At 36.4% G+C, this 135,806-nt stretch overlaps 24 protein-coding genes and 5 non-coding genes across 38 annotated transcripts; 10 read left to right on the forward strand and 19 right to left on the reverse strand.

The window, feature by feature from the left end:
- Positions 1–3,285: 3,285 nt before the first annotated feature.
- TRNAV-AAC (transfer RNA valine (anticodon AAC)) lies at positions 3,286–3,359 on the reverse strand. Its single transcript has one exon. It is a non-coding gene; the product is annotated as a tRNA-Val (tRNA).
- Positions 3,360–3,443: 84 nt separating this feature from the next.
- LOC147295031 (RNA-binding (RRM/RBD/RNP motifs) family protein) lies at positions 3,444–5,597 on the forward strand. The gene is made up of 4 exons (XM_086232775.1): positions 3,444–4,069; positions 4,150–4,366; positions 4,743–5,306; positions 5,389–5,597. The coding sequence occupies exons 1-4, from the start codon at positions 3,496–3,498 to the stop codon at positions 5,474–5,476; spliced, it is 1,443 nt and encodes a 480-aa protein (XP_086088901.1). The 5' UTR covers positions 3,444–3,495; the 3' UTR covers positions 5,477–5,597.
- Positions 5,598–5,953: 356 nt separating this feature from the next.
- LOC147295032 (uncharacterized) lies at positions 5,954–9,710 on the forward strand. Of its 2 annotated transcripts, XM_086232996.1 has the most exons (10): positions 5,955–6,368; positions 6,471–6,629; positions 6,940–7,023; positions 7,404–7,478; positions 7,886–7,978; positions 8,056–8,199; positions 8,625–8,732; positions 8,922–8,973; positions 9,075–9,140; positions 9,217–9,710. In XM_086232996.1, exons 1-9 carry the CDS (start codon positions 6,009–6,011, stop codon positions 9,104–9,106), a joined length of 1,107 nt encoding a protein of 368 aa, XP_086089122.1. In that variant the 5' UTR covers positions 5,955–6,008; the 3' UTR covers positions 9,107–9,140; positions 9,217–9,710. The 2 variants fall into 2 exon arrangements, with proteins under 2 accessions (XP_086089123.1, XP_086089122.1); XM_086232997.1 differs by lacking the exon at positions 8,056–8,199 and having other exon boundaries at positions 5,954–6,368.
- Positions 9,711–11,542: 1,832 nt separating this feature from the next.
- On the forward strand, positions 11,543–13,885 carry LOC147295033 (Putative thiol-disulfide oxidoreductase DCC). Its single transcript, XM_086232998.1, has 3 exons — positions 11,543–11,943; positions 12,067–12,234; positions 13,534–13,885. The coding sequence occupies exons 1-3, from the start codon at positions 11,649–11,651 to the stop codon at positions 13,743–13,745; spliced, it is 675 nt and encodes a 224-aa protein (XP_086089124.1). The 5' UTR covers positions 11,543–11,648; the 3' UTR covers positions 13,746–13,885.
- A 316-nt stretch (positions 13,886–14,201) lies between these two features.
- Positions 14,202–14,321, reverse strand: LOC147295034 (U5 spliceosomal RNA). The gene has a single exon (XR_015120978.1). It is a non-coding gene; the product is annotated as a U5 spliceosomal RNA (small nuclear RNA).
- Positions 14,322–15,618: 1,297 nt separating this feature from the next.
- Positions 15,619–15,735, reverse strand: LOC147295035 (U5 spliceosomal RNA). The gene has a single exon (XR_015120981.1). It is a non-coding gene; the product is annotated as a U5 spliceosomal RNA (small nuclear RNA).
- A 468-nt stretch (positions 15,736–16,203) lies between these two features.
- LOC147295036 (protein PLASTID REDOX INSENSITIVE 2, chloroplastic-like) lies at positions 16,204–20,051 on the reverse strand. Its single transcript, XM_086233430.1, has 3 exons — positions 19,630–20,051; positions 19,447–19,542; positions 16,204–16,619 (listed from the first exon to the last, which is right to left on the reverse strand). Exons 1-3 carry the CDS (start codon positions 19,891–19,893, stop codon positions 16,425–16,427), a joined length of 555 nt encoding a protein of 184 aa, XP_086089556.1. The 5' UTR covers positions 19,894–20,051; the 3' UTR covers positions 16,204–16,424.
- On the forward strand, positions 18,691–18,772 carry TRNAS-GCU (transfer RNA serine (anticodon GCU)). Its single transcript has one exon. It is a non-coding gene; the product is annotated as a tRNA-Ser (tRNA).
- TRNAS-ACU (transfer RNA serine (anticodon ACU)) lies at positions 18,872–18,953 on the forward strand. Its single transcript has one exon. It is a non-coding gene; the product is annotated as a tRNA-Ser (tRNA).
- A 326-nt stretch (positions 20,052–20,377) lies between the features above and the next one.
- POL{LAMBDA} (DNA polymerase lambda (POLL)) lies at positions 20,378–24,420 on the reverse strand. Its single transcript, XM_086233403.1, has 13 exons — positions 24,292–24,420; positions 24,070–24,207; positions 23,647–23,956; positions 23,409–23,539; positions 23,138–23,200; positions 22,698–22,877; positions 22,553–22,606; positions 22,136–22,224; positions 21,715–21,805; positions 21,282–21,362; positions 20,924–20,991; positions 20,756–20,840; positions 20,378–20,662 (listed from the first exon to the last, which is right to left on the reverse strand). The coding sequence occupies exons 1-13, from the start codon at positions 24,400–24,402 to the stop codon at positions 20,564–20,566; spliced, it is 1,500 nt and encodes a 499-aa protein (XP_086089529.1). The 5' UTR covers positions 24,403–24,420; the 3' UTR covers positions 20,378–20,563.
- A 1,200-nt stretch (positions 24,421–25,620) lies between these two features.
- EMB3108 (DEA(D/H)-box RNA helicase family protein) lies at positions 25,621–29,398 on the forward strand. Of its 4 annotated transcripts, none has more exons than XM_086232991.1 (9): positions 25,621–26,030; positions 26,160–26,450; positions 26,576–26,689; positions 26,793–27,259; positions 27,436–27,763; positions 27,948–28,100; positions 28,775–28,826; positions 29,045–29,106; positions 29,207–29,398. In XM_086232991.1, the coding sequence occupies exons 1-8, from the start codon at positions 25,722–25,724 to the stop codon at positions 29,095–29,097; spliced, it is 1,767 nt and encodes a 588-aa protein (XP_086089117.1). In that variant the 5' UTR covers positions 25,621–25,721; the 3' UTR covers positions 29,098–29,106; positions 29,207–29,398. The 4 variants fall into 4 exon arrangements, with proteins under 4 accessions (XP_086089117.1, XP_086089119.1, XP_086089115.1 ...); XM_086232993.1 differs by having other exon boundaries at positions 29,210–29,398; XM_086232989.1 differs by having other exon boundaries at positions 25,622–26,030; positions 29,042–29,106.
- A 9-nt stretch (positions 29,399–29,407) lies between these two features.
- UGT74B1 (UDP-glucosyl transferase 74B1) lies at positions 29,408–31,242 on the reverse strand. The gene is made up of 2 exons (XM_086232994.1): positions 30,584–31,242; positions 29,408–30,380 (listed from the first exon to the last, which is right to left on the reverse strand). The coding sequence occupies exons 1-2, from the start codon at positions 31,232–31,234 to the stop codon at positions 29,622–29,624; spliced, it is 1,410 nt and encodes a 469-aa protein (XP_086089120.1). The 5' UTR covers positions 31,235–31,242; the 3' UTR covers positions 29,408–29,621.
- A 3,782-nt stretch (positions 31,243–35,024) lies between these two features.
- On the reverse strand, positions 35,025–36,052 carry LOC147295042 (gibberellin-regulated protein 11-like). Its single transcript, XM_086233581.1, has 4 exons — positions 35,916–36,052; positions 35,733–35,771; positions 35,560–35,602; positions 35,025–35,344 (listed from the first exon to the last, which is right to left on the reverse strand). The coding sequence occupies exons 1-4, from the start codon at positions 35,970–35,972 to the stop codon at positions 35,160–35,162; spliced, it is 324 nt and encodes a 107-aa protein (XP_086089707.1). The 5' UTR covers positions 35,973–36,052; the 3' UTR covers positions 35,025–35,159.
- A 1,927-nt stretch (positions 36,053–37,979) lies between these two features.
- Positions 37,980–43,183, reverse strand: EMB2004 (RNI-like superfamily protein). 3 transcript variants are annotated; one of them, XM_086232381.1, is made up of 18 exons: positions 42,993–43,183; positions 42,635–42,914; positions 42,230–42,442; positions 41,823–41,881; positions 41,487–41,624; positions 41,314–41,388; positions 41,104–41,187; positions 40,941–41,002; positions 40,678–40,747; positions 40,207–40,282; positions 39,997–40,127; positions 39,553–39,612; positions 39,354–39,428; positions 39,153–39,257; positions 38,955–39,050; positions 38,772–38,852; positions 38,587–38,688; positions 37,980–38,460 (listed from the first exon to the last, which is right to left on the reverse strand). In XM_086232381.1, the coding sequence occupies exons 1-18, from the start codon at positions 43,032–43,034 to the stop codon at positions 38,392–38,394; spliced, it is 1,818 nt and encodes a 605-aa protein (XP_086088507.1). In that variant the 5' UTR covers positions 43,035–43,183; the 3' UTR covers positions 37,980–38,391. The 3 variants fall into 3 exon arrangements, 2 of the variants coding, with proteins under 2 accessions (XP_086088507.1, XP_086088508.1); XM_086232382.1 differs by having other exon boundaries at positions 42,230–42,449; positions 42,993–43,180; XR_015120390.1 differs by lacking the exon at positions 37,980–38,460 and having other exon boundaries at positions 39,010–39,050.
- Positions 43,184–44,718: 1,535 nt separating this feature from the next.
- LOC147295044 (IAA-amino acid hydrolase ILR1-like 4) lies at positions 44,719–47,548 on the reverse strand. The gene is made up of 5 exons (XM_086232239.1): positions 47,002–47,548; positions 46,406–46,531; positions 45,985–46,299; positions 45,764–45,892; positions 44,719–45,614 (listed from the first exon to the last, which is right to left on the reverse strand). Exons 1-5 carry the CDS (start codon positions 47,374–47,376, stop codon positions 45,228–45,230), a joined length of 1,332 nt encoding a protein of 443 aa, XP_086088365.1. The 5' UTR covers positions 47,377–47,548; the 3' UTR covers positions 44,719–45,227.
- Positions 47,549–51,060: 3,512 nt separating this feature from the next.
- LOC147295045 (Peroxidase superfamily protein) lies at positions 51,061–52,198 on the forward strand. Its single transcript, XM_086231233.1, has one exon. The coding sequence runs from the start codon at positions 51,206–51,208 to the stop codon at positions 52,196–52,198; it is 993 nt and encodes a 330-aa protein (XP_086087359.1). The 5' UTR covers positions 51,061–51,205.
- Positions 52,199–52,639: 441 nt separating this feature from the next.
- ARL1 (ARG1-like 1) lies at positions 52,640–57,965 on the reverse strand. Of its 2 annotated transcripts, none has more exons than XM_086231940.1 (12): positions 57,594–57,965; positions 56,089–56,212; positions 55,806–55,888; positions 55,584–55,695; positions 55,396–55,500; positions 54,719–54,769; positions 54,018–54,107; positions 53,780–53,888; positions 53,516–53,664; positions 53,380–53,433; positions 53,031–53,254; positions 52,640–52,934 (listed from the first exon to the last, which is right to left on the reverse strand). In XM_086231940.1, the coding sequence occupies exons 1-11, from the start codon at positions 57,728–57,730 to the stop codon at positions 53,036–53,038; spliced, it is 1,233 nt and encodes a 410-aa protein (XP_086088066.1). In that variant the 5' UTR covers positions 57,731–57,965; the 3' UTR covers positions 52,640–52,934; positions 53,031–53,035. The 2 variants fall into 2 exon arrangements, with proteins under 2 accessions (XP_086088066.1, XP_086088065.1); XM_086231939.1 differs by having other exon boundaries at positions 52,640–52,947.
- Positions 57,966–62,210: 4,245 nt separating this feature from the next.
- ZFP5 (zinc finger protein 5) lies at positions 62,211–63,059 on the reverse strand. Its single transcript, XM_086231234.1, has one exon. It carries the CDS (start codon positions 63,057–63,059, stop codon positions 62,211–62,213), a length of 849 nt encoding a protein of 282 aa, XP_086087360.1.
- Positions 63,060–66,888: 3,829 nt separating this feature from the next.
- LOC147295048 (Sterile alpha motif (SAM) domain-containing protein) lies at positions 66,889–71,082 on the reverse strand. 2 transcript variants are annotated; one of them, XM_086232425.1, is made up of 8 exons: positions 70,930–71,082; positions 70,602–70,802; positions 70,122–70,252; positions 69,822–69,871; positions 69,020–69,723; positions 68,289–68,369; positions 67,660–67,722; positions 66,889–67,315 (listed from the first exon to the last, which is right to left on the reverse strand). In XM_086232425.1, exons 2-8 carry the CDS (start codon positions 70,653–70,655, stop codon positions 67,244–67,246), a joined length of 1,155 nt encoding a protein of 384 aa, XP_086088551.1. In that variant the 5' UTR covers positions 70,656–70,802; positions 70,930–71,082; the 3' UTR covers positions 66,889–67,243. The 2 variants fall into 2 exon arrangements, with proteins under 2 accessions (XP_086088551.1, XP_086088550.1); XM_086232424.1 differs by lacking the exon at positions 70,930–71,082 and having other exon boundaries at positions 70,602–70,906.
- A 6,960-nt stretch (positions 71,083–78,042) lies between these two features.
- LOC147295049 (Transducin/WD40 repeat-like superfamily protein) lies at positions 78,043–79,887 on the reverse strand. Its single transcript, XM_086232821.1, has one exon. It carries the CDS (start codon positions 79,481–79,483, stop codon positions 78,221–78,223), a length of 1,263 nt encoding a protein of 420 aa, XP_086088947.1. The 5' UTR covers positions 79,484–79,887; the 3' UTR covers positions 78,043–78,220.
- Positions 79,888–81,701: 1,814 nt separating this feature from the next.
- On the reverse strand, positions 81,702–83,216 carry MMP (matrix metalloproteinase). The gene has a single exon (XM_086232822.1). The coding sequence runs from the start codon at positions 82,995–82,997 to the stop codon at positions 81,873–81,875; it is 1,125 nt and encodes a 374-aa protein (XP_086088948.1). The 5' UTR covers positions 82,998–83,216; the 3' UTR covers positions 81,702–81,872.
- A 2,840-nt stretch (positions 83,217–86,056) lies between these two features.
- LOC147295051 (zinc finger MYND domain protein) lies at positions 86,057–89,235 on the reverse strand. The gene is made up of 7 exons (XM_086233967.1): positions 88,717–89,235; positions 88,252–88,392; positions 87,810–88,175; positions 87,458–87,700; positions 87,177–87,269; positions 86,758–86,958; positions 86,057–86,658 (listed from the first exon to the last, which is right to left on the reverse strand). The coding sequence occupies exons 1-7, from the start codon at positions 89,032–89,034 to the stop codon at positions 86,446–86,448; spliced, it is 1,575 nt and encodes a 524-aa protein (XP_086090093.1). The 5' UTR covers positions 89,035–89,235; the 3' UTR covers positions 86,057–86,445.
- A 513-nt stretch (positions 89,236–89,748) lies between these two features.
- On the reverse strand, positions 89,749–93,195 carry LOC147295052 (zinc ion binding protein). The gene is made up of 11 exons (XM_086233432.1): positions 93,076–93,195; positions 92,413–92,526; positions 92,181–92,299; positions 92,003–92,049; positions 91,809–91,909; positions 91,462–91,549; positions 91,239–91,347; positions 90,904–91,075; positions 90,672–90,743; positions 90,330–90,443; positions 89,749–90,234 (listed from the first exon to the last, which is right to left on the reverse strand). The coding sequence occupies exons 1-11, from the start codon at positions 93,175–93,177 to the stop codon at positions 90,127–90,129; spliced, it is 1,146 nt and encodes a 381-aa protein (XP_086089558.1). The 5' UTR covers positions 93,178–93,195; the 3' UTR covers positions 89,749–90,126.
- An 8,281-nt stretch (positions 93,196–101,476) lies between these two features.
- ARR3 (response regulator 3) lies at positions 101,477–102,641 on the forward strand. Its single transcript, XM_086230358.1, has 4 exons — positions 101,477–101,728; positions 101,821–101,900; positions 101,995–102,143; positions 102,217–102,641. Exons 1-4 carry the CDS (start codon positions 101,563–101,565, stop codon positions 102,533–102,535), a joined length of 714 nt encoding a protein of 237 aa, XP_086086484.1. The 5' UTR covers positions 101,477–101,562; the 3' UTR covers positions 102,536–102,641.
- A 5,689-nt stretch (positions 102,642–108,330) lies between these two features.
- On the forward strand, positions 108,331–110,895 carry FH8 (formin 8). The gene is made up of 2 exons (XM_086231235.1): positions 108,331–109,424; positions 109,520–110,895. The coding sequence occupies exons 1-2, from the start codon at positions 108,331–108,333 to the stop codon at positions 110,826–110,828; spliced, it is 2,403 nt and encodes an 800-aa protein (XP_086087361.1). The 3' UTR covers positions 110,829–110,895.
- A 254-nt stretch (positions 110,896–111,149) lies between these two features.
- LOC147295055 (neurofilament heavy protein) lies at positions 111,150–115,233 on the reverse strand. 2 transcript variants are annotated; one of them, XM_086232006.1, is made up of 10 exons: positions 115,057–115,233; positions 114,878–114,962; positions 114,644–114,793; positions 113,625–114,425; positions 113,086–113,490; positions 112,907–112,971; positions 112,575–112,671; positions 112,357–112,425; positions 112,059–112,169; positions 111,150–111,580 (listed from the first exon to the last, which is right to left on the reverse strand). In XM_086232006.1, the coding sequence occupies exons 3-10, from the start codon at positions 114,683–114,685 to the stop codon at positions 111,551–111,553; spliced, it is 1,620 nt and encodes a 539-aa protein (XP_086088132.1). In that variant the 5' UTR covers positions 114,686–114,793; positions 114,878–114,962; positions 115,057–115,233; the 3' UTR covers positions 111,150–111,550. The 2 variants fall into 2 exon arrangements, with proteins under 2 accessions (XP_086088132.1, XP_086088133.1); XM_086232007.1 differs by having other exon boundaries at positions 115,129–115,162.
- Positions 115,234–115,896: 663 nt separating this feature from the next.
- Positions 115,897–116,712, forward strand: GLP7 (germin-like protein 7). The gene has a single exon (XM_086234025.1). It carries the CDS (start codon positions 115,923–115,925, stop codon positions 116,586–116,588), a length of 666 nt encoding a protein of 221 aa, XP_086090151.1. The 5' UTR covers positions 115,897–115,922; the 3' UTR covers positions 116,589–116,712.
- Positions 116,713–118,021: 1,309 nt separating this feature from the next.
- LGT8 (glucosyl transferase family 8) lies at positions 118,022–119,694 on the reverse strand. The gene has a single exon (XM_086232606.1). The coding sequence runs from the start codon at positions 119,511–119,513 to the stop codon at positions 118,326–118,328; it is 1,188 nt and encodes a 395-aa protein (XP_086088732.1). The 5' UTR covers positions 119,514–119,694; the 3' UTR covers positions 118,022–118,325.
- An 8,218-nt stretch (positions 119,695–127,912) lies between these two features.
- Positions 127,913–132,344, reverse strand: LOC147295058 (pyruvate dehydrogenase complex E1 alpha subunit). The gene is made up of 8 exons (XM_086233602.1): positions 131,461–132,344; positions 131,304–131,383; positions 130,936–131,013; positions 129,902–129,997; positions 129,735–129,806; positions 129,417–129,470; positions 129,168–129,233; positions 127,913–128,302 (listed from the first exon to the last, which is right to left on the reverse strand). Exons 1-8 carry the CDS (start codon positions 132,176–132,178, stop codon positions 128,258–128,260), a joined length of 1,209 nt encoding a protein of 402 aa, XP_086089728.1. The 5' UTR covers positions 132,179–132,344; the 3' UTR covers positions 127,913–128,257.
- Positions 132,345–135,806: the final 3,462 nt, after the last annotated feature.

The raw sequence follows: 135,806 nt of genomic DNA on the forward strand, positions 1-135,806 counted from the left end.
TTCAAATTTATAGGTGCTTTTAAATATTTATACTATATAAATGCATGGTAAATTTTTTTATATTTTTATAAGAGAGATGAAATTAAGTAGATATTTTTTTTTTTTTTTATTATTGGAAAATGATAATCGTTTGAGGACTGTTAGGTGGTGAATTTGAAGAGTCTTCGACATTGGGAGGAAGTCTAGTGATGGGCACAGCATGGTTCCATATGCAGGTAGATATGAATTTAGTTCACGATCCTATTTGCCATGGGCCAACAGCACTGACGAGCCAGCTCCTAAAATTCAACAACTCAGTTCTGTAGAGTAGCCTCCTAGCCTATCCAAAATAATACAAGCCTGGACTTATTCATTTTACTATGTTTTATCATTATTATATGCTTTCTCATGATTAAAGTTTGTCGGTTTAGCATTACTCAATTAATTTAGTCCACTAAGAATTTGTGTTCGATGATGATCAGACGTGTTTGCATGTTATATAAATGTTAGATGAATGCTTGAGTCCTCATATTTGAGGATTCATTTTGTCTTCATAGTCAATCAAATGAGCTTTATTATAAGAGAAAAAAAAGAATTGAAATAGTAAATTCTATCATAAATTCATTTGATTAGCTATGAGGACAAATTTAATCCTCAAAGGAGGATCCAAACATTACTCTACATATTATATTACACACAAACTTCTTATAAAATTACTTGTTGAGAAATTTTATGGTAAAACCACTGCATTTAATTAACATAGTCATATTTAATAGTAGAAAACTATAATCAATAATTAAATTAATGTGATGTCTGTATGATATCGATCGGAGATTTGTTTACACATCGTCTTTCCTCTTTGCCCTTGGTGAAGTTCACAGCCTCACAGCCTCAGAGGTGCCACTGCTAGCTGTCTGTCCGACTGTGCCCCATGACATGATCATTAATTGTTTGTTTAAAATACAAAGTGGGAACATCATTTTCAGCTCTGTTTGTTTGTTTTGATATTTTTCCTTTTTATCTATTTCACCCTTGTATCATCTGCCACTCTCAGACAAGATTATTGGAGATGGCCTTATTTTTCTCCCTCTTATTTTCTTTTAGACCCTTTTGTTAGATTTAGTGACGGAGAGTTTTGAATGGACTCCCTTGGATCTTGATGGTGAAACTAATAAGATCAAAATGAATCTTGTTTGAATTCTGGTATCAGTTACAATCCAAGCTTTTAGAGTCTGAAATTAAGCCCCATAGGACCCATAACCCCCTTTTAATTGAACTTTAGTCAATGGGGCAAGATTGAGACAAATTAATCTGAGGACATCTTAATTAAGTCCAATGCCATTGAACCGTGGTTATGAATATTAGGTCGTGGGGGATTTTAGTCCATTGTTTATAAACTCAAGTGCAAGTTATCATGATTTTAAGGGACTGTATCAATCAGTAAATCATTCTATAATGACTCTCAACATTAACAACAGTTATTTGCTTGTTTCTATCCTATAAAGTTGAGAGCCCTAACGTTTGATTGGTTTTGATATTATGATTGCCCTACTGCGTAAACCATAGTCTATCTTCCTAGCTAGCTTGCCAAGTGGCTAGAAGACTCGAACTATGTAGATTTTTTAGTTAATTTTCTATCATGCACGACATGTTCCATGACCATGGGAATTTTGTTTATTTTTTATTTTTACAAAACCGGCTTACAAAGAAAGAGCTCATACTCTGACCTAATAGGTTCTATTTTTCTATCATGGGGTTTGGAGATTGTATACTAATTTTCTATTTCTGAATTTAAGAGGGACACATGACAAAATAATGGATTCAAAATTGGCATTTTGTCATGAAACTGCAAACCGGCTTGTTCCCAGTTAGAGCTCTTCTCATGTTTGATGGTACACAATTAAGTAATTATTATTATTATTAGTTGCTAACTTGCTTGGTGGATATTGGATAAGAGGAAGATCAATAGGAGACCCATACAAATTAAAAAAATTAAACAAATACATGAAAGAGAAACAGGAAAACATGAAGTCTTGGACTGAAGCCAAGCATGTGTGGCATAATTAATTAAGTACCAAAACCAGAAAACAAGAAGCCTACCTCCCATTTTGAGTATTTACTATTTAGTATTTGGAGTGTCAATCATATAACATTTTCATGTACATTTAGTTTTCAAATGTTAAACTCGAATGTCAATCAACTAATAAATATATTTTATAGACTGATGGATAGCTCTCACTTACCTAATCACTAATACCAACATGTTTAGAATTGGAACCATGCCCAGCCCAAAATTAAAGAAATGAAGTCTCTGTTTTTCATACAAGTCTTTTTAATAGACATTTAATCCTAGTGGTATGTTGTAAATATAAGAGTTATCTTTTATGATTTAGGGATTAATAATAAAAATAAAAGATAAAATAACAACTTATACATAATTAAGATTAAAAGTTAAGAAAAAAACAAAGAGAGAATTCTGATGCAAGTTGTACCAAGCGTGCTTGCTCTGAGCCTCTGATTGTTTATAAATCTATTCCCAAGTGACCAAGTCCATGCTGATGCTGGAGTCGGTGTTGTACAAAATAAATGCATTTGCGATGAGCCATTCATGTTTGATATCAATTCAATAGGAGAAGAAAACAAGATATGCACCTGCCATAAAATTGTACCTGTCAAACAGGAAAGAGACTGGGCCTCACGGGCTGGACTTGGATTGACAGGTGCTAATGTGCTATGCTAACATCTATAAAAAATATTATTGGTTCAAGTCACTTCGTATTTGCTACACTGATCATATGACATGCAGTAATATTTAATTATGATAAATTTATACACTAATTATGAATAAGTGAACTCATCAACGTACATTTAAACATTAAAAAATGGTTGTCTACTTGTATAACATAAATTTCTTAGTTTTACATTACATCTTTAGAAAAAGACAAGCAAGAAAATGGCTCCTGGTAGTTGACTCATAAACAGTAGGCCACTACATTGTCATCATTCATCAATGGCGAGTACAGGGACTGGGCCTTCCCTGACTGATTGTGGAAAATTTGTCCAAAATGACAAGTAGGTGGATCGTTTTGATATTTTTTTTTTTCCCAACGGAATTGATCTATAAAAATTTATATCTTATTTATCTCCAAATAAGGGTAAAAAATGTCTGTAAACAACAACATTCGAAAGAACCAAGCCCATTATAGAAATATCGGCCTGCGTGGTTCCTTAGCGCAGCCCAACTGAAGAGAAAAAATGCGGGCCTAAAGCCGGCCCAACAAAGAAAACGAAAAGTAAAGCGAAAAATGGCGTCGCCCGGACTCGAACCGGAGACCTTCAGTGTGTTAGACTGACGTGATAACCAACTACACCACGACACCTTGATGCCATCGCATCCTCAAATATTAAATTTTAATAAGTTAATTACTCTGAATTCTGAGTAGTATCGAAGCAGTAAAGTGACCCATTTGCTCAGTAGAGCACATAGACGCAGCAGGAAGAGGCTGAGCGACGAAGATGATAAGCACCGGCAGGTTTCAACCTTCCTGCAATTCCAAATCTCTTTTCACCACCACCTCTATCTCATTCTCGTGCAAAACCCACTTGGGCTTGGCTTTCTTTCCGAACCCATCTTCAACTTGTTCGCTCCCCACTACTATTTTCAGAAACAGCTCCACCCTCTCTCCCATTCAACAATCCCAGCACACCCATCTCTGTTTTCGCGGCGTCTATGGCCAGACAAGTAGAGAGTCAAGAGTATCTTCCCTGAAAAAGCAAAGAAAAGGCGGTGCTGAACTCTTGGAAATGGACGACTCTGATGATGAGTTGGAAGGTGATGATGATTTGGATGGTGGTGATGATGAGGCGGACGACGACGACATGTTGGTGCCGTTTGGACAGATGAAGAAGTGGCTGGAGAAGAAGCCGCGTGGGTTTGGCGAAGGCAAAGTGTACGACACTCCAATTGAAGATAAGCTGCTCGACGAAATGGAGAAGAGTAGACAAACCCAGACTGAGAATCTCAATCAGCTCCAAAACGACCCTGAAAAGCCTACTCCCAAGCAAGACCAACTGAACAACAACAACAAAGGTCTGTGTCTCACTCACTCCTCTCTAATATATCATATACAATGCTTTGCTTTGCTTTACTTCAATTTACTGCATTTGCAGGCTTTGCAGCCCATGAAGTGGGTCCAGGTGGCGTTCGAGTGCGTGTGCTCAACCTTCCGAAGAAGAAGAACATTCATAGAGATTTAAGCTCAGCTTTCAAACTAGTCCCTGGTATGATTAGTATAAACCCGGTGGTTTCTGGAAACAAGAAAACCAAGGACCCCATCTGCAAGGGTTTTGCTTTTGTTCATTTCAAGTCTGAGGAGGATGCAAATAGGTATGCTTGTGTTTAATTTATGAAATGGGATTCAAATTTAAGCTTGTTGTGCTTGCCTTCTTCACTTGTATCCTGACAAGAATTGAGGGACACCCACCTACTCATTCAGTGTGTTCATACTTAAAACTCTTGCTGGTAACAATGAAAAAAATATGATCAAAGGTAGGGACTAGTGACTGAAAATAATACTGCAAAACTTTTTGGGCTGTGAATGTGGATAGGTCTGGTATAGTATGCATGTTGTGAGTTTAGACCACCATCAGTATGCAAATTAAGATTTATTTTTTTATCTTATCTAATGCATAGTGATCTAAATTTTCTTACTTTGCAGCTGGTATTCTATTATATGAAATGATTGGTATTGCTGTCATGGCAGGTTTGTAGAAATGTTTTCTTCGCAGAGTGTTACATTTGGTAAAATGCAGAAGCAGATAAAATGCGAGATAGTAAATCCGCAACCACCCAATTCTGCTGAGGAACAATCGACAGATAACTATACTGCTCCGCAACTAACCGTTTCTGGACTGAAACCTCTCGAAACTAGAACTATTTCTGGACTGGGAGGAGATCAGAATGTAGATTCTGACTTGGATGATTCTTCCCTGGACACATGGGAGGAGACCGTCTCTGATGAATACGATGACCCTGATGATGAGCTCATTGAACCAGAACTTGAAGATTTCATGGAGAATCGGGAATCTATCAGTGTGTCAAGCCTAAATGTTGGAGATAGAGATATAATGGAGTTAAGGACAGAATCCAAGTCTTTGCAAGATTCATCTCCCTCAAAGCAGCTACCTGCTAAGAGTAAAGAAGAGATGGTTCCTCACCAGAAGTTAGTTGTGAAAGGCAAGGTAAAAAAGTCTCCTAAGAAGAAGCTAATTGTGAAAGAAAAAGGAGTAAAGGCTCCAAAATCAATCATTGGAGGATCTTCCAAGAGGTAATCAGCTGCATTTTGCTGAATTTCATTTGTTTTTTCTTTCAATGACATAATTACATTAAGTTTGTTGGTCATGTTGTAGGTTAAAGGTGAAGGAGAAAGCTGTGCTTAATGATGTGTTCTCAAAATATGGGATAAAACCTGCTTTGGTTGCAAAGGAAGAGATTTAACCAGGCCATTGTAAATCTTTTTGATTGTGAGAAAAAACCATTAACATGGATGTGGAGTGGAACTGTGTAATGCAAAGTGCAAATGCATAAATGAGAAATGCTCTTCTTCTACTCTTTTCCATCCATATTATAGTTGATTATCTTCTCTAGCAACCTTAATGGATATACATTGTGGTCCTGATTTTACACCTTGATAATATAACATGTCAAATTTCCACGTTAAATGTATCAATTTGTAATGGTTCTGCCTTATTTCCCTCATTTTTTTCTAGGCTGAGGCAAAATCTATACGCGACATGTCGTTCTTTTAAACTTTGAGAAAATAAATGATGTCGCATTGTCGTGTGGCGTTTACTACTATAGAGCACTGGGCCCTGGTCCAATTATTTGTGACTTGTGTCCATAGTGGGCGGGCCCAAATTCTCTTGAAGCGGTTTAACCCGCTCACGACCCCCCCACAAACCCAAATCCTTTTCTTTCTCTCTGCCTCTGTTTCAGAGAAGTGGACAAAGCCATCCTCTGGCGCTGTGTGATGAACTGCTTGTCACACGTTTCGTCATACACAGCAGCAGCCATTTTCAAACCGACGGGTCGTTTCGTCGCGACGAGTTCTCTGTACGGACCCTCTTCGTGGAAAACAAAATTGAACCATTATGTTGGGATTAATTCAATCAACTTAGAATCAAAGCTTACCAGGTTCCGTGTTCAGCTCTACTCGTCTCGAAGTAAAGGCAGCAGCAGCAGCAAGACGACGTCGTCTCGTTCGCGGAGGAAGTCAGACCCTGAACCGGTTATGGAAGTGGAAAAAGACGCCTTCTATGTAGTGCGCAAGGGGGATATTGTTGGTGTTTACAAGAGTTTCAGTGATTGTCAAGCTCAGCTTAGTCCTTCGGTAATTTTACATCTTTTTTTTCTGGGTTGCTAAATGTGGTAGAACCGTAGAACGTAATTTTACTTTGTTATTGTTTTTGTTTGTTTGGTTGAATTATGATAGATATGCGATCCTCCGGTTAGTGTGTACAAAGGGTACTCTTTGCCTGAGGACACTGAAGAATATCTTGTTTCATGTGGACTTAAGAATGCCGTTTACACTATCAGAGCTGAAGATTTGAAAGATGATCTTTTTGGCAAGCTTGTGCATTGCCCTTTTCGAGTAAGACTTTACTTGTTACCTTTTGCAATTTGTTTTTTGTTATTTCAATTTCAGAAGAGACGTTTATGTGTGCCCATTTGGAAATGAATTTATAGCTTGTATTTGTAGCTTATTCTTGTCAGTTGCTTTTCATATGCTGGAGTAAGATAACATTATAATGAGGGCAAGAGGGACTTTAATTATCAAGAACTATCAAGTAGTTTTGGATGTTTAATTAACCAGAGTTGCTTCTCCATGGATCTCATACTATTTATATAAGATTGGGTCTGTAGTGGTTTGAGAATATGATTTATTTTTCTTCTCATTTTAGGATCCTACATCTACAACAGGTGAAACATCTGGAAAGGATACATCCAAAAAGAGATCCCATGAAGTGCCTGGATTAGAAGATGTGGTAAGTTCAGAATCATAACAATCTCTGTTGAAGAAAATGAAGAACAATGGGAATGTTTGAAATGTTACTATGACCTTATTTCCAACATCTACCAGAAAATTTTGTTGTATTCTTTATCATTTTTATTTCGTTATACAATAAAGATACAATTTCCATTTTCTACTGTACATTTGTCTTGCATGCATTTGGATATTTTGTATTTTCTGTTTATCCCTTTTCAAATGTTAAGCTTATTGTCTATCATTAATTGTGTTCGGGGTGTGCATATGACTACAACTTAGTACTGTTGTAGGTTGATTATATTCTGTGCCTTGGAGGATATTTGTCAGATGGATTTTGATTTGGCTGCTTTAGTTTCTACATGTTTCAATGCTTTGCAGGAAGTAATTGGTTCAACTTCCACATCAGATGATCCATTGAGAAAGCATGTCAAGAAAGATCACCCCACTGACTGTGTAAGTTTGAAGTTGTGGTGATGTCAGTGATGTCTAATGGTCGGGAAAACAAGTTTGTTCATATAGACCTGTATGCCCATTATTTTGCATCTATCCTGCCCCTTTGTACTTTTGTAGGTCCATTGTATCACATAATGAAGTAGAGGCAGCAAAAGATGGCAGAAAATGAGGGCTACGTTCTTCTTAATTAATAAAACATTATATAGGCCCCCTTGACTGTAGGACTTCTGCCACAGTATTTGTCCCAGATTTTGTTTTATATTCAAGGATAGGGGATTTTTTAATCACTTCTCTGTGATCTGGAATTCTATACGTTATTATTGTAATGCTTTGGAGATGTGCTGTTATAACAAACAAAAAAGAAGGAAAAAGAAAAAATCATTTCTTTGGTCATGTTATATTTGTAGGGCTTCTGTATTCTCAAGTTTGATGGTGCATCAAAAGGAAATCCTGGACTAGCTGGTGCTGGAGCTGTGCTGCGAGCAGAAGATGGAAGTTTGGTATGCATTTTACCTTTGGAGTTTGTGTATCTTTAAAAAAACAAAAAATCATTTGTCTCTCTAACCATCATTTATAGATCTGTAAAGTTCATGAAGGTCTGGGTGTCAGAACCAATAATGTTGCCGAGTACCGAGCTCTGATTTTAGGGTTAAAATATGCTCTTAAGAAAGGTTTTACTAGGATTCGTGTCGAAGGTGACTCTAAACTCGTCTGTATGCAGGTTTGTCAATATTCTGGTTATCTTTTGATAATAAAGTGGTTTGTGTTATCTCTGGTTCTGTCTTGAATTATTATCTTTTTGTAGTAACTTTTTTGGTTTAAAATGGTTTTCGTCAAACCCCAGGACTTCTACTGCACTTTCAGTCTTTAGTTTGCGTATACTGGTTGATGTTCTGAGATGCCATCTTTAAGTTTTCCTTGATTGAAATGCAAAAGGAAAATTTTATCTGATATTATCCTGTTTGAGTCTTTTAGCTTAAAACAAATCTGTGTTCAGTTTTGTAATTCCTTGATTTCAAATCTCAAATAGCCTTTCCATACAACTGGTGTTTATGTTGTTTAATGCTTCAGCAGTTTTGTATCTGCCATTTCCTTGTGTTTTTTCTTTGTTTTGTAATTGTGTAACTGTGGACGTTACTGGTGCAGGTTCAGGGTTTATGGAAAGTCAAAAACCAGAACATGTCTGATTTGTGTGAAGAGGTGAAGAAACTGAAGGATAAATTTCTCTCCTTTGAGATCAGTCATGTCCTGAGGGTGGGTAAAGTTGATTCCATTTATCTTTTCTGCTCTATTATACTATTTGTGGGTTTGTACAACAATTCTTGTTAAATGGATGTCTTCTATTGTCTGTCTACATATCTTAGAATTTAGGACCTTCTCTAAGCTTACCACCTCGCTGGGGCCGACTATAACATTTTGACTTTTTCTTGTACACCTTAAAAGGAACTAAATTCTGAGGCAGATGCTGAAGCAAACTTGGCAATCCATCTTGCGGGTGAGGCTTTCAAATCTGAGTTTGCATTTATGCAGTTACTGGATTTTGTATATGCTCAATTAAGCAAATTAATTAGTCTTTGGAACCTGTTGCCTATGCAGATGGTCAAGTCCAGGAGGAGTCTGGGAAGTAGTTTAAACTGTATTATGCCACTGGTTATGTTTCGGGTACGTACCAGACAGAATTAATACGATAATCACAAATTTTTGTTGCTCTTTGGCCTAAAGTTGAATGCTGATGCAGGTGACCTGATTTTTTGTGGTTTTGACCCTGATGAGTACCGGATCTTTGGGCTTCCAGCTGAGTGTTATGACTTACGAATGGCAGTGTGGTTTGGTGGGTTGCTATTTCAGCTGCAAAGTAGCCATGAATCAGCTGCGAAACTGACAGCAGTACAGCACGTATCTGTTTAAAGTGGTGAAGCGGCACTCGGGTTCAACAACTCGTGATACAATGGAGATTCAATTTGACAAACTCTCATTCTGCACGCATGGGATTTGCAAGCCTTCGCCTACAGAAAAAGGAAACACATAGGATTTGCTTAGTGCTAACAAAGCAAAAGATGTGAGCAGAAAATGAAAATTTGTTACTACCATTTATAAATAATTCTTTCACTTTGCCATTAGATTTTTTTGGCAATCGTGTGACCCTCTGTAGCATAGATTTGTGAATCAAGTTTTAGTAATAAAAAATAAAAAAGGTGAGGCTCACCGTTGAGTGGTGGGTTGTGAGTTTTATTAGGACTTTGTCCGGTGTATGGAAAAATTGCTCCTTCAAATGAATATTTTATGTAGCAATTATTAGAAATAAGTTGAAAAAAATAATAATCAAATTAAAATGAAAAATAATAAATGCACTCTAAAATTAACCTCTCACACTCATTTGAGAAATTATTCTTTGTAACCGATACATTGTTTAGTGGTGTAATTAATCAAACGATTAAAATATGGGTTAAATGTGTCATAATATGGGTGAATGTCTAATAATATTTTGGCTTATTTGCACATTTACCCCTTGACTTATAGGTTTTTTTTCACTTTGCTCCCTCACATTTATTTGTCTCATATAACGTCCTGAATTTTTATGCCGTTTTCCATATTGCCTGATTCCGTAAACTTCGTCAACACCACCATTAGAAATACTGACGTGGAAGAGTAATTTGGTCATTTCAGCCGTAAAATATATTTAAATTAATAAAATAATAAAACTTTAAATTAAAATAATATTTTAAAAATAAAATATTTACAATTCAATTAAATTAACAAAAAAAAAAAAAAAAAAACCAAACCCCACCCTCCCCACCCACTGCGCAGGCCGGCCACCCTTCCCTCTCCACCCACTGCATATTCCGGCCACCCCTCCCTCTCCACCCACTGCACATGCCCTCATCCCCTCTTTTTCCCTCTCTCATTCTCATTCTCATTCCCCCTCTCTCTCTATCTCTCCCCCTGCACATGCCAGCCACACCCACCCAGCCCCAACTCCACGCAGCCAAGCCCCAGCCCCGCCCCACCCAACCTAGCTCCACCCAGCCTCACCCTCCCATTCCCCCAATCTGCCCCGCCCTCGATCTCTCTCTCCCCGACACATGTCAGCCGCACCCACCCAGCCCCAACTCCATGCAGCCAAGCCTGAGCCCCGCCCCACCCAGCCTAGCTCCGCCCAGCCTCACCCTCCCTCAATCTGCCTCGCCCTCGATCTCTCTCTCCCCAGCATATGCCAACCACACCCACCCAGACCCAACTCCACGCAGCCAAGCCCCAACCCCGCCCCACGCAGCCTCACCCTCCCCCAATCTGCCCCGCCCTCGATCTGCCCCACACAACCTAGCCCCGCCCTCACTCTGCCCCGATCCGCCCCACGCAGCCCAGCCCCTCCCCGCTCAGCCCCAGCTCGACCCAGCCCCTCCCACACCCCCTCCTCCACCTCCCCCCCCCCCCCCAGCCCCAACTCAAACCCACAATCCAGAGACATTTTTATTTTTTAATTAAAAGTTTTTATTTAATTAAAATTTCAGGTTTATATTTTTAAATAAAAAAAGTGAGAGGGTTGCCAACATGGCATATTGGGTCCCACAAATTACCACATGGCACACACATGGCAAAGATTGGTCCTCTGTGGCTGAAAAGACGAAATTACCCCGCCACATAGATGCCACGTCAGCATTTTTAATGGTGGTGTTGACGGAGTTGACGGAATCGGGTAATATGGGAAACGGCATAAAAGTTCAGGGGGTTATATGAGACAAATAAATGTGAGGGGGCAAAGTGAGAAAAAACCTATAAGTCAGGGGGTAAATGTGCAAATAAGCCTAATATTTTTATACATTAGATTAGTTACACTATATAACAGTATATCAATTACACTACATGACGATGGATCGGTTATATCATATTGCGGTGCATCAGTTACACCGAGGAAGAATTTTGATGCACTCATAACAGATAACAGTTCCCGATTAAAATATGAGTAAAGACTTGGACACCAAGGAAGGCATGGTTAAAGAAAGATCCCATTTTCTTTCCTTCTTCGTTTGAATATAAACCTTGAAATAGAACGGTCTGTAGTCGACGCTAAAAGCCTAAAACCCTCAAAAACCAGCCAAAGGTTCTCTGGTCTCTCTCTGTCTTACAAAATGACCTGAACAAAAAACTGTAGCAACAAACAAGCCAAAGATGACGGTGACAAGATTAATGAAATTGCTACCAAAACTAACCACCACAAGAGCTTCACTTTCTTCTTCAACTCCTTCTTCATTCAAATGTTTATTTTCTTCAAAATCATCATCACCGTCTTCGTCCAAAGTCGTTTCAAGCCCTGCTGCTGACGTTGCCGATGTTGGCGAAGAAGAAGATGATGAGCCCGTCTACTCTAACCCTACTGCTCCTTCGGTGTTAAAGTCCGCGATACCCACTCTCCTTCAGCCACGTGTCGTAATCTACGATGGGGTCTGCCATCTCTGCCATGGAGGTTTTAGAAATCCCATTTTCCCTTCTCTATTTTTTTTGTGTGTGTTAAGCTATGAATGTCTAGGTTTTCATTTTGATCCAATTGCCCATTTGGGTTTTGTCCTAAAATGGTTTTCTTAAACAGGGGTGAAGTGGGTGATTAAAGCTGACAAGTACAAGAAGATCAAATTCTGTTGCCTTCAGTCTGAGACTGCTGAGCCTTATTTGAGATTGTGTGGTCTTGATCGAGAAGATGTTCTTCGTCGCTTTTTGTTTGTCGAAGGACCGGGGCTATACCACCAAGGCTCCACTGGTTAGAACCTCTCAGCATTCTTCAACTATGAACTTATTATGCTTTAGATATTTACTGGTACTTTGCATTGATGTTGATTCTGGGTTTCTATGTGTTCTCTTTTTGGTAAAATAAGTGATAAAACTCAAAATGGTTAGTAAATAAGGATGCCGGTCTTGGTAAGCAACGTTGCTTTGAGCCTTTAACTCTGCATTTGTTCATTGGGAATTGAAAATATTTTTGTTGGTCATGGAGGGATACTCTGAAACTCTTCTCTTTTAGATTTAAGATGGTATCTTCTAGATGGAGGCAAAGAAGGCTTGATTTTCTTAGTTTGGGTGGTAAGGAATAATACCAAGTGATTATGAAGAAGCATCGTAAAGACCACCACTTGACATTCCACATTTCTGTGAGTGTTGTTTCTGGATTCTCCATGTCTAGTGAATGTCAAAGCAATACGAATTTGTTGATAATTGGCTAAATGTAAAATCTGTATACCCTTATGGCAATTACATGGGCTGATTAAGTGCCAATTTATAAATTTTGAATTTAGATTGATTTGAATTGACTGCTGTATTAATCTGGCTCTTTGCTAGGCTATTACTGCATAGGCTTTAGATGTAGTGGACTTTTGTTGTACAGCTCTTAAAAGGTCTCATTTGAAAAACTAATTGTTAATTCAAATAGAGAATGTCTGTTCCCAGATATTAGGGCTCAGGTAGACATCCTTCTTTGCTATTCTGTTTTAAACGCAAACCTTATGTTAAAACAGACTGTCTTGTATCTTTCTATACTTTTTTTTTTGTATGGCTAAATTGCAGCCTTACCTTAGCCATTTGAAATCTAAAGAACTTTATTTAAGTTTCTCTTGTCGGTATAGACTTTGGCCATAATAATTGAGAATACAAAGGAATATTTTGAAACCCACATCAATACCATTTCTGAAGGTTAATAGCATGATGTTTCCCCAGTATGTATGTCTTTAAGATTCTAGGAGTTATTCTTGTTTTTTATTCTGATAGAAAAGTAAGCGAGGAACTTAGCTTGAAATTTTTAAACTTGATTCTTTGTGCAGAACTCTAGTTTTGAACTTTGTTGATTGAGAAGAATTTTCTGCTGTCAGCTTTCAATTGACCAAGCTTTAACCATCTTTTTGTATGGCAAACCAATGGAAAGTTGTGCAGACTTTTATGTATATGAATGCATGAATTTGAAATTTGTGTCAATTGTCAGTGCTTTTCCTTTTAGCCTTCGTCTTATATTTTGCTCTTTTAAGCATTTGAAAATGCAGTCTAATTTTGAGCTTATATGATTCTGCAGCTGCATTGAAAGTACTGTCATACTTGCCTCTCCCTTACTCTGCTTTAAGCACGCTCATGGTAATCCCAACTCCACTGAGAGAGATTGTCTATGATTATGTTGCCAAGCGGCGCTATGACTACTTTGGCAAGGCTGAAGATTGCTTAGTTTTGCAAGAGAAAGAGTTGCTCGAGCGTTTCATTGACAGGGAAGAACTGGTGGATCGAAGTTGATCAGATTTGTAATTAGCTCCCCTAAGCTACACATTACCCACTTTTTATTTGAAAGTTGATGTAAAGAATTGTGTTTCTATCTTCCACATCGATCATTTTGCTTATCACACCCTTATCTATAAACTTGTGAAAAAAAGTGTCCGATTGTGGCCATCAAGCAAATTTGGTGACCTTAGCATTACTTATATGAATATAGTACTATAATAAGAAGTATGCGTTCATATGAGTGTAAATTAAACTACTATTCTGTCACTTAGTACGAAAAGGCAAAACAGCCAAAGTTTCATGCCAGCGAATCAAACTACTTTTTCTGTGAATATATATTATATATACATATAGAATCTCCTCTTTAAATTGAAGACTGTCCATAGACAAACATTCCTCCAGGTGAAGCAATGCTTTAAAAAGAAATAACTGTAATGTAAAATAAAATAAAACCTTTTCACTGATATTGTAGGGCTCAACAAAGGATGGAGAGCCCTTCAAAAATAGGCGTATGCCGCAATATGCGGCGAGCACACGGTATTCTTTAGTAAAAGGCGAAAGAATAGTTCGCTCTGCGCTCACCGCACGGCTCCGTCGTTTGCAAGTGAAGCTCAGTGTGCCTTATATAGTAGCTCTTCGATGCTTGGCTTGTCTTTCTCAGACGATGTGGGACCTTGTCAGAATCATTCTTATCTATGTTCTCATGGCCTGGATACAAGCAGTAGGTCCTGATCAACAAACGCATCACTTGCTGCAGTGATAATCATGGCGGCCATAGAAATTAACATCGAAAGGCTGTGTCAGTCAACCTCAACCACAGCTTTTAATTCGTATCTTCAATTTCCCATGCTTAATCTGACTTCAGAAAACACACATTTTCTTAAGCAGTGGGAAACTGGGAACCACTTTCTGCATAGATAATCAAAGAGACTCTATGAATGATAATAAAAAATTGGGTAATTCAGATTGTGCTGAAACTTACTGGATGTCCGTACATATCTGATGATAGTTGTGATAAGAATAGCAACTAATTAAGTTAGTCTGGTCAATGTTGTTGACTGGTGACTCAGCAGCTGTGCTAGCTGTGTGGCTGTTATGATGCTGTTATGATGTTGTTAGAGATGATGGTTAGTTGTATTAGTTAGAACAGCTAAGCTTAGCTTTATATAAGCTTAATGTACAGCAGATTGCTGATTCATTCGATTAATCATTACAAGTACACATTTTACTTTTCTCTCTCTTTTCTCTCTTCTCTTTCCTTCTTTTTTTCTCTGTAACCAAATACTATGCTTAACCATGGAAGATTATCATGGTATCAGAGCTTGGTTATCCGCGTGTAAGGCCCAACGGCCACACGTGCTCCCACGTCACCCAATACAATTTGTTCACGTGTAAGGCTCAAAATATCGCCACACGTGCGGGGGCGTGTTGAGAGTAATGTGGAGCAATGTCCCACATCGAAAAACTAAGGCTTAGCATATGTGCTTATAAGTCTTGGACCTCTCCACCCATTGCCAATTGGTTTTGGATTGGATGCTCTAATTCTATCAAGTTGGTCACTACTCATAAATCCATCTATAAGATGTGCTATTTAGTACCATAATGCTAGCGTTTAATTGCTCTTGTACATATTGATTAATTATTTTTCAGTACTATGAAATCTTGAACAATTTCAAGAGGCGTATAACGGACTGCAACGGTCTGAAATACTACACAGAACAGCCAATGGCTCCAATCCAACTTCAGAGAAGTAATTCACTTCAAAGGCAAGTTGAAATTGGTAAACAACAGTGGTGCAAAGCACCCAATGACAAAGCCCAAATTGCTTGGCAACTTAAACCACAAACGGTCACACTTGACAAACAACGGTTTATATTGTTATTATAGGGCACATCAACAATGGAGTGTCCTTCAAAAATAGGCGCATGCCAATATGAGCGGCGCGCACACAGTATTCTTTGGTAAAAGGCGAAAGAATATTTTGCTTTGTGCTCACCGCAAGGCTGCGTGCTTTCTTCAGGGATCTTAATGTAGTAGCTCTTGGGCGGTTGGCGTGTCTCTCCTAGTCGATGTGGGACTGCGTTGCAGTTATTCTTAAACCATTAGTATTTCTCGTGTTCTATCATCTGTGGGCATGAATCATCAAATAATAAAGGCAGACAAAACAATTAGCGGAGGGGGAGGGAATTCATGTCTTAAGGTTAAAGCATGTTGTATTCTTTGAGGAGTTTCCATTAGTGCTATTTAGGTGCCAGACAGAAAAATTAGTGGAGAAAGATGATTGGATCATAAAGACAAGCAGAAGATGATGTTGCAACACTGATTATTGTGACTAGTGGACAAAGATAGACCTCAAAGACAAGAAGCAGAAGATGATGGGATCATAAACACCAGTAGAAGATGATGTTGCAACACTGATTATTGTGACTAGTGGACAAAGATAGACCTCAAAAACAAGAAGCAGAAGATGATGGGATCATAAAGACCAGCAGAAGCCTCACAATAGATATTCTCATAGTGATCTCAGAAATACAATTTCCCAACATAACATTGCAACAAAACTGATATCTGTTTCCCTAGTCATCAGTTTTACAAGCTTAACAGATATCAAAACTGCTTGATCAACTCTATAACCTATGCTGAATCTAGCAAACTAAAAACAAACAGTATTGCATATAACATGGGGGTGTTCTATTAATCTTCATCACCACCAGTCCATTCATTCCAGTCCTTGTCAACATGGTTTTGTGCCCACTTGATTGCAGAACGCGCAGCTTGCGAACCTCCAGGCAATCCCTGCTCGTTTATAGTATCAGCCATATCAATGAAAGGAACTACCAAGAGTGTCCCAGGACCACCATACTCTGTGTGCAAGAAAGTACTAAATATCTGTTGAAAGAATCATCATAAGGAAAAACAGTTTAGTGGATAGATACTTGTATACAAATCAACAAACTATCTAAATCCATACACGAAAGAACTGGATTCAAAAGTAGAAGCTCATTAATTAGAAAATCTCAGTACAAAAACATTTCTATGAGCAATTTCAAAAACGGAAAATCGGGAATCATTGATGAAATATTAAGATCAATTTGTACCTGCAAAATTGTGCTTGATATAACACATTTTGATCATTAATATATCAGGCAACTATGGGGTGCTCCTATGACAACTTGTCATGATAAAAGAAATCAGGCCAACTAGTACTTGTATGGGCATTGAGCACCAAGCACCATGAAAGTTCAAAACAAGCATATCACAGGTTCAGTATCAAAGTACGTGATTTCCCTATCCACTTGTCACCATAAGGAAGAATCAAGAACCCCTCAGAAACCCAATCGATAATATAATGCCAAAGTTATTTCAAGCAAGGGTTTTTGTTCTCCAAGCCACTTTGCCGCTTGCCCAAAGTACATAGTTTTTTTTTTTGAGGAGTTAGAGCTGCCCTTCTGAAAAACTTTGGTAAACCGACCAATTACCGAAAATTATTACTGAATCAGTTATTACCGAAATATACACCCGAAAAAATTACCAAATTTAGTTATATGTATGCTTATATAATACTATTATGTTAATAGTACCATAAATACTAAAGTAACTAAACTACTAATATTATAAATAACTATAACAAAAAATATAAATGTATAATGTTCTCATATTAATATTAGGCTAAATTACAATTTAATATCTCAAGTTCAAAAAGTTGCAATTTCATGCCTCAACTTTCATTTTGTTTCAAGTTAATACCTCCGTTAGTCTTGCCGTAAAAAAGCCGTTATCCGATGACGTGACACACTACTAAAAGGCTTTATTTCAATTTAATACCTCAACTTTATCATATTTTTCAAGTTCATACCCCAAGTTCAAAAACTTGCAAATAAATAAATGTTTTCCAGTTTTTATCTCAACTTCAGCCCAGTTTTTTATCCATCAAATCTCTACCAAAATTATCAATATTATACTCATTTTGAAGCTATGAATCTCCTCTTTAAAACCATATAAAAATCATGCAAAAAAAAGTTATGAAACCCAAGATAATTGGTCACAAAGTAGGCTACCCGAAAGTGCCAAAATTTTCAAACAAATTGACAATTTCGGGTAGCCTAATTTGTGACTACTTCTTTCGCGTTTCATAGCTTCTTTTTGAATTATTTCTATATGGTTATAAAGAGGAGATTCATAGCTTCAAAATAAGTATAATATTGTTGATTTTGGTGAAGATTTGATGGGTCAAAAGTTGGGGTAAAGTTTAGATAAAAACGGGAAAATATTTATTTATTTGCAAGTTTTTTAACTTGAGGTCTGAACTTAAAAAACATGGTAAAATTGAGGTACTAAATTGAAATGAAGCCTTTAGTGGTGTGCCACCTCATCAGATAACGACCTTTTTGACAACAAGACTAACAAAGATATTAACTTGAAACAAAATGAAAGTTGAGGCATGAAATTGCAACTTTTTGAACTTGAGGTACTAACTTGAAATCCAAAATAAAGTTGAAGTATTAAATTGTAATTTACCCTTAATATTATTAGACAGATTAGATGGAAATTGGATTGGGTACTTATTAGACACAAAATAAAAATTTAGGTATTCAATTGGATCAAAATAAAAGTTAAGGTATCAAGTTAGGACATGAGTTAAAGTTTAGGTACCAAATTTTAAAAAAACCCTACTAAAAATGACCAAACCAAAAAACACCGAAACCAAAAGATACCGAAATCAAAAAGTACCAAAAAATTTTGTTTTAATTTTGGTAAGCCCCAATACTGATCCGAAGGGCAGCCCTAACCAGAGTACATAGTTTAAGTGGCAATAACATAAACAGTCTAAACAAAAAAGGGATGTAAGTTTAAATAGAAAAGTAGTGTTTAGCCAAGTCTATTACAGACTTTACAGTTGAAAAGATTGAACTGACATCATGACTTATATGACAAACTGAAGCACCCAATGACATCAAACGTTACTTTGGCCGAGTGGTTTAAGGCGTGCGCCCGCTAAGTGCATGGGATTTCCTGCGGGAGTTCGAATCTCCCAAGCAACATTTTTTTTTCTTTTTTTTTAACCAAAAATAAAATGCCTGGCCATTTACCGTATACCTTATAACTATAAACCCTAATTGGCGCACCCAATGACATCAAACGTTACTTTGGCCGAGTGGTTTAAGGCGTGCGCCCACTAAGTGCATGGGATTTCCCGCGGGAGTTCGAATCTCCCAGGCAACGTTTTCTTTTTCTTTTTCTTTTTCTTTTTTAACCAAAAATAAAATGCCTAGCCATATACCATATACCTTATAACTATAATAGTTTTAGTATATATATACCCTAATTGGCTAAAACCCTCTAGTAGTATAGTTTATATTTTATAGTATATACAAACTATGAATTATAGACTAAACCTAAATAAAAATAAAAATATAAACTATATATAGTTAATAAAGTTATAAATCATATAAACTATATACTATATAAACTATAAATTATAAACTATAACAAACATATACTATATAAAAAATAAAAATAAAAATAAAAACTATATAAAGTTATAAACTATATAGTATTAGCCAAGTCTAATAGTTTATAAGGGAATCATAGGGGAAGTACAGTTATCATAAGGGAATCATATAGTTTATTCTATATAGTACTAGCCAAAAAAAATACCAAAAAAAAAAAAAATGAAGCATTCCATAGAATCATAAGGGAAGTACAGTTACAGTACCTCAGTGCAGATCCCTACGACCTCTTCAACAGAGTCTTCATACATATCTTTCTTGGACAGCTTCTTCAGGAGATGGCTCCTAAATTTTTCTGTCACCTGAACCCAAAAACCAGTAATCGAATAAAAATTAATTCTTTTTGGGTAAAAAAAAAAAAAAAAACGGGTGAGTTATAAGAGACTTGCGGCATCAGCAAATTCAGGAATTGGGTCGGGAAATTTGTACTCAGCTGCTGCTCTGCATATCTGGGTTTTTAAGGACAAATATGGCGAAGGTGAAGAAAGGTATCTAATACTAGTTGGAGAACTACTTCTATATCTCCATGACAAGCTTAGTGAAACCCTAACACTTGAAAATGAAGAAGAAGAAGAAGCAGAGAAATGAGAGGATGGGTGAAATTTTGAAGGAGTTGCTGATGAAAGCAGAGTTGCAGTACTCCAGCTGCTCATCTCTTTGCTTTTCTTATCTAAAACCTCCTCCGTCCCCTAAATCCTAATGTTAATTTATATTCTGGATCTGGAATTATGACATTTGACATGGCTGATAGCCTGACTGTTTTAAAATTACAATTTCACCCCTGCCCCAGGGGAAGTGGAAGGCAGAGAGTTACCATTTTGAGTCTTTGACATTTTCATAGTTAAGCTGTACAGTCATGTCACTATGGACTTCCATTTAGTTTTTTTCTCGGCTTTTATTGAAATTTTTATTCTGACCAAAGAAAAGAAATTGAATTTTTTTTATAAATTAACAATAATTTTCATTTTTACGCCCCCTTTGAATTTTGTAATCAGTGGTATCCCTATCCCCTTGAATTTTTAGACTATATTCAATGGTTGATTCTTTAAACAAAGAAAAATCAAATGAAACCCAATTATGTATAATCTAAAAAAAGCAGAGTCGCTACTTCTGAAACTTTTTTCTATTTTACTTCCCAAAAAAAAAATTAGAGAAAATAAAAGAGCTACATGATTTACAAGGGTTCGTATGTGAACAGGACTGCCTCTCTCTCTCTCTCTCTCTCTCTCCCCCTCTCAAAGGTAAATAGCATTTCACATACGAGAAGGAGTTTGTTAGCTCATATGTACACTTGCTCATACAAACAAAAACCATTTACACATCTCACAGATTTCTCTCATGTGGTTCAAGCCAAGGAAATCCGAGGAAATCAAACACCTCCTTTTCGGAGTCGAATTTTAAGCTCGCGCTAGCTCTCACCCCCTGCAACAGAATGATACAAAGTTAACATTAAGTGAACCACAAAACAGCTCAGACAAGTGTAGGGAAAAGGTCCTGAAACCAACAAGCCATTACCCGTTTACCGCCAGACCCCTGAGTAGCTGGAAACAGCCCAGTATCATCAAGCCGGAATCCTTTAGGTTCAGCTAGTAATCTCAACCTACATTTATTTGGATTGTGAGAAACTTGAAAGGGCGTTAGATAGATTTTCCCACCAACATAAGCCAATAAAAGCAAACGAACCTCCTATTCACTACATCATTCCCCGTCCAATGTATCAGTCCAAAAGCATAAATTTCCCGTGGGTAGACCTATAAGAACAAAACATAGACATTAAAGTATATTAGGAGATCAAACACATACATGTATGTGATTCTCCATAACACAATCACATAAAACAGGCCATCAAGTCCACTCGAAAGATAATGCATGGTCACCCCCAGGAGAAGGGATACACTACACTAGTACAATTGTATAAAGATGTGAATGCCTATAACTATTTACTGTTATGAAATGAGGTTGTAAAAAATAAAGAAAATGATGTTCCTTTTGTCAACTTCTTCTGATATTTAAAACAAATGATAGCGATATCACGAAAAACCTTAAGATCTATGCGGTGCCGCAGCTCTCGTCCAGGATATGTGCAAAGCCCGAAATATGTGTCAACACCAAAATCAGTACCCTGTCCACATTATTGTATAAAGAAGTTAATGCAAGAAAATGTATATCATGGCAAGTGCATAATACAATAGCATAAATAAAAAAAAATAAAAAATAAAAACATAATAAGAGAATATTAAAAGACTTCATTAGCTATACTTTCAGGGGTCAGATTATTCTGATGGTAAAACAACTAAGTATCAGTAAATACTTTTTGCAGCAATTTGACTCGACACAAACCAAATGCTTCTTAAATTTATGACCACTCAACCAATAGGTGCAAACCTGAATTTTACACCAGATATACAACCCTGACACATGTACATAGCAACATCATGAAAATAAATTGTTAAACCAGACAAAAAGCATGTTACCTCCTCACTGTGTGTACTGAAAACCAAATCCTCCCTTAGAAACTTCATATCCTTTAAATGCTTTACATATTTTGGTAAAAAGCCTTTATGGCTGCAGCGCAGACCAAAGTAAGTCAGCATTTCAAGACTAAAACCAGGAACTTGACTGGCCAATAACAAGAAGACAACAGTAGTAGTACCAATCATTGAGATCTGATACAATGATGAGAAAACACATGAAAACCAAGAAAGGGCAAGCTATCAACAGAAAGTTGCAGTCAAATTAAGTAGCATCTTACTAAATTGAGCGCCAAAATATCATAAGAGCTCCATTTATTTGGTATACACCAATATGTTTTCATCATTATTCCAATACATGCCTATAATCTGTAATTCTTAGTGCAATGAAAAGAAAAAGGATGAGGAACAATGACTTTTATACCTCATTCCATCAGGATGTGTAATTACAATGTCCAGATCCCCACAAGAAGCTTTCCCACGTCTATATGACCCTCCACATACAATAACCACCTGAAGGAGGTAATGGCCCACATAAGAATAGCAAGCCACATATGGGAATGGAAAGTAATGCTGTAATTGTGTGCAATACTAATACCCGAGGAACGGGTCAATGAATGTTATATTGACCCACATTCTTTCCTGTAACAATCATACCTGAGTACGGACTAAATAAGGAACTATAAAAGCATATATTCATATTGGCTCAATTAAATCCAGTATAGAGCAGCTGTGTCATGCCAGTGTGAGCAAGCAAAACCCAAGTTAAGTAGATTCCCCCTAATACACCAGTTCCTTTTTTGCCTGATGCATCAGTTAATTCAAACGTTATTGTGCTCACCCCAGGCAAAACATCCTCTCCAACTTTCCGTAGAAGACGTTCCATCTCTTCAGCCTAAGAAAAAAAACACCAATTTATTGTGGGAAAAGTAGATCCAAAGAATTCACATTAGCATAGAAATTCAGGAAAAGCATTATAACTAGACCTCATGCCGTGGGATCCTCTGTTTGATATCATCAAAATATCTTAACCCCAACTTCTGTGAATTTGTTAATGAATCTTCATTCTTTAAATCATCTAATGTGCGGTGTCCTTTCTCATATAATTTCAGTGCAGTAGCTGGACCAATGCCCCATACTTCCCCAAATAAGGAGATTGTTCGCGCCTGCATTTAATTAAAATAAAGTACGAAGCACAACCGTCAAATAGTGCATTCCCCATTCAACCTAACTTGATATAAATAAAATATAAAATCTTTTTATCAAATGTATATTTGTATAAACACAGACATAGTCATACATATATAGTATTTTCACACTATAAAACATCTACCAAAGAATGGATATAACAAAAAGAATAAATCAAATTTCAAATTAGCACAAGAATATTGAAGCTATAGAAATCTTCTGAGAACCTTGCCAACACCTTTTCATCTGTTTCAAAGTGCTCCAACTTGGATAACTTTCCAGTAGTCACTATCTCCTGAATCTGCAATCACGGATCAATAGCTTCAATACTATCACAAGACTCATGACTTTACAAAGTGCACTTAGTAACATGTACATATACTTCACACAAAAATATTCAAATATTGAAATTAAGCTAATATATCCTCTGAAGACAAACCCATATCAGAAATTCAGAACAGAAGCCACCAAAGACAAAAATTTAAACTGAGGTATGCACGTTCACTCACATGATCTAGAATTGACTTTCCAATGTTGGGTAGGTCTTTAACTTGCTCCGCACTTTGAATCTTGAAAGGCAATTTCTCTATAACTGCTATAGCCTTGTAATAGCTAAAAGATCTTCTGTCATCACCCAATGCTTCAATTTAAACACACGAAATAACCGTCAAGCATCAGAATTCAGAAAACCAACAATGCAAAGTAAACAACCAGAGGAAATGATTAAATTAAGTCTCACACTCTCACCTCTATATATATTGATAAGTTTCCCAAATATCTGGGTTATGTTGCTGTTTAAATCAGGTGGGTTGTAGGGAATGGATGACTGCAATGCTGTGACCTGATCCTTATTTGGAGCTTCTGGGGTTTTGGGGATTGAAGTGTGAGCCAAGTCATCAGGAGAGGATCTTGTCTTTTTGGCATTTGGTGGTTCATCATCGCTGGAATTGTAATCATTGGAAGGCTTGTCTGCTTCCAATTTTAGATGGTACATATCCTCAGGTACCTTTTCTCCAGAGCTCAAGCTGTCCTGTAGCCACTGATAAACTACAACACTCTGCAAAGTGCAAACCACCATAAAATTGGAGCTTGGAACCATATTTATACTTGAAATTTAATCAAATATATTTAGTTAAAGGTTTAAATCTTGAATGGTGAGTGGTGACTCACTCCTTTAAAGCGACCCAATTGCTCACTGCCCACTTGTTGTAAGAGGGCTTCTGGGTTCATAGCAAATATGTGAGTGACCCTTTTGGTTAAACGCTCTTCTATAGCAGCCCCCATTTGGACCAATTTTTGCTTCCAAATCTGAAATCATATGCACCAATGCTCAAAATATGAATTTATAAGCTAATGATACACATTCCAGCGACGAAGCTATGAGTGTCAAACCTGTAAACGACGGCTCTGAACTCCGTTTTCAACTAGGAAGACGACCATTCCGGCGAACATTCCCTGAGGATCGGACGGTAGACTTTGATTTCTGGTTGCCTTTGGCGCCATTAGTTATTTCGTTTCGTGTTTCTTCTGGGTGTTGAGTTTGGGTGCTTCTACAACAAGCCCAGGGCTTTTACGGTTTTACATAATCAGATGCGCTCGTTATCTAGGAGCTTTGCGTGCAACCGCTATCAACAGTATCAATCCGACAATCCTGATGTTGGAGGACACGTGTTTCAGGGTGATGATATCTCTATGCTGTCGCATCAGCCTTGCCTTGTATTTTGGTATAGAGTCCTTGTGTTTAGTGGGTTCTATATACATCTCATTAAATATTGTTTCCCTTTATATTTCATTTTTGTCCTCAGTTTACCTGTACTGCTATACATTACAGCCTATACATTATCATTCGATTCATTCCTACTACCCCAACCATTATATTTTTTAAACTAAAATATAGTTTGACATAAAAGTTAAACTGTAGTGATGTGTAAAAGTTTAATGGTTAATTGAATTGATTAAAACATCAAAACCCTTTTGTGTATCATGTTCGTACCATAATGTATTACTATTCGTACATTAATACATTATAATTCATACATTGATGCACTACCATTTATCTTGTTATACCATTACCAACAAATATCATTCAAAGTAATTGTAATACTGTGTAAAAATTTTATATTTAAAGAAGTTAAAACACAAGTACCTTTCTTGTATATAATTAAAAGATAAATAATATTATCATTCGTACATTGATCAATTATTTATCATACTTTATTTACACAAATAATTATGCCCTTCAAAATAAAATATTAGTAATACATAAACATTTTATAGTTAATTAAAGAAGTTAAAACACCAAAAATATTAATTTTTTTTATCGTAGTACCTTAATATAATATTGTTGGTGTCTTAATGAAACAATGCTTCTTTAGTCCCTGATTGGAGAAGCTCCTTCAATCCCCTCTTATAAAGAATATGTCTTTTTCTTTAATTTATAAATAAATAAAAATTTAATTCATAAATTGAATAAAAATATTAAAAAGGACATACATATGACATATGTAAGAGAGGGTTGGAGGAGGACCTTTAGAAAGCATTGTTCACCTTAATGCATTCCATTATAATAATAATAATAAACGTGCGTTTTATGCAAAAATCTGCAGTTTAGCGGCGAGGGTCCTAAATTTTTTCATCATCAACAAATGATCAAAGGGAAGCAAATGTCAGTGAGAAACTCGTGTGACAGTTGCTGTTATCCTATCCCCTTCATAAACCCCTCCCTCCTCCCTCCATCCCCGAACCCAATCTTGTTACAGCAACGAGGGTTTAGCAGCCAATAGCCATAAACTGATAAACCCCAACACAAAAAAGAAGCCCAAATGATTCTTCATCGCTCAGCTACAACAATGCTTCCATTCTACAAGCTATCTTCATCTCCCCCCAAATTCCTTTCAAAACTCAGACACTCATACTCTGCTCTTTCCAATCCCTCATCTTCGTTTCGGATTGGTTTGCTTTTGCTGAGCCACCCCCGCCGTTTCGGGACTGCCACTGCCGCCGCTCACCGCAAGGGAGGAGGAGATACGTTTTTCGCCGAAGAAAGCGTTTCGTGGGCATCCCTTGGCTTGTCCGATAAGGTTTCTCAAGCTCTCTTCAATGTCGGTCTCGGCCAACCATCTCTGGTTCAGGTGCACTTCTTAATTTTCACCATCCGAGAAATGAAAAATCAAATTGGGTTTTTCTATGTGTTGGTTCAATTTCCGAAGTCACTTGAAAGTTTGAACTTTTTTATTGAGACATTTGGTTTTGCATTCTAGGCTGCTTGCATACCATCTATACTTTCAGGGAAGGATGTGGTTGTTGCAGCTGAAACTGGTAGTGGGAAAACCCATAGCTTCCTTGTCCCTCTAATTGATAAGCTGTGCTATGCGCGCAACGACGACTCTGGGGATGTCGTTTCTGATCACGGACTCTCTCCACCCCATAAGATTTCTCTTGTTCTTTGCCCAAATGTAACACTCTGTGAACAAGTGGTTCGAATGGCCAATGGTCTTGGTGGCGACGACGGTGAACCACTTCTCAGAGTCACATCTCTGTGTGGGCGACAGGTATTAGTGTTTTGTTTTTATTTTCCTATTTTGTGCTACTAGAAGGATGCGCTTGTATTTCTCTTTGGGTGTGCCTATCAAACTTTGAGAGTATGGTTCTGAAAAGTAAGATACTTTGACTGCAGGGATGGCCAGTTAATGAACCTGATATTGTTGTTTCAACACCAGCTGCTCTTCTGAATAATATTGACCCAAACAAATTCCGTCGGATGGAATTTATACGTACTGTAAAATATGTGGTATTTTTCGTTTCATTCATTGTGTATGATTATTTTGTACATATCAAATATTTAGTGCATACAAAAGAAAACTCACATGATTTGTGATTAATTTGGCATTCAGGTGTTTGATGAAGCAGATATGCTTCTCAACGGGGGATACCTGAATAAAGTTATCCGTCTCATAAACATGCTCCGGTTTGACGAAAAGCTATTGTCACGGACAATTAAATCTGTAGCTGAGTCATCAATGGACTTGGAATCTGAAACTTCATCACATTTCAGTTCAGAAGATGAAGAAAATCTGCAGGCTGAAGACATCTTAGAAGAAGAAGAAGATGATGAAGAAGAACAAGAAGAGGGAAATTCTGAGGGTGTTGTTGATGACTTACATGAGGAGTCTGAGGTTGGGCACGTCAAAAATAGAGACTGGAGGAGAGTGAGAAAAGCTTATAAGCGCAGTAAACAGTACATTTTTGTTGCAGCCACTCTTCCAGTGAATGGAAAGAGAACTGCTGGGGCAGTGTTGAAAAAGATGTTTCCAGATGCCAATTGGGTTAGTGGAAACTACCTCCATTGTCACAACCCCAGGTGCCACACCATTTTTCAGCTACCAGTTATTTAATAATTTTCTTTCCCCCTTCTCGTCAACTGCTATGTTGTGCTCATTTTTCAACATCGATTTGAGTCAATGTTGTCAGTATTAGATGTTTCAACTTTGATGTGTTTGTGAGCATTGGTTATTTGTTGCTTCCGTTATATTTCAGATTAAAGCAAAGGTGGATTGAAGCTACTTTTGATACTCAGGTGGATGAACTTATAAAGGCTGTGAATCATGGATTTAAATCAAGATCCGTGGAGTTTGGTTCCGGTGAATGTCGAACAATGGTGTTTGCAAATACTGTTGAGGCTGTGGAATCAGTGACAAAGATATTGATGAGAGCTGGGATTGAATGCTACCGTTACCATAAAGATTGCTCCTTGGAAGACCGTGCAAAGACATTGGTTGATTTCCAAGAGAAAGGTGGTATTCTTGTGTGCACTGATTCTGCTGCACGTGGTATTGACATTCCAAATGTATCACATGTTATTCAGGTGCGTCTTCTTTTTTTGTTTTTCTTGTGAAAATTTGGCTTTCTGTTTCATGTGTGATACTATTTATCTAGCATGCTTTCTGAGGATTTTGTTTTTGAGTTGTGATCAATTTATTCAACGCATTCTACCATGGGACTATTAGCATGAACCGGAACTAACTCTTGGCATTGTTTACATATTCCAGGCAGATTTTGCTACTTCTGCTGTGGATTTTATACACAGGGTTGGTCGCACAGCTAGAGCTGGTCAATATGGACTTGTCACTAACATGTATAATGAATCCAACCGGGATCTGGTTGCGGCAGTTCGTCGAGCAGGGGAACTTGGTCAACCTGTGGTAATTATTGAAACTTACACTTAAAAACAAAATCTGCTTGGTTATGATTCAACAGTTTTGCTGCCTCCTAGTCCTGGATTTTAGATAATGATTTTTTCAGAAAAAAAAGATACTTGAAATTTTTGTCATTAATATATATCCCTTTAGGCTTTATTTGGGAGATGGGATAAGTATGAGATTGGACATTTAAATTGATAATAGTCTCTGATTCATGTTTGGTGCTGCAACAATGAATTCAACTAAACAACTTCAGCCTCGGACAAGAATTTATTCCCGAACAAACTTCCTCTTTATTCCTTTCGTTTCTCTACATAATAAATCTTGCCTCCTTTCAAGGCACTTTCTTAAATAAGAAAGTGAGTCATTTATAAAACACAAAAGCTAAGGTATAAATTTTTTCTTGTATGAGTGTAATAAAATAAAAGATGAGCTTTAAAGATTAATAATATTAAAATGTTGATGAAAAAGATTAAAAAAGTAAAAATAATTTTTACATCTGTTCATTAGGAGTAATGCAATATTAATCATTTTAGCTATTTGTGTTCTCGTGAAATGAAAGAAGCCGTATTATTGTAATAATGATTTGAATTTGTTTTCTGTTTATTGTGTTCTGGTTATGATGGAATCTTTTAGTGGCACCTTGGTGATGACTATCTACTTTCTTATAACTGCAGGAGACAGCATTTAGCAGGAAAAGAAGCTTCCGAAATAAGCTTAAGAAAAGAGGTAAACTTCAAATCTTCAACTGTCCAAAATTCAGAAATGAAAAGCAGGTGTACATGTTAAAAAAATATGTGGGTAAATTAACTCACACTTCTAAATCTGTAGTCAAATAGAACTCGCATTTAAGTTTTGGTTCACTTGCAATGATTTTGTTATGATCAGAGACAGATTGTTTATGATATATATGGGGCCTGATTGTCTCATTTTCATACTTTCAGCAGCTTTGCAAAGAATCAGTGACTCATCAGCTGTTGAAGAGAGTGCTCTAGCATAAAATGGCTAGGTTAGTAGTACAGAACTTGCATCTTGAATAATTTCGTTATGAATAGAGTACAGACTGGTTATGATATATGTAACTGAACATTTCATTTCTATATTTATAGCAGGTTTTGGCAAAAATCACTCATCAGATGTTGAAGAGAGTGTTCCAGCATAAAAAGCTAGGTTGTGATTTGTGAGGAGATTCAAGTATAAAGAAGCATACACTGTTGATCTTTATAGATTCTAATTTTTTTCAGCAATGATAGACTGTTAAATACGGAAATGCCACATTGTGAATCTGGCTTTTTGGTGAAGTCTGTCACTGTGAATATATCATTTTCGCTGTTTGTTTTTGCTTAACTTTTAATTTTAAGAGTAAAAGTAGAAATGAATTCATAACTTGAAAAAAGAAAAACAACATACTCGACAATAATGAGATAATACTTAAGACACACGGCAACAATCACAATCTACTTCCTGACTCCACACACGCACAAGCAAGGCATATTCAACAAGGATAACAAATATGCCTAATGCTTAATCTGTGCCATTCAAGAATTCCTTTGGCTCTCCTTTCCTCAAATGCTCAACAAATTCAGTAATACTCTTGTCAGAGCTTCCCCCTTCACTAACTTCTTTCTTAGCCAACTCCCTCCATTTACTCGAATTCTTCTTAATCTCTTCACTTCTCTCTCCCTCCATCACTTTCTTCAAACACCCAACAAACTCTTCTTTCCTGACAATCCCCTCCTCGTCTTCCTTGGCTCTCACCCCCACCTCCCATATCTCCTCCACAAACTTAGCATTTGTGAGCTGGTCAGACCACCGCGGCACTGCCACCATCGGCACCCCAAGGCTCAGCCCTTCAAGTATCGAATTCCAACCACAATGAGTCACAAAGCACCCAACTGCTTCATGTGCCAGAGCTTCTAGCTGGTTGCACCACGTCACCACTAGACCCTTTTGATCCTCTGCTGCCGACTCCATGATTTCCTTGGGCAATTTACTGCTTTCAGATTCTCTTACCACCCAGAGAAAATGAACCCCACTTTGTTTCAATCCCCATGCAATCTCCTCCATCTGCTTTGCTGTCAAAGACACCATGCTTCCGAAGGAGACATACACCACTGACTGTGGTGCCTTTGTGTCCAACCATTTGCTGCATTCTTCGCCAAGAGGGTTCCACAGGCTTGCTCCATATCCTTTATCCCCCTTGATCTTCCCATCCAAATAAGCTGAAGGGACCATTGGGCCAATCAAGTTTGCTGGCCACAGCTTTGAAATTCCTTTGGCAGCCTTTCATTGGGGACATAAATTAGCCAAAATTAATAATTAACCAACATGCGATGTCAATAGTATAAATTAATATTAGAAAATTATGCATGAACACGTTAATTTATGCTAGATGAACATGATTAGAAAACTTTAAACAAAATTTTACTTAATAATGATCGATCCAGATTAATAGTACGTGTGACAATATATTCATATATACGTACCTTGGCTTCAAGTGGCTGGAAAGTGTTTGCAAAGACCCAATCAGCCTCGTCCAAGTTAGGATACTGATTTAGTATCATGTTCAAGTAAGCTGGGTGGCTATCTGGGGTCTTAAGAAAGCTAGGCAGGTCAGGAAAGTTGAGTGGAGGCAAGCCAGGAAGCAACAAGGGCAGGCCCTCCAGCTTAAACGGCAGAGAAAGCAGGCCATGGTGAATGTGACAAAATATGCTGCAAACACTGGCCGAATTGGTGAAGAATGCGGCTCCATATATGCCATGCTTCTTGGCCACATCAAGAGCCCATGGAAAAAACGAATCGTACACCAAACAATTCACAGGGAACTCCGAGTTTTGGAATTTGGTTAGGATTTGAGATAGGGTTCTTGAGCCATTCGCCTTGAATGACTCAAGATAGGCGTCCTCATTTCCGGCTTGGACACAGCCGGAGTGGTCGAACCCATCAGAGATGGGCTCGACCCCTACGTTTGGGGCACAAATGGAGTTGACAGTGTAAGTGGTTGTTGCTATTGTGGCCTTCACGCCTTTAGAGGCTAGACGCTTTGCAAATTGGAGGAGAGGGTTGATGTGGCCTTGCCCAGGATATGGAAGCACCACAACATGACCTCTATATTCATTATGAAAAACATCTGCCATTACTTTTGCTTTCGATATTTTATGTGCTTCCTTTTGTTCTGAAAGTGTTGCTATTTAAAGGCGTGGAGCAAGAGGAAATCCTATTTTAAAGGGATTAGTTGTTACAAGTACAATTAGGTACGCTAGATATTTGGGGAATGTGAGTGTGGCTATGCATTTAGGTTGGTTAATTACGTAAGACATGTTCCAGAGGACGTGATATTAATTACGTAGGTTATACATACCAGATGACGTCATAAGTATTCAAATTTAGGAATTGCTTTGACTCTTTATCATTTATATTTCCACCTTTTTCATCACGCGAGCATAATCTAATGTAAAACACATATATATAAAATGACTGATGCATATCCTAGTTATAGGGATGTTTTACTCAAAATTGAATAATTTTTAAATTTAAACAATTGATTCCACGTGCTATATGCAAACAAAAACTCGTATTTAACTTTATTATTGGAAAGCTGGGCAAGTCTCAGTAATTGTGTAGTACGTAGGTAATAATGGGGGAAAGCTGCTAATAATTTGGTTGCGGTGGAATTTGAATTGATTGCAGATCGAGGATCCAACAACTTTATCTTACTTTTCGGCCCAGTGGAGGAGTCTCAAACAAAGTGACCAGAAGAGAAAGGCCATATCAATCACATGTTGGCTATGGAAGTCTTGTACTACCGACCATCCCAAGCACGTACCACTCGGAAAGGGCCATGTGGGCCATGTCCAACGAAAACGAACGATCGATCACTTCATTGAGTTTTGTGCTCATTTACGTATTTGTTTCATTCAGTTATTCTTTTACTTATTGGATTTGGACTTTAAACTACTGTCGAATTAGGATTCCTCGATCTGTTTATTTTTTTTTTAAGTTTAACAGTAGTGCTAGACATCTCACATTTTTATACTATAATTTTATATCATCTTATGTGGTAACTTACATGGCATTCATACATTGAATACTAACAAATAAAAAGAAAAATTCAAAAAGAAAAATCTTGTCTAATAAAATAATGACACGTAAGATGGTATAAAAATGTGGTAAATATAGTATTATTTTAAATTTAATTGGATAATATAAATATATAACGGTACGTGAGGTGAGGATTGCATGTGAATCATGAATATGCATTAATAAATGATTGACAAGGTGGTACTTGGTACTTTGGTAGAAATATTTATTATTACTTTTTCGTCCAAGTAGATACGTGAACGGAGGCAAATCATTAGCATTATGTTTTTTACACAATTTTTTACATAAATTGTCAATGGGACTTATTATACAGAGTTAATTATATTTACATCCCCTGAAATTTATCGTTTTTTCACATACGTCCTCTGAGATTTCAACATTTACTCATACATCCCCTGGGGTTTTAACAATTACACACACTCTTTGAGGTTTCAAAACTGTTGCATATAACCTACTATAGTGAGACGAAAAATGATAAGAAATTATGCAAAAATACATGCTAAGGAGTTAAATGGCTTAATAAGATTACTCAAAGTGTAAGGTCCAACCTCAATACAAATATTTTCTTTTTTGTTTATTTTTTTTTTCTCTTGTAAGAGGTTATATGCAATAGTTTTGAAACCTCAGAGGGTGTATATGTAATTTTTGAAACCCCAAAGGGTGTATGTGAAAAGACGATAAACCTCAAGGGGTGTAAGTGTAATTAACTCTTATTATATATAGGATTTCAACGATCGTCTATTTTTTAGGTCTTCATTAAAATATTATCTTTTAAAAAAATTAAATGAATCAGAAATTATTTATCTATAAAGATTAAATGGTCAACAAAATAAACACTTGAAATGTTGACTATTTAATTTTTTTTTAAGTAAATAATTTTTGATTTACTTAATTTTTTGCAAGAATTATTCTTTAATGAAACCCTAAAAAATAAATTATTTGAATCGTCAAAATCTTATATGAAATAAACCTCATTAAAAACTTTTATCAAAATTTATTTTAAAAAATAAAATGTCATAAATCATTCTTATGAAAATATACATGTGCGTATCGTACTTTCCTTTTGGATTTTGACAAGACTCGGTAAAGCTCTCTCTCTAGAGTACTCTATTAATTAATGGTGTATGTTGAGTGTGGCCCGGGTTACTCATTGAACTTCATTATTCAAGCAGATTTGCTTTCTTTAATTGCCTTTTGCAGAAATTTAATTAATTTGACATACTTGATCGCTTGCTAAAGACTAAAGCTCTCTCTTACTCTTTCCTCCATTTTAATAATTTAATGAGGTGCGTTTTCTTAGGGTCAATGTGTTTCTATGTGTTTTAATTTATTATTATTTTTTTTTTCTAAAGAAAGAAAACGAATGTGTTTCATGCAGTTGACATAAGATGATGTCAAAAAGTATTAATGATGCGGATTTAGATTTTCTGTTTTCTCATCTCAGAGTATCCGGATCTTTAATGCTCCATAAAAATAAAGTGATCGACAAAGAAATAATGGACCACATCAACTTGTGTTGAACACATGGTTACTCACTTACTCCTTTTTTCGATCGGTTGCGGTCGGTTTGTCGGGTTGAACCCACCTCCTGCCCACCCTATTATTGGAAACAACCATTAACCCTGTAGGCATATATGAATAAGTTACCTCCACTAATTTTCTTTTAAATATAGTGATTTACAAAACATGTTTTACCCAATGGACTGCATTTTGCCACTAAAGCCGTCAGTCATATTGGGCCCTCGTTTGGTATTGCTTTTTTAAGACTAAAATCACTTATTTTTAAAATTTTACTTATACAACCTGTTTGATAAAATATATAGATACGCGCGTTTTATGAAAATTCACTATGAGTGACAGCAATGCGGAGAAGCAATTGAAGGTTGCTTTTCATTTCCACTTCTACGGAAGCAGGTGGAGAACTGGCGGGACCGTGGGAGTATTGTGGTGAAGAAGAATAAAAAGAAGGTGATGGGGTGAGTGGATGAATCTGCAAAGTGGGTGGGGTGGGCCTTTTTTTTTGGGTTTTTATTTAATTTATATTTTAAAAAATGTTGGTATTTTTTTATTATTTTTTATCAACACATCATCATATTTATTAGAAATATTTAGAAAATAGAATAAATGTAGCTGAATTTTCTTTTGTCCCAAGTAAATGAGTAAAAAATATTTGTCCATTTTAGTTATTATAGACAACTCCATCAATTTAATACTAAAAATTTACCAAACATTCAAACACTGTTTTTTATATTCAGAGCGCTTTTAAAAATATAGTTTATCAAATATTTAACTATTTTACTTCAACTGATTATTTTCACAGCTCAATTAAAAGTGATTATTCTTACAGCACATCGATACCAAACTGGGTCATAGTCAATCGGATTAGGCTTAACCACAATTTTCGGGCCGCAAAAAGTTTTAAAGCCCATGACTATTTCTTATGGTGGGCCCAAAATAACACCTCATTCTTCCATTGGGCTGTGAAGTCATGACGTTCTGTTGGGTTGGGCTCATGAGCACGGTCTGCAAATACTACTAAGTACTAAGCTGTATGTAGGTCGTTGGATTAACAGGCCGTAAAGTGAGCCCAATAAAGAGAAAGAAAACAAAATTTTTGACCTGTAGCCGTATTTAAGATGCTTAGCACCCAAAAAAATTGTTTGGTGATGCATAGAAAATTGCAAATAAAATTTACAGGGAGTTCCCCAAATTGCAAGCTACTCACCAATCACGTACGACTGGACTTCAATCAAGGAACACAGGGATACAGAACTCGGCATTCATTTTTTCATTAAATTAAACAAAATCAATACCACAGCACTCAGAACAACACACTTTGACTAATTAACGAAACCCATATACAATACAACATCATAGTCTTGCAACACCAATTGTCCAAAAAATTTATTCCCTATGCATGATTTTTGACTTGCCCTACTGGTGGAGGTCACTTGAGGGCAGTTAAGGGCACTTGAGGCGGTTGCCATGGGTAGTCATATCAGTGTAGCAACTCCCACAGGCCTCTCTGTTGCCTGCAGTACCTGGAGGAACACACTTGCACCTGAAGCAGCAGGTCCCACATGCCCTTGTGCACACGTTTGGCCTTGAGTGCACGCTGCACCTCACCTTGCATTTCCCTTCACAATCTGCAAATATCACATTAATACAATTAATTCATTCATTACACAAGGACCACTACTAGTCCTGTTATAAATAAACCAACCAATTAGCTACTCATTTTATGTATAATACTTATTTGGGCAGACATGGTTTCAATAGCTCATCATACTCTGGCCCAACCCCAAATTAACTACATGCATGCATCAGTGAAGGGATTCAAAGCAATTGAAAAACCACATACCCACATATGGTAAAAGTCTTCTGTTGGGTCCTTTCACCACAGCCTAAAAGAAAAAAAAAAAAAAAAAAAAAAAAAGGGTAATCAGTAATTAGCAAGCTAGAAATAGTTAGAAACATTAATTATTCCAGTTAGCAGAGCAACCAAAACATGAGAGAAGGTAGTGGTGATTAAACCTGGGTTTCATGGTCCTCCATCTTGGTATCAGATGCAACCTGTAAGAACATCAATAAAGTGACATTAAGAAACAATACTAAGGATGAAGACGAAGGGCCCAAAAATACATATATTAGTGAGCAAGTGATCACTTCCAGATAGAGGAAGAGGAGCAAGTAACCGAGGAAACATGCAAGCTTTACCTGCGCTATGCAGAACACCAAAACCGCCAAAACAAGAAGCAAGAAGCGTGACGCCATTTGCTGCTACCACTTTCACTCAACCTCACTCCAAGTGTATGCAATTGCTGCAGCCTGCAGGGTAAAGAAGCTTAAGCTTAATAAGCTTGAACTACAAACACCAAGAGTTGCCCCCCTTCTTTATATAGCCGTTTCCTTTTAGTTTTAGTGGAGTTACCATATTGCCCATGCATGTCTTTTGTCTTTTGCTTTTAATTATGATTAATTGATTATCAACTCTCCATTTTTTTTTTTTAATATGGGAGATGGTGATTGAAAGTTTGTACCTCTTTAAGCCCTTTGGGTTAGCTCAAATAGTTAGAGTGGATATGGTAAAAATTAGAATTAAGCTAAGTCCAGAATTCAATTCTTTCCAATGTAATAAAAAAAAGTTTAAACCTCTTTTAATGTTGGGAACAAAAATATTACTTAACTAGCTAGTTAATATTGTCAATTCAAATTAATTTTATGGGATCTTATAATTTTATTAGTAAAATATTTACTCTAACATCTAAAACTAAAAGAGTGTAAATCTCTTAACCCATTATCGTTTGATTAAAAAAAGGTTCCTCTTCATCTTGCTTTGGTTTTCAAATATATTCTGAAAAAGAGAATTCAAAATATAGAAACAAATAGCAAGCTATACATCATTGTATGATGTATAAGTGTGATATATTTATAAGACAAAGCATAATATAACTTATTTAATTACTGCTCGGTGGGGAGCAGGACCAGCTATATTCTCTCTTCACTCTTCCAACCCATTGACAAGTTGGCCACTGCTCCCAAAGCATTACGTCTTAAGCTATTTTTTACTAGTATTATCAATTATGCGCCCAAAACAATTATAAATGTCAATAAAAAAGATTCGTAATGTATATATTTCTTGTAGAGCTCAAAACCATTATCGAAATGAAAACCAACAGAAGTAATAAAAGTTAGTAATCTTTTGGGTTATTTGTTTAAGGATTTGTAATTAAATTAAGCAGTATGTATACACGCACACATTACATGGTTCACAGGATCCAAGAGAAGAAGAAATCATGGTAAGTGAGCAGAGCACTGAACATGCAAAAAAGATAACATCAATTTGATCACGAAAACTAGGAATATATGAGTCGGTTAGAAAATGGAAAGTATTGAAACGAAGGTGCATGGAACTGGACAGCTCTAGTCCAGTTGGATGGATATAATCTTAAACAGGCACGTCATAGTCGTACCCTTTGTCCTTGTCAAAGTTCAAAACCTCAGCCTCCTCTTTAGGGCCCTGTGCAAAATATAAAAATAAAATAAATATAAATATGGCCCCCACGGCTAGCCCTAGGCACAGAAATTGAAACGGTTTTGTCCAGCACTTGTATTTCCAAGAGAGCTAGCCAGCTCACCAGAAGGTGGTCGCGACACATTAATCAATAATCCATACTCCATAGTATTAACCCATCCACGACATCAATGGGGTTCCCAAAGACTGCCACGACATCAATGTTGTTTCCAAAAAGGACTCTAGATTGCCACCTGTGATCCAACTGGAGCACTTCCAAGGAGTACTCATCTTTTAGCTCTGACATTAAGGGAAATTACATGCATACAATTCACAACTTTAGTTTTAGTTTAATAGATGACAATGTATGACATATTGGCAATTTGGCATGCAACTAAAACTAAAGGGTAAGCATCTGGGTGGTATTATAAATCCCAAGTCATGCAGGTACTAATGTCGAGTGGCTATCAACGTACCTCCACAACTCGCACCACTTGCCCTGACCTTCTTACAATAAGTATTGCTGCTCAGCATCACCCATGGACATGATTTGTAGTAGATAACTAGATATACTGATAAAGATGTCCACTACTGTGTGTTTGTGTAGCTAGCATTAACAACCAAAGACATCTAGTGCCAACTGCCAAAAATGGTATGTGCATTCTCACATCTCTCAGTATAAACTTTTGAAGGTCTCAAAGCTACCAAAGAGAAAAGAAAAAAAAAAGTCAAACTTCCTAGGATAATTCCAGCACATAAAAGTGGTGAGCAGTTGAGTATCTCAACCAAAGCTATAGCTATCAACAAAAATGATAAAAATGTAAACTTAAGAAAGTAACACTAAATCATTACAAAACTTCTCTGATTTTATCAGTACATTGACAGATACAAGATTGTAAGCTTCTTTGAACTCTCTAGTGAACCCCCGCCCCCCAACCTTTAGAATAAAAAATAAAATAAAAATCCCTCAAGAACAATACCTATCACTAAAGAGACTAACTATGATCTCTCAATGTCAAAATTTCCAATTGTTCCTCAGTGAATGGAAGTTGATAAGAACTCAAAAATTTCAACCAAAAGTTTGGAGTTCTTACCGATGATTCCTGGCAAAAGAATAAACCTAAAGAATGGTATTGTTTCAAACATATCACCGCATTTCTTGTCTAATAAGTAAGCCTTCTAGAAAAAAATGTTGATTTCCTTTTCACTCATCTCATATACATGGTCTCTTGCATCTGTCAAAGCACTCTGCATGATGCAAAAAAACATTAAGACACATGTCAAAATAAAAAGAATTAGGATAGATCTAGGGTTTAGAAAAGAAAATGATAGCATACATGGTGAAACCCCCTAGAGGAGGATGAGAGGGATTACCTGCCCAAATTTGGTGAGGAAGTTACTGGCAAGGTTCAGAGACGTGACTGTCACATCTTCATTAGCCTTGAGTGCTTGAGCAATTGCAAAAGCCCCGTCATCCTGAATACAAAACCACTATCAAACAGTGCATAATACCACTAACATGTGCAAAAGAAAACAGAAAACACAAAGTCAATACATACCCGAATTTCATTGAACCCTAAATCTAATGAAGTTAAAGCTTCATTCACCACTTTTAAGCTGCGGGCCAGGCAGGATGCACCCTGCTTGTTTTAATGTATAAAAAAGAAAAAGTCACATAAGATTTGAGAGATCAGAATGGCCCAAATAATGTATAAAGACATTTATTATCTACAGAAACGAACTTCATTTCGAAGTCCATTTGCCCGCAAGTCCAGAACTTGTATTGTAGTATTATACTTTAACATATCTGCGATGAACTCTGCACCCTTTGCTCCTATCTGAAATATAATTTTATATACATTGGTTACAAGATCATTTCAAATGGATACGGGAAACCCAGATTGAGAAATAGAATAAATATGTCCATATCTATAAATTACCTGACACCAGCCAAGCTTAAGGGTTTCTATCTTTCCGTGAAACTTAAGAACTTCAGATAAAGCCTTCACCCCATCTGGTCCAATGGGATTATAACCAAGTTCCAACTGAGAGAGAGGGGGAGGGAGGGAGGGAGGGAGGGAGAAGTGTATGTCATTACATTGATAAATAAAAATGAACAAAGAAAAGAATGAAGTACTTACAAATGTAATTACAGAATTATCTTTCAATGCTTCAGCTATTGCAGTGACTCCCTTGGCATGGATATTATTTCCCCCCTGCAAGAATGATTCCCATTTTTCCAGAAGTAGTATGTTAAGGACCTCTTTTAAAATAAAATAAAAAAATAGAATAAAATATATACATATAAGTGACGCCAACAAAGAAGCATGCTCTTCTCACCAGGTCTATGGTTGTTATTGTCCGGTTTTCCTTCAAAGCATCTGCAATTTTTTCAGCTCCCTAAAAATGAACAAGATTTATAGATCAGTAAAGGAGTCTCTTTAGAGATCATAGTTAAGTCTCTTATATGGCCTTTACCACAAATAATGAACCAAGGTCCAGAATAAAGCCAATAAATTACAATTTAGGTTTTAAAACATCTCTTTCCGTCTTAAGATTGTCAAAGGCCAGCAAAATTCAAACAGTTGTAGCTGTAGTAGTAGTAGTTCAATGAAAGATGATAACCTTGAAATGAAGACACACGTTTTAATGATGGTGTTGATCCACCAGAATATATATACAAAAACTCTAAATTCTACATTAAGTGATTTACAGTGAACCAAATAAAATTATGAGTTCATATAACTGTATGCCAGAAGTGTTAACATTTTGAAAATACCATACCTCATCACCTATGTCATTCATGTAAAGGTTCAACCATAACAAGCTCTTGGACCTTTTGATATATCCACCAACATGAAAGGCACCTTTTGCACTAATCGAGTTGTTGCCGATGTCCAGGAGTGTAAGTTTACCTAAGCAAATACAGAGATCAGATCAATTGCAGAAAAAATTTGCTGACCAGAATTGCAGTTGACACAGCAAAACACAAACCTTTATGTGAAGATAAACCTGTCACCAAAGCATGCACTCCTTCATCTCCAATAGAATTTCCATGCAAATGAAGTTCCTGTATGTATAACATAACTATTAATCTCAGAGCATAGAATGGGAAACTTAATCCATTTCTGTTGCAGCTCATTTAATTATATGCAGAAACCTTCTGTGACAGGTAAAAGAAGAATAAACTTCAGCATTCATTGACAAGATTAAAATAGTGTTCTGTCAATTTTTAAAATTTCTGAAAGAGTAATTTTTGTGGCTAATGTTAATCCATTGTCACTGCATGTCTTTTCAGACTTATAATCACATAGACAACTCACTTCTCTAACATAACCTATTTTCCAGTTAACAGGACATATTATACCTTCAAAGTTTAGAAAAATCTGAGGGGTCATCAACAGAGAGTGGCGATTTGTCCCAATGAAAAACAGAAAGAGGAGTGGAAGTGAACGAGACACTTACCCTTAAAGACTTGTTCCCCTCAAGTCCTTTAGCTAAAGCATTGGCCCCCAGGGCACCACCATAATTTCCACTTAAACATTAATAGAATGTCAGATGAATTTCAAAAAGGAACAAAAAGTTAAGTGCTGCTACTATAAAACTCTTTGCTTAGAGTGCTCAAGAGCCAAAGGCATACACAGCAATAAACACAAACAAATGGTATATATAAACCTAAATTGTATTATATTATGAGAATGAGGAAAAAAAGAGGAGACTTCACTAACTTCAGATGAATATTCCGTATTGTGTTATTCTCAAGAAGAGCTCCAGCAATACTTGTAAATCCCTACCTCCATTTCCAAATAACAAATTATAAATAGAATCAGTTATCAACTGTGGTTAATCCCATTGAAGGCAATTTTCGAGTTTGTAGAGGCAATTCCTTACAGAGTAGTCAATCATATTGTTGTTAAGTTCAAGAACACGCAAGCTTGGATTTTTCTTCAACATTTCTGCAATAGCTTTTGCACCCTGCACAATAAAACGAGCAAAATGTTAAAGGCATATCATTGATGGACAAGCCTTTGCTCTTGCAGCTTTCAAAGGCACATGGCTGCACTCTCAGGGCACTAGCTCTGATGCAAGGAGTAAGCTAACCTCATCCCCTATGTCAGTACTGTTCAGCTGGAGCTTTTGAATACCATTATTATTCACCAATATATCACATAGGGACTGCAAATAAGTGTACATCACACAATATTTAGCTCTGATTTTATATTAACAATAAATATACACGTGTAAAAATAAGATACAGGTGAGTTTGGACTAACCTTAACTCCGTCATCTCCAATTGCGTTTCCAGAAAGATTAAGCGTCTTTAACATGAAGTTAGATTGAAGAACACCATCAAAGGCTTTTATTCCAGTTGCAGTTATTCCGTTTGCAGCAAAACTTACTTCTTCAGCAGTCTGGAACACAATAAAAGCACGCAATACATATATAAGACAAGTATATAAATACACAAACAGTAAATTTATAAAGAAAAACTGGAATGCATGCATTCCATGTAACCCAAACACATAGCATGCAAAATTATGGTCCAAAGCCACAAAATTATTCATATAACAAAACCAGAGAGTGGAAACATTTGAGTAAAGAACTCAAACCTGATTGAAACCCAAACTCTCAGAAAGAAAAAATAATCCTTCATCTCCAAAGTTACGCCCTGCCAATATTTTTTGTATGGTCAGAACAAAGTGCTGCCAAAATATGCATGAGTTTTTATTTTTTTTATTTTGAGAGTATATAACAACCATTAAATTAGTAATATTGAAACCAGTTTGGCATCCAAAAGAAAGTGACAATCAATTGAGAAAATTAATAAATAATAATGAACCTCATAAGCAAAAAATTGTCAATAATAAACCACAAGAATGAAGTTGGTATCAAGAGGAAATTCATATGAATGAATAAGGAATGAATACTAAAGTACTTAAAATAAATAAATTGCCAGTATTTTCTTAAAAGCCTGCAAAGGTAGAGAAGCTGCATGCACGAGTACTAAAGCATCTACCTGACAGGTCAACACTTCTGAATGACCTAAGTTCCTTGGCAAAGTCATTGAGCTTCAGCTTGGACTCTCTCTCAATCTTTGCACCAAGACCTGATAACAAATTTGTACCCGCGGCAAAAGACCACTTCATTCCTTGATCAGGAGATTTATTTTCGACAGCTTTAGTCCTCTGCGGCTTAGGAATAAGGAGTTTCTCCACCAATTTCCACAAAACTGTCAGCTGAAGACATAAATTAGTGCACCAATTTGGAAAGACACGAAAAATTTAAAGATCAAATGCCAATGCCGGAACCAATTATTAATAAAAGTATCAACTTTCTACTTTCTAATTGTATCCCACATAACAGTTGATCACTCAAAATTATTTCAACCAAGCTAAAAGGAATTGAAAGACGAAACCGGTACCGAAAGTGAGGGCGAAGAAGGAGGCGGCAGGGACGACGAAGGAGGCGAGGTTCTTGACTGGAGCAACAGACAATGAGCTCTCGCTCTGGCTCTGCCTATACACTCTCCGACCACTCGCTGGCCTCCTCGAACCTCCCTCAGCCCTAGAACCACCATTTACTACCACCAAGCATCGCCTCCTTAGCGGAAAGAGAGGAGGCAACACCACACCCTGCTGTGTACGACGCCCCAGCCAAGCACTCCCCGAACCTTGGGGCTGGGATTGCAGCCTCAGTAAAATCTGAGAACCGAATTCAGATTTTATTATTCAAGTAAAATAGGGAAAACAGAGAGAGAGAGAGAGAGCGAGAGAGAGTACCTTGGGATGAGAGCAGAGGGAGATGGCGGAAGTGGAGCCCATTGGGTGAGTTATAGAACTTAGAAGAAGGGCATAGGGTTCTTGGCTACGTATGTGAATGTACGGATACAGCAATGGAGGTTTTGTTGTTGCAGAGTGTTCTCAGCAGCGGCGGGGTCTTGTTTCTGAGATTGTTATCAAACAGACGAAGACGATCAGTCTATCAACTACCAACACTGTCCAAAATCCTCCCTTCTGGAATAGACGCTTCACGGCTCAATTGGGCCTTCTTAGGGCCTTCAAAATTGGATACATACAAGCTATAGCTCAATTTTCTTGGATTCTTTGACGTTCAGGCCCAAAAGAGGCAGCTTATAAATGGGCCTTTTTCCGATTTCTGCTATTTTAATAAGATAAGGCAGAGCTAAATGCACCCATCAATTTGATCAGTACACCCAGCACCCATTTTCTCTTTCAAAAAATTTTAATTATTTTCTTATAAGCTTTTACTATTCACAAGGGCTGCAAAGCCTGCAATCGAATCATATAAAAAAGCATAAATTATTTATCAATTTTTTGTTTTGAAAAAAAAAGGATCAACAATCACTTGTAAAATTTGAGGTGAGGGATTCAAATTTAACACATTCTTCTAATATTGACGAAAGAATAGCTAGTTGGTCTATAGCACATAATTTGTTTTTTTTTTTCTTTTCTACTAATGGCATACATTAGCAGGCACTAGTCAGTAGGCTGACTTTCTATTTAATTTTTTTTTGGTTGGATAAACGGTGAGAGTTGATTGGTGAGGTCCCATACTTGAAAGTCCACTCCAATCAACGGCCCAAAATTATCAGACTATGGCAACTAGCCAACTAGCCAACTAGCCAACCAGCCAACTACCCAACTAGCCAACTAGCCAAGCATTTTCGTGATGCAGTCTAAAAATAGTGATCCTACTTTGATATTCTCGTCATGCCACCTGTAATTGTATAGTACAAACCACAAAGTTGGCTTGTAGCCTTGTACAAATGTAGTACCAGTTTTGAGTGTTTGACACCTTCGATTATGCTGAGACTTTTGTTTTAAGTATTGTTTATTTTTCCATTTCTAATTTCCAAGCTGCCAGCTTGTAGCCTTGTACAGTTGTACACTTCTCTCCCATAAGTTCATAACGATTAACGACCTTCTAGGAGAGACCGACCAAGGTACCCCATCATAATGTGTATATATAACATAGCCTGTATAGTGATGACTATAAGCAAAAAAGATTTATCTTTTCTATTGTGAAAGGCAAGACACTAAGTGACTAAGACAAAGTCAATGGCTTCTCATTCTCAGATGATCACATTGGCAATGTTTGCTGCCTGTTTTGCCATACTAGTCATGGCTGGTGCTGCACATGAGGGCATGCCTGACATGCAACATATGGCCCCGGCAACGCCACCCTCTCAGAGTAGCCTCACATATCCATCAATGGTTGTTGGACTCCTTGCTTTTGTTGCTGCCTTTTTTGCTTAGAGGTCTCATCTTCAGCTGTGTTCTTACAATTTGTTGTCATGGTTTCTCGTTTCCTTTGTTGTCTTGATTATGTTGTCAGCAGGGCAGGGTCAGTTGGACTTTCACCTGTCGATCATAGTTTCTGTTTTGTTGTTTTTTATGATGATGGTTGAAATGTTGTAATAATAATTTTGTATGCTATGAACTTATTCATAAATTCTGCAAACAGGGCTTGGTTAACCTTGAAATAAGGACCAATAAGCCAATCTGCAATTTCAATTTCATCCATGTACATGTAAGTTCAACTAAATTTGTGATATAGACTTTAAATCATAAATCATAAGAATAAGAACATACACATCTTTTCAGGGTACTCTGGATGCATCTTTCTGATAACTTTGAGTAAGGCTAGGATGACACATCATGAACATATAAATGAACTGGATATCTGATACAAAATTCATAGGGACCATCTATTTCTAATCAGACTAAATTCTTCTATGTCAATAAACCAAGACAACATCTATTTCATAGGGTCCATCTTTCTAATTTCTTCAATTTTTGGAATAAACCATAAGTATAAGATCATAAACATCTTCAGGGACTAGGCCTAACACTGTTAGTCATATAGAGCAGCTCCATTTTGTCAGTCTGCATACAACTCCCATCCATACATCAACAATCTTTGAAGAAACAGACAGAGGATCAGTGAGATGTACTCTTGATAATTCAATGAAATAATTGGAGTAATTGAGACTATCAGAAATGAAGGTGCAGCTTCTCAGTTGACTCTGATAGGTAAGAATGGGCAAAAGCTGCATGTATTGCAGCTCCAATGGGAAGCACATCCTCATCAATGATATAGTAAGGACTATGTGGTTGATATATGGTTCCTTTCTTCTCATTTCTTGTGCCTAGAAATAGCATTGATCCAGGTACCTTATCTAAGTAGAAAGCAAAATCCTCACTCCCCATGAAGGTAGGAGCTATTTTTGTGTTTTCTTGTCCTACTATTTCGCTTGAGATGCGTCGAACTTGTTCATAAATTCTCTCATCATTTACTGTAGGGGGAATCATAGGGTGGTCCTTTCCTGAGAAGTCAACCTCAGCAGAGCACCTATGTACAGCTGACTGCCCTTTTACAACCTGATAGGACCAAGAAAATAGTTAAATACATATTCATGAATAATGCTTTGATCTATATAGAGTAATGCTAAAAAAATTAGTAACCCATTTAACCATGTACAATAACCACACAGTTCCAATTTTGGTTGTAAATTCAGTCAATTTATTACCTCTTCTATTCTTTTCCCAAGTGCATTGAAGCTCTTCTTGCTAAAAGCTCTAAAGGTACCAGCTATTGTAGCTGTTTCTGGGATGACATTAAATGAAGTGCCTGCTTGAATCATAGCTACAGAAAGTACCTGCATTATTCACATATTACTGTGAGGGAAATGTCTGACAAAATCCTGAATTTTTCTAAAGAATTGGGACCAAATGACACAAATAACAATACCTGGGAATCCAAAGGGTCTATCTCTCTAGAAACAATGTTTTGCAAGCTAATTACTGACGCTGATACTGCCAAAATTGGATCAATGGATTGTTGAGGAATTGCCGCATGACCCCCTTTCCCAAAAATCTTTGCTTTGAAGCTCCCACAGCCAGCTAGAAATTCTCCAGGCCTTGAAGCAACAACACCAGTCGGATATCTATGCACTATGTGCATCCCAAAGACGGCCTCCACATTATCAAGCACCCCTTCTTTAATCATGTCCTTCGCACCTTCGCCGCATTCCTCAGCTGGTTGAAAAATAAGAACAACAGTCCCCTGAAATAATGTGATAGATTTACAATGTGACCACAAAGAGATGTAACTCAAAGGATATGAAAATTTTATACATCGACGAATGAGTATTCACTCAATTCCACTTCACCTGTAATGTGTGCTGCAGTTGTTTGAGTACTTTTGCAGCACCAAGAAGCATGGCAACATGTGCATCGTGGCCACAAGCATGCATTTTGCCATCCACTTTGCTCTTGTGCTCCCATTTCACCAATTCCTATACACAGTAAATGCACTGCTGTCAAATATCAATATGAAGCGCTTTTTGAAAACATCAATTTTCAACATTCCACCTACTGCTTTTGATTGTTTCTCTCTTTTCCAACATTCTATTTTGGAACCAAAAAGGAATTGATAAACAGATAAAAAGGGTTCTCGGTACCACTTACTGCTTTAGAAACTGTTCAAGATTTTAACAATCACATGCTTATGTCCAATTGAAAACATAACATCAACAAAAGCTCTAAAAGCTAGGGTCCTGTGGATCCAGGACAATTAGCACTGAGCACCATTTATGTTCAAATCATTTTGCCATAATTACTTGACAGAAGAACTTTGATTAAATATCAATAAAAAAAAGGAATGAAGCATTGAAGCATCATAGTACCCTATATATCAATATCTTAAGTGATAACCCAACAATTTAAATTGGCCTTGAATATACAATACAAGTGCAGCAGTGCTAACCTGAATAGGCAAAGCATCCATATCAGCTCTTAGAGCAACAAAGGGAGGAGAGCCAGAGCCAATAGTAGCTACTACCCCAGTCTGCGCCACAGGCCACCTATATGCAACACCTAGTTTGTCAAGCTCACTCCTAATGAGTGCACTTGTTTTGAATTCTTCAAATGCAAGTTCTGGGTTTTCATGTATTTCTCTGTACACACCCTTCATCCAATTTACTGTATTGGGTTCATTGGCCAGCCTCACTATCTGGTCTTTCAATGAATGGTTCTGATATGTGGTGGACAAATTAAGAGTAGGGGTTTGGAGATTGAGAGAAAAGCACAAGGGTGTTGTGGCAATGGAGATTAGGTATATTATAAGTTGGAGAAAGCCCATGTTGCCAAATGGTAGTTAATAATGAACAAGTAGGTAGTCATATATATACAAGAAATTAACTGCCATAAAGGATATGAAAGACTTTTATGCTTGGGGATAAAATTGAAATGAAACCCAAAAAATAAAGGTAACTTTCATGGAACTGATGGGTTCGTTGCTCTCTTCCCCTAATGGGAGAGCAAAGAAACTCTCAATAGTCAGTAGGCAATAAGCATCAGCGATTATGCATGATTCTTAAAGTTTGGTTTCTCTTTCTCTCTTACTTTCTCTTTTTGTTTTTTAAGTAAATTTCTGACTTTGCTTCTGTTGTCCTTTACAAATATATTTTGAACTCTTAAATTTTGCCGAATTTATTTTTTCGGTTTTTAATATTTTGCTTTATCTAAAGATGGGGAATTTAAATTTGAGACCGTGAGACGTATCCAAAATTAAGAAGAAAAATATCACTAAACTCCTAATTAGTTAGTTCATAATCACTAATATTAAGCTGTGAATGGAAAATGTCACGTGTTGAAATTGGGGTGGCGGGCCTTCCGATGAGTAAAGAGACGTGTATGGATTGGATTGAAAAACGTAACAGGCCCTGTTTACCTGGAATGGACTTGTCACTAATTCAATTGTTGACTGTGTAGGTCTCCTCTTTTACGGTAAGAAAAAAATATATATATAATAATTTATTTCTATGGTTTTTCTTCATTCTCTTCTTAATTATGGCTTCCTTTCAATTATAGAATCATAAAAAACGTGCATAATTAAAGTTACATTTGAATGCTCTTTTTCCAATCATGCATCACTCTTGATGTGGCCTTTTTTCCATTTGCATGTGAAAAAAATGATCCATGTGCATTTGAAAAATAAATATCTGTTGCCTAAGTCTATTCATTTTCTTTGAATGAATTAAAAAGAAAAGTCCATTCATTTTCCATTATCAGGATTAGGACTGGGTAAAAATACTGAAATATCAAAAAATACCGATACCGTACCGGTTTTGATACCGAAAATACCGATGAATTCGGTAATGGTATACCGATACCAACCATATATTGAAAAAATATAATTAAAATAATTTATTTTTATACATTTCTATATTGTACTAGTATACCCTAAATATAAAATACTTAGTATTACCTTTCTATATAATTTATAATTTTATATAATACATTTCTAATTTTCTATAATTTATATCAAACATATATAAATTTATAAACCCTAAACCTATAACTTATTAAATTATATGTTTTTTAATTTATATAATACATTTTTATATAAAAACTAATTAAAAATACCCTAAATCCTAATATTATACTAAATTATAAACCCTATATAGTATATGTATATGATATCTCATACTAAATTACTAATTTCTATACCCTAATAGTCTAATACTATAAATTTATAATTCATAGATTCATAGTTGGTAACTTAGAGTTTGGTATATAGTATATAGTATAATACTATAATATGGTATAATATGGTATAGTATAGTATAATATGATAATATTAGTAATTTAGTATATTGTATAATATGATATAATATAATATAGTAAAATATGGTATAATATGGTATAATATATTAATATCAATATGGATTATGGAGTTATGGACTATTTATGATTTATGTAATTACCTCAATCATAAATGTATAATATGGTATAATATATTATTATTAGTATATGGTATTAGCCGTATAGGTATATGACCTATACCATATACCCTAAGGTTTAGAATATGATATAAATTAAAAAACATGTAAACTATTAAGTTATTGACTATATACTATAAATTATAAAAAAACATATGTAATAAAAATAAAAAACTTCAAACTCTAAACTCCAAACCCCGAACCCCAAATTCCAAACCCCAATTGAAATTTGAAACCCCAAAATACCCTAAACCCCAAAATTCAAACCCTAAACGAAACACCAAAATACCCTATTTATTCTTTACAAAATAAAACTTTATTTTTATTATTTTTTCTTTTCCTTTCCCCCTAACCCACGTGCGCCCCTTTCTTCTTTTCTTTAATTTTTATTTCTCTCTCTCTTCCCACCTGTGTCTCTTTTCTTCTCTTCTTTTCCCCTTCTTTTTCTTTCTGTGTGTGACCACAGCCCCAGGCCCCAACAACTACAATCAATTCATCACCTCCAACCATCACCACCACCACCACCACCACCACTATCATCTATTTCCCTTTCCCCAAAATACCTTTCCTCCATCTCTCCCTCTCTCTCTTTCTCTTTCTCCCTCTCTGTCTCACCCCCCTCCCCACCCTGCCCAACCCAGCACAACTCACCACCCTCCCTCCCCACCTTTCCTCTCTATCTCTGTCCCGTTCTCCTTCTCTGTCGCATCTCCCTCCCTCTCTCTATCTCTCTATCTTATTTCTCCTCCTTTCTCTGTGATTTTTTTAATTTGGTGTTGTAGTCAGCACCGCTACTCTCCGACCGATACCTTTGACCGATACCGAAGTGATCGGTTACCGACCCATATCGTTCGGAATTCGGTATGGGTGTTTCGGTACGGTAACCGTACCGAACCCACCCCTATCCAGAACCAAAAATTATGGATTGTATCACATTTATCACGAAATCGCATATGGTAGAGATATCCTTAATTAGTTAATATAGATAAAAATGAAAGTCAAATAGGAAGAAGATCTAGCATTATGGTGGCTGTGAGGGTTTCCCCTTAAAAAAAAGGAAAAAAAATAAGGTCCTATTATATTTGTTTATTTTATTTTTTGATTCATATAAAGTAGCATGCACCAAGTTTTTCTTATTCCGTTTTTTTATTTTTATTTGTTGACTTGTGAGGTGAAGTTAAATTGTAATTTGTGAATTGCAAATTTGCAACCGAAAAATTGTGCAAGAAATGCATTTTAGTGGGATTTTCTGCCATGTAATGTGTTTATTAATATGTGGACCACACATGTCATATAAAGTGGTTCACAAAATGTAATTCCTCTAACATTACTTATAGAAAAGCATTACTATCCTACTCATCACATGTTCTCTGTAAATTGTACCTTTATTAGAGAAATAATACAAAATATAATAATTGAGAATATAAGAATAATCCTAGACTATTTTAATCGACCATTATATAAATCATATCGAGAGATTATTCAATAGGGTATTCATGTCATGTGTCTTGTATGACTTCTAAATATCACATACTCACATGTATGCTTATTTCAAATAAAGTTTGTAATTTTTTAAAATAAACAGTATACGTGATGTTGTCGTATAAGATGATCGTACTATACACGGTGTCAAATAACCTTACTTAAGAATTTGTCAACCATATTGCTAAGAAAAGTAGAACCCAATATAATCTTGAAGAGTGTCAGTTAAGATAAACCAAATAATTTATTCATGTTACAAAGCAGTTAATTTGAAATCCCAGCATACCCCACAGTCCTCCCTCACCCATCGGTTAGTGATGATTGAATTCTTTCCGGGGCTATATATAGCCCATAAGAAAATAAATGATCAAAGATTGTTGGGCCAAAAGTAAAAGGCCTACGAAATGGGACTCCTTACGAAAAAAGAGGAAGAGAAAATGATGGCCTCCAATGGACATGCACGGGGACCAGTAGTCCAACCCCAAAGCCATTAGCCATGCATGCAAATTGCAAAACAGAGAGAATTAATCACACACCTTCCGCTCCTCTAAATCCTCTCTTCCACCAACTCAACCCGCCACTTGCTCTCCTATGTTTTTCGCTGCCAACCTCCATTCCCCCCACAAACCAACAACGTACGACACATAATTTTCTTTACCAAAACAAAAAACAACTCCTCCCAAAAGCTCCACTCTCTCAAAAACAATGGCATTAATCCATTTTCTTCTGGTTCTACAGGTCTCTCTTATTTTTCCCTCCACAACCGAATCCAAACTCACCCAAGACTACTACAAAACAACGTGCCCCAAATTCGAACACGTCGTCCAGCAGATCGTGACGGACAAGCAACTGGTGGCCCCCACCACGGCCGCCGCCACCCTCCGCCTGTTCTTCCACGACTGCATGGTGGAAGGCTGCGACGCCTCCGTCCTCATCGCCTCCAACTCCTTCAACAAGGCCGAGCGCGACTCCGAAATCAACCTCTCCCTCCCGGGAGACGGCTTCGACGTCGTCACCCGCATCAAGACGGCGCTCGAGCTTCAGTGCCCGGGCGTCGTCTCCTGCGCCGACATCCTCGCCGCCGCCACACGCAACCTCATCAGCATGGTCGGCGGGCCCCACTACGCCGTCCGCTTCGGCCGCAAGGATGGCTTCGTCTCCAAGATGGAGCACGTGGAGGGCAACTACGCCAAGGTCAACATGACGATGTCCCAGATCATCAGCATCTTCGCCTCCAAGAAGCTGTCCGTACAGGAGATGGTGGCGCTGACCGGGGCCCACACCATCGGGTTCTCGCACTGCAAGGAGTTTGGGAACAGGCTCTTCAACTTCAACAAGACCAACGATTACGACCCGTCGTACAACCCCAAGTTCGCGGAGGGGCTGAGGAGCCTCTGCGCCAACTACACCACCGAACCCAACACCGCGGCGTTCAACGACGTCATGACGCCCGGGAAGTTCGACAACATGTACTTCCAGGGCCTCAAGAGAGGGTTGGGTCTTCTGGCGACGGACCATGTTATGGCGGTGGACCCGCGGACCAAGCCCTTCGTCGACCTCTACGCGGCCAACCAGACCAAGTGGTTTCAAGACTTCTCTCGTGCTATAAAGAAGGTGAGCCTTTTCAATGTCAAGCTCGGTAATAATGGAGAGGTGCGCCGAAAATGCGATGCCTTCAACCATCTCAAAACACATTGAACAGATCATGATGTTGGGGTAGCGTCATTTTGTAGACAATGTTCAACTAATGGTTAGGGTACCGTCATTTTGCGCTCTCATTTCTTTTCTCTGAATTTTCTCAACTTGTATCTCCTTTTTTTATTATTGTAAGGTTTATACTTTATTGAGACAAAACATTATATTCAATGTATATAATTCTATTAAGTTTTTACCTTAATACTCAAAAGGGAAGTGCTTCTAATAGAAGTTCCTGAATTTAAATCTCTATGTATGTCAGTTGTTAATAATAAAAAGAATAATAAAAGGTGCTTCAAATATTTTTTACTACGGTGAATTAACCCATATACATCGATGAAAAAAAAACTGTCCAAGAACAATTGAGTGCTTGTGCAGGAGGAAATACATACGTACGGCCATACTTACCCTTTCTTAACCCAAAATAACAACCCATGGAAAGAGTCGATGAAAAGAACCCGTGGATATCAATTATGCCAATTTACATATATGATTGATGAAAATGACCGTGGCACGAGAGCAAGAGAATAACAAAGCATTAAAAAAAATTAAAGAATTTTACAATAACAATGACCAGACTATGACCTCTTGTCATCTTGACATGCCAGAGGAATGGGGCCACATCATCTCCAGATGCATCATTGATTATGACTAACAAAAGCTTAGCCTCGAACTTGCTTCAATGGATGCCAAACCGGCACAAACAAAAACTGGGTATAGAATGCCCAATTCAGCTTCCCTGTAGCATGGAGCTAATATTACACTAAAGTCAATCTACTGTCAATATGAAAGACTGCAATGTTAATAGAAAGAGGTTAGGAGTCAGAAGTCTCACCCTAGTCAGCAAGGCTTTCTTTTGTCAACCTTTAAGTGAATGTTGAACCATTTTTTCTTCTTAGACCGATCTCTGACTGTAGATCTCTTATCTCTCACTTGGCCTTCTTCTTTGACCTCCTTGGACTGACCCCTATTCCTACTCCTACTTGAACTCCGTTTCATCGGAGGAGCAGTTGTATACGAGGCATGTACCTCATTCCTCTGCCTGAGAAGCTCGTCAATCTGAGAAACCCAACATAGAGAGAAAGCAAGCAGAAACTGAGTGTAGTTCAAAACTAATCAACGTACTCTACTCGAACATCATCTCTCAAATGGAGTTCCATGGAAAATGTTTTAAAGAGTTTTACCTCTTGCATTTCTTGTGAATATCTAGCAGTCATCTCTGTAAACTGTGTCAGAACCTGTCAACACACCATGTGAAAAGTAAGAGAAAGGTATTTGCAATTTATACAGGCATATGCAGTGCTTATGTCAAGTCCAAACCTCTCTGTACTCAGTTTCAAATTTCGACAACTCCACTCTTTTTGAAAGTATTTGAGCTTCCACAGCCCTTAAATTTTCCTTTTCTTCAGTGAAAGGTCCACAAGAGAGAGCTTCTATTGTGTAGCTTGCACTTTTAAAAAAATTGTCACCTAGAATCAATTTGACAGAAATCAAAGGTCTAGTGAGGTTTAAACAAGTACAGAATAACCAAGAAACAAAACATACCAAATTGAACATACAAGTCACTAAACAGACGTTACAGACCAAAAACAGCAAACACATGGGTGCCTGCTTTCAGTTCAGATAATTCACATGGCTGAAACCCATCCAGCTTTTTGAAGAAGGCAATATCTGGATCCTTTGCAGCAGCCATCTGTATCCAAAAGATTTCCAGAACCCACATTAAGAACAATTAGAGAAATAAAATTTTAAACCATATAAACAGCAATTAGAAAGATGAATGTTGAAGGCAGAATTAATTATTACAATTCCAAAAGCTCACCGAGTTCAATGTTTGATCCAACCGATATACAGGGAAACCAAGAAAGTACATCCCAGCAGATGTAACCTTCCCTGTTTTTGCACTGTCCTCCTACATTGGATTTAATTACAAATGATCAACTTAAAAAACACAATAAACAGGCATATGCCCTTGTCAATATTACAGACGTGAGAGGGTGGTAGTTAAGGCAACACTGTCTAGAATAAAAAAAATAACAGTGGTGAGAACACTTTATTTACAAGAAGCATTCTTGACCATAATTCTTATGCAAATAGCACACAGTCCTTAACTGAAGACATTAGCACTGTAGCCTGATTTTCATTTTCCCTTCCACACTTCCCACTCCAAAGAAAAATAAATCATGAAAGAAGATATTAACATGGTATCTTGATCAACTTCATGACTACAACTAAGATCAAGAGACCATCCTCTTATAAGATAATTAATTGCTGAACAAATTTATTTTTTTTATAAAAAAAATTAAAATAAAAAAAGGCTCTCTTCACATGTTATTAGACACAGAGCCAAATGTGTGTGATCTTATAAGAACAGAAGATAGAATTCACATTAAGAAAATCATCCCAATTTTCATTTCTTCTTATCTGCCAAGCAGCTACATCTATAGTTCACAGCTCACTACGGTTCCGGCTACACCAATGATCCATAACCCAATAAAAAATGAAGATGAAAAATCTTGGTACCTGTAGGCAAAGGCTCAATCCACCATTCTCTTCCTGATCAAAATATAATAACTGCAAAAAGACAATTTTGTCTGTAAAACTATATAATTTATAAATTTTCTTGGTAAATACAATTTCAACTCCAATCTAGTTAATGTTATATCCATACTTTGAAACATAAAAATTAAAAAATTGAAAACTGTGGGGACTTGAAAATTGATGGGGATCAGTAAAATGGAAAATCTAAGCACAGACCAGAAGTTTGGGACTGAACAGATTCATACATTTTTGTCCCTAAAATAAAGTGCATTTAAGGGAGCCCAAAATGGCTAGTTTTTATCCAAGGTTTTCAAAGAAAACTCATGCAACAGGGAAAACTATATACAAAGTACAGACAATTTAGAGTTTATACTATTTACATTTCAATGCATGTAAAAAAACCCAAGTAATCAAAAATAAATAAAGGCCACTTAGCCTTAAACTTACAGTCTACAAGTCCCAAGAAGGTGGTTTAAAAAAAAACAATAATAATAAGAAGAAGAAGAAGACTAGTTCGTGAATCAGGTATATAAGGCAATATACACAGGAAAAAACCCCAACACTGGGAAAGCACCCTAAAAGCAGTAGATAAATGAAATAGTTACTTAGAAAGAAGTTTCCAGGAAATTGTATGCAAACAAAGAGATCTAAGATCTAACCTTGAACTTGCTTTTGTCAGATGATTGCACTTGGCACACAAATCCAGCTCGTGCTTCCTCTTCAGTTATTGTAACAGAATAGAAGTGAGCACATTGCTTTTCAATCTGTTAGAAGATGCAAAAATAAATAAACAAATTGCACACTGTAATAAACAGAATAATTAACCAGGCCAAATAAGGTACTTTACCTTTTTTGTTATAGGCTGCCCCAATGTCAGTGGACGAATAGTCACCATGCCATTTAGTGCCTCCTCCAAGACAGTAGCCGATACAGTGGTCTTAATTGGCACCCCAAGTTTACTGATGTGTAAAACATTAATGCAAAGACCACATAAGGAATTTTTTCAGAAGTCCAGACAAGAGAAGAAAATTCTGAAGATTAAAGAAAGCAGAATATAAACCAACCAAACCTAAAAAGGGCAGCAAACATGGTGTTTACAGCACTCAAACTTGAAAGATCAAGCTCTAATTCTTGGCTTTCTGATTCAACAGCCTGGGACACCAACAAAGGAATCATGTTAACCAAAGGATAAATGTATCAACAGAATCCTGATGAAATGGATGCATTAACAAAAGGAATAACAGCAATCTCAAAGGCCCTAAAGTGTGGGATGAGCAATGCAGCTCTGCAGAAAACACAGGTGACTGAACCTTCAATAGTTCACAATAGTAAGCACCCCAGAAATATCTCACCTGAAAGCCAGCTGTGTCAAACTGGCGCCGTTTGTCAGGATCGGACAAGATATTATAAGAAAATGTAACCTCCTTAAACATATCAGCTGCTTTAGGGTCATTTGCATTTTTGTCAGGATGGTACCTGAAATCATAAATCGTTATCATTATTAATACAAATTTTTATTTTTGGTACTCTATAATATTTGAACCCACTCAACCCACCCCTTACCACCTGGACTAAGGCGCATGAATATTTTCAAAATCCTCTTACATTATACAAGAACATAGAAAGAAGATTATATGAAAAAACATAAGAGAAAGTGGAATTATATGCATTAGCTTATCCATTAGATTAAAATCAAATCTTGGAGCGCATTGACGTGAAGGAACATGGCACCCAAGAAACTCCTATTTCTCTACTGTTACATTGAAATTCAAAACCTCCGAAATTTAAATATCAGAATCATGTGACGTAGAGAATACCATATTGACCTCGCAAATTTGCCCAACATGCCTACAAGTAGGTTTCACTTAAGAAATATGAGACTGTCAATTTATTAGGTTAAGGAAGCTTTGGAAACACAACTACCACTGATGCATGCGGAAGAACAAGCTACAAAGCTTACGAAGACACTTGCTCAATTCATGTTGTAAAGTAGATCCTCCAAATAAAGTATGTCACTTCTGTTTTTAGGTTGTCTTAATTCAGTGCCATAGTAGGGACTTAATGGAGTTACTTCTCTCCAATTTGCAATTGCTGAGAAATTCTATTTGAAAGAGTTGACTATACGCCAGAAATTTCAATAATAGATGTGCTTGAGCTTATTAATCCCACTAGGTAATAGAACCATGTCACCTATATGAAGATTTGAATGGCTATTTTCATTCTATTCCAATTTTCATTCCATTCTATTCCTATAAGACTATTCTTACGATAGTCTTATAGGCCACACCCAACAAGTAAAAAAGGGCAAGATCTTCAATCCTTTTGTACTTTCTGTATAGTCTTTTAACACACCTACGCAAATATCACGAAACCTTTAATTTTGCCTAATCCTTCACCACAAATCTTCTCTCTTGTTCCTAAACCTGTTCCCCACAAGCAATGATCAACACACCACAAAAACTTCATTTCCAGCTAGTAATAACTCTAGAAAATTCTCAACGCTTATTCAGGAACTCATGTGTTCGTCTTCATGCCCATCTAAGTTGCAATTGACGCCAAACTTGAAATTAGGCAAATTATCAGATTTGTTACCAGATTAACGATTGAAAATGGGATAAAACCATGAAAATAAAACTTAGCAAGGAATTGATACTAAAACATCTAAGCAGCTAAGTTCACACTGACATACTCAATTACAACAGCTAAAAAACAGATGAACAAATATAAATAGGTAAAAAGAAAAGCAGAGAAAACATAAGCACGAACTCACCGACAAAATTTAAACCAAGTCCAACAGTGCCCCAGAACTCACAAGCTGAATAAAACTTATGAATCAATAAAATGAAACTAAACATACTTGAGGGCCATTTTTCGGTAAGCGCTTTTGATTTCCTGGTCGCTGGAGCTCCTGGAGACGCCGAGGACCTCGTAAGGGTCTCGTCGGAGCTGCTTTGCAGCTTCAAGCTTCTCCGATTTCGATCGGTGGGCCGGCATTTTCGAAGAACTGGCCGATTTCTTCAGTAAACCCTAGAAACGCTTCCCAACACCTCCGAAATACCGAAATTCACGATTCTGAAGTGGAAATTTCCGTCAATTCCATGAACTTTCCGGGAAGACCAACTGCTCGAAGCATTGGGAGAGATGGAAAACCCTAGAAAAACAGGAGAGAGAAAGACTCCATGCGCATCCAAGCTGGAGGAGCCCTGGAGGAGAGAGAGAGAGAGAAGAAAAGAGCAGAGGGGAAAGAGACAGAGAACAAGAAAAAATGGAGGGGGGAATTAGCCAATTAGGTGTCATATTTTTATTATTGTTATTATAATATTAACGTCTTAGAAATTTGAAAACGAGTGGATTGCTGATATAGTACGCAGGGGTGCGTAATACGCACGAGGGGACGTTGACGTCCTTGATGGGTAGCGATCGCACGTGAACAGCGCGTGTGGTGTATAAAAGCCGGTTGTTTGTTGTTTCCTTGGTGGGAGTGCGTATTGCGCACCCGGGTGCATGGTAGACGGCTCTTGGTTCAATGGGGTGGCTGGGTTTGGATCAGTAACCATAATCAATGCTGAAAAGGTGAGGTATTGAAATCGCAATCAGTGTGTTGGATTGAGTTAGAAACTTGACCTCAAGCTTTGATGGATTATTATTATGATTATTAAACTTATTGTTGATTGTTTGTTGTCTGTTGATCATATTTATTGCTTCTTGATGGGAAAATTATTATTACTATGATTTACTGACCTATAAATAAAAGCATGAAATTATGGTACAATTTATTGTGGTGAGACATTTCTAGTCAAGTAAAAAATTGAACAAAAGAAAATGTTTATTTTTCTTTCATTTTGGAGTATAAAAAGTCTCCTTTAATTTTTTCTGAAATACAATATTGTCTTAATTAGAAAATAGCAATTAGACAGGCTAGATTCATGTTGGCTGCAACCAAATTTGGATTGGTGTAGCTGTAACCTTTGTTTATTTGATTTATACATTGTATATATCGTTTGTTTATGCACAAAAGAACAAAAGCAAAAAAACAAAGCTAGTGTCATGTTCCATCCTAATTCTTCCCAAATTTGAACCACTATAGGAAAAAGCTATGGCCGGGGACACCAAGAAAATGTTGTTTGGATACATAGAAAAGTTCATGGGGGTGGTTGCATGCCACAAGCTTCTCTGCAAATTTGAATTAAATGAGCGTGAGTGCATGGTAAGAAAATAATTCACTTTAATTAATTCCAACTCAATTCCATAGCTCAAGGAAATAAAAATGGATCCACAATCTATTACCACTAATTGGATGTAGATATTAATATAGTTAATTGCCTAATCAATTTGCTTTGATCACAGCTGGTTTAGGATATTTCTGGACATTTTTCCAAAAGAGCTGAGATCACCAAAGTAATTATATATAGAAGAAAAAAAGAGTATATAACAGCTAATTACAACTAACAATTGGGTTATTATTTATTTAAAGGTGGTTAAGTAATGTGCCCACATCAGCCGGCATATGTATATGTTTATGCGCATATGAGCATCTCTCTTACATGGTACAATTCTATATTAGCTAGGTTTGCTTTGTCAACGGTTGTTGAATCAGGAAGGCACCACTGACAAATACAATGCAACAAATTGAAAAAGACAAGCAACCGAAGAAGATGAGTTGAAAAAACATAAAGAGCGCGCATGTATCTTCATCTGAACTAGTAAACTGTCAAATTTGTTTCTTCTGTAATGAGTTGGCCGTGAGCTTTGACATGAAGCATATGTCTGTGTGTGTGAAATAGAGAAAGAGAAAGATGTAATGTTACACCTTCTCATCCTTAGCTTGTTAGCTATACCACAGTCTTCCTCTCAAGTTGGGAAAAACCTTTTATTTTTTAAATTTCCATAGAATTTTTTTTTTTTTTTTGGTACCCTATTTCCATACATTTCTTATTTCTAAACATACTTTTATAATTGAATTGAGTAATTTTAGGAAAAATAATTTTTGTTGTATTTAGAGCTAGGCCCAATTAGAATTAATAATAAGTGGTCCAAGCCCAACTCAATAATGATGCCGTTAAAAACGATTGTACTCCTAGTGGGCTCTGGGTTAGTAATGACCGCGAGTACTCGGCCCAAGTATTAAGCAAGTGAAGTCGTTGTCTGGTGTGTGAGATTACTAGATTAGGGGCAATGGCATCGTTCTTTTATTTTATTTTCTTTTCTTTTTCATTACTTTTCTCTCACTTTCCCACGAGGGCCACAACTATTTTGTTTTTCAATGTATATGCAAAAGAGTGATAATTGCTTAATTAATTATCCATAAATAGGCATTTCATAGCTCCTTTTTTTGGTTCATGGCATTTCATAGCTCCTAGAAGATATAAAATACTATTTATATTTTTTTTTAAAAAAAAAAAGAAGGAAAAAGAGTAAGTCATACGACGTGGGTGTTTTAATTTAATTTGTTTTCGTGTTTAGTTGTTTATACACAATGTGCATGGATGGACGCATACTAGTTTCTCATTGTACGTAACTCAAAATACATTAATTAAGATTAAGATTAACAAGGCAAATAAGTCAATTTAGAGATAATTTGCCACTTTAAACAATAATATTCTAAGCATCTTTGCAATTAAAATTCAATTAGGTGAGGGGAGTCATTTGGAACGATCGACTACCACCACCAGTTTTAATACAATATTAGCAATAAGAATGCACGATTTGAGATTATGTTATGATTAATAAATGAATATTATGAAGATGGAGCTGCACCGTAATCTTGAATCCAACTCCATCCATATATATTATTAACAATGAGAAAATGTGAAACAAAAGCTACCGAATCAAAGCCTTTTCTTTGTCACTAAAAAAAGCCATCACCCTTATTTGAGTGACAAGAATAATTCAAACAATTAACTACTTTATTATAAATTGAAAAGGGCTGTTCAAACAAGCACTTCTATTAACAATTACTACATTTCGATTGTTAATTAATTAGAGGACTATGCAGCATTCTTTATATATAATAGCATCCATGACCAAAATTGAAGATCCTCTTCTAGAATATTAATATTCTGTTGGAATAGGTCAAATTGTCAAAACCAAACTAAAAGATTTAAAGAATACTAAAAATCAACCTCCGTGGCAAATTGCAATATTGAAAAATGCTACTTAATTAATCCATTATATATTTTTCAAACCTATGTGGTACATTTGCTTATAAAAAAATTAAAAATATCCATGTGGTACATTTAAAAAAAATATATAATCCACATCAATGTGTTAAAAAAAAACAACTATAGATAGAATTCATATGAGAATATTATGAAATTAAGTTGAGAAAAATAGTTGAGCTAAATAGCATTGTCCTTTTGCAATTAGTCTAATTCTTTGTGCAATTATGTAATTTTAATTTGAGAGCCTTTTTTCTATAAGTGAAAATTTTAAAAAAATGACTTTAACTTTGCCCCAGCCTGTGTCAATTTAAAACATAAATTATGGGTTATACCGTCAATTTGCCACTCTCAACTTTACTTTGGATGCCAATTTGCCACCTCCATTAATTCGGTTGCAAATTTTGTCCAAAAGCTATCATGTGCCTTGCACGTGATCACTTTTTCAAGGGTAAATTTGTCGTTCCACTTGTAATACAAGTCCATAAAAGTTAAACCACTTCACACATGTGGCTCTTTTTTGGACGGAAAATGTAACTGGATTAACTGAAGGACAAATTGCCTTCAAAATTAAAGTTAAGAGGACACATTGATACAACTCATAAAACGTATTCTGAATTGACACATGGGTCAAAATTTAAGTCATTTTTGAAACATTTTTCTCTTCTATAATATTTTTAGGGAAGTGTTTGTAGCTCCATTAACAGTGAACATTCACTCCACACCAAATGGTAGAATTTGAAACTTTCTCTCCTCCTTTGTACCAAAGAAAGAAACGTTTCGCACGCCTTGACATGAACATTGTTGTTAAAAACTTAAAATCATCAGTGCCTCAATTTTAAAGCACGCACATAACAAGTAAAGTAGGAAAATTTCTCTAAATCAACATGTGGTATGTACAATATAAGAAAAACCCTTCAAATCTGTGTAGATTTTAAGTTAAATACCCACTAAAGAAATCTAATTCTCAGTTAGCATTTAATTGCTAATACAAATTATACAATACAAACAATTGTCAGCATAGTACAAGAAATTAAATCTTGGCTTTGCACCCATTTCATGGTGCTCACATTCAAAGGAATTCTAGAATCTAGACCACCCTCACCACCCTGAAGTCCCAGCCAGCCTTCTGAAATCAGCCTTGTATTTGATCAAGCATTTCTGTTTCATTTATCTGCCGCTACTATATATAACAAAGCTTGTATTTGTACCTATAATACTATAATGTGATTCATTCTTTTTTCCATTTGTTGTAAAGATGAAAAAAAATCTCAAACTACTGGAGAAGACATCATGCCAGTGTTTACTGGACCATGTTAAACCTCACTTCTAGAGGATCTTCTTATTTTGGATGGTAAGCCGAGGCCCAATTGAAGATCCAAAGGCTTACAGGTTTGGGTTGAAGCAGGTAAAGGGGAAGGCTTGAAGATGACAGGCCTGCTTTCTCCTGATCTGCTGTCTGTTTGTGTCAAAGTGAACTTAGATGATGTATGATCCTGTTCTTCTTGTTGGGAATTAAGGAATTGCTGATGATGAGCTGCTGGGAGCTGAGCATACCAACTAGACACCTGGTGGGACCCATTTTGATCAAATGGGTTGAAACTAATCTGGGATTGGGATTGATGATCCTCATGGACCAGTGTGAACTGATCATGAGCATGGGAGGAAGGATCATAAAACCATGATGCTGATGATGCAGACCCATGTTGATGTTGATGATGATAAGCCAGAGCACCAAACTGGTTGTTTTGGAAGGGTTGGAGGTAATAGTTGATGCTGGCCTTCCTGGCTTGAAGTTGCAGCCTTTTCTTCTTCATTCTCTCCTTTTTGTGAGCATTTTGGTGACCCCCCAATGCCTGTGAATTTGCAAACTCCTTGAAACAATATTGGCACTCAAATTTCTTATTGTCATCTGGTTCACTGGTTGAGCTTTTCTCATTGGAAGGTTTAATAACATTATGATCCCTTCCATATGAAACAGAGTTTGATGAATTCACGCTTTCATGGTCTCCTTCTGCAGAGCCTTCATTCTTGTATGGGTTCAGCTCAAACCCAAATAACCTCAGCTTCCTATTCTCAACAGGAGACCCATCAGCAGAGTAACCATGTTCATCACCTTCTGATGTGGGACAAAGATGATTAATGGTGACATTATCTTTTTCCATATCTCTTTGTGTAATGTGTGGGAATTGAAAGAGGAGAAAAGATATTTGTGTGGTCTAGTGCACCGATTAGTAGTTTGGCTTCTCTTCCTTTTATAGTAAACTCTATGGTTTCCAGCTATGCATTGCATCTCAAACAATTATAGTGGTTTTATATTCATGAATGGCATAAGCATACTGCATACCAATAAAAAAAGACAGAAAAGAAAAGTCAGAACACAGAAGCCATCTCTCATGCAATATTACTTTTTTAATCCTTGTTTCATACTAATTTAAATGCTGTAGATATATACACACTTGAAACTTCTCCATCATAGAGGATTCATTCAGACTGATTTAATTAATTTAATTAATACCATTGTTTACTAGAAAGTATCCAAGGTTTGTAATTAAGCACTTTAGAATATATAAACATGCAATTACACTACCACTTGGGCATTTAAAAAATCATATATTCTAATGCTTGCTTAAAGAGATGATCATAGAAATTAAAGTACGTTACTATATGTATATATTAACTGAAACTAACAAAAGTCAAAGAAAGATGGGAATTTAAAGGGAAAAAGGCTTAACTTTGCAACAACCAACAAATCTCTTACTGTACTTAAATGCATATCTTAGATTATTTTACAAAGACTCAATGAGTCATGAGTGGTTTCATGTATTGTCATCTACCCAATTAGCCCCATCATATTTAAAAATGCAAATATAACTATATTTTTTACAGCTGTTGGTGCCAAGTCCCATCCACTACAGGACACCAATAATGTTATACAGAATTCTGAGATCTGTAGCATTGTGATTATTTAGCACTTGATGAAACTTCTGGGTGATTATCCCAAACCCACACTACACAATTTAAATATGTGTATGCATGACCATGTTTGTTAATTAATTAGTGCACTTATTATAGTAAGGGAGAGTAGTTGCTAAACAAAGGAATATAAGAAGTGGGCAATGATGTCAGCATATATACTAATAACTTAACAAGGGTCTTCAATGAGATCTGAGCATATCTTCTTAGAGCAGGCAAAGCCTATTTTTTATACCCAAAAGCATATGTTTTCAGGTGAATCAAGTCATCATCTAGTATTATTTTATGAACAAGCTAAGCATTTAGGGAGGACAGTTGTTCTGGTTGGACCCACATTTTGTAGCTATGGGTTACATTGTAGATTGTGTAGTTATTCCATTTGTCTTTCTTTACTCAGATCTTAAATTGGGTGGACTTGTTCCCACCGATCTCTCATGCTGATCATCAAATTTTTCAATTCCCACTCCTTTTCTTTCTGGTTTCTAGTCTACCAATTCCAAATTTCCAATTGCTTTCCTGCTTTGGGGAGAAGAATTCCAAGTAAGCATGCTGTCAGCAACCATTTCAATATGCTAACATGTGGAATAAGATGAGCCCATAAGGAGGAAGATATTGGATTATGGTGGCCAGGTGGTGGTGGGTTGGTTGATTGATTGATTGATTTCATCTAATCCCATTTCATTTATCCATGGCTTGATATAGGATATCAAAAATGGTGGCCCCTACCATCAGCTAGCCACCCCAAACAAAACCCTATTCCCATCATCCACATTCCACTCTATCTTAATTTGCTTCCCTTCTGGACTAATCCAAAAAGTAATCTCAATTATTTTATTGAACCACAAAGAAAGCCAAAATTGACTGAGCCAGCAGCTCATCATTAGTAACAGTTTACTTGTTTAATTAAGACTAGAACTACAAACCTTACATGTGAGAGAATGACAGTCATATGTAGTACTGTTTGCATATGATATATGTAGCAAAGTTATAGCAGACCTGGGGGAGAGATATATTGTTAATGTGGATTATAGAAACGTAGTACAGAAACATGCATATGTCTGCTTCTGTAATTCTTTACGTAGCTGAAAGATGTTTGTCTTTCTGTGTCTGATACAGCTAAATTTGAATCCAAGGCCTTTGGAGTTTGAAACAGTGAAATACAAAAGAATCTGCGTGGCTACACAACCCAATACGTACAATTGAATGGAATGCATATATTCATATTCATAGATTCTTTCAACTATTATTTGGACTTGGACATCAATGTAAAGTGAAAACAATGGAAGCACAAAGTTAGTCCAATTTGATGTCATTTCAAGGTGAAAGAGGTGTGGGAATAATTCATCTTCATAGTGGAACTGGAACAAATAACATACAAAATAAAACACATGTCTTAATCATTATAAAGTATTGTATTCCTAGTAAAATTTTGTTGGATTTGCTTGAAGAAAAACACCAATACGTACTGCATAATGATAATGATATAAGAAACTTCCTAATAAGCTCTAAACAGCTTGATCAAAAGAATTAGTAGAAGTGCCTCCTTAATTATGTATTTTAAATCCCCTGAATTAATTAATTGGATATGGCAAAGAGAGAGTAGTACAAGGTTGACTTAAACCATTTTCATCTGGAGGGAAAACCCCATTTCTCAGAAAGAATAGATTAGCGAAGGCTCATAGATGGTGCAAACGTCTTATAACACAAACTATAATAATAATTATAATAAAATTCATTGTTAATTATAACACATTCTAGGACCTTGGCATTTATTATAATAATAATAATAATTTATATATAGAACTATAGAAGGTAAGACTAACTGTCACATACTTTATCTTCTTTTTTTGTCAGGGTCACATACTTTATTTTAAACAACACAGAATATGGATTATTTGTGTATGAAATCCATAGATTACAGAAAGCCAGCCCTAAGGCCCCTAAGTGAAAGTATATAATAAAGATAAGGGCACAGTTAAGGAAACCCATATAAATTGCTCTTTCAACGAACAAAACAAACGACATCCAGTGTTTGTGGACGTAAAGCAAAGCTTACGTACTAAAATTGTTCTGGTTCCAACAACTCTTTCCATTAAACATAATTCTTCACAAGAAATTTCTTGGTTGCTGCTGTAAATTAAATAGGATACATTTTGAAAGAAAGAAAAATACTTTGTTAAAGTTAATTTAAAAAACATTCTTTAGAGTAAATTACAATTTACACTCCTGAGATTTGAGGTGTTTCACAATTTGTACCCTTTAGTTTCAATTTTTTCAATTTAGTACTTAACTTTTTGATTTATTTACAATTCACTACTGTCATATTTTTTACTGTCTAATTATACGTTAATTGATGATTTGACAATTACAGATCCCACATTTTTGCCAATCTATAAAGCCAAATAACTCTTTGCGTGTGCATTTTCAGTATATCAAGTTTGATATGAATTTTGGGAGATTGTTAAAAAACCAAAAATCCATATCAAACTACTGAAGCACTTCATATGAGGCAATATGAAAAGTCGTTCGACTTTACAAATCAACAAAATGTGGAACCCGCAACGGCCACCTCATTAATTAACAACTTATTAGATAGTCAGATAGACAATAATGGTTAATTGTAAGTAAATCAAAAAATTAAGTACTAACTTAAAAAAATTAAAACAATATGGTGCAAGTTGTTAAACCCACCAAACCTTTGGGGTGTAAGTTATAATTCTTTTTAAGATATGATTGCTAAGAAATATCAGGAGCGAATGGGTCACTATTTCATCGGTAGCGGTCATAATTCTTTTTATTATTGCTGGCTCCGTTTGGTGGCTCTAATATTTGCTCAATACCAATGTTATGAGATCTTATAATTTCGGTAGACTTTTCGACTCCACTTATGTGGATTTTGTTTTCTTGTAAGTCTTTGAGCCCATATTTTGTATTCTCTTTGTCTATGACTGTTTTAATGCAATGATAGAATTTACCACCCCCCCCCCCCCCCTCCCCCTCCCCCCAAAAAAAAAAACATTCAGGTTTAAAACGCTACAATATTACCATTATGCTTTTACAAAAGTTTGAGAAGAAAATGTTCTTCGTCGGCTCATAAAATTAAAAGTAATCAAACAATTACCAGTTTAAAAGGAAAAAAAAAAGGGAAAGGAATGAAATATTCTACATTGCAAAATTTCCTGATATCATCTATTACTATAAACCAACAAAGTTCTCAGATCTCAAAATGTGACACTGATGGAAGGGCCACTTTATAGCCCAAATTGAGAGAATAAGTACATAGGATGATAGGAATCATTTCATGTAATAGACTTTCTAATGTGAGCTTCCAGTCGTAGGAAAGTAACCAATGGTCTCCAACATAGCTTGGCTTTTAACGTATATTTGTCGCTGGTGGCCGCTTGGAACGAGGCAGGAGAGCGAGAAGAATCTTTTTTCTAGGTCCCTGCAATGATATCAATCTTCATGAGAGCTAAACACAACATTATATTTGAAGCAGGTTAACTCTATAAATTAAATGACACATTCACAACCACTTTCATCCATATAATAATTTTGTTATATATCTCAATGCAATTTAGAAGCGGGAGGACATGAGGAAATTTTGCACAAGCTCCACATAGAAGTCTTTTCTAATAATAAAATACATGCAGTACAGTAGTAATATACAAATAGAGATGCAAAAATTTATGAGTAAATAAGTACAATTAAGCAACAAACACATAAAATGCTAAGTTGAGCCACATTGAAAAAGCAGGAAAGAACAGAAAAGGGAAGAAATGTACATACCATAGGTATTCCCAGCTCTTTGAGGTCATTTTCTCCCATCTGCTTCAATGCGGTCATATCAATCTGTGTACAATCATATCATTTATCAGCAGAACGGCAGAAAAATTAGCAACTTATTTTCTTGTCTACTGCAAACTTATTAACCCTTAAAAAACTCCAAAATTTAGCTATCTAAGTGAGTCTGATAAAGGGTAGAATAATCCATTGTCAAAGATTATTCAAGAAGCAAATGCTGTTTTGCTGATATGCATTAGAAACAATGCTGTTATTCCTTTGTTGGAGTTCCAATATAATAATCAAAACCACCAAAACAGATCTTACATGGGTATAAAGCCATTCCTCCATTTAGTGTGGCTATAGGCATGAAAGGGGTGATGCCCAAGAATTCAAGAATGAGATATAAAAGGATTAATATAAGATATTCCATATACAATAAATCTTCTAGATTAAGAAATGAAATCTAAAAATCCCTTAAAAATTTATAAAATTAGAGCATTCTCCACATTGTTCTTCCTTTTATCTACTTATGATGCCTGTATGATGTTCATGAGTTTCAGATTTAATGTCAAATAAAGCATAAATCAAACACATTAAAATATTACTAGAAAAGAAGAAAGAAAACAACATACTTCCTCAGCCTTAAAAATAATGGCATATTTTCCCAACCCCAGTGTATGTAGCAAGCCATCTACAGTCTGTTGTTCATCACCCTACAAAGACACACCACCCAGATAAGAGAACAAAAGAAAAAAAGAATCAGAAGAACTAAAGTTTGGAAATGAAAATTGAAGTAGACTCATATCAAAAGGTGGGAGTTTATTATTCCACCACATCATTATGATTTAAATGTAGCTAATATTAAACAGTGAAATAAACAAATGATTAACATGAAAGTTTGTAATAGGACCCATAACTGAGGTAGCTATTAATCAATAGGTGAAACGAGTCAAATTAATACAAGTTTTATAGCAAAATACTTAATTTCCTTGCATCTCCAACAACCCTTAAGAGGAGGAGGGGGGTTGATACAGAACAATATATGCTGAACTCATAGTTCCATCCTACATCAGGTTTAGAACAATTTGCAAGAATGTCTAGTCAACCAGTAAGATTAACTTTACTGAAACCATAAACTGGACCTATAAGCATTAAGAACTTTAATGAGTTTCTTCCCGGACCTTCCTTTCAGTTGTTATGGCATACAGCTACAAACACAGCATATCAGGACACATTATCGAAACAAATCCCAATTAATCAAAATATGCATGATTCACCATCAATTAACTATCCAGAAAATAAGCTACAGTAGAGTTAGACAAGAACAGGTAAAAGCCAATAGCAAAAGGCAAGTAACATGTACCACGTATGAACTTTTCTGTACAATGCTGCTCAGTGGAGGAAGTTGGCTCAAATGGGGTGCCACAGGCATTGCAGAGCCAGGAAGCAATGTAGAATTAGACATGAAAGCTGCCGTACTTGCAGGCCTTGTAGCATCTACAACATCTTTGCTCATAAATGGAACCGATCTGACATCATCGAATGCCCTGTTTAATGGTCTTCTCTGTAATTCTTCAGCATTCATCTGTGGGGAAAGACCCCTAGAAGTCACTAGAACTCTATCTGGGGATCTTCGTCTCAAATGATCCAGTGTCCAAGGGGAATAAGAATTTCTCATCGAGTCTATCTGAGGCAAATCATCCGCACTTCTTGTAGAAGGAATTCGACCCAAAAAACCAGTCTCTTTTAGTTGAGGCAGGCGCTGCCGTGAGTCAAGGTCTGCAACAGTGTGCTGCCGTGAGTCAAGGCCGGTAACAGGGCGCTGCCGTGAGTCAAGGCCGGTAACAGGTTGCTGCCGTGAGTCAAGGCCGGTAACAGGTCGCTGCCGTGAGTCAAGGCCAGTAACAGGTCGCTGCCGTGAGTCAAGGCCAGTAACAGGGTGCTGAACTGCCTTTGAAAGCTTCTCGCGAAGGTCCCCATGCCTCTGATCATCATCACTCTGAGCTCGTCTAAACGCATTTTTTTGCATGAGTTTAAATCGTAGATCATCTTTACCAACGCGCATATCTTGGTGATTTAAAGGCAGAGAGGTTAGAAATTGAAAATTTAATTCAGAAATACAGTAATGCAGCGATATTGCAATTGCTCCGGGGTAAGCTTATTACCATCAAAACCATTGGAATTCAAACTTGACATACCAATATCTCCTCTCTGGCTGCAAAAAGGTAGGAAATAAGACATTAAATTTATTTTTTTGGACACTAACTTGACTTGGGTGGGGAATTCCATGCACATAGACAATTATACCAATATAACTCTAAATTCATTATTTAACTTCCTATCAATGTTATAATCTACAAGGAAATAGAAAAAGCACCAAGAGCATCACTGGGGCAGACATGACAATATTCAAAGTGACAGTAGCTTTCCACAGAGGAAAATATTAGAAGAATCAAAGGGCACACCGTTTATTGCTGTTCTGTAAGCTTCCATGCAACAATGCGTTGTCTACATTATTTCCTAACCTATCTCTAACAGAGCGCTTAGTCCCAGCCACAGGAAGAGAATCAGCTAAAGAACCATCCCTCTTCACTACCTGCCAAATGGTGGATACAAAGTCAATGCACTTTCAAGGACACCAAAACCAGGAAATTCCTAATCCTCTTATCAGTTTTTGATACAACTGAGTAACTACAAGTAACTGTTTAAATTTCCATTCCGCCACTTCATATTGCTTTAGTTTGTTTTTCAGTGAAGAATCCATAAAAAAAGGCTTATTTAGTTGTAGGAAGCCACAAAAAAAAAAAAAAGGAGCATAAATAAATACATATATATACTTCTTATTGTCTGATTTTCTTGGCAGCCAAATAGGAAATGAGAAATTAGTTAAGTAAGCAATGAAAAGCATATTGCAAGTTTAAGGAGGTACATAGTAGATAAGATACCTGGCCACCACGCCCAAGCGTAATGGTGACTTGGCCCCTCGAAGTCCCTGACATATTTGAATCCGAAACCCTAGGTAATCAATCAGCAAATCTAATCAGGTGACCAACTGGTAAACGAGCCATCACCGCCGCAGAAACCCTAATCTTATTCCCGAAGCCAGCCAAAGCGGAGCTCCAGAAGATTGAAACGCGTCTGTTTGTCTGCAACTTATGGCGAACAATTAGGGTTAGAAGCGGAGAGAGAATCTGAATTCGGTGTTTTTTTGTTTTCGAAATGAAATGAAACGAAACGAAACGAAAACGATGACGCAGTGTTGCCGAGGAATACCAAAGGCGCACTTGCGAAGATGGTCCCCGATTGTTACTTGATCGACCAATATGAGACGTCTGATTTGCAATAAATCAAAATAGTTTTTGACCCTTTTTCAAACGAAGGGTCAAAAACAAATACCAGGACTTCGGTCCAAAAAAAAAAAAACTAAAAAATAAGCACGAAATGTAAGGGAAGGACCATGCTTTCTTTGGTAAGTTAATAAATAAAAGCACTGGTCACAAATTTGCAAGTGACATAAAGAAAATTATAAAAAATAGAAAGAAAATTACACAAAAAGATGTACATTAAGGCCCGGAGCTCTACTCGGGCTCCAGCAATAAAAGAGAAACGCCCACCAGAAAGAGCTAAGCATAGCCCAAAGCTAATCCATGAAAGGCCCAGCTAACATAGTTACAACAACAAGGTCAAAAGGCACAGTGGAAAGAAAAATTTTTGTAAGTGACCGTTACGAGAGTTTCTCTTCACAACATATATGTCGGTACTGCCATGTAAAAGTGGGTCTCATATATACATCGTGAAGAGAATCAATGTGACATTTCACCATCTTCAATAATTTTTGCATCATCTAAAGAGTATGAGGTATTGAATCATCAAACTTGACCAGATGAGGGGGCTGACTGGCTTATGAAATTGACCTTAATTCGTCCTTAAACTTTCTTTTTTCAAAACTAAAAAAGAATAATTTGTTCCGAGCAGCTAACTAGCTAGAAGAAATGTTTTGGTACATACAGCTAGTTGATGGTGTGATCATCTCATCAATTTCCCATAGAGTAGGTATACGTACAACAGGTCTCTCACATCGATGACTAACACATAATTGATAGATATGAGAGGCCGTCCTTGTATACAATGACTATTTGACTATATATATATATATATATATATATATGTTTCCCATAGAGTAGAGTAGGGAATTAAGTTTATCTTTCATTCCCAGCTGGATGCAGTTATGACCGTTGATGAGTTCTGAAGGAGGGAATCATGACATTCAGTCGTCATTGACTATTTGACTTTAGAGAAACTTGGATCTGCAATTCTAATTAATGATCAAACTACATAGCTTTTTTTGGTGCACCTATAATTGAAGCACAGCTTCATGCATGAAGAAAATTAATTTGGAGATAATATTGATCGATCATCAAGAAGATGGAAAAAAGGATCGAACGCTCTCAGTAGGATCGTTTGAGAACCAAATCAATGATTAAGAACTCTCAATCTGCTGGGATCTGTAATTAGAATGAATTAAAATATGAGAAAAGGATTATTCAAGATCGACATATATATATATATATATATATATACATATGTTTTAATTGATCGATGGTATGGTATATATGCACTTCTTTTTCTGTAACTGTATGGATAGGAGGAACTAGCTAGCTAGAAAGGCACCATTAATTAACTTCAATATGTATCGACAACACATGCATCATTAATTAAAACCCTAATACAAGAATTATCAGTTGAGCGTGTGATCGATGAATCTCGGGGCGTTATGGCTAGCTAAGCTGGCTAGAAAATAGAAATTGAATTCCATTAGCATGCATCCAAAAATTTAAAATATATATATATAAATAAATAAGCTGCAGAAACATTGATTCAGCTACTCATATATATATGTTTTTATAATAATTAAACAACATTTATTGTCATACATGCAAATGGGAATTGGGAATCCAGATCTCTTACAATTTTGTTGCCTTAGTTTAATATATGATACCATTAATTAATACAGTACTCTTGAAATTAACAACGTAGATATATATATATATATATATATATTCCAGAAAGAGAGAGAGATTGTATTGTCTTACAACACAAGAACACAACACAAACACTAGCTAGTGTACTCCATATATATGCAAGAATCAACTAAATCAACCAAAGCCCGAACATATTTAATTACTATATATATATATATGCCTGCAGAAACTCACACGAATTTAATTAAGATATGGCAGCAAATAGAAAAGCAACTCATCATGCAGTTATAGATGGACGAAATTGCTCTCAAACTTGCGTAGATTTGCTTGATCTAGCAAACAATCGGACCACAAGGCTTCAATTCCCCAAGAGATGGAAGAAAGCAACACCAAAGCAGCTATAGGGTATAGCTAGCCAGCCCTATATCCAAGAAGATGAAGATGAGTGCCCTAACCCTCCTTCAATTCACTCATCACAGTAGATTACTGGAGATATGATTGGAAGGTAGGGTTTCTTCTTCTTGATCGAGGGAACCCATCTTCTAACATCGAACGGCGGTGGCTGCTTTCTCCTTCTTCTTTCGCTTTCTTCTTGTTTTGACGATCTTTGAATTCGAGTTGAAGGTGGAGTTGGGTGGTTTTGGTGGGGTTGGTTGTGGGTGGTAAAAGAAGCAGGAATAGGAGTGTGACTGGTGAGGATGATGATGATGATGATGATGATGTGAGTGAGGGGCTAATGATGAGAGGAAGAGGGGAGAGGACATGATGATTGTTCGCTGCAGCAGCTCAGCTGCTTGTGTTTTTTTGCGTTGAAGGGAGTGAAACTAAAATTCTCAAGCTTAGATCCAGTTAGAAAGAGAGAAGATCGATTTGATCGATGAAATACTACTTCTGCTTCCACATGGTCATGGAGATAATTATCATAAAGTTATCATCATACTGTCTTATTCTCCCTTTCTCTCTCTCTCTCTCTCTCTCTCTCTCTCTCTCTCTCTCTCTCTCTCTCTCTCTCTCTCTCTCTCTCTCTCCCAACCCCCACAAAAGTCCTATGACCTAATTATGCGTTTTGTTCTACTACTTAAGCATGCTGTGTTGCACTGTATCTCAAAGAGAGAGAGAGAGAGAGAGAGAGACCAACCGGAGAATTAATATGCTGGCAGCTGGCCTGTGTGTTTACCTGAATTTAATTTTTTTTTTTCCTTAATTATTCTTTGAATTGGTTAATAATTTTAATTTTTCCATTCACAAAATATATAGTTGGACTACATATTTTCTTATAAGCATGATAAAGGTAAACATGTATGATGCGATTTAAAAATTGTAATTCAATAACTAATTTTTCTCATACTTAATTCTGTAAACTCACATTAATCCGACTTATAAGATATTGTAATTCAATAACTAATATTTTTCACACTTCTATAAACTCACATTAATCCGACTTATAAGAGAATTCTCCTAATTAATATTTGTGTTATGTTTGTCTTTGCCCCAATCATGAGAATGCTGATGGCAGTGCATATGTTACAAAATTTGAAATGATGATTGTTAGGAAGCTGAAGCTAAGTAAATGCCAAGGGAAAGAAAAGACTAGCTACCTAGACGGCTAGACTCAAGTCGATTGATGATATTAATTAATGATTTTTTTTTTTTTTGGTGAACAAAATGATAATATTCATGATTACTTGCGAAATTGATGCATATATGCAAGAACAATTTATCAATGATAATTCTAACGTTGACATATCGGTGTGTTCTTATATTCCTCAAGAAGGGTAGTTAAACAGTTTAAAAGCCTTAATTTGCCTTACTTTCATGTGAATACCATGTAACCAATTAATTAACTGTATATATCATCATCTTAATTTGGTGTCATTGGATTCTCACTATAATTTTTCAGTACGTACCACTCACATTGCAGATGCCAATTTTAAGAAAATGAGACACCATATATATATATATATATATAATATGGATACACAAAAATGTTCTTTTTAGACAATAGATCTGATAATTAATATGATAACATAACATATTATATTTGGTAACGTCAGAAGATTACACAAGCATATCACTAATATTACACAAGTATATTAATTAATATGCTGGGATTATCGTAAAAGGGTTATTTTAATTTAATTATGGTTTTGCCTCATAATATATAACTAATTTAATTTATGTTTGACCCAAATAAAGTCATACTTTTAGTGGACTTAACTATTTTAATTTCCACTTTCTTAGCTTTCACGGCCGTTTCACCCTCCTAATTGAAAATTAATCCGATATTATTACCAACAGGTTGGTCTCTGGTGGCCAACTAGATCGAAGACACACAATTTCACCACTGATGCAGGAGCATCCAATGAGAGACTCAAGCGGATCACTAAGAGGCCAGAGTACCTTGATGACTACCAGACTTGATATGTTTAGTATTTTTATTTTCATTATAAATTATTTATTTGGAAGGATTATTTAGTATTCCTAATTTGTTGGTAGTTTCCTTTTCTTTTAAGGATTCTAGGATTAACACCCTATTTAAGTTGTTTGCGAACGATGGTTGAGTGGTCTTTTTGACGGAATAAGAATATCAACTTATTTAGCCTAGAGCCACAGAGGTCTCTAGATAGCCTTCTGCAATCTGCTGTTATCTTGTGTGGTTTGGCTACTGATAGTGCAGGTCCATCTTCATCAACCACCTAGAAGTGCTTCTGCCTTTTCTTTCTACTTTCATGTTCAAAGTGGAAAACTTGAGTAATGCGCGTGTGACAGAAAGGGTACGTTGTAAAAGTAATTAGGTCTCAACTATCAAAGAATCACAAAGCATTTCTTGTTTGCGCGCTTTCCTATTTTTTATTTATATTTTCAACTTTCATCCCCTTATAAATTAATTATACTTAACATAGCCTTTAATTAACCTAAATATGAGGTCAGACACTTGCATAGCAGGACAACATGTGATCGAGACTAATTATCAGCCTCTTCATATATATATATATGCCATGCCGAGTAAGGATCACCTACCAGTTTTTTGGTACCCGTTTGGTACCAGGCTAAAATCTTAGCCATTAAACTCAGAGTAGAGAGAGAAAGAGTAAGGAGAGAAACGGGTACCAAAAAACTGGTAGGGAATCTGCACTCATGACATAAATATTTAAAACCTATCATAGCTACAAGAAGGTGATCATGTCAATCCATTTACTTTTGCCATGGTAATGATTATGATTCCATTTTCTGGGGCAACACAAAAAGTCATAATCTTTGGAATCAGATTTAATTCTTTTCATCAATTTGGGGGAGCCATACAGTACTAGCATAGAGACCCAATGGCCGGCCGCCATATTGGGCTCCACAGCAAATTTACTCCAACACTATCTTTGTCTGTTCAAATTAACCCAAAGACTACATTTTATCTCTCACTTGACTTTCGATATAAACAGCCAACAAGATGGAGCCACGTGGCCAGTGTGATTCTTGCTTGCTCATAAAAAAACTACGTACCACGTACCCTCGATGGCTTGTTTATACACAGCGGGTGTCTCATATTTATTTATCATATACTACTAACACAATGTTTTGAACGTAAGAAGTCATTGTATACAACAAAATAGTATTCCATTCAAAACAAAAACAAAAAAGTATATAGAAAATTTTTCACTTTTTGTACGTAGATAAATTTTTCATTTATCATCCTCTATCTTTTTGCTTACCAAGTAATTTTTTTGTGGATAGATTTGGAGGTGGGTCTCATTCTAGGACAAGTAGAGGAATTTGCGGTGCAATGAGGATGTTGGGTTAAAGTTGGAAAATCGTTGTTGTGAAAAGAAAACGTAGGAATTAAGTGGGACTGGGAAGAAGCAGCCAGAAACCAAGATGAAAAGGTCAAAAAAGTCAAACCACTTAGTTGACTTTACGATGCGCTTCTTTACTTTCTTCTTTGTCGGCTTTCTGAAATGTCCAAAAGTCTTCTCAAACAAGTCTAAGATATATAACTATATAAGCCCACACAGCCCCAATGAATTCGGCCCATTAAATTCTACTTACTTACTCTCTCACACACTCACAGACCTGTACCCAATCAGCTTTGCCCAACATTTAGAATCAAGATAGAGAGATTGGTAGGATATACTATTATAATAGTTGGTGAATAATAATCTATTGCCTTTAAAGCTAGCTTATTTTCTGAACCACGGAAATTTGTCTGCATGCATTATTTGTACCCTTAGCTCAGCAATAATTGAGCCACTAGCTTCATCAACCAATGTGTGTCATCATAAACAAAATATATGGCGAGATAACAAATTGCCCTTAATTTATAAGTTAACCATTCAACTATCTAGTGTCAAGATTTAAGGAATTATTGTTACATCACTTTTCATAGTGCGGATAATTTCTTCACTCACTTAATAATTTTTAATTTTTTACATAAATAATTCTTGAGAATTGACCTAAAATATAGACTATTTTAATTATTAAATTCTCTATTCTATGGTGAACGAAAATTAGGTGAGAATGAAATCTCCGCTCTTATGGTGAGTATGTGATCATTTATTATTATTATATATATGCACATCTAAATTATAATATTGCATATGTTAGCTCATATATGCAAGTGTAATTTTGTCGATCTATCCATTCTCATCAAACGATTGGATTAATTTTGACTCTTTTTTCTTTTTCTACACGCATACTTGACAAATTGTTCGCCTTTCATTTGAGAACACTTAAACATTATATATAATTATATATATATATGTATAAATATATGTATATTTAAAGGTTAGGTATAAAGAAGGTTGGGTCGAAAGTGTTGATGTCACTCTAGCTTTCAGCTTATCACGAAAAAGCATTTAATAACTTTGACTTTCTCTTAATATATAAAAGAAACTTTAATAAAAGAAATTACCAGAATTGGTGTTGTTATTTGAACTATATGTGCTCACTACTTACCTTACCAACCAAATGGTTTTCACCTCTAGCTATTAAGGTTAGTAAATATAATCCAAATAGTTTATCATTAGCAGTTGTATGCTAACCTTTCAACGTGAATTGAAGATGAACACAATATGCAAGTTAGACTTTCGCGAACTTAATTAAGTTTCTCTATAATTTAGAAATCAAACTACGAAACTAAATTGGTTATTTGCCCATTATAAAATAGGGTATTTGGCATACATGTTTTCTTAATGTTATAATTAAAATGTATATCTTTGAGAGGATTATCAATTATCATATGGGGTTATGATCACCTTGTCCCCAAAAGTTCCATCTCCAAAATCTTCACATAACTAATATAATAAACAAAGAAAATAACTAGCTTGCAAAGCAAGACGAACGGCGATGGTGACTTTTAACCTAACTTCCACCCCGCTGGTAATTAATTAACAAAGCATGTATATCATGCATTGACATCAGTGTAATAAAGTAGTACGTAGCTTGTTTTTTTAAAACAAGTTATAGCTTGTTTTTTTCTCGGAGGAAGATGTTTATTTAATCAAGTATGGCACGTACTGATCTTGTTTCGGTTTATCCACTACAACTCTACAAGCTAGTACATATAATCCAGTTGTGACATTAATTTGTAATTAAAAAAATGGAACCTGTATTTGCCACACCCTAATATCACAATCCAAACTACCACTATAAACTAAATAAGAAGTATAATCAGCAGATAAATCAGATTCAGTTGACCTAAAATCAATGACTGCTGTCAAACACTTAACCGGCCGTGTGTGACCTTCCAACACACCCAGACAACAATAGCTTCTATCAACTCCTCTCCTCCAAACTCTAACACTAGAATCCGCCGACCCACTAAACACCAAATCCGCCGCCACCGCCAAGCACAATATGGCCCTGCTGTGACCTCTAAGCGCACCCACCACCACCATCCCACCATCGCCGCCACTCCCATCTCGCTCCCAAACCAGCACCGATCGATCGCACGCCCCAGAATACAGCACCGTTCCATCGGCGCTAAAAGCCAAGGCATTTACAGCCGACTTGTGCTTCTCCAGAGTCCCAACAAGAGTTTGCTTCTTGTCCCCAACCAGTTTCTTCCACACCTTTATTTTCTTGTCCGCCGATCCAGTGTACACGAGCCCATCGTCGGACAATGCGATGGCGTTGATGGCGTCGTCATGCGCGTTGGGGACGGAGTCCAAGCATTTGAAGTCCCAAGTCCGCCAGGTTTTGAAGGTGCGGTCCCATGAGGCAGAGTAGAGAAGAGACCCGTCCTTGGATAGGGCTAGGGCGGAGACGGCGTCGACGTGGTGGACCCAGGTGGACTTCTTGTGGCGGCGGACCTCCACGTAGTTCTTGGTGGAGAAGAGTCTTGGGATGCGGTCTTTTAGGGTGGGGAGGGTGGCTATGGGTTTGAGTTTGATGGGTTTTCCTTTGATTTTCCAGACTCGGATTTTGTGGTCTTGGTGAGCACTGAATACTAGGTTGTCATCCTCCACAACTACTAGAGACTTGACCATGCTAATGTTGTTGGCTAGTAACGTGTTGTTTTGTGTCGAAGATGGGTCGTCGGGTCGGGTCCATGCTCTGATCTCGCCATCCGATGAGCCACTGTATAAGAAGTTTCCAGCAAGTACTAGGGCGGAGATGTAGGCGGAGTGGGACTTTAGGGTGGCTATGCAGCGGTGGTGGGTGGTTGGGAGAAGTAGTTGTTCTAGTTGATCATGTTGTTGTTGGTGGGATTGAGGAGTGAGGGAAGGAACAGAGGGTAGACTTGGTAGTGAAGAAAGTGAGGAGGCGGTTGATGCTTCTGAGAGAAGCTGGTGATTAGACTGAGATTCTGAGTCTGAGTGGCAGGAGGACAAGGGACATGGAACAAGTCCCATTAGTACAAAGAGTTGCAAACTATTTTGGGTGGTTGGGTTTTACATTCTTATAGAAGGTGTAGGAATGAAGTCTTAGACTGACGAACTGGAACATTGTACTTTTTCTTTGCTTGGCGACTGGCTGGTTGGTTTTAATAACACAGTTATCGTACAGAAAATGAATAAAGTATTGGACAAACATTCCATCGGGACATGCGTCCAGATTTGCACCTTTTGGGACAGCAGACTCATGTATTTGGCTACTATTTGCTGAGAATAAACCAGATTATTCCACCAAAGCTGCTTTGGTGTAGGAAGCAAGTTAGGAAATGGCTCAAACCCTTTTCAAATAGCTTTTGCGTTGGCAAAAAGATCTTTGTTAAAGCTTTTTGCGGTTTACGATTTCAAAGATAATGCTTCCCACTTGCAGCATCTTGCTGGCGGCTAGCTTTATAATGGATACAGCTCATGGTAGAAAATTAATTTATTATGGAATATATACTTAATTATACAATTCAGGGTGAAATTATTAAGGATACTACTTGGGTCACCCTAGGGATACCCCAAGGTCACTCCTTTCCTCAAAATTGTAATTTTGGGAATGCTGGCCGGAACAGTTCATTTTTTAGATCATCTATTGTAGATCATCTCTGTAAAAAATCAAGTCAATCAGAAATCATTTTGTTATATAATTATTGTTGATTAAATAGAAAAAATCAATGATTTGGTCAAAAAATCACTCTTTAATTAAAAATTATTAATTTTTTTACTTAATTGACAACATTTATATAATCAAACGATTTTCGATTGATTTGATTTTTTACAGAGATGATCTTTAATTGGTTATCTAAAAAATAAACGGTTTCGATCATGTATCGGCATTGCCGAAATTGAAATTTGAGGGGATGGGTTAACCTTGGAATACCCAAGGTGAATGACCCAAATATTATCCAATTATTAACCCATTTGATATGGTAATCTAATGAACGAAGAATTCTAGCTAGTTGAATGTCAAGTAGCGTTTGGAATAGGGTTGGATAATATGTGGTCTGAATGGGTCCGGAGCAAGGGATTTTCTCTCTGACTCTTTTTATGTAAAGTAATCATTGTCAATTTGTCATTCACATGGGTTTTCGTTTTTTCGAATTAGCTGCCAAAATTTGGCCGACAGTACCTAACAATATGCACAGGACTATGGCAGTTTTAGTCAACATAGAACAAAAATATCAAACATGAGAAGTCATTAAGAAATTGTATGTTCTTTGGTCAACATTGGAGTAAAAAAGGATAATCATGAGGTTCCATATAGGAGCAGTTTGCAGATACCAAATCTTCTCTTCTTTCATACTGATACTGAAAATGTATAGTTTCTTGCTATTTATGAACATTCAAATATTTCCCAAGATATAAATTTCATGAGATTATTAAAGAAAAGACATAATGTGAAGGAAATTGAAGTATTTAATTTAAAATTAATTAGAAATAAGAGAAGAATCTCAAGACCTGTATAAGCATTTATACAATACTATAATTTTTCAATGTGAATACTCCACAATCTCTTACACAATAAATAGAAAATAGTAATCGATTGTGCACCTGTAACATGCCCATCAGTCATTACCAAGATTTAGGTAATTGAAATCGGTTACTCAGCCAATTTTAAACTTTTAATTATAGATAAAAGACACAAAAATTTAATCCAGATTTGACCCTAAGTTTGAAACTTTCTAGAATTGGGCCAATTGGCACCATATCATATCATATCATATCATGGTTCAGTATATTTCAGTCCTTGAGGATGAATTTGTAATTGAGCCCCTCAATTAAAGACATAGTGCAAATAATGAAATGGGCCTCTCTTTGACCAAAAACAATGGGCTTCTCAACTTGGAATCTCCGCAACATGGAGAGGAAAATGTATGCTGGCCGGCCCATTACATATCAGCATGTTGACCAGAAAAATGAAAACATTTAAAAGGAAAACCAGTTCGTCGTATTGATTTCTGATGAAAACGACAAAAAAAGACATACATCATTTGATTAAAAATAAGCTTAAATAATTAATAAACATTATAAACCCTGATTAATACACAAAAGTCAGACCAATTATTCACATTGTAGGTGGACAGCCAACCAACTCGCAGTACATTTTTTATTCTGCTATTTAACGAAAAGTAAATAAATTTTTTTACTATAACCTTTTTTTTTCGTAAAAGACAGAAACTTCAATGCAGTCGACTCGACAATAACTGAAATAACTACCGCTGGAAGTTACGTATCAGTGTATCACTATATTCAATGTATCTAAAAATAATGACAGTATACCGATATACTATACAAAAAAATGAAATAAATAATAAAACAATATAAGGCAATCAATAAAAGTAAACCCAATTATACAAGAAAAAAATTAAAACGATATTAACAGAAATCCAACGGCCACGAGCAGACTGAGGGCCCACCGTAGACTGTAACTGTGGTCCCCAGCAGCGGACGTTTCCCTGGCCTGAGTGGACGGCGTAGTAGAAGACGTAGTAGGTGAACTGGAACCGTCGTAATTCGGGTTCGCGCCATACAGCGACTGAATTCCCAAAACGTCGTCGCTCTGGAGCTCCACCTTTTTCGTCCTGGACGCGATCGTCGGGTACATAATTGACTCCTCCACCGACGAGTGCCCCAGCCCCAGCAGATGCCCAATCTCGTGCACTGCCACCGACTCCAAATCAACCGCCGACGCCACAGACGACGTGTCGACGTCGCCGGTGATCACCCAGTTCTCTTCGCCGTCCAGGTGGAACAAGCCGCTCGGCGGCGAAAACGCGTGCGCCAGAGTCCCCAAAACACCATCGAACGGCTCGCCGTCACCGTGGTCGCCGTTGTAGAAACCGATCTTAATATCGGCGCTGTAGAACGACGCGGTCTCCGTGAAATTCAGCGGCGTCACCGCCGACCACCGCTCGAAGGCACGGAGGAAGACGCCCTTGACGGTGTCCGTGAGCTCGTTCTCTGGCTGGAACGCGAAGGTCAGAGAGCGGCGGCCCTCCGGCCAGACCGGCGTGCCGGGGAAGAAGGAGTAGTGAGCGACGGAGTGAAACTTGGTGGAATTGAAGGACTCCGGCTTGCCGGAGTTCATGGTGGTGGTGCCGTTGACGATGTCCGGATTGCCGCATCTCGGCTTGACGAGGTGGTTGATCGTCTGCTCGTCGAGCTCGCCGGTGACGTTGAGGTTGAAGTTCTTCTGATAGGTCTTGAGCGCTGTTTGGAGGTCGTCGTCGAAGTCGTCGGTGAAGTTGGAGGGCAAATTGGGAATGTAACCGAAGTAGTTGAAGTACTTTTTGAGCTTGGCGAGGCCGTCCACTTTTTCGCCGGGGTGGCAGTTACCGAATTTTTGGAAATAATCCCAGGCGGCCGGAACGGTGCCGTTTGGGATTTGCCACGTGGGGATGGATGATATGTTGGGGAAGAAGCGGGCTGATGTGTGTGAGAGTGAGAGACATGTAACAATGAACAAAAGGTGGAATCCCAAGTACCTCATGGTTTTCGGGTTTAATTTGTTGTTTTTTCGGGTTGTTTGGAATGAGATTTGAGAAGTGAGATTTTTAAAACAAGGTGAAGGTGTTTGGAAGGTGAAGATATATACAAACAAGAAAGTTAGGAGCCGGCAAACAATGGAGGGGGAGGGTTTGATTAGTTCACGATGATGAATATTATGTGTTTGGAGGTCTTAGTCAATGGAATTATTGAATTGAAATTGCGTGTTGAATTTTAATGTTAGTTTGAATTGTTCAGTATGTGATTCCGTGGAGGTTTAAATGTACGTTTCATGTGGGAATTAAGATGAACATAGAAGCTTCTTTCTAGTTTCTTGTTCTACACCCATATCCATGATGTTTGAAACTACTCCAAGAATGTATAGTCAGACAGTGAAATGCTTGAAATGAGAAGGTGGTGGTGGATGGATAAAGTGCGGTCAAAGTTGGGGGTTGAACTGCCTAGTCTGCATCACTTGTCCACGAGAGGGGAGAGAGAACTCGTTCTTGTCTCTTGTCAATCTCATGAACGTCGACGTGGGACAAAATAATTGGTTCTCTAATATTATCTGATTGCCATTGGCCCCACAGTTTGATCTTTCCTAACCAATAAAATGTTTCAGTTTGACTTTAAGAAGCAAACTACAATAAAAAATAAAATAAAAAACTTCCCTTGCAATTGCCGGCGAATCAATAGTAACATAAAAGTATAAAACGCTTAAAATTAAGAATCCATCAAATTAATATTTGACAAAAATTCATACATTTATTTTTTATGTTTTTTAGATGACGTGCTTTAAGCCTAAAAACAAACAAACAAACACTGTATCAGGATGGACCTACACTTAACTAGGCTCAACAAATTCAAATTCATACATTTACTTAAAATAAGAATAAATAGTTTAACATTTTGGAATACGGATTGTTTGTACATAATTTTTCTGATTTTGACTTACTTATCAATGACTCTTAACTGTCTAACATCTTCCTATGAAAATTGCAACAACTAAGATAAACGCTCATATATGACATTGTTTGCTACTTTGCTTCAGTTTTGGGAAGTGCTATTTGTTATCAAGGTGTATCTTCCCTTTCCTTTCTTGAATTGTTGTATACTTGTGTTGGGGAATGAATATCCTAGCTAGCTAGAAATAGTCTTTTTGTATTTGGTTAACTAAAATCAAACTAGTTATGATCACAAGAGCGATAAATTAAGCAGGTATTTGTATTTGTTGGTTGACTAACTGCACAACTGGCCCCATTCGGTGTTTTAGGGACTGAAGCCGTGTCAAAATAAATCAATCCAAATAATCTACTCTAACTGTATTGGTAGAAGACTAGAAGTTTGAAGGAAAGTGATTAACGAACGTGTTGGGCTGTAGCTTGTAGAATCAAATTGCTTAATGCAGCCGCCGAACATCATGTAACAATATATATATTAAATAAATAGAACATAATTTTTCTAATTCAAAGAATGTGAAAACAAACAAGCCAAGGAATAATAATATATGTCCAGCTATCACTTTACGCTGCAAAAGAAAGGTCAAGGTCTTTATATATTTACATTATTTATACATGTATTTATTTATGGACCACATATTTATATGCCTTCAGATACACATCATGTATTACGTAGGTTTATCTAGGCATGTGAAAAATGGAACCTTCGATAGAAACAGGTGAAAAGTAGTGCCACGCTTTTCCTTTTCAGATTTTTTATTCCCATGCATTCAACGATCAGCTTAATTATTTAATTGGGAAGAAAGAAGGTTCCTTTGTCCTTCGGCAGCTAGCCCTATACATGTATTATATATACATGCACCCAATCTCTCAGACTCTCACAACCCAAAACCATTACTTTTACAAACTTAGAAACCAAATTCATCTCTCTATACCTTTGATTTCTATTTATTCGCTTGTCTTCTTCATTTGATTTGAGTACAAAATTAATAGGTTGGAAAAAAAAAAATGGCAATGGCATCAAATAATAATAGCTCTTATGAGACCTCATGGGCGGATCAATGGGACTACAGCAACCCAGACCCAGTTCCAGTTTATGATCAAGATCAGAGCAATAAGAAGAGTGGTGCAAAGGCTAAATACACTAAGAAAGTGGAAGAGGGGTTTGGCAAAACCAAAGCAGTTGCATCGGGTGGGATGAAGAGGGTTAAGAGTGGGGCTCATGTGGGGCTCCACTGGATCAAAGACAAGTACCACAAGACCACCGGAAAGACTACCACCAACTAGCTTCATTTATGTTGTTATACAACATCATATACATACACCCATTTTCATTCTTTAGTTTCTTTGTGGACAAATTTATCATTCTTCAATAATGTTTCTTTATGACTTTCTTTCTTTTGTTGTATATCTTGTATGGATTTGGTTGATTATAATTCATTATTTCATTTATCCTTCAACTCAATCTGTTTCTTATTTGATTGTGAATTGCAATTGGTTAAGGCCAGCAGAGCCTCATTCTTAGGTCTCAACTCTCAACTCCACCTTGGTATATATATAGATATATATATATATAGGCAAATTCGTCTGCATATATGTTGTTGTTGGCTTGGAAAATGAAACCTCCTACACTAAACTACACCAGGGCACAGGTGACAATTGCATGCGACGGTTCCTTTAGCAGATCTTATTGATTTTATTCCCAGAATTTCAACAACATCGTTTATTTAATTAATTAATGTGTGGAAATTAACAAGGTTCCTTTGGGCTTTGACAGTCCATAAAACATTATAACGTGTTTGGTTTTAGAAATACAAGCAAGAACGTACCGCGCAATTTCAGGCATCCATATGCACATACTTTTACACCCAACCTCTCACGACCAACTAAAAGTCTAAAACATTAAATCCATCGACATCGATAAACCTTAATCTTCATTTCATTTTGGCGATAGAATCAAATAGTATCCCAGATCTGAAAGTTTCGTTCCTACTAAATAACTTTGTTGCCAGAATCAATGATGACAATGAATCAGACGGATACAAGTTAAGAAGAAGATAGTGTTTCATGCATCGACCAAGAAAATGAAAAAGACGAAGCTAGATAACTGAGAATAGCTGGTCCAACCAGCCTTATTTTTCAAATAAATGTCGAATTTAAATTATAACAATGGCCACAACTATATTAGGAGCGTGAAGAAGCATACAGACTATACAGTGCTAGTTCAAGTTCACTGCAGTATGTAATCCTATAATTCCACAACGACCACCACCACCACCACCACTACCACCACCACTTCAAATAACAAACTTGATAAACAGAACTCTTTACTTGATCCACAGTTATATACATTTATTCATCTAAAGTGAAACAGAGAAAATGCCCAGTGCTTGCACATCTGCCTTGTGACATTTTAAAGAGACACACCTGCAACTCAATAAATCATGTAATACATGCTTAAGTGAGAGGTAGACATCTAGTGGAAATTCAAATTTAACATCGCACAGGTCTGTTGTAAGTAGGAGGTAAGGAGGGGCAGTTCTCGTTCATGTTAGCGTATGGCTCTATGGTGTTATAATGAGGCAGTTCCATCCGATACTCGCCCAGGATCTGGCAGAATGGGAGCTTTTCGTCCCCAACGTTGCACCAACTTGGCAAGCGGGTTTGGTTATCCTCAAAAATCTTAAGCATATATGCATCACGAATCTGCAAGCATATTTAATAAAGCCATGTCATATGTAGTGATAATGATGGCATGACAGGTTATGAAAGTTCATGGAAACTTAGAAGCGCTAAATGACTTACAGTGAATTCAGTAACTTGAAGAAAGTTGGAAATAGGACCAAAAATCCCGGCTTCTTTATACATTGCAAGAATAAAAGCAACACATGTTGTAGACTTGCCATCGCTGTATACCCATTCATCTTTTTCTGGAATCGTAAGCAATTCATCAAAGGCCATTTCGCGTTGTTCAATCTCAGCTAGAATCTCATACAGGTCCAAACCCTATAAGGAAACACAGGTGAAAATTGGGACGTCAGATTCAATCATATATAGAATAAAACTTGAAGATGCTGAGGGCATCAGAATTCAAAAGGCAGACCTCTGCTCTTTCATTTCTCAATTTAACAAGACAGAACAAAATGGTATGGCTTAGAATTCAAAGTAATTTGATTTAATTGCCCCCAAGGGTAAAATGAACCGCCTCAAGGAAACACAATTACCTCAGTATCTAGACGCTTGTTTAGAGCCTCATTCCACATATTTGCAGCATATGCAGGCTGCAATCTGGTCCACATAGACATGACAGAAACAACCTGATAACAGGAGCTTCCAATTAGGATAAAAACCTTTAATGATGAAAACCAATGTGTTGCTGTTTTTCTCATTTAATGAGTCATGTAATTTAAGATTTTATAGATACTCTGTTTGTTTCAGTAAACAGAAAGTTCTATAATCCTGATTGTACTAGGCTTCACAAATGTTTAAAGCAGCAAATGCGTACCAAGTGAGCATCAAGAGGAGGAGGATAGTTATCAGCCATGGTGTCAATCCAGCTGAATATCATGTTGTGATAACCATATGGCTTTCCCGACATGCTCCGAGCATATTCCCATGCTGCAGTCTCGTTGAATTTTGCACGCAACTCTGGATGCAAAGGAAGCAAGGCTATCTGTGGATTAGAATTATCCTTAAGTGCTAATTCCCACCATTCAGCCCATGGAATCACCGCTATGATTTCTTCGCCCTGCAACATAAGAATAGTGCTAGTGCTATATAACACATGGAATAACATTTGGAATACTATTCTTTATATTTTAACCTTCATGAGCTACAAAATATCCTCAATTTCATACCTTTTCATTCTCATGTCCTGATTCGCCAACCCATAGATTGCCCATCTCATCCTTCAAGCACACTGCTGTATGACCAGCAAATGCTCCTGTTACCCATTTTTCCAATGTCTCAAATCCACCCCATCGACCACGGATCTTTGAAACTGCTAGAAAATCACCAGAATGAACATCTTCAGGATTTATAGTTGTCTCCCAAGGCTGAGGACGTTTTTCGAATGTTGCACCCATGTGCTTCTTCAAGAAATCTATGTTTGCGTTTTGACCCCAAGCAGTGTTAGAAAACAGAGGCAAGACATCTATTAAAGAAAGCATGGTTCCCAGCATCCCCGATGGCATGAGAAACACAGAAACCCCATGCTGCTTTACCTGCTCAACAGTCAATCACAGTGTCAACACCAAGCAAATAAGATCGTCTAGCTTAATATTCAAACAGATTACATACATATTCCAACTCCGCAGGCTCCTCCCACGAGTCGAAAGTCAATGTATGTTCTCGAGCAGAGAAGTAGTAGTCCCATGTAATCCGATAAGGTGTTGCAAAAACATACAGATCCATACAGGTCCAGCTGTGTGCCTCAGAAGTCTGTAGAGGAACAAATTTGATGCAATCAACCCCAAATCCATATATAATATTTACGAAAATGATACAAAGTTCTCTTGCTTTAAAAAATTTCTTTCCTCGGCTTCTATGTTTATGGTATCTTATTGGACAGTTGACCCAAATAGTGTTGGGCGCCTTATTGCTAGTCCGAGTAGTCGAAATTCAGCTAATGTTAAAGCTGAGCATCCAATAAAATTTACTCAATTGAAGACAACGCCAATCAAAAGCATAGAAGAGTCAATCAGTTACTCAGATAAACCCAACAAATTTCAAATAAACTTATAGAACAAAAGGAAAAGAGCAAACCTTGAGATAGAGTACGCCACCTCCCAAATCGGGTTTGTCCCGGTCGCCTCCGGAGAACTCGAGGCGAGCCTCGTTACCGGAAAAGCAAGCTCCTTCCCACGTGATCGAGCTATTGTTGGGAGTCACGGACCCAATAAAAGAAGGCAACAAATCCACAGCACTATGGAGATTGTTGAGAACCGGCCACGATATCTGACGTGGCAGGACCGGAAGCACGTCCTTGATCCTAAGGGGTACCTTCAGAGCGTCCCCAAAACCTAACCCTAGAGAGCATATCAGCAGCACTAATAGCCATGGAGTTTGAGGGAATTGAGACATTGATAGATGGATAGGTGGATGAGATTTTCTCAGAGCAACTCCAATAATCAAGAATTTGAGTTGCAGATGGGGGAAAACCCTAACCCTAGATTTGGGGATCAAAATGGGGGCGGTGAAGGTGGTGATTATCCATGTTCACGTTGGAATTATTTGGATTTTGGATTATTCTTCATTGACCTTTGTTCGTGGGGTGGCTCGTACGTTTCTATGTTCCACGTCCACGGTAATGTTGGCCACGTGCCGTGCTGTTCGTTGCTGAGTCTTATAACAAAACGGCGCCATATGGTGTCGTTTAGCGTTTCGTTTGCCGGAGACGAGCGGTCTGCCCGTTTCTGTCTAACGTCTTTTAACGGTTTGAACTTGAAGCATACATATTTGAAAGATCATTCTATTTTCATTCTATTTTCACAATCCAATCTAGAAACCAAGCACTCCAATCTAGTAGTACTAGTAGAGTCCAATTTTTTTGAAAAAAATTAAAGGCTGGGTTTTGATTATTTTATACCACCTTATGTGACAACTTACATGGCATTCATATATTGAATACTAAAAAATAAAAATAAAAATTCAAAAAAAAAAAAGAAAAACTTTATCCAATAAAGTAATAACACGTCAGATAGTATAAAAATGTAGTATAAGAATGTGGTAAATATAACATTATTCTTATTATAATCAATTTGGGCTTTTTCTTTTCAACCAGGCATAACTAATTGTCATTTGTCAATAGTACATTCACACAATTTTTTTACAAACATATATTTAGCATTCAAGACATTTGATTACATCAGTCAGTTTCAATTGCGGAAGATAGAAACATATATTCTGGGCTGAAAATGTTGTACATCTCAGAAGTCAGAACTGAAGCAATTGATATGTCACAACAGTGTTAGAGATTGTGTCATTCATAGTGAACCTAAGCAATTGATGTCACAACATTCTGTATATATGTCTCGTCATCACGTAACAAGTGTTGTTCATTTTTGGTAACTCGACCAAACAAATGCAACTTCAATTATATCCTCCTTTTGTTCAAAGACACACAGCGACTCTCATTTGAAGAAGCAAATAAAGAAACTTCAAAAGGATGTAGTTTCAGGCAGAACACTTTGACATCCCGTAGAGGAAGCAGTTCGAGTAGCAAGGCAGAAATAGGAGACTGTTCTCCACCACCATGGGTTGCCTAAATGGATTTAATTGAATCTACAAGGCAGAGCCATGAATTTGGATATGATCAAATTAAGCAGTTAAGGTTTCATGCAATACTATAAAAGTTCAGTGAAGTAATGTTAACACACAGGAATAGTGAGAGTGCAGCCAGTAACACTGCTTATACAACAGGCTCCAAGATGACAAGCTTCTTCGCAGTAATCGGAAAAAACTGCTGGGATATTCATATCCTTTATTAGTTCCTGAAACACTCATCCAAGCAACCAAGAAATTAAGAGAAAAATATTTAAATAAAAAGGTGAACTAAATTTTATTAAAATTTCAGTTCAGTGTAAAGGGTAGCAGGAGGGAGGGAGGGGAGAGAGAGAGAGAGAGAGAGAGAGAGAGAGAGAGAGAGAGAGAGAGAGAGAGAGAGAGAGAGAGAAAGAGAGAAAGAGAGAAAGAGATATGCTAAGATATAAAAAACTTACAATACTTGGTAACCAGCTTGAATAAGCAGCAATTCCCGCATTCGGGGCAATGACTAAATGAGGAGGTGAATCCTGCCCAAAATAAGAGAAGTCATGAGAAGCAGCAAAAAGGAAAACCAAGATGGCAAACGCGCCTTAGATGAAAAATAATGGATAGACGATTTAAAAGAGAAACAATGTGATCCTTCACATGAATGTCTCTTTCCATTGAAATAGAAAGAAAGTACACAACCTTAGCTATATCTTTGTAACGGTCATGATAAAAGCCCCTTCTAAGTTGCAATGTCACTGCTGAATTGTTACTAGTATGCACACCCCAGCGGACATTCTCACTTGAGGATTTACAAATGCAATCTCGATCAAGGCAATGAGAATAATTGTGTAGCTCGATCCTCTCACCATCCCTATTCATCTCAAATAGAAAAGAATAATTAATTACAAACCACGAGAAAATCTTAAGTGTCCTCCACAACCACAGGAGACAGCCAACACACAGCACACAACCCTTTCATGAGGGGAAGTTGAATGCAAAAATGCAGAACATCCATTTCAAAGTGTACAACCAACCTATGTTGTGGAATTGAAGGTCCAACAAGCTCTATATGCACATGCACACTTGGGAAAAGTGCATGCAACTCCGAGAAGACAGAAAGCTGAAGAAGCTCTTTCTCAGGGCCTGTGGAAATTCAGTTCATATACCAACACTAAATTTACAATGTAACAATGAAAATAAACAATAAATACAAAAAACACATAACTTACAGGTATTCTGTTAAAGGAAACAATGTACCAAGATAGTGTATGTACAATTTGTCACTGATTCCAGAAGTCCAGCTCCCTGAACCAGCTACTTGAATGGCATGGTAAATTGTAAGAGGCTGAAATAAAAAGGAAGGTGTTTATATTTGTGAAACATATCAACATATCCAAAAATGAGTAGTTGTATACAAAATTTAAGTTGGATTCATGGATTTGGAAGGGGGGAAAACTTAAATATGACTCCCACATATTCAAGTCAATTAGGTATCTTTCCTTAGCATGCATACTCCTAACTCTTGTATAGGCTAAATGCTTGCATGTAATAAAAACTACTTGAATTTGATATTTAATAATCAAACACTTCCACACATATCATACCCAGTGGAGAAGCAAAGAAACTGGTGAATGCATCGGGATGGACCTCCACTCATAGTACTCCTTCCAACTAGTTAAACGCTTTGATATCATAGATGCAGGCTCTGCATGTTTATATCATGACATCATGAATTCTATATACATCAAATTTTATTCCATAACAAAGAACCAGATGCACAAGATGATAATCTTGATACCATTACATGGGCAGAGGGTATTAGAGAGATCCCAATCATTAATCAATCTGCCAATCGAAGAAAATATATGAACTTTATTAGAATCAACATGGAAAACCAACAAACATGGAGAAATTTAGATGTACCGAGCAGATAACTAAAATAAATTAAAATTTTTTAAAAATAAAGAAATAGAAACCTTGAACAATCAGAGGAAATAACTGATGCCCCACAACAACATTCATGCAACCACATTCCCATTTGGTGTACCCCCGTTTTTTTCAAGAAAGAACACCTTGTCTCCTGCTTTTCAAACACCTAACAAGATCACACCCAAAAGAAACATCAGTGGTAACAGTCATATAGTGAAACAGCTAAAAGAAAGGACACTATTCAATGTTCTCTATCTTGCTAAGAAAATTATTGATTACCTGAACTGTAGATTCTTCAGTAAAAGTGAAAGGAAACTCATTCAAGCTATCTATCTGCTCCATTTGTTGTTCTAACCTTTTGCACTCTTCTTTATGAACACACCAATGCGAAATCTTGGAAAAAAAGGTTATATAGTTGGACAATAACTCAAATTCAATGAAACCCATGACAACCATATGAATTTATTTTGTCAATGAAAATTAGATAAAGTATGTGACCCTGTAAACAACATTCAACAACATTGAAATAGAGTAGTCAGGAATGACCCATTACGCCATTATCAGTGATTATAATGTACAGAAGTAATAACATCACATTGCTGTAACATTGACACCCAAAAATCAGTAAACCCATTATCAGTAATGTCTTTGTTTTTTGCGGTCGTTTAGTCCTATTAGCTCAACTACAGTATTACTTCGATGTGGGCATGAGCTACCACGTCGGACACTAGCTTCAGGTGCAGAACAAGATCAATCCCTAAGCCCAAGACACACTATTTCTGCACAAATTTAGACTAACCCAATTTTTGCTCTCTTAAAAGAAAGCCAAAACTGTGGTTAAATATCAGAATCCATGACAAAATCAAAAACAAAGATTCTAACTTGGTGCTTGCAAAAGCACAGCCAAGCGAAGCAAAAAAGAGTCATATAAATTAGGAGCACCTGGTGAGATACGGAGCAGTAAGCAACAGCTCCACAGCGACCACAGCGCCTTGTGGGTGGGCCTGTGCACCGAGTCCCTCGTCCCTTCCCGGCGCACTCCATCGTTTCCTAGTAGCTTGCTCTTCCTCTCTCTCGCTCTCTCCCATTTGAACTTGGACACGTTTATATGGTACAGACTTCACAACAGACCGTTTTGGGCCCTGTCCAAGTCAGCCCATAGTCGTAATTGAGCCCATTTAGTGATGGAAGTTGAAGCCCATTAAAACGTGGTTCACAATTGGCAGTCACTCTCATTCTCCTTTATGAGGAAGATGGCTCAATAAGCAAAATGTATCCACCTTTTCCTTAGCATCCATTTCCATTCACATGGAAATGGGGTTGGTTGGAGTGGCTATTGCAAGATTCTTTGCTTTCTCTTTAGCTTTCTATCATTTTCTCAATGATCAAACCCCACATTTGATACAGAGTGATTAATTACACATTGTAAATGATAAATCCCTTGTTGGTTTAGTATCCTAGTTTTCCTAGTATTTTTCTTCCTTATGTATTAAGCTTGTATAGCTTTCTTAGACTCCAAGTTTATAACTTGTATAGGACTAGGATAACTTGTACACTATATAAGGTGATGTATATTCCGCTTATTGTTTATTAAGAATCAAAGCTTACATGTTATCAAGAGCTTAGGTTTTTTTTTTTCTTTCCTCCCACCACAAAACCCTACCTTTGCCGTGCCTCCCATCAACCGTACTTGCAAAACCCTAACTGCTCCCTCTCCTCATCCTCATCATGTCAACCTTTGAAGCTTCCTCCTTCCCCGAACCCAACATGGCCACATTCTTGAAGCTGACTGATTCCAATTATCTCCTTTTGTCTACACAGATGAAGCCCTTTCTCTTTGGGCATGAATTATGGAAATTAGTTGATGGATCCTCTTCGGCACTGGCTCAAACTATTGCTCCTACTGCACCTGCTACTGACCCTGCCCCCAATCCTGCTTATGTTACTTGGTTTCAGAAAGACCAACTTGTGATGAGCTACTTAACCTCCACCCTCGATCTCAGAGCCCATTCACACCGACACTGATAAGCAATGCTTTATCGAACCCTATACCATATATATAGATAATGATAATAATACAGTTCTCTTGGGTAACTGTGATTCTATGAACATAGCCTACACTGGTAACACATCTCTAAACCTTCTGCATAGAAATTATTCAACAAAAACAATTTTGTATAAAAAAAAAAAAAAACAAATGCAAATATATTAACATACTAGTACTTAATTGGTTCTACTAGGGATTATCCCTCACGTTCATTTTGTATGCTCAATGCACATGATAAGTTTAACGCCATGTTCATCAGTTACATTAATCGTTCACCGAAATATCTCATGTATATTTGTAAATCTACGTACATGGACCCTTGATTAACAAATATTAAAACGAAAATTACAAATCTACCACATGATGTTTTCACCATTCATCTAGCATCCTAACGTAATTTTTCAATGATGATCAAACAGGTCAATGCAATCTTCCCTAATTGAAAATTGGGGTGATAAGATTCCTTGTCCTAATTTCAATCAATATTAATATTCCCATAGTATCCCATCCTTAGTTATCCCTCTCATATATCCTCCAACCCTAAGTCTTGTCTTTGAAAAAGATGAAAGGTGTTCTCATTACCTCTTTGGTAAAGAGAGTCCAATACTCCAATAAATTAAATTGCTAGTACAAAAAACAACAGAAAAAGATGCCCCAAATCACACTCTATTATAAAAAGTAAGATGCCATATCTTGTAAGAAAATGAAGGATCCTTCACACGGTGATTCCCTATATTTAACATATTTTATCACTCTTTTTAACCTTCAAAGTCACCTAAAAAATAATAATAATTTATCTTTTCTAAGATTATTCTTCAAAAAAGATCTTAAATACTCACTGTCGAAAAGAGAATTCTTTGTTTTTAAGAATGGTAGAAACGGAATCTTAGACGAAAACATATTTTTCATTCGCTAGATTAGATCGATATGAACGGTTGATTATGTTATTTCATCAAAATACACTGCATGTGTTTTATCATTGATTACATTCATTTTATCAAAATTAACACACTATGATATATTGTTGATTATGTTAACTTTATTGAAAAAATTCGGAATTTGTGATTCCTTTCAACCTTAATCACATGATCGGAACAGATCCATGCAGTTAGTTCAGTTGGTCTGCCATGATTTAAAATGATGCATATTGTTACCGAAAAATAAACCGTACCCATTAGCCTATGACCATCTTATTTACAAATTTACAACCAAATATATGAAGACGACCCGTCCGACCCGGCCCGGCCCGAACCGATCCGACGGATGATATCTGGTACAGTGGTGACTGGTGAGTCTGCAACCCCACACTATCGATGGTCTTTTGATAATCATATACAGGTGTCGGGGCAACATAAAATTGTGGGGCCCTAGTAGATGCCCCATATTGAGATTCCGTTTGACTGACGTGGAGATGCTGTATATTTTAATTGGATCTCATTGTATATAAGAGTTGGTTTGGGAATGCTTTTATGATTACAAAGTCAACCAAGTCTTAATACTTCTTTGAAATTCAAGGCGAATAATTGAAACCTTTGCATATACGTGGACTGGTTGGGTTGCTTACAACATTTCATTCAAACCATAATATATAAGTGGGTGTAAATGCATGTATCTCTCAATGCTCAATGCTAGTAGTTGGAATATATGTATCCTAAACATTACATGATCAGTAAATTGTTGCTTTGTTGGTCTTTTCATAATCATCAATGAGAAGAAAAAAAAGAATGTTGGTCTTTGACCTTTGATGTAAGGATACAAGTAAATTTATGGAAGCAATAACCACATAAAATTGCAGCGAAGAAAACAAGTCTTTGTGCAAAGTACAAGGGTTTGATTAGGGGTGGACACGGTACGGTATGGTACGGTATGAGCCTCATACCGATACCATACCGAAATTTTTATTCGGTACGGTATCGGTACGGTATGGACATTTTTAAAACGAATAATGCTATACTTACCACATTTCTTATACCACATTCTTATACCATCTCACGTGTCATTACTTTATTGGACAGAGTTTTTCTTTTTTTTTTTGAATTTTTATTTTTATTTTTTAGTATCCAATGTATGAATGCCATGTAAGTTGCCACATAAGGTGGTATGAAATTATGGTATAAAAATGTGGTATACCTAGCATTACTGTTTTAAAACTTGTACCATACCATACCAGTGTTTTATGAATTCGGTATGGTTCGGTATGGTTTCGGTATATACCAACATTTTAAACTTCTTTTTTTTTTGGTCAAAAAACAATATTTAACAACCAAAAAGAAATACTTTTTCCCAACCAAAAGATAAAACAAAACCCAACTTGTACGTTCCTTTTATTTCTGTTGTGAACTATGACCGATGGTATTGATCTTTAATTAACCATCAAACGACTAATTAAGCACATATATAATTCTAACCCAATTCATCATCAACCAGTGTAAACACAGAATTAGAAAAGAAAGCAACTGATCATAAATCACACACCATTCTATATATATATATATATATATCAATGCCAAAGAAACTACAACAATGACAAAATGAAGAGTAAAACAGTAAAACACAACAGCAACTCAGACCCAAGTATAGAAAGCATATGCTTTCTATTATAGTCTATAGACTTGCCCAAATAGCCACTAATATGGCAACACTTAATTAAAAAACTATTAAATAATTAAATTAAAAATATATCGGTACGGTACGGTATTTCACAGTATTGAAAGTTTCATACCTATACCATACCGATTTAGACTCGGTACGGTACGGTATATAATCGGTATTATTTTTCGGTATAACATTGACACGGTACGGTATGGTACGGGTTCGATTTCGGTATTTCGGTAATAAATGCCCACCCCTAGGTTTGATAACAGGCAAGTATTTTAGTTTTTAAATTAAATTAAATAAATCATTTTATTTACGATTCGTTGGAACAAAAAAGACGGGCTTGGCCTGGTCAGTACTTAGCCTAGCCTTGGAACTAAAAAGTCTTTTTGTATGAAATCAAAAAAAAATATTATGAAGAGCTTTTTCTAGCCTTGTTTTTTATAATGTAACGTATATAGTATTATCCATTTTCAATTGGGAGAAGAGATTACTTAGTGGACTAAAGTGTTGGATTGCTAATCTGTTGTACGAGTTTTTCGTACCGAGGGTTTGAATCCCTCTCTTTCCATTTCCATTTTCATTGCAAGACACTAAAACATAGTATTAAAGGTAGCACTAACAAAAAATAGAGTATCAAAGGGAGCGGGAGACAGATGCACACATCTTTGTTGCAATATTTGAGGGAACCAAATTTTTAATCTATTATAATCTTAATCATTTACTCCATTTTCTTTTATCACTTAAGCTAGTTTTTAGATGCATATTTTCAGCTTAAGCTAGTTAAGCTTGAAGCTCACTTACGCGGGATTCGATTGCACAAATTTATCATTCAAGTGAACGTTGTATGTTATTTGTTAGTGGACCACATTAAAATTAAAATGTACATCATAGGTAATAGAATTAAGAATTATTGTGCATAGAAAATTTAATAAAATTATATATTTACTATACATTCAAATTAGAAGTGTTGGAATTCCAATCTTTTTTGGTCGAAGAAAATCCAATCAAATATGTTCAAATAAACTGATTCAATTCAATTTGCTGGATTTGATGACTACGCTTGATTCGATTGGATTTCAATTTCAAAAACCAATATGGTAAGAGATATATAGCAGGGACATTATATAATATACAAACGGATATAATTTAATAGTAAAAAAGTAAAACTATCAACATTCAAATATTAAAAATTTGTTTATAATAAAATTTTCTTATCTTTAGATCAACTGATGGATGTCTCCATAAAAATTCAATCAAATTAAAAAAGAACAATATTTGGGTCACCCCTTGGGGGTACCTCAAGGTCACCTTATCCCCTCAAATTCTGATTTCGACAATACTGGCGTATGATTGAAACCGTTCACTTTTTAGATCACTTATTATAGATCTTCTTTACCAAAAATTAATTCAATCGGAAATCGTTTTGTTATATAACTGTTGTCGATTAAATAAAAAAATCATTTTTTAATTGAAAATTATTTATTTTTTCTATTTAATTAAAAACAATTATATAATCAAACGATCTTCGATTGATTTGATTTTTTACAGAGATGATTTTAATATCTTATCTAAAAAGTGAACTGTTCTGATCATACACCGACATTGCTAAAATTAAAATTTTAGGAGGTAGAGTGACCTTAAGGTACCCCTAAGTATTGTTTATTTAAAAATAAACATTCGAAATTGATACAATTATAGATTAAGATGAAGTTTCTACTAAGGATGTTCTTACTTTTTTTTAAGTAAGAACATCTTCTATGAGTATCACTTAACAGTAACGTTCAATGATCATCAAATATAGGCAAAGATAGTATATTATATAAAATTGAAATAATATTGACGGTAATAAATTGACTAAATAATTTTTTATTGGACTAATTTTTAATTTACAAAGGTGATCATCAAATGATGTCATGAAATATAGACTACTCAAATATTTGATTTGTAAGTCTAGAAATGATGTTCATTCTTACTTTTTTTAAAATAAAGACATATTTACTTGAAGCTCCATCTATAAACCAATAAATTATGAGCTTTGACAAATGCTTTCATATTTGAAGAACGTATTCTAATACGGTGCAGACAAATCGGCGGGCTCATAAATTTTACTTTAAAATAGAAAACAGTCAATAAACTTATCCTCATGGTATATACGTTCGCATGTTAGTTTTGTTCCATATTTTGAGGGGAAAATTGTGTGACACACGTTAGATCAGATTGGACCGTTGGATGAGGTGAGTGTGGCTGATGGCAACCATCAAATCGGTTGTGAGAATAAAATAGCTAACCTATAATCCGCACTATTCGCTGTAAATTGGGCGATACGTGTTGATCTGACTACGAGATGATGGAAAGGAAATCAATCTGGGAAAGACAATACAAGCGATATCCCAGATTTGATCTTCAGTGTCGTCTGAGATTTTGAATTTTGGTAACAAAAGTCCAAGCATGAAAAAGGGAATCCTTGGTCCCACCTCAACATTATTTTGATTTCTTTGGGACTCCCAAATCTCCTCAATTCTCTCTCTTGTCTCGTTGTCTTAACACCCTTATTAATAATCTTTTGGCCTCTCTCCAAAATTTATTTATCTACTACAGAGTAAAGTAATTGTCTATACCATAAAGTAATTGTCTATACCAAACTGCTGCTATCGTGGATGCTCATCCACTATTCTTTTTTTTTTTTAGGCATTTATTTTAATGTCATTGTAATATTATGCGACTGTGTGAGAAAAATTCATCTAAATTATAACATGTATATAATTTTTAAATTTTAAATTTTAAATAATATTTTTAAAATTATACATAGGTTGTAATTTGAATGGATTGATCTCATCATCACGTGAGATTATGGTCATATACAAAAAAATTTCATTTTCGACAACGATACTCTACGAATTTCTCACAACGATACCCTAATTACACAGTTAACATTTAAAATGATATAGATATCAGAGACTCATTGTGTATTGGAAAGATATATTTATTATAGTTAATTATAAAAATATACCTCAACTATACCTCATTTTTCTTCATACCTTACGTTCAAAAAATTGCACTAAAATACCCCAACAACGAATCTGTATGAGTAAGATACTTCCGTTAGTCTGGTCGTTAAGAGAACCATTATCTGCCAATATGGAATGAAATCAAATCTTTTTTGTTTTATTGAGAATGAACCAAATCTTTAACATATCATAATCTTAACTAATATTTCATTATTTGGACTAAAATTAAGCTATATTTCTCAAAAGCAAATAACGAGTGCTTAAAAGTGAAGACATATTCGGCTAATATGAGAGACTGTGAAAGACAATTTTATAAGAGCTCTTAGGGCCTGTTTGGTTCAAGTTTTGGAGGTCTGAAAATGAGAAATCAATTACATTCTCATGTTTGGTAAGTACATGCAAGAGAAATCAATTATTGGCCCAAGAGAATCCGATGCCCTTATTTTGGGGAAAATGAAACTCTTGCTCCAACTTGAGTTTTTTTTCCCCATCTTGGGAGAGTATTTATTGCTTAGTTTTGGACAAAATTAACTCTATTATTATTTTAAAATGTCATATCTATTGTCATTTATGAAATAAATAATAAATATAGGTATAATTGAAAAATGACACTTTTCATTTTCAATTCCTGCATAACCCAAACATGAGAATTAAAATAAAAAAGTAATTTCTTGTTTACTTTTCTAGGATTACCAAACACATAAAATTACAAGAAAATGTAAAGGAATTGATTTCTCAATAAATCAATTATGTGAAGCAAATGGACCCTTAAATTAATCAAATAACACATAATTTGTTGGCTTTATAGTATGTTTTAAATGTGAGATTTTAGACAGAGAGTTAAAACTTAACATGCATTCTATAAACTTCATTTTATACCTTAAAAGGGTATGAGGTGAACCCATCATTATATATGCTAAATAATCGAACAAGGAATAAAATGTGTTTGAATTAGACTTAAACAGTGCCTCATACAATCCATTATGCATGAAAACACTTTGCTAATAGAATAGTTTAAGTAGTAATCACATTTTTTTTTTTTCTTATATGTAAGACTTAAGTGCCTTAAATAGTTAAACCTCAAGGTCCTCAACCATAATAATAATAACAAGACGCAAAAGTAAAAAAAGGAAAGCAAGTACGAAGCACGAGGTGGCACGTGCAAGGAGAGGCGGTGGGGCAACACAACCATGGGTCACAAGATTCGTGAAGAGATACTGATGCCTACTCTTTTTTGCAACCAAACAAAGACTGAAACACTCGGGGAACTCGCCGGTCTCTACAAACACATAGTAAATGCCACCGGCAAAAGCCGGTCTATGTTTTTTCCCGCCCATGAATTTGACGGCGGGGTCCTTCATTGACCGCCGGTCAACTCCCCCGACCCATCACTCCGCACAAACCCCTACATTGACCAAAATCTCGCGAATCGCGTTAAGCGAGAGATATCGGGGTTTTTTTGGTTTGATTTGGAGATCGCACCAAAGTGGATTTCAGAATCTCAGCGTTTTATGGCTCTAAAATTAAAAATTAAAAATTAAAATAAAGGAGATATGAGATTTTTTAGAGAGAGAAAGATTTGATTTTGCGAAAGAGACCAATACTATATTAGAGATAGAAAAGACACACAATGTGACGGAGACAGATAGATAGACATTACCTTGACATATTTTCATTGCTCTACTGTATAAGAGATTGGCCACAGAAGCAGAGCGAGCCTTGTTGTTCTTGGCCTCTTCTTCAAAACAATTTGTCTTGAGCAATTCTTATTCCGAAATGGCCAGGAGCGGTGTCGTTTCGTGGCGGAGGAGGGCGGAGAAGCTCGGTGGCTTCGACCTTTCGCCGCCGTCCAACTCCGAAGAGGCTCACGTGCTGGCCGTCGATGATAGCCTCGTCGATCGCAAGGTCATTGAGCGTTTGCTCAGAATTTCCTCTTGCAAAGGTCCGTCTTGGCTGAAAAAGAAAGAGTTCCATTTTTGGATTTGTTTTTCGGTTTCTGTGATTCTGAATTGGATTTTGGTCCCAATTTTGCAGTGACGGCCGTGGACAGTGGTAGGAGAGCTCTACAATTTCTCGGGTTGGACGAGGACAAGAGCTCCTCCGTAGCTCTCGATGTAAGTTGATTGAATGAATACCAATTTGATTGATTTAAATTCCAACAATAGTTGGTTTCTCTGTAATGATTTGTACCTATATGTTTGGTTACAGGGCTTGAAGGTGGATCTGATTATCACTGATTACTGCATGCCTGGCATGACCGGCTACGAATTGCTCAAGAAAATCAAAGAATCCTCTACTTTCAAAGAGATTCCGGTTGTGATTATGTCTTCTGAGAACGTTTTGGCGCGCATAGACAGGTATTAATTATTTTATTAGCATTTCAATTTTGATTCTGATTTTGATTTTAATTTTGAATTTTGGTGTTGTCAGGTGTTTGGAAGAAGGCGCAGAAGATTTCATAGTGAAACCAGTGAAGCTCTCGGACGTGAAAAGGCTCAAAGATTACATGGCGAGAGACGTCGGAGTAGTACAAGGGAGTGAAGAAGAGAGTGGGGTCAACAAGAGAAAGCTGCCAGAGCCGTTTGATCTTCACCCGCCTTCATCACCACTGTCCATTTTTCCATCATCGCCCTCGTCATCTTTATCATCACCGTCACCGTCACCGTCTTCGCCCCCGTTCTCGGCTCCACCGTCGCCCACGTCGCTGGACTCGCCAATCAGACGGCTCAAAATGACCAACACTGATTAGATCATCACCAAACCCGATGATAATTACAGCAATCCTCCTTTTTTCGGGTCCAAACGCTATTACCCGTTTTAACGGTTCTCGTTGAATTACCTTTTCGTTTTGTTTTTTTTTTGCTTTGATTTATTTTGTTTGTTTATATATGACTGTGAGTTACACTTATTAATACTACAGATTACTGATTACATTCCTAATCTTAACGGAATTCCAGTTCTTTTAACTTGAATTTTGAGCTTTTTAATACATAGTTGAGAATTCATCAATCTTAATTTATCGTATTTTTTAAGATATTCATATAATATAGAAATAAAAACGTAAGCTTTTAATTAGGTTTTTTTTTTGGCCAAGCCTTTTAATTAGGTTTGATCCCGAGTTTATAGGCCAACTAAAATGTTATTAGAATATTAAATTGGATACCAAGAATTTTTTAGAGTTGTCAAAGTAATGGTATAGTAGTAAATTGTTGTATATTAAGACTTTAGAGAGGTCAAAGTGGGAACAAATTATTGGGTGTATCTAATAAATCGTCACGTGGTGTAATCAATTTAACGTGTAAGGGTATTATTAGATGATATATTTATATTAGTAGAGTATAATATTAATAACATTTATTCATATTATGACACGTTAGATTGATTACACTACGTAACAGTGTATCGGATACACAAAATAATTTCTTCAAAGCGAGAGACTTGAAAGAATTGATAAAATGAGTTAGAAACTTATAATTATAATAAGATAAGAGTTGGATTCATTTCATTTAGAAAAATAAAAATGTATAGAAAAGGTAAAACGAAGCTGGATCGGTCTGTATGTAGAGAGTACAGGGTGTTTAAATGAAATGGGGATTGAATTAAATTGATATGGTTGAGTTGGAGAGATTGGTTTGTAAGATCTTGTCTGGAAAAGAGAATATTGTGGAATGGGGATGTGAATTGGACGTGGGTTGAAATGCTCCCTTTGGGTTGGGGTGGGGTCCTCAACTTCACAGTTTTGTCTGACTGTCTCTTTGGGAGTGGTATGCTTATCATATGCCGTACTGTCATGTCAAAGGGGTTTAGGTATTGAGAGTTAAGATCCACTCGCGCTCCATATAGTATATACCCTATTATTATTATTATTATTATTTTTTCAATAAATTACTTTTTAAATTCAGATTTTTAAATATTTTAAAATGAAAACCCAACCAAATTAAAAATTACGTCAAAATCCAATTTATTCGCGTGTGCGGGCCTGGACGCCGAAAAACAAGCTACCGAGCGCTCGACATACTGAGCTCTCGATACTCTTGTCGAGAGTTCAATGGATGCATCTGCATCTGCATCTGCAAATTTTAGATTATAAATGCATCTTTTGTAGGTTGTAGATGCATATTTTTAGATTGCAGATGCATCTTTTTAGGTTGTAAATGACATATTTTAAGTTATAGATGTATATTTTAGGTTGCATATGCAGGAATGAAGTTGCAGATACAAGCAACCACCAATAACGGATCCAGGATCCCAAACTCGAAGGGTTAGTGTAAAAAAAAAAAAAAAATTTGAACGTCAATAACAATAAAAAGTTGAACGATAAACAACATTACAAGCTACATGTAATAACCTAAATTTTTTATTTTTTAAAAATTTTGTTTATTAAAATAATTATTTGTCTTTATACTTTCTTATACTTAATTACTTATATTATTATTTTTTTATATTTATATTTATATTTGTGTTTATTAGTATTAATTTTAATTACATTTTAATTATGTTATAGTATATATATAAACTTATTTTGCATATACTTATATTTATATACTTCTAACTAGTGTTAAGCATGTGTATGTGAGCCTGGTTGGGAGTTAAGTGAGGTGTGTGTATGTGTGTTTAGTGATGTGTGTGCTAGGCGGGCGTGTGTGTGTGTTTAAAGGCTCTGGGTTTGTAACAAACCCAGCAAAACCCCAGATTACCCGAGAGAAAGAAAACATAGGAGAAGAAAGAGAGAGAAACTGAGAGAGGAAGAGAAGAGAAGAAAAAAGAGTGAGAAAGTCCAGCAGCCACTGAGGCTTTTCATCAAGCATGTGGTGGGCGACTGAGCAGCAATGGGTCACCAACTAGAGGTCGAGGGGTTGCTGGCCAGAGGTTGAGGGGTCGTTGTCCAGAAGTTTGGAAGGTCACCGGCATATGGGAAAAGAGGTTCACGGCTAGGAGATCCAACGTTCGGGGGGTCGCCCAACCCCCTACCTCCCAACGTGCGTCCGTCCTTGGCAACCGTCGAGTGCTTTGTAGAATTATCTAGTGCTCGGTAGACTATATTGGACTTCTACTTAAGTTTTGAATCGGCTGGATCCTGATTTATATTTCTTTTTCATTTTGGACTTCTACTTAAAGGACTTTTTTTAAAAAAACTTTAATTAGAAGGACAATAAATGTAATTTTATTAATCACAAGAATAGCTGATTGTAATATCAAGTTTTATAATAAAAATTACCGCCAAGTGTTTGGCAAGAAAAGACAATAAACATGATTTTATTAATCACATGAACAACTAGTTGCAATATTAAATTTTAGAACAAATATTATTTCCAACTTCCAAGTGCTTGGCACTTCACTGAGCTCGGCTACCTAATTTACGTTGACGAACATGTTTACGCAGAGGAATTATCATTTAGTTTAATTGAGTTTTTGACTATATTTATGATTAATGTAAGGGTTTTCTTGTCTTTAGAAGTAATTAATTTTTTTTCTCCCGATTTTATTTTTTATGAATTTCTTATTTCATAGTATATGAACATGTATTATATGTGTACAATATGAAAGATATATAAATAAATTTATTAATAAAAATAAGGTTATGTTGTAATACCATTTCGGAAGGTTCTTTAGTAATTTAAAGTTTTTCAAAGATCGTCATTGTAAGAGAATAGGAAAATTGATGATTCTTTTAACATACATGGATTTTTAATGAAAAATGGTTAAGAAAACTTAGAACTTTAAATTAAATAAAAAGTTTAAGAGATTTATGATATTTACATATAGGTGGGACTAATCTTTGTGAAAATATCATTGGACCCCATATGAGAGGGTGAGAAAGAAAAGCAGAGCTGTAGTTTTGTTTTGAAATCTTTTTTTGATAGTGAATCAATAAAAAGAGGATGTGGGTCTAGTGGTTGTGACTGGTTTGGCTTTTGGCGTCAACCAAAGGCATCAACTTTTCGATTGATCAAAGTGCCACTAAAGTAAGGAACAATCAATGTAATCAAGCAAAGAATTACTCTTAGCATATTCTAAGAACTTGGATGACCTTTAAACGGCAATGATAATTACTATTTCCATAAAAGTATAAAAGAGTTTTGCTTTGATCGATCGCTACTCAATAGATAATTTTTAATAATTAATCAATATGAGATTTTTCATGGTAATGACTATATAATTTAATGATATTCTGCCATATTAGTGTGAGAGAAGATCATGAATTCAAATTTTATAAATAAAAATGTGGTTAAAATCAAAGGTCCATTGATTTTAACTTCAAAATTTCAATAACTTTTTAGTTTAGGTACCAAAATTAAATAGTATTTTAGATTAGGTACTAGTTAAAAAGTCAAACAAAATAATAAAGTAAAAGGTATTAGAATTTAAAAATATTTCATCACATGCCACTATAATAAAAAAATAAAAATAATATTACATCACAAATATTACATTAATTTATACTATATTGTATTAAAATAAAATAATATCAATCCAGTCACAACTTAACTGTGACTGTCTTGGTAAATTGAAAGAGACAACTCAAACCACTATATTATGTATTATTTTCAGTAAAAGTATTGTTTTTGCCTCTATTTATACAATATTGTAGTATAATTTCTCTAAAATAAATTTCAATGAAGTTACAACTTAACTGTAACTGTTTCACAATTTAGATGTGATTGTCGTTCAGTCACAACTAAATATGAAGTTGAGACTACATTAGCAAATTTTCAAGATAATATAAAAGCCTCAAGAGCAATTTTGTCAAAACCTTATAAATTTTAACTAACACCCATCATATGTGGGCTAAAAAACAAAAATGTTAAATAGAAAAGGCTAAAATCAAATAGGTCAACATGTTTGTGACCTAATCTAAAAACTACATTTAAATTTGGTAGTTCAATTGAAATATTATATGATATTCATGCTATACCAAAAAATTATTATTATGATTTGATATTTAATCTTAATTTTCTATAAAATCAATACGAGATTGTCAATGAAAACTCATATTGATCAGAGTTGATAGTCACTTGCATGCAGACAATTGACGTTGTGATATCGCCAACACAATTTAGCGTTGAGCACCAAACAAACACAAAATAAAAATCTGCTAGGTTCCTGGGCCGGGCCCACATGATATAACCCAGAAAATAAAATGAAGACCCAGGAAAATGAATGCATGGGCCTTTTTGCCGCCAATGTATGGCCATGCTTGATGGCTGGCCCAAGCATTCTTCATTTGTATCCTACGATACCTTATACTGAAACCAAATAACTAAATTACTACTAGTACCGGTTGAGCAATCTAGAAGACTAGAAATAGAATACATAAATAATATTCTACTGAAAAAATAAATATTTTACGGATGAGATGGGCTTGAAGTTGGTTAATTAGGCCGAACTAAATGTAACCCAACCTAACTTGTACTGGCCCATGTCATTAATACACATAAATTTGTATTTGTACGAGAATAAAAGGTTTTCAAATAATTCATTAAACCTAATTGTTTCAATTTCATAATTTTACCTAATATGTAATTATATCAAATTCAATTCAATACATTGTATCTGGTATTTTTATGGTTATTCTAACAAAACATTAGCTAAATCCAAACCCACTCTTTTAAATCTCTTCATTCAAACAAAATCTTTTATTTTTTTTATTTTTGAAAGGAACTTTTTTAGGTTGGCGGATAAGTAATCAGTTTGTGGTTTGTTTCCCAACCACTACATACACGCAGTTAAGGCAATGAATCAACCAATTTTGGTGAGCCACTCTTGTCTAATTTTCAACACAATCTCATGGGCCCAAGGAGGTCCAATCCAAACCATCAACCTTCTATATGAAACGAAGTCGTTGACTAATTATTTATTCGTTGGTGTAGAAGGCCTTCAACGCGTGAAAGGGCAATCCTTTCAACCCCAAAATCATTAAAGGACTCAAAGTTGATAAGGTCTCCTTTTCTGACTTTAGCTCATTATCCATTTACGTACAAGAATCAGCAACCCATGTAAATTTCATTATAATATTCCAAACAAAATTTACAAATATGGTTATAATTTGCTCACTCAAAGCAATATATAATCTGATTATATATTATAAAATTCGGTGCTTTACCACTTCTACAATTTTGGTTTTGACAGAGTAAACTACCCACTTCTATAAAGATATATATATATATATATATATTTTAATAGTGTGTCAAATACTTTTAATATGAGGCCACCCTCGTGTTGAGCCCTAGGCAGAGGCCTTGCTCGCATGAGTCGGCACTCATTTAATTAAATTAAAATATAAATTACAATTGAATTAATAAAGTAATCCAAAGGAAGGTCTTTGAGTGGTTGAATATATACAAAAGCCCGGGAAGGAAAATTGGAAACAACTAAACTAACTACTATCTTTGAAGCTTTCAGCATTCTCTTAACCAAACCCCTAAATGCCCACGACAAAGGATTGACATAGACACCCACCTCCAACTCAATGCCAACAATTCACAAAACTCCAACAGATTCAGTTTTTGTCAACCCCATCTCTGCAATTCCACCAAAAGCTTCATGGCTATGATGTTTCAGCCATGGTTGCTTCTCAACCCATTCTTTATCTTTTGCATTTATGCTATGTTGTCTCTTGTTAATGGCCAATCTAGCTTTGGATCCCCTCAAAATATTGAAGTTTTCTACCCATTTTCATTGACTCCATCCCCAGCCCCAACACCCCAGATCGATTCATTGCCTCCCAAAGAGTCGCCGCTGCCGCCGCCGCCACAACCTCAACCGCCGCTGCCGCAAAAGTCTTCGTCGAAGAGTGACATTGCGAAGGCGGCAGGGGTGACTGCAGCCTGCACTTTGGTGGTTTCTGGGTTGGTCTTCTTTTTAGTTCAATGGTGCATTGTTGCGAGGCGCAGAAGAAAGGTTATTATTGGAGGCGGCGGCGGTGGTAGTAGTCCTGCTCCGCCGCCTGTGGTGGTGGCTCACAATGAATTCACACGATATGATGGGAATCTCAAGGGGTTCATTGTCGATGAGAATGGTCTGGACGTGCTTTACTGGCGAAAGCTTCAAGGGAAAAGCTCAAAGAAGAGTAGTAGTAGTAGTAGTAGTCTCCGTAAGGAGGTCTTGCGAGATCACAAGAATGGAGAAGAAATCAATGATGATGGTGAAGGGTTTGGCCCAAAAATTCAAGAAGCTCCTCTGTTCCGAGGAAGGTCTTCAACGTCCCACATCGATTTTGTACCAAAAGAAAGTGATGAGAATCGAAGTAGAACCAAGGCTCTCAAGGCTGTTGAGAATCCAGAACCAGAAGTAGAGCTATCTATTCAATCATCAAGTCCTCCTCCTCCACTTTCTCCGCCACCAACACCCCCACCTTTGCCGCCTCCTTTGTTGCCAGTTACAAACAAGAAAAGCCCGGCTGCTGCGGCACCTCCACCTCCTCCACGGCCACCAATTCAAGCTAAGAATGGTCTTGCACCGCCGCCCCCTCCACCACCCAAGGCGCGTAGTTTGAACGCCTTGACAAAAGGGGTGAAGGAGTCTTCTTCATCAGGAGCTGGAAATGGTCAGGTCAAACTGAAGCCTTTGCATTGGGACAAGGTGAACACTAACATTGAGCATTCCATGGTGTGGGACAAAATTGGCGGTTCATTTAGGTAAATGATCAATGCTTAAATTTACTAAAGATTATATGTAAAACCCTCTATTTGGTTTCAAGGATTCTGAAATGTTACAATTTTGTTATTTTCAGCTTTGATGGTGATCTTATGGAAGCTCTTTTCGGATATGTTGCCACCAACCGGAAATCCCCTGAAAGAGACAACAACAACAACGTTGGCCCATCAGCGCAAATTTGTATCCTAGATTCCCGGAAGTCCCAGAACATTGCAATTGTTCTAAAATCTTTGACCATTTCACGCAAAGAAATCCTTGAAGTGCTGATGGAGGGCAGAGGACTAAATGCAGAGACTCTCGAAAAGCTTGCTGGAATTGCCCCAACTGAAGAAGAACAATCCGCAATCCTTGAGTACAATGGAGATCCCACAAGGCTTGCTTATGCTGAATGCTTCCTATACCACATCCTCAAAGCTGTGCCTTCGGCTTTTACTCGCCTTGATGCCATGCTTTTCAGGTACATCTATGACTCGGAGATTCTCCAGCTCAAGGAGTCTATGCAAACACTTGAATTGGCCTGCAAGGAACTTAGGACTCGAGGACTATTTATGAAGCTGCTAGAAGCAATTCTCAAGGCTGGAAATCGCATGAATGCTGGAACTTCAAGAGGAAATGCACAAGCTTTCAACCTCAGTTCTCTTCGGAAGCTATCCGACGTTAGAAGCAGTGATGGAAATACTACTCTTCTTCATTTTGTTGTGGAAGAAGTAGTCCGGTCTGAGGGAAAACGGTGTGCTATGAACAGGAATCGTAGCCTCAGTCGCAGCAGCAGCCATAGCAGTAACAGCAACAACTTAAGTTCTGAGAATTCAAAACCAAAAGAGGATACAGAGAAGGAGTATATGATGTTGGGATTGCCAGTGGTTGGAGGCATCAGTAACGAGTTCTCCAATGTGAAGAAGGCAGCGATTATAGACCATGACAGCTTTGCAAGGACGTGCTCAGCTCTCACAAAGCGTATGGCAGAAGTTGGAGAACTTGTACTCCAATGTGCCAACAATGGCGGCGGAAGATTTGTGAAAGAGATGAAGGGTTTTCTTGATGCAGCTGAAGAAGAGCTGAAGGTGGTGAAGGAAGAGCAGAAAAGGGTGATGGAGCTTGTAAAGACAACAACAGAATATTATCAACCAGGAGCTTCTAAGGATAAAGGGGCACACCCATTTCAACTATTTGTTTTAGTTAAAGATTTTCTAGGCATGGTTGATCAAGCATGTGTGGAAATTTCTCGAACTATGCAGAGGAGGAAGACAATGACAGCAAATGTAGGATCACCATCACCAAACTCATCAGGATCAAGAAAAACCGTAAGGTTCCCAGTCTTGCCTAAAAATTTCATGTCAGGAAACTCTAGGAGTAATTCTACTCAATCAGATAATGGTTTCTGATTTGGTTTGTACAATGTATATAGATTACAGAAAGAAGGATTACAATGAGAAATATAGCCGAGTGATTTTTCAATGTTTCAAGCCTCTTATTCAAACCTTGGCAAACTTTCAACCATCAAACTCCGAAGTGTTGCTGATTTCAGTTAATCCTTCTCATTCAGTAAGATGGTAGTAGGGTTTCCTTTTTCCTTTATTTTTTTTTTTCATTTTTTTTTTTCTATCTTGCCAATTCCTACATTCGTTTGATCCATAAATATTCGTTCTTTCCATAATTCTTTGGTTTTCAGTAATGGTGTAATCATATGTATCCAGATTTATGCAACAACTAAAACATCTTGATGCAATTTTCACAGTTCCAACAGTTATACCTTCTCACAGGGAAAAAGAAATACAACAATGTGTACATAACAATTTCTAACCCTGAATACTATTTGGGACAAGTAGGGCATTTTGGCAATGAAAGGTAGCAGAACCAGGACCTTCTTACATTGTGCAGATAATATGCTCCACCTAGATACGATTGATAACATAGGTAGTCTGGCCATCCAGATAAACAGGTTGTGACTCATCATGACTACTTGCCATCAGCTAAGCAATAATATTTAAGCATGGACCCTTGATGAGAAGCAATTTCTTCATATATATCTTCCTTCTTGTCTATCCTCTGAAGTAGACAAATTTCGTGGTAGATGATGTATGACCCTTCAGCCTAACAGATTTGGTCACCGGTGAATGTCATGCTTGGAACCCTCCTGCTTATACCATAAACGCAGTTTACATTAAAATAAGAAAAAAATAAGAAAACAAACATAAATAAATTAACCACAGCGATAAGTTCAGATATGTAGTGCAGTAACTCATTGCACAGATTGAAATGCTTGTTTTATTGCATACATACTAACTTTCCTTCTCTCATATGGGTATTCAATGCATATAACTCAATTATATTCCTACATATGTATAATGGCTCTTTAGTTTTTATACTTGTTCTGAAGTACTCAACACATGAGAGGCTTTACACAGTATGATATAAATATAATGCAAAGAAGCCCAAACCAAGCTTAAACTAGGGTTGAAAGCTCATTCAGTGGTGCAAATAGGAGGAACTTCATGAAAGAATGATTTCTAAGGATAAATAAGATGGATTGTATATTGTGGGTCCTTTGAAAAGATAAAAAACTGGAACAAATGGATCTCATGCCATTAGAGATTAACACAATGACGATATACCTTTTCTGAAGTACTTTTCGAAATTTTTTGTCCCCGATGAAAACCTAGCATGGGTGTAGCCTTAGAATTAAGACTCTGTCCTAGCTTTTTTATCCCTGCCTCCTTTTGCTCCTGTGTCAAGCATACACTTCTGAGAAATAACATTTTCAATTTTTGTAGACTAAATCAATATGATTCTATTTTCTGATGAGTTATATAGTAAGATTCAAAGAAAATTATTATCGAGGGCATCCATACCAAAACTTGAATTAGACAGGTTTAATGCTCCTTAAAAGAATAGTTATTTGTAGGATCATACCGACTTTGGTTGGAAGTGTGTTTTCTCTGCCTCTTTGGCATTGGATTTTGCCTCCAATTTCTTTGAAAACTGAAATATATTGGTAAATGAGATTCCAAATATATGGCTAACAAATTAAAACATGCTCAAGATTTGAAAAGAAACAATGTCCATGCATGTGTGTGTGAGAGAGAGAGAGAGAGAGAGAGAGAGAGGAGTGGGGGTCAGTCAATGTATACCTCCTTTCTTCTCTCTGCTCTTTCATCACTTCTTGAGCCAAAAGATGATGGCGCAGCCTTAGCACTTCTTTTATCTAGGGCACCTGTTTTGAGTGACCTATGACCAAAAAAAAAATCAAAGCAATATAAACAATCTGTGACACCAAATAAAGTGAAAATCCTTATAAATCAACAAAGTGATATATGATAGTATATAACATGCAGAGAGTCTTATTATACAAGTATCACATGCACAGAAGATACATAATTATTGTACATAAATACATACATAAATGTAATATTTAAATAGTAAATATATCCATCAGCAGTAAAATGTGAATTTAAGATATTACCCTCCATTCTCTCTTGGCAGGGGCACAGAAGTGGAAACCCTTGATTCTTTACCCTTCACAGAGAGCTGCGTTCCATAATAAAGTTTTCCAGAAATGAAAATTTGATGTTAGACAAGCTAATGCCAACCTCAGGGAGCTGGTCATCTCTTCAAACAAGGAAACATACAAATTTGACAAACCTGCTTTGGTGTTGAAGATCTCTCTTCACTGGAGGATTTTGGTTGGTTGAAATTGTTTTGAAATGTCTTAAATGCTCGTTTGACAATGTCCTTATCTCCCATTTTCTCCATAATGAACGATTTTCTGGTGGTGGTCACAGGTGCTGAATTACACTTAATGGGTTCTAAACTGAGTGACATGTGCAAAGCTTTAAGAGGAACTTTCGTGGTTTCCTCAGTAGAAGAATTTTTGCTCCTAGAAGAACTATTGCCCTTCTTCACCGAGGTTCGTGATGCGGATCTTGGAGTAGAAGTTGATATAGGCTTTGACACTCTAGGGGTGGAATTCTGTGGTGTTTTAGTTATCGGTGAAACTGGTTTCTTCATAAACTTTGCCGCGTTTCTCTCCTTACTCACTGGAGTAACCTATACAACAGAAAATTGAAAAAGACATCAGACATCAGACATCAGACTTAAACCAAAAAAGTCCTGAGATATAGAGCAAGGTAACTATCTGCAGAGAAGTTTTCTTAAATAGATTCAAGAATTAATTACTTCACCTTCAGAGACCCCTTCTGAAGTTCCAGTCTCTTCTTTTCCTTTTTCACTTCTGGAGCATTCCCTAGAACATTGTCCAATGTCTTTCGAAGTTCCAATCTCTTTTTTTCCTCTTTAAATTCTGGAGCATTCCCTGTATCATTGTCCAAGGTCTTTGGAAGTTCCGATCTGTCTTTTTCCTCTTTAACTTGATCTGGAGCGTTTCCTATATCATTGTCCAAAGTCTTTGGAATTTCCCGTAATCCCTGAGAGTCAGCAGGGATAGTTTCTACTTCTTTCACCAAAACAAATTCTGGTTTGTTCAAGTTGGGACTATCAGCTTCTTCTTTCTCTCCCTCAAACAATGAGCTTTGACATTCTATAGTGATAACATCCTCCTCCTTGAGATCATCATCATCTACATGGGTGCTACTCATCTCATTGTTTAAATTGGTCTCTTGATTAAATCCTTGGACAGTACTTTGACTGTTAGTTAAATCAATTTCAAAATGTGTCCCACAACCGATCTGATCTTCATCATTTTGATCATCTGATCTTAAGGGGTCATCTTGCATTTGCTTCTCTTGTTCCAGCAGCTCTTCAGCTTTCCGAGCAGCAATCCTCTTGTAATGGGCTTCAAAATAGGCCCTTTTCTGAGCTACTGAACCGGGTGTAGCACACTTCTCAACTTCTTCCAAGTACTTATTTGGTGGTGAGAATGCCGAAAATTTTTCCCAAGACAGTGAATCATTCTCAAACCTACCGAATGAAACCGACACTTCCAGAGCAGGATTTAAAGAATTTGAAGCAGCTGTCTCACCCACCTGTTTATTTAACAGAAAAAAAAAAAAACCAAAATCCAACCATTTTCTGAAGCAGGAACAGAGTGGCAACAACAAGCAAAAAGCAGTATGCAAATCTAGAAATTATATATTGAATCAATCAACAACCCACAAAACAAAAGCTTCAAAAGATAATAATTGCAAACAAATTAAACAGATGGGTCACTTTTTCAAACAAATCTAAGGACAAAAGTGTGTACCTTATCTGCATAGTTTGGAAGATCTACTATTGATTCACCCATTATATCTACAAAGAGCTGAATTACCAGAGAGCTACCACACCAGGACACAAACTGTGCACACCACGGCCTTTGACTAGCATGGACATCACCAATCTATTGAATCACACACTACAAGACCAATAGTGAGAAAAACCACTATGGGGACAAAAAGAAAGACTTAACAAATTGCAAGAATAAAAGAATAGAAAATACATGTCCATGTGTTCTCTTTTGCTCCTTTTTCTATACTGGTATTATCACTTCACCTTTTCACTGTTTCTGGTACTTATGGAAACTCCTAAAATGATAAACCCAATCAATCATCAGCACAAGACAATTATATGAAGAAAATAAAAAGAAAGCTAAAAGGCTCAACGTTGCAGATGACCCACAAAATATTTCCAAAGATGATTTAGCTTTCACTTGCATTATTACTGTGGAATCAAAAGTTGAACAGTTAAAACCTTCTTTTTAGAAGTACATGGTGGATTGATGACTGTGGAACTGAAAAGGAGACAACAGATAATGTCAATGTAGAAATATAACTAATGGGAAAATAGAGATTAGTTGGCTTATCAATTTATTATGGAGGTTGAACAAAGCAAAGTGGGCATATTGAATAAACAAAGATATGAATACCAATCTTAACAAACTTTAATATTTTTTTGATAGGAAAAAAGTTTTAATATTGATACCTGTGGATTTGTCATAGAGGGATTAAGAGAGAGACCTAAAAGAAGTTCAAAAGAGTGATCCGATCAGGCATGAAAATAGAGGAATGGTCCACTTGAAAGTGCAGTACAGTAGAAAGACATGATAGTGAAAGTTACATGTGACAGGTCTAAGCCTCCAAGGTCTAATATTAATAATTATCTAGCTACTGGGGTTGTATGTGGTCCCCCCCCCCTATTGAATTAGTTGAACCAAACAATACAAAGACATTGCACAGAAAAAGCAAGAGCTACGGTGTCGTTTTACAGACAGCTGGTGTACATATGGGCCCAAGCCCAAGGAAAAGTCCATACTTCATTGATAAACAATTATAGCACCTCCATCTCCATCATTAACCTTTCTGGGCCTCCAACTTGCCTTGTATTTTCCTCCTCTAACTCCCCTAAGCTACTCAATCACCTCACCCCATTAGCATTAGTTTTACTAAACATCACTATCCTACATTTGCTATATATATCACTCCACTTTTCGCTTACTGTGGAAATCCTACAACCAAAAATTTTCTGGGTTTTTTAACAAAGGCATCATGAGAATCAATTCTTCCTTTCTCCATTTATTCCTCAGCCTAGCTCTTATATTGGGCCAGGCCAAACCCGACCCGGATCCACTTCAAGATTACTGCATAGCTGACACAAAAACCCCTCAGTCTTTTTACCTCAATGGTGCACCCTGCATTAATCCAAAACTAGCAGATTCCTCCCATTTCACCACATCTGTCCTTTCCAAGCCTGGCAACCCCAAAGCCAACCCTTCTGGCTTCAATGTCACAATCACCAACACAGTCAATTTACCTGGGCTCAACACCCTGGGCCTGACCATGGCCCGAGTCGACATAGCGGCGAACGGGCTTGTGCCACCGCACTTGCACCCACGGGCCTCGGAAGTAACCATCTGCCTCAAGGGTTTGCTTCTTGTGGGCTTTGTAGACACGTCCAACAGTGTCTTCACACAAGAACTGAAGCCCGGTGAGTCATTTGTGTTCCCAAAGGGTCTGATTCATTTCTTGTACAACTATGATTCAAAGGCCCCAGCTTTGGCCTTGTCTGGGCTCAGCAGCCAGAACCCTGGTGCCCAGATTGTTTCCTTTGCCACATTCACATCAAACCCTTCAATCCGTGCTGACATTTTGCAAAGTGCTTTTCAAATTAATCTCCAAGATGTTGCCAGGATCCGAAGGAACCTTGGAGGTTGATTAATAATTAACAAGCACAACTATTTATTTATTTATTTATCAAAATGTATTATGATTCTAGGAATGCAAGTTGCTTGTTGGGGCTATATGGCTGCGTGCAAAGTCAGCTTATGTTTTGGATAAATGCACTTGCCAACGGTCATATTGCTGTGTGTAATTGTTAAACAAGCCATAAACACTGTTTTAGTGGGTACATGTATACAAGTAGGATCTGTTTCTTTCTTTTTTCTTAGTTTAAAAGGAAAATGCAGAAAAAGATGAAGCATGTGTGAAAATTTAATCAGAAAAGATTGACTGCTTCCCAGCTGGAGCACTAGTAAGAATTGGTTTTATGCACCTCTTTTGGCAGGCAAGAAACAAGAAGGGGTTCGTTCTTTTGCTTTGTACCCACTGCAAAGCAAAGCAAATTCTGCCAAGAAAAATTCCAGCCATCATTATCAGTGGGTCTTTATGATTTTGTAAGTATTAGGTAGCTAATGTGGCAAAATCAAGTTTTGGACATGTGACCAAATAATGATTAGGAGAAGAAACTTCTGGTAATAACCTGATTCCACACAGTGCAAGTCAATTCTTTCAGTAAATTCCTGTAGAGTCCCAAAAAAGCTCCCTCAACTGGAAAAAAGTAACTGTAGAAATAAAACTAGCTGTAAATTCAAACGACTTAAAACTTCGAATTTCTAACAATATAAAAAAAAAAAATTACTTATCTATCTAATCTGTGTAATTTGTAAGTAATTGTATGTATTTGAAATTTGTCTTCTAGCCGTTAAAAGAGTAGATTGTTGAGATTTTCCTTGTTACCTAAAAGGCTAAAACCTCATAAAAAGTCTAATTTTCCAAAGCAAGGAAAATTGGTTATGGGCAAGCACCACCTATAAAGGCTATAATCCTATATGACAAAGTCCAATTTTAAGAATAGAACCTTCAACCGACGATGCTTGGAAAATTACAACCCTCTTAATCCACCTATTATAATATCCTTTGTTGACGTGCATCTTCCAACAGCAGCCGAATGAGCTTGCACAAGAGTAAAGCTCTCACCCACCCATTCAATTATGATATTATCATAAATAATAAAATATACAAGCAAAAAATAGTAAGAATAAGATATATGAATGGCACATTTGCACGTACCAATTACCAATTCATAATATATAAAAAATTTAAATCATTACTGGATTGAAAATAACAAGGAGGAGCGTGTCAGGCTCTGATGACCCCAAGAAAGGCCCGTGAACCCCTTGAGCTGTAAACACACGACACAACACCATTGATCTCAGTTCTTTACTTCACATCTCATCATCTCCATTGTCATTGAGCCTCTTTGGTCACTTTCAAAATTTCAATCATGGCAGAGACAATGAAGGAGTAAATAAAGCATGCACTAAAAACACAGAGCCCGTAATAGTTGAGAAAAAGAATGAAACTTGAAATGAAAGAAGCAATAAGCAAGAACAACTGTATGATATTTCTCCTCCTCAGAGACCCATATTACATACAAAGAAATCATTCAATCAACCAAAATGGTTCCAAGAAACTGAAACACCCAAAAATGGGAATTGAATTATCTCATAAATGTAAAAAGCACAAAGAAAATAAAATTAAGAACCCAAGAAAATTTCCAAAATAAACCACTGAAGAAGACCCAAGAATCTCCTCTTCTAATCAATCAATCTGTACATATAGCTCTATCAAAAGAATGTCTGAACAATGTATGAAAGAATCATAACATAACCCTCATGACAAATAGCTGGAGAACCCAATCAATGTGGAAGCAGAAATGGATGATAAAGATTGAAACTTTACTGCTGCGTTGTGATGGTGCAGTGGCTTGTAGAGATCATAAGGTTCCCAAAGACGGTCAAGTGGGCAAGGCTTCTTGGAATCAAGTCTGACCCAAGGCTTGCCTTTGCCACTCCAATGGAGCAAACTCACCGGACCAGGGTGCAGAGACCTACAGCTACCTCTGACATTGTCACCACCGAGCCCATGTTGGTTCCACCTGTGGTCTATGGCTTCAACGTTCCCAGCGAAGACTAGCAAAAATGGCGGCAGAGAACCCAAATCGTAAATCCTTCTCTTTCTTTGTAGTTCCATCCAATTCTCGATTTTCTTTCTGTAATTTCCGTCCCTCCACCTCACCAAGTCCATCACCATCACCCCCGTGTTGAAATAGCATGGCTTTCTTGAAGAAAATACCCGGGAGAGAACCGGGTCGGACCAGAACCCGTCCGTGAAGTACTTGGTGAAGTTGGCGTGGCAATACTCAGGGGCTCCGATTACCCGCGACCCTGTAAGCGAAATGTTCCAGAGCTTGTGAATGTCGTCGACCACGAGCACGTCCGAGTCCAAGTAAATAATCCGGTCCACGCAGCGATCCAATATGTCGCCCAGGTAATTTCTCGCGTAGTTGAGCGGGTTCTCGAGCGCGAGACGAATCGAGGACGAGATGAGGTTGATGACGGTGTCCTCGCGGAAGATGTAGACCTTGAAATTGAGGGAAGGGAAAGTGGATCGGACGAGTTGGGTGAGGACCCGGGGACTCGCCGGGTCGAACTCGGCCGCGATGAAATGGAAGAAGACGTTTTCGGGGCAAGAAGCGTGCTTGAGAACCGAGTGTACGGCAGCTACGGACCCCCGAAGGTACTCCGAGTCCAGAGTCATCGCGATGTGGACCAGAGACGGGTCGCAAGACGACACCGTTTCGCGGTTGATCGAGACGGCGCAGTCCGCTCCGTTACGGTAGTCCGGCGCTTCAGAGAATCGGGACCAGGCGGCGGCGCCCAAGCCCAGTTGTTCCAAAGCAGCATCTCCGCCGTCGATCGCTATCGTCGGAAAAGAGCGAATCCCAATGCAAAAGGGAGGGAAGAGAAGGGATATAGTGAGAACAAACGAAACGGCGGCGTATAGCCGGAATGGGAGCATTGCTCGCCGCGTTTCTCTCTGGAAGGGGCAAATGGGGTTTGGGTTTTTCTGGTTTATTTTCCCTTCGTTTTGGGGTTTTTGGGGAGTGAATGTAGAACAGAAATTGTGGTGGGTGTGTCTGGGTCTGTGGGTGAGAGAGTTATTATAGAGAAGAAGAAAGAGACAGTTGTGGTGCTTGTGGAGATTTTGGAAATCGAAAAGAAAAAGAGAAATCTAATTGAGTAAATAAGTAATAACTGATAAGAAATGTCAAATGCAAACATTTTGTGAAATTATAGTGGGGGGAATATAAAAGGAAAGAGAAATGCCAAACACGGTTGTTGTTCGATAATTGCGTTTCAATGAAAACGCGGAGATAGAGACACAGACTGAGACAGAGGGAAGGGTTCAAGGCCCCTCTTCACTATTTACTATTACTTACTGTCTCTGTCTGTCGCTCTGTTTTTGCTTCATTATGTTACTCTCATTCAAACCGCTCCTTTCGTTAATGGTTTCTGGGTTTTTATTTATTTATTTTTTTTTGGTGAGTTAAAACTGTAATTGTTTTTTCCGTTATTTGAAATGTGTGAGATTAATATTAGCACAATACGTAAGTTGATCTTGTAGGGTTTGAATTTACCGAATCATAACGTATTTAATTTTACGCGCTTCTAATTCTCAGTTAGGAACCACAAACTAATAATTGGTCCTTTTTTGTGTGTTGGAAACTTGGAATTGAATAGGGCCATTACTCAAAAGAAATTGCTAAGATTTAACTCCATGACACGAAAATATATAGAATGGGTTAGTCAAGTCAAATGATTTTTTTAGAAAAACAAAAAAACAAATGAGGGATGAAAAAAGGTAAGTAGTAGGTGGGATGAGTAATTTAAGGTTTAAGTATGGTAATAATGTCACTTACAAAAAATTTGGTGCCAAAGATAGAAAAAAGTAAATAATAAGAAGAGGAAATGTGAAAAGATTGTGCAGGTATGCAAAATAGGTTTCTCTATATTAGGGTTTGGAAAGCAAAATTAATGTGCATTTATGTGGGTGACAACCCTATGTTGTTTCGAAATGGGAAGGGGTTGAAATTTGGATGCAGTATTGATGGGGGTGCCAATGTGCCATATTTGTCTTCACTCTTCAGCAATTAAGGAAATAAAAATTAAAAGAAAAAAGAAAAAAAAAAAGGGATGGGATGGGATGGGATGGGATGGGATCTATAAGATAGAGAGTGATTCATTAGTGCATGATGACAACACCAATGTGAAAGTTAATTCTCATTTACTCTACCTCATTGCTCGCATCAACCCAAGGACTTTTCAATTTTCATGGCCTCCTCATTGTTTCATTTAATTAGATGGTGCACAAGCACAACTGTACATTTATTTTAACGATAATATTTCTATTTGACATTAATTAATTATTAGTATTAAGCTATTAGCAAAACCTTGTCCTTGTTTAGAGAGAGAGAGAGATTGAAACCAAGTGCCAGGTCAGAGGATGCAGCCAAAAGAGGTGGACAGCTCAGCAGAGCATGGGGTTAGGCAGTGACTTGCTTTTGTTGTTGGAAACTTGGAAGGAGTAATATGCTTGGCCAGCTGTTTATTGATGTTGGCGGCTGCCATCAGCCTGGCATTTCAGCCTCATTTGTCGTTGTCCCACGTGGCCACGTGATCACGTGCGCCCAACTTCCTATTGCCTAAGTGGAGTTCTTCTTTGCCCTTTTGTATTCGACGTCCAGAATATGCTACAGCAGGGACACACTATGTCACTTTATACCATATTCATCAATCTTGTTCCATTTTTTATTTTCTTACTATAAAATCTTGCTCATTTGTCACTTGGGTAACATTCCATTGTAAATGTGATGTGTTCTTCTCGTATGGTTCATTTTTAGATCATATTTTTAAATATGAATTAACTTAATTCATTTCCTAAATTAATAATTTAACCACACAAGATACCATATTATTTGATAGAAACAAAAAAAAAATTTCTTTAGTGAGTAATGTTATTGTCAATAAATGGAACATGTTATGTTACTGACTATCAATTTAAGTTGTACATTTAATTTCTTTAACAAGTGTATAACTTTTGCACCATATATAACTTGAAACTAAAATTCCCATTTATCAATTATGCCTAAGAAGTGTAATATTCTCCATCTAATATATTCATGAGTTGCATATTTGACATGCGACATATAATACTAACTATTTTCAATTAAAAATTTGGTTTTTCAGTTTACCCTAAGGCCTAAGGTGGTCAAGACTCGAGAGAAGAACTACCAAAGAATCCTCTTCAAATTCACGCCTCTTTACAAAAGAATAAATTTTTTTTTTTATGATAGCAATGTATCTCTAACATTCTTCTATGGCTGTTTTAATAAATCAATAAATTTAATTTATATTGATTAAAAATGATGACACAAGAAAATGCACATGATTGATGATACAATGAACGATGACAATATAAACAAGTAAACCGTGCCATCTATGATATAAAAATGTAACCACTGACGTGACAATTTTTAATTACACATTTTTTTCTAATATTTATCATCCCATGCAATAGTGTTGAGCTAGAGTGAGGTGATCTATGATCCGTTTAAACCTACTTATCAAATAATTTATAGAAGTCATGGTTATTACTTATTAGCATAATGTCATGGATTACGACACACATGACAACACATACATTGATACATAGGCAAGATAAAGAGTGTGTGAAATTGGATTCCAGAAAACAAAAACTAATAACGGTCCATTTTTTCGTTTTTATTCTATAAAAGGTTTATTTTGGGAATGTTTATATGTAAAGAGTTAATTAAACTCCAAAGTCGAAGGCTGGAAGCCAAAAATAGTTGTGAGTTGAGTAGACGCAAAGAATTAGACTATTCGTTGCTTCTTTTGTGCGTTGGTCTACAAATAGATATTACAGTGAACTTTCCGTCTCCAACAATTATTGAATCAAATTCTTTACCTGTAAATGTTGCATTATTATTGCTGTTGAATCCATCACTTTCAAGTCCAAAAGTCATCGATGAATTCGTCCTTTATACGTGTCAAAAAGCATTGCTTGTGCTGCACAAAAAGAAATCACGAAATTAGACTCACTATGCTTAATTATTAAAACGATTAACCACCTAGCAAATGGACCAAAATTGAGTCAAAGTGTCAAACTAACACCCAATTTAATATATTACCGACAAAACTTTCATATTACTGTATATACTTCTATCATATCAAATTGAGTAGTGCTAGATATACCACATTTTTATACCACCTTATGTGGCAACTTACATGGCATTCATACATTGGATACTAAAAAATAAAAAGAAAAACCCAAAAATAAAAAGAAAAACTCTGTCCAATAAAGTAATGGCACATAAGATGGTATAAAAATGTGGTATAAGAAATGTGGTAAGTATAACATTATTCTATCAAATTATCAACTAAACACAGGGAAATTAGACTGAGCTCATCTTATTTAAAACTTCATTTTTTAATGAAAAAAATACTTTACTCGATAATATTCATTAATGTGGTAGTTTTTTTTTTAATTCGAAAAAAAAGATCAAACTTGGGGTGTATTGTAGGTAATTCTACAGCCCTTCCAATTAGATTACCCAACAATTGCTCATTAATGTTATAAATAAGTTGTGACTTTCTAAAAAAATTCATATGATTAAATAATTTAAAATGTTACATTATTATGTTATTAGATTGTTAATATAATTTATATTAATTAGGTGGGTTTCTATTTGAATATGTTATTGAGGTCAACAGTTAATTAACATAATATGTTAAATTGTCTAACAAAGTATATTACTTATGTCGTATAATTGAAAGAAAAAACAAAACTTATTTTCTAACATAAAGTTGAATGGACTATTTTGAGTAAACCCATAATTTTATTTAGCGTCTCTAAATTTTGAAACTAATGTAAGGCTTAGGCTGGTATGCAGTCATATTCATCGAATCGCTACCATTGCAATATATATACTCCTAAAAAATGAACCATATATCGTATAAATAGATATGCTATATTGCTATTGGTCCGTGAACTTTTCAACCATGAAACTTTAGCTGTCCATCAATCTTTAAATAATAAGATTGGCCTACACTATCAAACTCTATCCTTTGTTTTTAATTTCCAACTTTATCTGATACTATTGTAATCATTAACAGGTATTGTAAAGTGAACTTGAAATTATAATATGGATTCAGGTGAAAAAGATTAGCAATTTAAATATTGGAATTGGGTTGATTGAGATTCGGGGAACCAACCAACTTGTTTTAAAATTAAATCTAGAAGTTTAGAATCTTCTTGGCTAAGTTATCAAAGACCTTTTGAATACAGGTTTCAAAGAAGATAATTAGCAGTAAAAGAAAACAGTAGCTTTGTAATTAATGAACTAAAAATGAAATCAGATTCTAACAACACCATTTTGATATTTTTCTGTTTTTTCAACTTGTTTAATTGAAACTGTTCTGAAGATAACATATATAAAATGTTGAAAAAACACTTTTGGCTACATATTTTTCAGTTATGCTTTACGGTTTTTAGTAACAGTTAACTGTCATTTAACAAACAAATCCAACAAGCTCCTATTTGTAAAGTGCCTTAAAGTTGGAGCAAGATGGTCTTGTGGTTTTGGAATGTGATTCCTCTCTCTGAGGATAAAACAAAAATTAGGGTTCTCACTTAGCTGCTCATGAAGTGTAATAATACTATAAACAAAACTGATCAGAATGTCTGCCTTGGTTTCTACATTGATGATTTACCAGCGAATCAAACGGTGAGGATTGCTGTGGGAAATGAAGAGCTAATTTTTAATTAAGCTAAGTCAGAGTTACAGAGTATATGATATTTAACTGCACGTGTGGGTTAAAGAGCAGGAAACTTTGCTAAAACAAACAAAATTGTCCTATTATATAATATTCTATTGATATGTTATGAATTTGGACCAAAAGCTTGTTTATGGTATAGAATATAGATTGTAACGTAGTTGTTACTTTAACAGTGAAGAAGTAGATTTGTTAATTTTAGTAAAAAAATTATTGTTCACCATATAATAGTTGTATGGTAAAATTGATATAATTAAGACCAAAGAATACTTTTGGTTCCTATATTTTTATAAAATTTTCACTTTGATTATGTTCTTTTAATTTTGGCAACTTCAATTATGTATTTCTAATACAATAACAATTAAATCCAAATCGTTAAGCTGGTTTAAATTGATGGTACAAAAATAAGAAGTTTCAACGTTAAATTGAATGTGTTAAATGACAAATAAATACTTAATTATGCATAAAGGTGAACTAAATTATTCGAAATGTCACTCGTGTGCGAAACATGTGCTTCTATGTTAAATTTTTCATCAATAATTTAAACAATGTTAACTATTTAGATTTAATTGCTAATTTGCTATCATATAAAAAGTACATAATCAAAATTGTTAAAAATAAAAATACAAAACCAAAGTGAAAATCTCGTAAAAATACATGAATCAAAAGTTTTAATTTTTTTTAATTATAATGATGCATATTCACAAATTAGTAGCCATATTTATATCAGGAGAAAATATTTTTAATAAAACACATTTATGGTCCAATAATATAAGAAATTTTGATAATGAGCCCAGCTAGATAAGAAAACATTTGAGTTAGGCTTATTTACACCATTGCACCCTGTAAGATACACATTTTTTCACTTTGCCCCCTGAAACTTAAATCATCTTAGTTTGACACCTGAACTTCACAAAATTATTGCAAAAGACTTTATGCCGTTAACTATGTTAATTTTTCCGTTAAAATAGCTGATGTGACACCTATATGGCATGAGTGAGACCCTTTTTTAATTATGTAAAATCCATGTGGACAAAAAAATTAAACTAAAAATAATAAGATCCATGTCAATTTTTTATAATTTTGCTTGTCTACATGAATCTTACATAACTAAAAAAGGGTCTCACTTATGCTATATAGGTGTCATGTCAGCTATTTTAACGAAAAAATTGACAGAGTTAATGGCATAGGGTCTTTTGCAACAACTTTGTGAAGTTCAGGTGACAAACTGAGATAATTTAAGTTTTAGAGAATAAAGTGAAAAAAAGTGTATCTTACAGAAATAATGGTGTGAATAAACCTTTGAGTTATATGATAATTTGGGATTGGCGAATATTGTTTATATAAAAATTGGAAGGTGGGAAGTGTGCTGGCAAAGTGGGTATGTGGATGTGGGGTTGCATTGGATACTCTGTCGGTGGAACACCACTGACCAAGTAATTGAATGATGCAACTGCTAAGTCTGCTACGCAAACCAGAGTCGGGACTCGGGACGGTGGTGTGTTCACATTCGCATGTGACTTTTCCAAATGCCACGTGGATATGGAAACAATTAATTAAGTCCCGTACTCCCGTCATTGTAATTGTTCCTTTGTTGCATACTTGCATTGCAAATTTGCAATGCCTTCACAACTCCCCCGTGAAACAAGCGTGTTCCATGTCTCCCTTCGCAACGATTCACAGGTTTCATATCATATGCTTATCCATTCTTACGTAGCAAATTTTTATTTTTCTGCTTTGCCAACAACAAGTGGCAGTCACTCAGTCACTGCTCATCATCGATGCTGTAATGCTTATTCATTATTTAGTCAACAATATATTGAACAGCCCGAGCGTTCCCAAGTAGCGCCGAGTATTTCCGATCTAGGTTGTCAGTTTTTATGTTAAATTTTGCTCAAAGTTTTAGAGTTGAACCTTAACATAAAGTTTCAACTAGCTATTCTACACATTAATAAGGTTGTGGTGAACCTATCAACCAATGTTATCAAAAACAGACAAAAGAAACAACGCCGAACATTGCAAGAAATATTCGAGTTCTCAACGGTGTTATTGAGTCTTCAGTATAAAGTGCAAATATTTGCACTTGAACTCGTATGATATATTGAGCATTGATATTCACATATATAGTTAGATCATAGAGTTTTTACTAAGGAATTTTTTAAATTTATTTAAGAGATCTTTTGTGAGACTCACTTCATATTGTATTTTGTATTTTGATTATTAAAACCATCTACTTTTTAGGTCTGTATTGAGAATTATCTTTACAAAAATTAGGCAAACAAAAAACTCTTTAATCGTTGATTAATTGATCATCTTTTTAAGTCTTTATCAAAATATTTTTAATCAACTATTTATTTAATCAAAATTAAATATTTTAATAATTTTATTATAGACATAAAAAATATAGAGTTCAGATTAGTAAATTAGAATATAAAATATGTCTCATAAGAAATTTTTTACTTTAAATATTATTTGAAGAATCTCTTAATAAAAAGGGCTGATATAGATAATAAGATTTAGTTGATATTATCTAACTAAATTTTTTATCACTTCATTTTTGTTTTACAATTCACATGGATCTTAGAATGTATAAAAAATCACATAATAAAAAAAATAAAAAAATTCATGAGGAACATTATTCGAGCACTCAACTAAGGCATAGAGTGCGGAATATTTTACACCTCGCAGTGCAGTGCACGAGTATATTCGCACTCCCCATTAATAGATTGGAGAATTGATTGTATGATCATCTCATCACGTAAACGAAGTAACAAGTTATTAAAGACCAGCGACATTCCAAATATAATTGGAGACTTCCTTTTAAACACCCTCAGACAAAATAATTACGTAATATTTCACATCTGATTACATCAGTGGTTGCTAACTGCATAAATTAGAAATATACTTTATGGACCAAAAATGTTGGATTGTCACAACAATGTTAGAGATTGGGCAAATATGATGAGCCTTTTTCAAGATCGAACCATGCTTATTAGAGAAAGAATAAACATCAAACAAAACAAAAATAATACAAGAAACTTCAAAACTTTTCCACGGGCCAAAAATAAAACAAAAACAGTCCCATAAAAAAACAAGGAAAATGCTTGGGTAAACTTGTCCTTACAACCAATGTTCATGATAGCAATGTTCACCACCTTCTCTTTTATTCTTTTATGGTAGACCCAATTATAAATTCACGTGATTAATTGTAAAGACAAATTTGTACTCATTTTTAAATACCAAAGCACTGCTCGAAAAACAATTGCTCCAACACATTATCTTTTAAGGAAAATTTTATTATGGTTATAACCTTAAAGAAAAAAATTACTAATTAAGAAACTTGAAAAAAAAAAAAAATCAGTCCGATTTTGCCGGCCTCATAATAGTTGTAAATTAAGAGCAACAGCAGGTGAATGAGCAAGGTTTTGAGTGTTGAACGGAAAGATCATAACAAAAATCTAATCCGATAATCGTTGTTTGGTGCCAGTTAAAAGCTTCAAATACAACTGGCAATAAAAAGTAATCAGATCTCAAACAGACAACCAACGAAATTGAGCACAAACATAACAATGGGAAAACAATATGCAGATTACCCAGGAGCAAATGGATAATATACTACTCAGATCAATCCCAAAATGTTTTGTAAGCTCTCAAGTCTCGAGAACATGGCTAGAATGCAACAATTCGGCCTGAATACCTGTGAGAAGAATCAATATCCTATACAAAAAGGAAGGCAAATATCAAATATATAGCCAGGACGAGATGGCCATCTTGACTCGAACCATTTATTGCTTTTTCTTTTCTGGGGAAATTGAAAGGCTTGGTTCATTTATGAGAACAAAAGGATCTTCACGGTTGGGGGGGGAAGGAGAACCAGTTATCGGTTATCAGCAGCTTTCCGCTTTAGATTCATGGAAGCACAGTTCTAACTTCTTTCCTATCTGCTCCAAATGACTGCAATTAAATAATAAAATCTTCATCAGTATATGTGAAAAGGCTGTTCAGTATGTGTGACCACTTCAAATAAGTAGAAAGTAGATGTGAAACTTTAGCTGCAACCAGAGGAAGGAATATCCGGTCAAAAAGTAGGAAATTCTTCCGAAGACATAAACTTGAGGTCCAAAGAAATGACAAAATGTAAATATCTGTTCTCGTCTTTATTTTTTCTTTGTTGATGTTCAGACAATTTGGTCTGCCATTCAGCGCATACACTCAAGTTCTTGAACATTTAAAAGGGAGATCAAGTGAGAGAGAGAGAGAGAGAGAGAGAGAGGCAAAGAGATGCGATTGTGTGAGAGAAAGCAAGCATCATTAAAGTGTGAGATAGGGCAACTAGAAGGTGAGAAAAATGCTAGAGAGAGAGAGAGAGGGGACGGATCTAGGAGACAGGAGTATATAAAGGGGTAGATGGCCAGAATTTATGTTTTTCAAACCATGTCAGCAGATGAGATTTTTCACAATATATATGTGGGTCAGGTTGGTTTTATCAGGTTTCCAAAACCAGAAACCACAACCAAACTCCCACCTTTTTTATTTTAACACATCAACCACAGAATCTAACAGAACCATATGTGGGCAGGATCCGAGGAAGTTATCTTTACACTCTAACTCAGCATGTCTAACCATATCATCACACGCGTAGTGATTAGAATCTACCTATCTAAAGAAGTAATCTCAATTCTCCATAACTAAAGGAGATAAAACTTCGATTCACTGCCCACAGTGATACAACAAAATAATGATAAGAATAACAACAAAGGTAATGAATGTTGTGTACGTGTATCTGTGTGTTTCTGTATACAAGAGAAATAAATGTTACCTCAGCTCCGTAGCCTTTCACATAGATATTTGTGAAGAGTTCAGAGGGTTCTGGCATTGGGCTTTCCTGGAAACATGAACAACAAACATCAAAAACAGTGTGACTGAATAATATCCAGTAACAATACCTATCATGAAAGCTAAAGAGATGGTAGATAGTAGCTACCAAAGTTGGATAGTGGCTATTGCCTTTGAAAAAATTAGCAAAAAAACTACTGAAATTAAATGACAACCACAGCAAGCGTCTTACTTTGGCTTTAGCGATAGCTTCATCAACTTCTTTTCTCACTTCCTTCTCAACATCCTGAAAGAAAGAAAATGATAAATACAAATCACTTTTCTCATAGACCCCACAAAGAAATCCACAAATTCCAGCTTCATTCTGACAGTAGACAGTGAAATTTCCTTCATGGCATTCAAGCAGGGATTAGTCCTCTCCAACAGCAAGATGAGAGACCGGGATGGGCCCAAATATTCTAAACTTTGACCTCAATTATTAAACTAATTATTTACCAAAAGAGAAATCACATTAAATTTAACATAAAACCACCCAAATTGAATAAAATACCTTTAGCTCCTTCTCAGTAGCTAGATCATGACCCAATACCAGCTTTCTTATTCTTTCAATTGGATCACGCTCCTAAAAATCACATTGCCAAGTAAAATTATAAAAGTTAGCTCTATGAAATTGTGGCATATAATCCTAAGGGACAAAGTTCTCGGTCAATATTAAACCTGTCTCACGCCAGAAATCTCATCACGTGTACGATAGGTGCTCCCAGGATCAGACATGGAGTGCCCATGGTACCTGTAAGTGTCCATTTCAAGAATCTGAACACCAGCATCAAAAAGATGTCAGACAATATATATCATGTAGAGTAGCAACAAATTGCCCAAATTTATATGAAGATTAAAAAAAAAAATCAAAATAGCGTAATCCATGCATCAATAACAACTGCAAGTCAGAGCCAGCAAAGTTGGAAAGCTCTCATACGACTTCACATATCACACAGAACTAAATATTTCAAAGAGGCCAATTATGGCCCTAAGGCTCAAAACTGCACTAGCCCAAACCCCAGGTCTGAATGATGGTTACAATTCATCAATGAACCACATCATATTTCTCTAACTATGTGGAACGACCTCAAGTTAAAGGCAGGAAATTTTTCCCATATATTTAGTCTAATACTTGGATCAAACATTCCAAATCCTTTATCATTTCCAAAACATTGCATTCCTCTTTCCTTCCACATATGGCATACAAATGCTGCAAGGCAACTCTTCAAATAGCAATCGCATTGCTGAACCAACAAACTACTGGAGTCCATACAACTCTATACACAAGTTTGCACTACAATTTTAAAGGGATCATGTGTCAAATTCAGAAGAGATGCTATCAGAGATGAAATTCCTAGAACTAAGAGAACAGTTCATACATTACTGCAGGAACTGGCCCGGGACTAGAGCTAAGACATTGTCCCAAGGGACATGATTAATTCAAATAGACCACAAGCTTGATGCCATTACCAGACTCTAGCAGCTATAGCATAAACTGCATGCAATAACAATGGAATTAGTGGTCCTGGCACAAAAAAGTCAATCCGCCTACCTACCACCAATCAGGTTTTGTTTTTATAAGTGGGATTACCTACTAAAATTATAAAGAAGATTTGTTGAGTGGCCTAATAATAAGGGAATCTATGTTTCCATAGTTTGCACAATAACCTCAAAAAAACGGTGTCAGAGCAAAAAATGGATAAATAACTCACAATGGGCCCATTCTTCAAAGCATGCTCCTTGGCAAATTTGCATGCCTGTTTTACAGCAAATACATCCATGCCATCAACCTGTTACAATGTAGAAGGTTGGTCACAAACCATTAGTGAAAGGAACACAAATTACTACTACAAACAATGATCTGATTATCACCTATAATGGTCTACCCTAATTCACAGAATGCAATTAATTCAGCAGACTTCTTTTTCAGCTCTTAAATAAGTAACCCACAAAGACTGCAACATGTCTAGGCAAGAACTTACAGTGTCCATGTTTTACCAATCACAAAAGCATCATTTCTTAAAGCAGTTCAAACCTCATAGCAAATTGATAAGCAGCAATCAATAAAACTTTATCTGACCTTCAAGCCAGGAACATAATCTCCACGCTTGTAATACGACGGACTCTTCGCCGCTCTCCACTCCGCAGTACCCATTCCATCTGTGTAAACGCACCACCAAATCAATTAAACACGTAAATTAATGTTGCGAGTTTGAAAAAATTGTAGCACTACTTACAGTGATTATTCTCACAGACCAAAATCGCAGGCAGATCCCAGAGCGCAGAAATATTAAGCGCCTCGAACAACTGCCCCTGATTGGCCGCACCGTCACCGTACAGAGCAAACGTCACCGTTTCATCCTTGGAGTACTTCTGCGCTAAAGCCAAGCCACACCCAAGCGGAACCTGAGCCCCAACAATACCGTGACCGCCATAGAACCCCGCGTCCTTCTTGTAAAAATGCATCGACCCGCCTTTCCCTTTGGAGCATCCGGTCTGGCGGCCCATGAGCTCCGAGAAGACCTGGAGGAGGGTCCCACCGCGGCCGAGGAAGGTGCAGTGGTCGCGGTACGCCGTGATGATGCTATCCTTTTTAGTAATTGCGGCCTCCATGCCGATGGCGACCGCCTCCTGGCCGTCGTACAGGTGGCAGAAGCCGCGGATCAGCTTCGCCTTGTAGAGCGAGTCGGCGGCGATCTCCATGCGGCGCATCAGCGCCATATCGCGGAAGAACGTGAGGAGTTCCTTCGGCGTGGTCTGGACCGTGCGCGAGGGCACGTCGCAGTTGTGGGAGGTGAAGGGGATGGAGGTCTCGATCGTGAGGGTGGTGGAGTCATCGGCGGCGGAGGAGATCGGACGGCGGAGTGATGGGGTGTAGGGTAAGGCGGTGGTGAGGGGTTTCAGGAGATTGGATCCGGATGATGAGGAGGAGGAGGCTAGGCGGGATAGAGCCATCTCTGACCGTTGGATCCTTCCGGCTGTGGGATCTGAGATTGGTGAGAGGGTGTTTGTGTTGTGCGAAGGAGTGAGGGGTTTGGTGAGGGACAGGTTAGGAGGAAAATAGTGGGCGAGGGATCGAAAAATATTAAAATATCAAAGTGGTCTTGTTTGGCTACTCACTACTCTGTGTTGTCATTTTGTGAGTTGTGACTTAAATTTGTTGCGAAATGATTTCTTTGACTATATATTTTATTACATTTTTTAGGGGGATTTTTTTTTAAAATTAAATTGACAGTAGTATTTTTTTTTTTTGGCCAAATGTTGACAGTATAAATGATTTCTCATAATCTTTCTTGACCTTCCCAGGTTTTCTTGGGAGCTAAAGAGTCATATATTAGGGAAGAGAATAACTTGCCTGCCTGTGATAGGGCAGGATTGTATAACTGTGTAACGAGAGAGAGAGAGAGAGAGAGAGAGAACTTGTCGTATTTCCAAGACATGTAAGTCCTTCTCATTAGGAAAATATCTATCAACGCATGACTTTAAATGTCACTAGGTACAATTTAAAATGCACAAAGGGTATTAATATTTAAAATACTTTGAGTTACGAACTAAAATTCTCAAAAAATGACTTAGGATGCCTTAAAGGAACGACTTGAGATGCCCTAAAGAACAACTTGATAAACTCTAGAGTATGACATGGAAAACGTCAAACATAACTTGAAATGTTACTAAATACAATTAGAAATGCATCAAGGGTATAAACATTAATATCCCTCGAGATACGAACTGAAATTCTGAAGGAACGATTTGAGAAATTCTAGGGTATGACTTAGAAAATGTCAAAACATAACATGAAATATCACTAAGTACAATTTGAATTGCAACAATTAAGGGTATAAACATTAATATTCATCGAGGTACGAACTGAAATTCTCAAGCAACGACTTGGTATGCCCTAAGAAACGACTTGAGATGCTCTAAGGAACGACTTGAGATACCCTATGGAACGACTTGAAAAACTTTAGGGTATGACTTGTAATGTTACTAAGTACAATTTGAAATGCATTAAGGGTATAAACATTAATATCTCTCAAGATACGAACTGAAATTCTTAAGGAACGATTTCGGATGCCCTAAAAACCAACTTGAGAAACTCTAGGGTATAACATGGAAAACGTCAAAACATGACTTTGAATGTCACTAAGTACAATTTGAAATACATCAAATGTATTAAAAGTTAAAATACATCGAGGTACGAACTGAAATTTTCAATGAACGACTTGAGATGATTTAAGGAACGACTTAAGATACCATAAGAAACGACTTGAGAAACTTTAGGGTATGACATGAAAAATGTCAAAACATGACTTGGAATATCACTTGGTACAATTTGAAATGTACAAATAGTATAAACATTTAAAATACCTCGAGATACGAACTGAAATTCCCAAGGAACGACTTGGGATGCCTTAAGGAACGATTTGAAATGCCCTAAGGAACGACTTGAGAAACTCTAGGGTATGACATGCAAAACGTCAAAACATGACTTTGAATGTCACTAGCTACAATGTGAAATGCACCAAGGGTATTAACATTTAAAATACATCAAAGTACGAACTGAAATTCTCAATGAACGACTTGGGATGCTTTAAGGAACGACTTAAGATGCCCTAAAGAACGACTTGAGAAACTCTAGGGTATAACATGGAAAACGTCAAAACATGACTTTGAACGTCACTAGTTACATTTGAAATGCACCAAGGGTATAAACATTTAAAATCTCTCTAGTTATTAATTGAAATTTTCAACGAATGACTTGAGATGCCTTAAGGAATGACTAGAGATGCTCTAAGAAACGACTTAAGATACTCTAATGTATGACTTTGGAAGCATCAAAACATGATTTAAAATGTCATTAGATACAATTTGAAATGTACCAAGGGTAAAAATAATTAAAATAACTCGAGATACGAATTAAAATTCTTAAGGAACGACTTGAAATGCCCTAAGAAACGACCTGATAAACTCTAGGGTATGACTTGGAATGTCATTAGGTACAATTTGAAATGCACCAAGGTATAAACATTCAAAACCCCTCGAGTTACTAACTAAAATTTTCAACAAACGACTTGAGATGCCCTAAGAAACGACTGGAGATACCCTAAGTAACGGCTTGAGAAACTCTAAGGTTTGATTAGGAAAGCGTCAAAACATGACTTTGAATGTCACTAGATACAATTTGAAATGCACCAAGGGCATAAACATTTAAAATACCTCGAGGTACGAACTGAAATTCTCAAGGAACGACTTGAGATGCTTTAAGGAACGACTTGAAATGCCTTAAGGAACGACTTGAGAAACTCTAGGGTATGACATGGAAAGCGTCAAAACATGACTTTTTATGTCACTTGGTACAATTTGAATGCACCGTGGGTATTAACATTTAAAATACCTCGAGATACGAACTGAAATTCTCAAAGAACGACTTAGGATACCTTAAGGAACGACTTGAGATGCCATAATGAACGACTTGAGAAACATTAAGGTATGACATGGAAAATGTCAAAACATGACTTGGAATGTCACTGTGTATAATTTGAAATGCACCAAGGGTATAAATATTTAAAATACCTCGGAGGTACGAACTGAAATTCTCAAGGAACGACTTGGGATGCCTTAAGGATCGACTCGAGATGCTCTAACAAACGACTTGAGAAACTCTAAAATATGACATGTAAAACGTCAAAACATGACTTGAAATGTTACTAGATACAATTTGAAATGCACAAAGGGTATAAACATTAATATCCCTCGAGGTACGAACTGAAATTTTCAATGAACGATTTGGGATTTCCTAAGAAACGACTTAAGAAACTCTAGAGTATGACTTGGAAGATGTGAAAATATAACTTGGAATGTCACTAGGTACAAATTGAAATGCACCAATTAATGGTACAAACATTAATATCCCTCGAGATACGAACTGAAATTCTTAAGAAACGACTTGAGAAACTCTAGAATATGACTTGGAAGATGTGAAAACATAACTTGGAATGTCACTAGGTACAATTTGAAATGCACCAATTAATGGTACAAACATTAATATCCCTCGAGGTACGAACTGAAATTCTTAAGAAACGACTTGAGAAACTCTAGGGTATAACATGGAAAACATGAAAATATGACTTTGAATGTCACTAGGTACAATTTGAATTGCCCCAAGGGTATTAAAATTTAAAATATTTTGAGGTACGAACTGAAATTCTCAATGAACGACACAGGATGCCTTAAGGAATGACTTATGATGGCCTAATGAACGACTTAAGAAACTTTAGGGTATGATATAGAAAACATCAAAACATGACTTAGAATGTCACTTGGTACAATTTGAAATGCACCAAGGGTATAAACATTTAAAATACCTCGAGGTACGAACTGAAATTCTTAAGGAATGAGTTGAGTTGTCTTAAGGAACAACTTGAGATGCCCTAAGGAACGACTTGAGAAACTCAAGGGTACGACATGAAAAACGTCAAAACATGACTTTGAATATCACTAGGTACAATTTGAAATGCACCAAGGGTATTAACATTTAAAATACCTCGAGGTACGAACTGAAATTCTCAAAGAACGACTTGGG

The sequence above is a fragment of the Dryas octopetala genome, chromosome 2, assembly GCF_963921425.1.
Source record: "Dryas octopetala chromosome 2, drDryOcto1.1, whole genome shotgun sequence".
In the NCBI taxonomy this organism is placed as follows: Eukaryota; Viridiplantae; Streptophyta; class Magnoliopsida; order Rosales; family Rosaceae; genus Dryas; species Dryas octopetala.

What these genes read in the sequence shown, in the direction of transcription:
- LOC147295031 (XM_086232775.1), top strand. Translation starts at nt 3,496, where the DNA reads ATGATAAGCACCGGCAGGTTTCAACCTTCCTGCAATTCCAAATCTCTT. An exon ending in ACTGAACAACAACAACAAAG is followed by an intron (nt 4,070 to 4,149) that starts GTCTGTGTCTCA and finishes CTGCATTTGCAG; the next exon opens with GCTTTGCAGCCCATGAAGTG. An exon ending in ATTGGAGGATCTTCCAAGAG is followed by an intron (nt 5,307 to 5,388) that starts GTAATCAGCTGC and finishes GTCATGTTGTAG; the next exon opens with GTTAAAGGTGAAGGAGAAAG.
- LOC147295032 (XM_086232996.1), top strand. Translation starts at nt 6,009, where the DNA reads ATGAACTGCTTGTCACACGTTTCGTCATACACAGCAGCAGCCATTTTC. An exon ending in GAGCAGAAGATGGAAGTTTG is followed by an intron (nt 7,979 to 8,055) that starts GTATGCATTTTA and finishes CATCATTTATAG; the next exon opens with ATCTGTAAAGTTCATGAAGG. An exon ending in CTTGGCAATCCATCTTGCGG is followed by an intron (nt 8,974 to 9,074) that starts GTGAGGCTTTCA and finishes TTGCCTATGCAG; the next exon opens with ATGGTCAAGTCCAGGAGGAG.
- LOC147295033 (XM_086232998.1), top strand. Translation starts at nt 11,649, where the DNA reads ATGACGGTGACAAGATTAATGAAATTGCTACCAAAACTAACCACCACA. An exon ending in CTGCCATCTCTGCCATGGAG is followed by an intron (nt 11,944 to 12,066) that starts GTTTTAGAAATC and finishes TTTCTTAAACAG; the next exon opens with GGGTGAAGTGGGTGATTAAA. An exon ending in ATACCACCAAGGCTCCACTG is followed by an intron (nt 12,235 to 13,533) that starts GTTAGAACCTCT and finishes ATGATTCTGCAG; the next exon opens with CTGCATTGAAAGTACTGTCA.
- LOC147295036 (XM_086233430.1), bottom strand. Translation starts at nt 19,893, where the DNA reads ATGAGCAGCTGGAGTACTGCAACTCTGCTTTCATCAGCAACTCCTTCA. An exon ending in TTCCTGAATTTGCTGATGCC is followed by an intron (nt 19,543 to 19,629) that starts GCAAGTCTCTTA and finishes TTTTGGGTTCAG; the next exon opens with GTGACAGAAAAATTTAGGAG. An exon ending in TCGTAGGGATCTGCACTGAG is followed by an intron (nt 16,620 to 19,446) that starts GTACTGTAACTG and finishes TTCTTTCAACAG; the next exon opens with ATATTTAGTACTTTCTTGCA.
- EMB3108 (XM_086232989.1), top strand. Translation starts at nt 25,722, where the DNA reads ATGATTCTTCATCGCTCAGCTACAACAATGCTTCCATTCTACAAGCTA. An exon ending in CTCCATTGTCACAACCCCAG is followed by an intron (nt 27,260 to 27,435) that starts GTGCCACACCAT and finishes GTTATATTTCAG; the next exon opens with ATTAAAGCAAAGGTGGATTG. An exon ending in AAATAAGCTTAAGAAAAGAG is followed by an intron (nt 28,827 to 29,041) that starts GTAAACTTCAAA and finishes TCATACTTTCAG; the next exon opens with CAGCTTTGCAAAGAATCAGT.
- UGT74B1 (XM_086232994.1), bottom strand. Translation starts at nt 31,234, where the DNA reads ATGGCAGATGTTTTTCATAATGAATATAGAGGTCATGTTGTGGTGCTT. An exon ending in TCCAGCCACTTGAAGCCAAG is followed by an intron (nt 30,381 to 30,583) that starts GTACGTATATAT and finishes CCCCAATGAAAG; the next exon opens with GCTGCCAAAGGAATTTCAAA.
- LOC147295042 (XM_086233581.1), bottom strand. Translation starts at nt 35,972, where the DNA reads ATGGCGTCACGCTTCTTGCTTCTTGTTTTGGCGGTTTTGGTGTTCTGC. An exon ending in TGGTGTTCTGCATAGCGCAG is followed by an intron (nt 35,772 to 35,915) that starts GTAAAGCTTGCA and finishes ATGTTCTTACAG; the next exon opens with GTTGCATCTGATACCAAGAT. An exon ending in AAGACTTTTACCATATGTGG is followed by an intron (nt 35,345 to 35,559) that starts GTATGTGGTTTT and finishes TGATATTTGCAG; the next exon opens with ATTGTGAAGGGAAATGCAAG.
- EMB2004 (XM_086232381.1), bottom strand. Translation starts at nt 43,034, where the DNA reads ATGGGCTCCACTTCCGCCATCTCCCTCTGCTCTCATCCCAAG. An exon ending in CAGAAGTGTTGACCTGTCAG is followed by an intron (nt 41,882 to 42,229) that starts GTAGATGCTTTA and finishes AAATATTGGCAG; the next exon opens with GGCGTAACTTTGGAGATGAA. An exon ending in CAAATGGACTTCGAAATGAA is followed by an intron (nt 38,853 to 38,954) that starts GTTCGTTTCTGT and finishes TAAAACAAGCAG; the next exon opens with GGTGCATCCTGCCTGGCCCG.
- LOC147295044 (XM_086232239.1), bottom strand. Translation starts at nt 47,376, where the DNA reads ATGGGCTTTCTCCAACTTATAATATACCTAATCTCCATTGCCACAACA. An exon ending in AACTGCAGCACACATTACAG is followed by an intron (nt 46,300 to 46,405) that starts GTGAAGTGGAAT and finishes ACATTATTTCAG; the next exon opens with GGGACTGTTGTTCTTATTTT. An exon ending in TAGACCCTTTGGATTCCCAG is followed by an intron (nt 45,893 to 45,984) that starts GTATTGTTATTT and finishes TGAATAATGCAG; the next exon opens with GTACTTTCTGTAGCTATGAT.
- LOC147295045 (XM_086231233.1), top strand. Translation starts at nt 51,206, where the DNA reads ATGGCATTAATCCATTTTCTTCTGGTTCTACAGGTCTCTCTTATTTTT.
- ARL1 (XM_086231940.1), bottom strand. Translation starts at nt 57,730, where the DNA reads ATGCCGGCCCACCGATCGAAATCGGAGAAGCTTGAAGCTGCAAAGCAG. An exon ending in ATGTTTGCTGCCCTTTTTAG is followed by an intron (nt 55,696 to 55,805) that starts GTTTGGTTGGTT and finishes TTTACACATCAG; the next exon opens with TAAACTTGGGGTGCCAATTA. An exon ending in TGGATCAAACATTGAACTCG is followed by an intron (nt 53,889 to 54,017) that starts GTGAGCTTTTGG and finishes TTTTGGATACAG; the next exon opens with ATGGCTGCTGCAAAGGATCC.
- ZFP5 (XM_086231234.1), bottom strand. Translation starts at nt 63,059, where the DNA reads ATGGAAAAAGATAATGTCACCATTAATCATCTTTGTCCCACATCAGAA.
- LOC147295048 (XM_086232425.1), bottom strand. Translation starts at nt 70,655, where the DNA reads ATGTCAGGGACTTCGAGGGGCCAAGTCACCATTACGCTTGGGCGTGGT. An exon ending in TTACAGAACAGCAATAAACG is followed by an intron (nt 69,872 to 70,121) that starts GTGTGCCCTTTG and finishes ACCTTTTTGCAG; the next exon opens with CCAGAGAGGAGATATTGGTA. An exon ending in GAATTCCAATGGTTTTGATG is followed by an intron (nt 69,724 to 69,821) that starts GTAATAAGCTTA and finishes TAAATCACCAAG; the next exon opens with ATATGCGCGTTGGTAAAGAT.
- LOC147295049 (XM_086232821.1), bottom strand. Translation starts at nt 79,483, where the DNA reads ATGGGACTTGTTCCATGTCCCTTGTCCTCCTGCCACTCAGACTCAGAA.
- MMP (XM_086232822.1), bottom strand. Translation starts at nt 82,997, where the DNA reads ATGAGGTACTTGGGATTCCACCTTTTGTTCATTGTTACATGTCTCTCA.
- LOC147295051 (XM_086233967.1), bottom strand. Translation starts at nt 89,034, where the DNA reads ATGTCTCAATTCCCTCAAACTCCATGGCTATTAGTGCTGCTGATATGC. An exon ending in ACAAGCGTCTAGATACTGAG is followed by an intron (nt 86,959 to 87,176) that starts GTAATTGTGTTT and finishes GTTTCCTTATAG; the next exon opens with GGTTTGGACCTGTATGAGAT. An exon ending in TTCAAGTTACTGAATTCACT is followed by an intron (nt 86,659 to 86,757) that starts GTAAGTCATTTA and finishes ATATGCTTGCAG; the next exon opens with ATTCGTGATGCATATATGCT.
- LOC147295052 (XM_086233432.1), bottom strand. Translation starts at nt 93,177, where the DNA reads ATGGAGTGCGCCGGGAAGGGACGAGGGACTCGGTGCACAGGCCCACCC. An exon ending in CTGAAGAATCTACAGTTCAG is followed by an intron (nt 92,300 to 92,412) that starts GTAATCAATAAT and finishes TGATCTTGTTAG; the next exon opens with GTGTTTGAAAAGCAGGAGAC. An exon ending in CCTTCAATTCCACAACATAG is followed by an intron (nt 91,076 to 91,238) that starts GTTGGTTGTACA and finishes TGAGATGAATAG; the next exon opens with GGATGGTGAGAGGATCGAGC.
- ARR3 (XM_086230358.1), top strand. Translation starts at nt 101,563, where the DNA reads ATGGCCAGGAGCGGTGTCGTTTCGTGGCGGAGGAGGGCGGAGAAGCTC. An exon ending in CAGAATTTCCTCTTGCAAAG is followed by an intron (nt 101,729 to 101,820) that starts GTCCGTCTTGGC and finishes CCAATTTTGCAG; the next exon opens with TGACGGCCGTGGACAGTGGT. An exon ending in GCTCCTCCGTAGCTCTCGAT is followed by an intron (nt 101,901 to 101,994) that starts GTAAGTTGATTG and finishes GTTTGGTTACAG; the next exon opens with GGCTTGAAGGTGGATCTGAT.
- FH8 (XM_086231235.1), top strand. Translation starts at nt 108,331, where the DNA reads ATGGCTATGATGTTTCAGCCATGGTTGCTTCTCAACCCATTCTTTATC. An exon ending in AAAATTGGCGGTTCATTTAG is followed by an intron (nt 109,425 to 109,519) that starts GTAAATGATCAA and finishes TGTTATTTTCAG; the next exon opens with CTTTGATGGTGATCTTATGG.
- LOC147295055 (XM_086232006.1), bottom strand. Translation starts at nt 114,685, where the DNA reads ATGGGTGAATCAATAGTAGATCTTCCAAACTATGCAGATAAG. An exon ending in CTGCCAAGAGAGAATGGAGG is followed by an intron (nt 112,672 to 112,906) that starts GTAATATCTTAA and finishes TTTTGGTCATAG; the next exon opens with GTCACTCAAAACAGGTGCCC. An exon ending in CGAAAAGTACTTCAGAAAAG is followed by an intron (nt 111,581 to 112,058) that starts GTATATCGTCAT and finishes TGGTATAAGCAG; the next exon opens with GAGGGTTCCAAGCATGACAT.
- GLP7 (XM_086234025.1), top strand. Translation starts at nt 115,923, where the DNA reads ATGAGAATCAATTCTTCCTTTCTCCATTTATTCCTCAGCCTAGCTCTT.
- LGT8 (XM_086232606.1), bottom strand. Translation starts at nt 119,513, where the DNA reads ATGCTCCCATTCCGGCTATACGCCGCCGTTTCGTTTGTTCTCACTATA.
- LOC147295058 (XM_086233602.1), bottom strand. Translation starts at nt 132,178, where the DNA reads ATGGCTCTATCCCGCCTAGCCTCCTCCTCCTCATCATCCGGATCCAAT. An exon ending in GGTCTGTGAGAATAATCACT is followed by an intron (nt 131,384 to 131,460) that starts GTAAGTAGTGCT and finishes GCGTTTACACAG; the next exon opens with ATGGAATGGGTACTGCGGAG. An exon ending in ATTATGTTCCTGGCTTGAAG is followed by an intron (nt 131,014 to 131,303) that starts GTCAGATAAAGT and finishes ACATTGTAACAG; the next exon opens with GTTGATGGCATGGATGTATT.